This window comes from Mustela nivalis (assembly GCF_964662115.1).
Source record: "Mustela nivalis genome assembly, contig: HAP1_SCAFFOLD_112, whole genome shotgun sequence".
Taxonomy (NCBI): Eukaryota; Metazoa; Chordata; class Mammalia; order Carnivora; family Mustelidae; genus Mustela; species Mustela nivalis.
The window spans coordinates 144345-288523 of NW_028136504.1; positions in this window are offsets into that span (position 1 = coordinate 144345).

The window sequence follows — 144179 nt, forward strand, 5'->3', positions numbered from 1 at the left end:
TTTTCAAATTCTTGTCCCTCTTTTTATCTTTTTAAATTAAAATGTTTTATTTTTACTATTTTTTTATTTGAGTGTAGTTGATAGTCAGTGTTACATTGGTTTCAGGTTTTCAATATCTCCATACATTATTCTATGATCACTACAAATATAGCCGCCATCTGTTACCATATAACACTATTATAATATCATTGACTATATTCTCTACACTGTCCCATATCTCTTTTTAAAATCTCTGATTTTTATGTTTTCTGTTATTCCAGTTTTCGACCATCATTTTACTTGGTTACTTTAATAAAATATGCCTGATTACACACTCTATGCTGAAAACCATAGCATTTGATTTATAGTAGTCTTCTTCTTCTTCTTCTTCTTCTTCTTCTTCTTCTTCTTCTTCTTCTTCTTCTTCATTAACATATAATGTATTATTAGCCCCAGGGGTACAGGTCTGTGAATCACCAGGTTTACACACTTCACAGCACTCACCACAGCACATACCCTCCCCAATGTTCATAACCCCACCACCCTCTCCCTAACCTCCCCACCCCCCCCCGGCAACTCTCAGTTTGTTTTGTGAGATTAAGAGTCTCTTATGGTTTGTCTCCCTCCCGATCCCATCTTGTTTCATTTACTCTTTTCCTGTTCCCCAAACCCCCCACATTGCACCTCCATTTCCTCATATCAGGGAGATCATATGATAGTGACTTTCTCTGGTTGACTTATTTTGCTAAGCATAATACCCTCCAGTTCCATCCATGTCAACGCAAATGGCAAGATTTCATTTCTTTTGATGGCTGAGTAGTATTCCATTGTGTGTATATATATATATATATATATATATATATATATATATATATATAATTCATTTGTTGATGGACATCTATGTTCTTTCCATAGTTTGGCTATTGTGGATATTACTGCTATAAACATTTGGTGCACGTGCCCCTTTGGATCATATAGCAGTCTTCTTTACCTCTATCAGAACCCCAGGAAGCTTTATTTATTTATTTACTCACATAAACAGATGATCCAACACAACGTTTTTTGATGTTCAAATGTATTATAATGTCTTACCGCTTAACACTATGCTTACTGCTCTCTTTCACTGTCTGACTAAATCCTCATCATCACTATGCCATTTAATGAGAAAGAACATTTGAACTCAGAGTTCTCTCCATATCAGGGAATGAAGACTCCACCCTTCTGTTTGTGCAGGTAAAATAAATGTTGATGTCTGTCCTGCACATACCCCATCCTGTTCACCAGAATATTCACCATCAAAATATATACACAATGAAAACCATACCTCACCACTTCTATTACCACCCAGCATGCTAAAAACACCATCATATGTTCCTGAATTATTGACTTGATTGATAACCCCACTTCCACACAAACTGCACTCCTTTCTCCCTGCAAATTTATTTTGGTACAGCAATTTAACCTAAAAATCAAGTCAGATGATTTTATTCTGCTGTTGAGGGTCTTTTGGTATCTTCCCCTTTCATATTAAATAAAAACTGAAGGCGTTTTAATGTACTAGAAGGTCATACATCAATACGTTCTTCCTCTCTCCACCACTATGAACTCCTCATTGGCCTCCTTGCTTTTCCTCAAAAGTAACAGACAAGCTGTTCACACAAAGTCTATATACTTACTTGCTCTGCCTAGAGCAATCTTTTCCTTTAATATTTGTATAACACTCTCCTTCACTTCCTGGGTCTTTGTGCAAATAACATCTCATAAATGAGATATAACCACCCAACACAAAATAAAATTAACTTTCATCCCAGCATTCTCCAATGGCTTTTACCTTTCTTGTATTTCTTTGTATCACTTATCACCATCAACCATCAATCATTATTCTATTACTGGTTTATTTTCTTATTTGAGACAGAGAGAGAGAGAATTGGGAGGGTGCGCAGAGGAAGAAGAAAACACCCCACTGCCTAGAAAGCCTGCTGGGGAGTTACATCCCAGGACCCTGAGATCATGACCCAAGCCAAAGGCAGTCACTCAATGGACTGAGCCACCCAGGTGCCCCTCTATTATTGGTTTATTTCACTATTATATTTCAAAAGAATGTAAGCTCTTTGTGGTCAGGTATTTTATATGTTTTATTAATTGAAGTATTCTCAGAAAAGTAGCTGGCAGATTGTAAGGGCTCACTAAACTGTATTTTGTTGTTATTATTGGGCTCCTTTATGGGCTTTACCTCTTACGCTAGAAGTCTATCCTTCAGATGTAAGCGATAAGAATAGAGCCCTGCTGCCTGTTCAAATGTGTAAAAAGCCTGTATTAAGTGGATATTTTAAAAGCTAAATGAATGGCTTAATAGTTGTATATAGGGGGAAAGGGAACATATTTTCCACAGTTTAGAAGTGGAGTTCTTTTATAGAGTTCTTGTACAAGCCTACACTATGGAACGATAATGGGCAGTTGTACATTACAATTATACAAACACTTTGGTAATTTATATCCTTTTTTAGTTATTCTTGACTGGATCATTTAATTCCTTAGGAGCATTATAGCATTTCAACTTTTCATGTTCAATAAACTTATTGGGGTTGCTACCTTTTTTATTCAAATGGAGAAATAGTCATGATTTAATCTAAATAAAGTGTTATTGATTGTGTTGTTTTCTAGGAATGAGTCGCACATGCTAGTTTAAAAGTTTTGTTAAAGTCCCAAGTCTGTCACTGATAAAAGCCTTTTGTAGATTAGTAACTTGATCAAAACGGAAAAGTTATGTAACACCAATTGTTATACTATCTTTGTTTCCATCTTGCATTGTAATAACACCCATCTTAACTCTATTTAAGACAAATCATTGCCAGATGGATTTCTGGCATTGATTGCAGGATATGAAATCTAGTATAACTAAAAGTTTTTGGTTTTAGTAGCATATAAATCAATTTAGAAAAATATATGTATTTGAATATAAGATAAAGTTTTAAATTATTTGGCAATAGTAAACTAAACTTTTTTTTTGTAAATTTTTATTTTCTAAAATTTCATTGAGCTCTCTTGCAATAAGAAACAAGTTACAAAAAATTAAGGTTTATTTACCCCAATTCAAAATTATTAGGAATATAATCATAGAGGTTGAAGTATTTAAAATATTGAACCCAAAATGTTTTATTAGGTAAATTCATGAATGCTGAGCATTCACTGTTAAAATATACTAATAACATTGATAGACTTGTAGAAGCCTAAAATCAAATATTTATTAAATATTTATATCCATATCTTTTCATAGCTTGGTAATTCATTTCTCTAGCATTAAATAATATTCCATTGTTTGCATGTACTACACTTTCTTTGACCTTTCACTTATGGAAGGATATCTTGGTTGCTTCCAAGCTTTTGTCAGTTATGAATAAAACTACTATAGACATCTTTGTGGGTATAGATTTCATCTTCTTTGGATAAATACCAAGAGCTGCTACTGCTGAATCATCTGGCAAGAATATGTTTAGTTATGTAAGAAACTGCCAAGTTGTTTTCCATTCTTTATTCTCAATACACATGGAAGAACATTCCTGTTGCTCCACATCCTCACCAACATTTCATTGTCAGTGCTCTGGATTCTGGGTATGTACTGGTGTCTCTTTTTTGTTTTAATTTGCATTTTCCTGATGACCTTTGATGTGAAGCATCTTTTTATATGCTTATTTGCCATCTGTAATATTTTCTTTTGTGAGGTATCTGCTAAGGTCTTTGGCTCATTTTTAATCAGGTTTTTCCCCCATTGTTGAGTTTTAAGGGGTCTTTGTGTATTTTTGATTAACAGTCCTTTGCCAGATGTGTATTTTGCAAATTTTTTTTCATAGTCTGTGCTTTGCCTTTTCATTCTCTTGGCATTGTGTTTCACAGAGTAGACATTTTTAAATTCAGTGCTTGTGTTTTTTAGCTAAAGTTATTGCGAAAACCAAGGTCATTTAAATTTTCTTCTATATTACCTTCTACATGTTTCATGTTTAGGTTTATAATCCAATCTGAGTTCATTTTTGTGAAGAGTGTAGGATATCTGCCTGGATTTATTTTATTTTATATTTTTAGATTTAGCTTCACCATTGCTACAGAACCATTTGTTTAAAAGATTGTATTTTGCTCTCTTGTATTGCTTTTGCTTTTCTATTATATATAAAATATAATTGATAATATATATTCTGTTGCTTTAATCTAGTCTTTCTGTGGTATTACAATATCATGCTTACAATTATCGTTATGGTAAACTTTTTTTTAAGATTTTATTTATTTATTTGACAGAGAGAGAGATCACAAATGGGCAGAGAGACAGCCAGAGAGAGAGATGAGGAGAAGCAGGCTCCCTGCTGAGCAGAGAACCCAATGCGGGACTCGATCCCTGGCCCCTGGGATCATGACCTGAGCCGGAAGGCAGAGGCTTAACCCACTGAGCCACCCAGGTGCCCAATCGTTATGGTAAACTTTGAAGTCAGTCCTCAGTCTTTGTTCTCCTTCAACACTATGTTGACTATTGTGAGTCTTTGCCTCTCCATATAAACTTTAAAATAAGTTTGTTAATATTAAAAAAAAAGAACTTGCTGGTATGCATTAATTGTATAGATAAACTTGGAAACCAGTGACCTCTTGAGCTTAGCAGGAGATAGACCATGGACATCAGTTGTCACAGTGGTGCCTCTGGCAGAACCTATTGCAAATCCCTAGGCAAAATGACACCTCAAGGATCTGAGAGAATGTCTAAGAAGTACTTGATACATCCCTTGGGTATGGTTTATTGAAGTGTCCACCTGTCTGAAAGCTGGGGAATCTAGATAAGGGAGGGAAAATTAGTTATGATAAAACATATCAACAAACATCAATAAATTTTGTAAAACTAATTGTCATGGCTCATATACAATATGACCAACAGAGGGGCCATCAGAAGGAAAGCATCAGTTATGTTTATTGTGAAATTTTTTATTCAAAATAAAGCAATGTGAGGGGAAGACACAATGAGAAAATTACCAGCTTTTAAATGGTAAACATCTTACAAAATGGAATAGGTTTTATATTCTAAGTAGTATATTGAAAAGTAAAACATTGGGGCGCCTGGGTTGCGCAGTGGGTTGGGCTGCTGCCTTCAGCTCGGGTCATGATCTCAGGGTCCTTGGATTGAGCCCCGCATCTGGCTCTCTGCTCCGCAGGGAGCCTGCTTCCCCCCCCCCTCTCTCTCTGCCTGCCTCTCTGCCTACTTGTGATCTCTGTCTCTCAAATAAATATATAAAATCTTTAAAAAAAAAAAAAGAGAAGTAAAACATTAAAAAATAAAATTTCAATGAAAAATTTATTTAATTTTAAAAAAAGGTTAAAAATAGCAGAACCATTTTTCTTATAACTGGAAAATACACTGTATATACATCTATCAAAATAACTTGTCATGGGGGAGCCTGGGTGGCTCAGTAGGTAAAAGCATCTGCCTTCGGCTCAGGTCATGATCCTAGGATCCTTGGATCGAGGCCCACATCGGGCTCTCAGCTCAGCAGGGAGCCTGCTTCCTCCTCTCTCTCTCTGCCTGACTCTGCCTAATTGTGATCTCTGTCAAATAAATAAATAAAAACTTTTATAATAAATATTTGAAAAAATAACTTGTCATGTGTGAAATCAGGAGCATATGGAAAAAAATAATATCTGAGGACAATACTTCTGCCATGTTTTGTGCCTTGCTAATATTTTTAAACAGTCAGGCAACTTTTAGCCTTATTGAAATACCTGCTAAGATACCTGCAGTGCCTTTTGGAGCCCTATGACTATAAAAATTAATTGCAAATATTCAAAATGTTTACTATGGTGTCACTATTTAGGGCCACCACCAAGTATGTTTCAGAAGTAAGCATAACTGTTACTCTTCCATAAGGCAAAAGGGCATATTTTCAGGAGTTCCATCTGCTGTACCAGGAGGTGAATCAAGTAATGATTTTTGTCTATAAAATAATTCACTTTTCAATCTAACATTCCTCATTCCACATTATAATAATAAAAACTAGGAGGAGACTAAAACAAACAAACAACTACAACTACAACAACCAGCTTTTCCCACAGTGGAAAAGTAAATATAACCTTAGGAGTAGCCTGAAATTTATTTTTAAATATTTTTAAGATAAACGTTTTTGTTAGAAAACCATATATTTTATATTACTAAGAAATAACAGGCAACGTTTTATGAACTTCTAAAAAGTCTAGTTACTTGTATTTATCTATTAACTCATCTCTTTATGAAGTAGAACATGATCACACCTCTTGTATCTACCCAAGTTTGTATGCTTTGGTTGTTTTATGTTTGCTATTTCCTTGCTTAATTTTTACAATATTTGATACATAATAGTATCTTTAAGTCCATCTATGGTTTCACAGAATTTGTTTGAACTTCATAAAAATGTACCATACTTTTTGCACTGTCCTTGTTTTACTTCTCTATTAGCTTTCCAAGTTTTATTCACTTTAGAGTGTGTAGCTATCATTTATTTTTACTCCTCCATAATGCTATGTTTACAAATTTGTATTTATCTGTACTTTTAAAAATATCTTAATTATATACCATTTCTCATCTCACGTAACACTCATGTTACTTCTACACTTATCAGATATTATGTAACGGAAAACCACAACTCAGCAACAATAGAACACCATTTTTCAAAATTAAATGGCTTACCAGAATTCTTTAATTCTATCCTTTATTTGTATTAGATGACCCTTTATTCTGGTATTTGGCATTGTTCATATGGAGGAAAGCTTATAAGTTGATATTCCATAAATAGAAGGATTTATTATGATTGATTAATTATTTTCATTTAGAATGCATAGAATATGGTTGATTTAATATTTCTTTCTTACTCTCTGCCTGGAACATAGTGCTATCTATACAATAGCCACTAAAATATTAAGTTAATTACCTAGACTTTAAACTGCATATTAATAGGAATAGCATACAGAACTCTTCTCAGATTGGGACACCTGGGTGGCTCAGTCAGTTAAACGCCTGAGCCTTTAGCTCGGGTCATGATCTTAGGGTCCTGGGACTCAGTTCTGCAACAGATTTCCTGCTTAGCCGGGAGTTTGCTTCTCCCTCATCCTGCTGCTCCCCCTGCTTGTGCTCTCTCTCACTCTCTCTCTTACAAATAAATAAAATTAAAAAAATAAATTCTTCTCAGATAGCTAATATAGAATATCATCTTTGTATTCATCAAAGGGAAAGTGCCATATAATAATGAAATCCAGACTTCTTCAAATTCACTTTTTAACCAGTAAGAAAGTACTGGAAACAAGCCAAAAATGTCTTCAATGAATTAAAGAAATAGATTGATTTTCAATATCTTAATGTTTCTACTGTTAAATTGCAAGATTTTTATACTAGATATCAGTGTAAATATTCATTATACAAGGATATTCTAAAAATAAACCCGAGAAAACTACTTGATATATATGATGACAAAAACGAGTTTGACCAATGTCAGTTTGGGTAAAATTTACAACACCTACCACCTGAAACTCTTGTTCTATATGGTGCCATCTTGTGATGCTGGGCAGCGGCAGTGAGCCACAGCTCCCAGTCAGCTAGAAGATTACAGGGGTGAACACCTGATATTCTTACAAGCATTCTATATATAGAATATATATATAGAATATATATATTCTTCTTTTTTTAATGTAATATTTAATAAATTGCATGTGATATTTGATACTTTGTTATAAAATAGGCTTTGCTTAAGATGATTTTGCCCAAATGCAGGCAAATGTAAGTGTTCTGAGTATGTTTAAATAAGCTTAAGGTAAGCTATGATATTTGATTGTTTAGGGGTATTAAATGCATTTTCAATTTTTTATGTGTTTCTCTGTACATAGCCCCCTTGTAAGCTGAGGAACATCTCTATATGTATATGTAGCCTTGGTATGGCTTACATATTATTGGCATGAAACATCTAGAACAGTACGTGTGCCATAGAATTGTCTACAACATCAAACAAGTTTCTTGAAAACTTGTGCCAAAGGGGTTATGTCTTTAAGGATTCTTATTTCAGAAGGGTTCTCTCAAACGTAAGATTTTTCAGAAGTTAAGTGAAAATCTGACCAAACTAAACATTTTTCCATTTTCCCTAGTGAGCAAAGATAGCTAAAATCTATCTGCCATTTTCAACACTGTACTCAACGATTGTAATTCTAATTTAAGAACAGATTATTTATATCAAAACCACATGTTGGCCTAATCTTATACAATATTCATAAGTCACACTCAGACCCTTGGACACTTTTATTTGTTGAGTCTATATGGTACTACGGACATTCATCTTTTTTGACCTCATAGCTTCATGTATGTCTATACTTTTGAAAATACATGCATCATAGTTCCATTGTAAAATGTCTGGGTTATAAAATGTGCTATGCTATCAAAATGGTAATAAGAACATACAAATGACCTGATGTAATGAACTGGACCAGATTGCCAGATATCACATTGCATACCAGAAAGATTCAGTGGTAAGTTTTAAAATGGCCAGCTATACACTGACTGAATTATAACTCATTTAGCTTCTTTCTTTGTGTACAGTATTATACATTAGTCAGTATTATAGTAGATAAGTACTTTGGACAGATGTAAATATGCTGTAATAAAAAATGTTTTTCTTCTTTCTTTTAGTCCTTTTTACTTGTAAGACTAGCCACAAATACCACGCCTCCCCCAAAATAATTTGCAATCCAAATTTATCTCTAAATGAATTTATTGCACAGAAAAATATGTATATATATATATATATATATATATATATATATATATATATATACACTTACAGAAGACATGTTCAAAAATAGTTACACAACAGCAGGGCCCTAAATGTAAGCAGTATAGTTGTTTTGTTTTGTTTTGTTTTGTTTTGTTTCTTTTAAAAAAAGAGGTTATGTGAAATATTAGGATTTTATTTCCAGGCGTAGTATTTCAAGACAGTTAACTACACCTATGGTGTCAACAGCCTCTTGTTGGCAGTATGATTTTATTGGCTCCATGGAATAACAGCAAGAATTTACTATTGCTTCTTTCTTTTATGACACACACAGAATAAAAAAATTGACACATTTGCTCAAGACCAACCAGAATCCTTTTAACCTATCAAAATTGATGGGAGGCCTTCACTGCCAAAGTCACTGCTGGGTTTTCACAATTCATTGCAGACAATGTGCTACTCCCATTATGATAAAGGAGAGAAGAGTCATAATCAGGGAAGAAAGCTAGATTAATACTTGTAATTATCATTGAATTATTTAGCCTGCTATAGGATTATTATTATTAGTGCCATTTGATAATTTTCTCTCATTATATTAAACACAACTGTGAGTAATTACCCTACCTAATATTTCTCTGTATTGGCTGACTAGCTAGCAAACATTCATGAAAATATCCATTAGCCACACATATAAAATGCTGCATTATGATGCTGTTGAATCAGAACATACCACTACCTGATCCTGTAGCTCTTTGAGGATTTGCAAATCAATTAATTCTATCTTTGTTGGATTCTTCCCATACAATTAGAAAATTTATAATCGAGTCCATGAACATTATTAGTTTTACCATTTTAAACCAGCAATCACACTTTGATTTTTACAACAAAAGCAGAAATATAAACACACACATTTGGATCAGTTTTCTCTTAGTCTGTCTGGACTTCAAAATCCTATTCCTCAAGATGATGCACACCAAAGTTCTGGATTAAACAAGAAATTAGATGGCACCTGAACACTTGGTTTAATATTCTCAAAAGGACTATGCAACTTCTTTCTTACATTAAGACATTGTTTTACAAAGATCCACACTTTTATAATGTTAGTATTTTTAATAATCAATAAAGTCAATTAATCATGATTAAAAATCAAACATAAAAATTTCTACTTTTTGCTTTTGCCCCCTCCATTTAGAACTTATTTATAGCCTGATAATTCAAAGGTCCCTATGTTTATGAAAATCTGGACAGAAATAGCTCTAAGATCCCATTCAGAACTTGATATTAATCTAAGTCTTTTGGCTCCATTTATCCTGAGAGCAAAGAGTAGGACAAAGGATTTGAGTACTGTTAGTTTATCTGGGAGATTATCCAAGGTAGAAAAGAATGGGAAAGTGATACAGTGAAGAAGCAACTTTGTCAAAGAGGTACATTGTTGATATAATTGTTGTGGATAGAAAATGAAGGCTTGCTTTTACTGAAAGGTCCTGAGAAACTTCTTTAAGTTGTCCTCATGAAGACCTGAAAACTGACAATTTTACCTATGGTTCTTATTTCCACTTCACTGAGAGCTGTCCTCAGAGGACATTAACTCTCCTACACTTTTGGGTTGTGTTGGAGACATTCCAAAATGAGAGAGAGAACATGAGATCCTATCAGTGTTAAGTAACTGCAATTTCCCATGGAACTATCCACCACAGGTTTGGCTATGATCAGGAGTTGGGCCTTGATATCAGAGGGATTTGAGGCAGTATCATTTTAGGTTAATCATTATATCTGAAAATTCCAAAAACTTCAACTGATGAAACTTTGATTATAAACCTATAAATATAACAATAAATCTACAGTATTCAAATTATTTTCATAGAAATACACAAACAAAGCATCAATTGACTAATATTTAAATGTTACAAAATACTGAACTGAAAGAATTTGGTCATATAACAACGTGTAAGAAGTAGAACTTAGGTTTAGGTTAGAAGTCAGGATGCATTTGGGACTCAGTTAAGAAATTGAATGGAGGGACGCCTGGGTGGCTCAGTGGGTTAAGCCGCTGCCTTCGGCTCAGGTCATGATCCCAGGGTCCTGGGACCGAGCCCCAAATCAGGCTCTCTGCTCAGCAGGGAGCCTGCTTCCTCCTCTCTCTCTGCCTGCCTCTCTGCCTGCTTTTCATCCCTCTCTGTCAAATAAATAAATAAAATCTTAAAAAGAAATTGAATGGATGTCTGACTATCTTATAGGTTTGCTAAAAATCAGTGACTTTGTGTTCACGTGTGGCTATGCAGGAATTTTTAACTTTCTCTAAGAAGTTATTAGATTTGATTATATAATGGCAGTAAAGAATGGGGAAAAGCAAAGTACAAACCCCATAAAGACAAAGACACTGAGTATGAGAAAAGAGTAATAGATAAGAAGAATCAATGCATTTGAGGAAAATGGGAATTGAAATACACAATGATTGTTGATTTTTTTAGATGGAGAAAACAAAACTAGCTTGCAAGAAGGAAATAACAGAAGACATGCTGTGATGTGATACAGAATCCTGGAAAAGGCAGTAACGTGGAATAAAGGAGTAGGGAGAGCATATCAGGTAATTTGGATAGGAAGGAGTTAGGAGATAATTGCTTGATAAATTTTATATGGCCCACTTAAATGCACAGATTTCTCTTCTTTAATTTATATGGAGAACAGGGTGTCCTTTCTCTTCCCTTTCAGAGCACCCGAGGTGTACTCTTTCAGACTGAAAACCTAAAAAGCTCAGGACTCAGTTGCTTAAGCACAGCTGAGAGGACATATTTCAATTAAGATTTACAGTTTGCTGTAGGTAGTAGACTGTCAAAAGTGGTTTAACCATATTTTTCATTTAACAAGAAGACTACAGAGAGTGTTTTCTGGTGTTGGTTCAGAGTCTTAAGAAAGTCAAGTGAACTATCTTAGAGGTTTTCATGGCTTTTCATTCACAGTTGCAAAAATGTAATGTGTTGGTTCAGAGTCTTAAGAAAGTCAAGTGAACTATCTTAGAGGTTTTCATGGCTTTTTATTCACAGTTGCAAAAATTGCTGTTGGAGTTCTCACTATTAAGCCCACATTTCTGGCAGAAAGATAGAGGTAAAAGAGAATGATATCTTGTACGACTGATACTTTGTCATAAGGTTACAATGTAACTAGAAAAGAGACAATAAAATATTTGATGTTGTTTTAAGTTTCCTTGTTGTCAATCCCTCAGTGCTTTCTGATATTAAAGGAAAGAGTAGATGGATATTGACCTGGCAACTATCAACACCTGTCAGTCTCTCTTGGATAACCAATATCTCTATAATCTCTTCTTCCCAGTAAAAAAAATAAAATATATTCATAACCCACACTGTGCCATCTCAAGTTACTGCACCAAGATAAAATTACAATGATTTTCAGTTGTTCCAAATGGACAGAATAACCTTCCTTATGATATCATGTCTTATAAGATAGATAATTGGCTTGCTACCAATATACCCAGATGTGACTGTGGAAGAGACAGGAAAAAAAATAATAATATTTATTTATTCCTTGGGTTGACCCTGTTTACACAGATGCATTACTATTAGAAAAGGTTGGTTTGGGACATTGGAATGAATTTACTTAATGGGTCTGTATGTAATTGGGTTGGAGGAAATTTTTAATTTCTACAAAAATTATTAGAATTCGATCTTATTCTCTTTTGTTGATTTTCACATGTTAACAAAGCCAACGTTTTTGTCTAGCAGACAAGATCTTAAATCCTAACAAAACTCAATTTTTTCCTTTTTTTTTAAAGTTTGAGAGCCTCATGTTCTCTCATGCTGCTTTAAATACAACTCAAAAAAACAAAAGGAGCTAAATGGGGCAGTAAGACCAGACTTTTTATTTTATTTTATTTATCTTATTTTTAATTAAAAAATTAAAGATTGTATTTATTTATTTGAGAGAGAGAGAGAGCATGAGTGGGGCAGGGGGATGTAGCTGCAGAGAGAGACTGAGAAATATACTCCCTAATGAGCAGGAAGCCCGAAATGGGGCTCGATCCCAGGATCCTGACTGAGATCATGACCAGAGACAAAGGCAGATACATGTGCAAAATCCCTTTTTTTCTGGGAAACAATACTTTACAAGATATGTTTGAAAAAGTACTGGGGAATCAACTTTAATCGGAGATACAAAAATTTAATTGACTTTTGTAAAGCTACAGGGATCCAAATGATGGGAATCCCAGCCCGTTTAGGTTGTGGACCACAGAGTATTCTTCTCTGTAATATTTTATTTTCTTCCATGTCTACTAACTCCAGTCCAAGTTCACTGATCTCTTTTTAGATAGTGCAAAACATGGCAAAGAATACCAAACAAGTGCCCAATATTCTACATTTATTACATCATTTCTAACATATAGAAGTGTGTTATCAAGGCTGGTTCTGTGAACGAACCTAGTTATGCTAAAGTGTGTTTTGTTCTCCAAGAAATTAAATGCATGGTTATCACACAATTATAAAATACTTGTGTCAAGAATTTTTATTCAAAAATTAATAAGAGAAGCAGATATTAAAACTAGTTCACATGGTTATTTGGGATATAAGCAGAGTTGTGCAGCAGAAGTGCTCTGGGCCCATAATTTGGGTTATAGAATTTATGTTTTCTAATGAAAAATCACTAACTTGCATTATTGTTAACAAGAATCCTGTGCATTACCATCAGTTTTCTCCATTATAACCTCTTGCTCTACAGTTTGTAAATAACTTTGTCAATAGCAAGCTAATAAACGGGGTGACTCCAATGGATTGAGATAATCTCTAGAGTTTCTGCTACATAATGAACAGGACTCCATTGAAAGGACACCTAAGAATTTATTTTGCCCCAAAATTTGATCACTTTTTTCACTGTCCTTACCTATTTTCCAAACCTAGTCCTTTTGCTTCACCTTTCAGTCTACGGACAACCCTGTATCTGACTGACTTGTTAATTCTGGGAATGTCTTGCAGATTAATTTGCTTGCCCGAGGTGGTTCCTCTAATTGATGTCTAAGAACCCTAATTAGTTAAGAAAACTTTTTTTTAACATTTTCATTGCTATTTATTATTATTATTATTATTGCTAATATCTCTATTATAAATAATTCACAAGGGCATCTTTCTGACAAAAGACAAAGAGCTGGCGACTAGTAGAAAAAGTACATTTGACTCTGTCAGTGAAAGTGGTAAAGGGATTTGAGAAAATAAGGCAAAGCAGTGGAATTATGTGTTAAAACTTTAAATATTATAGACACATTTACTTAATTTCTAATACTGTTGTTGCTTATAATTAAATAAGATGTTTTCCATGAACCACGCATTACAGCAAATATATTGTTTATACAGATTAAATTTTCATCAAAAGGGACGCCTGGGTGGCTCAGTTGGTTAAGCAGCTGCCTTTGGCTCAGGTCATGATCCCAGCGTCCTGGGATCGAGTCCCGCATCGGGCTCCTTGCTCGGCCGGGAGCCTGCTTCTCCCTCTGCCTCTGCCTGCCATTCTGTCTGCCTGTGCTTGCTCTCTCGCCCACTCTCTCTGATAAAGAAATAAAATCTTAAAATAAATAAATAAATTTTCATCAAAAAATTGTAAGTGTATTTTATTGTAGGATATGATAAGCATTTTGCAGATGAGAAAAGTGAAATTTAGAAAAGTATGTCTTTTCAAATCCCTCATACAATATCTGGCCTAGATAGAAGGATATACTATCACAATTGAGGAAGATAATTGAGATTACTTAAAATGATAAACTTTACTGTATAGGGTTTTTTACAAGTTTGCCACAGATTCAGATTCTTTTAAAATATATATCTATTTTGTGTAAAGAGAATGCACTGAGAAGTAAAAAGAAAGTGATATATCAGTGCTACCAACTAATGGCTATAATATCATCACCTTATTTATGAACAATGAAACAGTGTGCAATATTTAAATAAATTTAAATAAATTCCTATTTATTTTATATATTTATAAATTTAAATAAATTTCTATTTATTTATTATTAAAGAAATTCCTCTAACAAACAGTATGTTTTGAAGGTTGCTAGCAGGAAAGTGTTGTACGACATGGAAGTAATCAGAAAATGTGATCTAAAATTCTGCTTTCAAGGGCGCCTGGGTGGCTCAGTGGGTTAAAATTCTGCTTTCAAGAAGCTATCACAGTAAGTACTGAGCATTAGCTATTATATGCTATGGATGAATAACTGAAATCTACATTTGAAACTAATGGTACACTATATGTTACCTAATTGAATTTTAAAAAGTTAATAAAAAAACCACTATTTTATAAAACAATATTCCCAACAGGCTCTTTTGCTTTAAAATACTCACTTTGTAATGAGAGTCATTACTTTTGTCTAGCCAATTCTTACAGCACTGTTTATCCCTTCCCTGCTTTATCCCTTCCCAGTATCAATAAAGGCTCACTTGGGTTACCTAGAAGCCATGAGAAAGCTTGTAATAGATCTGGCTGGTTTTCACCAGCAATTTGACCACCATGTGCACAGGGAAGTCTATTGATAAAGGCTTTATTGCAATAAGTTGCAAATACATGGATGATTTTGAATTCTCTTTCTTGAGGTCTTGTTTCATGATAATAAATTTAGGGTGGCTTATTGGAATGGATGTTATTAACATATCTTCATAGTTATAAGCACATGGAATTGTAAAATAGATGAACGAATGTGGCATTACTGACAACTGTCCTCATTTTGAAATCAAATTACAGTGTACTAAGATGAGGAAGCAAAGCAGATTTGGGATTATGAGTGAAATAATTTAAAAAAGTCTTGGGGTATGATCAGACTATTGGGTAATTCAGTAGAAAAATGTCAACTGATTGAGATTCTGTGTTCCCTGATTTCAGAGAGAAGTTAAGATAAATAAGTAACACGAGGAGACTAGGAAGCCAAACATAAGTGATAATTTTGTGCCAGGGTGTGTTTACATCTGTTTATCTTCTTGCTTTACCACTAAGGTTGCTCCTAGAGGAGAGTTTAAATATGTGTTGGAGCTAATCTCTGTGGATTACACAAGAAACCACATCCTACAGCTCTCCCTGAAACACCCCTTATGATTTCAATGTAATTTGGTTTTTGCATTTTTAGAAATAACAAAATACTTTGCAAACTCATCTACTTTATTACCATCACAAGTGAGTCAGCTGACTCCACATTTTAACACAGTGACAGTCACAGAGAATGGAGGAATGAGTAGAGTTATCAATATATGTGCTTTTAAGAAGTATGACAGGGTAGCAGCTATTTCCAGGAACCAAAACATGGGTCAGCAGCTGTGCAGGAAAAGTGATGGAATAAATGACTCATTTCAGAGGAGTTCTATAACATATTAGTTCTATAATGTATCTTCAGCCCCCAATTACCCGCTTTGATCTAAAGATAAGGATTTACAGTTAAGGTCCCATTTATGATTTGACTGGTGTGGTCTGAATCATTTTTACTATTGTTTTGACTATTACTTGAAACCTATAGTAGTACTTGGGATATGTGTTGTGTATTCTGTGAACATGTGCTATTTTTAGATTAGATAATTTCTGTCTCGAACCCCTGTTCATTTGTTTGTTTTTGTTTATTTGATAGTGGTTTCAGTAAATGGATATATCTGAAAAATTGCAAAGCCACTATTAAAACAAGTTATTATTATATATAGCATGGAATTGCACATTCCTCCTTTGAATCCGTCAGAGCTTCACCATATCCTTAACAATTTGGGAAAAACATGCTATTATTTTTCTTTATAAAATTTCTCCTGTTAGGCTGTGATGGTTGTCATCAGCAGTAACTCCTCTGAAGGCTTTGTCAAAAGAGTTGAAAAAATTGGAAAGGTGTGTGAATGAAGCTGTTTGCTGAATATAAAGAAAAGAGCATTGAAGTACAATTCACACTCTTACTTCTCCTTCTATGCTTTCAGATGTTTGACATTTGAAAATTTTGCTTCTAGAAGAGATGCCCTATATAATTCTTACTTTAAGGAGCAAGTTGCTTTTATAATTTTTTATTATTCTACCATTCAAGTATTTCCATTTAAATTAAATTCAATACCATTTAAAAAAAATCAAAAGTGCAGCCAGTATTCAATTCCTGGGCTAAATAATTTTAGAAAGCTTTGTGTTATTGAACCTACAGGGTTTTTCTGTAGTTTTAACTCTTTCTTTCTGTGATTTTTCCCATTAGTCACGTAAGTGACTGCAATATAACAGACATTGAGGATAAAGAAGGACTGAATAGAACAATCCTTGGCCTCATGAAGTTGAGAATCTAGCAAGGGAGTCAAACAATTCAATCATTCAGTGACAATTTATTGAGTGCCTGGCCTAAAATGAGCACAACAAAACCCCAGGCCAGAGGAATCATTTTAATGGGAGAGATAGATAATAGGTAAGCCAACTTTAAAAAAAAAAAATCGTACTGCTTTTTCTTTAATAGAGATGCATATTTGAACTAAATAAGCACATTTTTAAAAGAGCAGTGATTGAGAAGAGGTTTTTTAACTGAGTGGTCCGAAAGGGCCTCCCTGAAAAAGTCTGTTTTGAACAGATTTCTGAATAATATCAGCTAGGAAGCTGCGTAAAAATCTCAGGGATGGGTGATTTTTCCAGTCGAAAAACTGTAAAGGCTCCAAAGTCACAATAGAGCTATAAGTTTCTCTAATAAAGTAACTTCTGACAAAGAATGAGAAGAAATAACTAACCCAGGTTTGAAAGAAAAGGGACAGACTTTCTATGGAATTCATATTTAATTAAAGCTCTAAAGGACAAAAATACAATAGAGCAAAATTCTGGTCACGCTGATATACCTAACGAAAGTTCATAAACAAGGTGTGGGTAGCAAAGAGTGTGTGGGAATGTTGGTAAGAACAGTGGGGAAGAGTCATCCCTGAACATGTTCTTAAATGAAGCAATTCTTAGGTTGTATTAAAGGTTAAATTGGAGTTTGCCTAAGTGATTAGAGAAGGATGCCTCAGCTTATGGAAGTTCAAAGCCATAAAGATGTGATAAACTACTGCAGATATTTTCATGTATATTTGTTGTTGCTTCTAGTAATGGTGATCTAAAAACTCCTACTTAAGACAACTAAAAATCCAGACAAAATAGCTTTTAAAGTTAAAAATATCAGAATGATTATAAAAATAAGTGAGGGATTACTGGGCCAAAATACGAAATACAATGAGAGCCTAGAGATATATGCCCTGAAGCCATTTTAGCTATGAGAGCATTTGAAACTGCTAAAACACACTGAGCTGTGTTGTTCATAGACTCTTGATACTAGAGAAACAAATCCAGCAGCAATCAAATTTGAGGACTTTGGTACAACCCAAATTTAAGTTGAGATCCCCAAAGCACAAGGAGAAGCAGAAATAAGACTATAGCCTACCTTGCCTTCTGTGTAAACTGAGAAAGCCAATCACTGAATTTGGAGTATGATTGTCTTGTAGAGTCTCAGATATAAGAGAAAATCCTACCAAGGAGGACCATACCATTATTATAGCTCTTAATTATCCCTACTCAATAAGAGTTTCAAATATAATGTCTTGAACATAGCAAAATGTAACAAAGCACACAAAGAAAAACCATTAACAAGATTTGATAGACAAAATGGGATTAAGTATGATGTTAAAATGATCAATAAAGATTGTAAAATGGCTTGATTACTCTGCTCAAAGAAATGAGAGGGGAAGCAAATTGAACAAAAAGCTGACACTAAAAATGATATTGAGAAAGGTTTTATAAATGAACCAAATGGATACTCTAGAACTTTAAAGATATGACAGCTAATTTAAGATACCACAGGGGTGCCTGGGTGGCTCACTTAATTAAACCTCCAATTCTTTTTCCTTTTTTTTTAACACCTTAATTTTATTTTATCTCTTTCAATTTGGCTCAGGTCATGATGTCATGGTTGTGAAATAGAGCCCAGAGTTGGGCTCTGTGCTGAGCCTGGAGCCTGCTTAAGATTCTTTTCCCTTCTTTTTCTATCCCTCCCTGCACTCTCACTTGCTCACTCTCTCTTGCTTGCAAATAAATAGATAGATAGATAGATAATAGACAAAGCAAAATAAAAGCAGATTATGAAAATAAATATAAAGATTTTGAAATGAAAACAAGTTCAAAATAAAATAGAGAAGACCTACACAGCTAAAAGTTCATTCAGAAAATCTACTATTAAAGAAGTCAGAATGACACAGTGTTAAGATATCAAAAGATTTGAGCATGTACTTTACAGAAAGGGTAATCCAAATGGCCACTCATATATAAAAACTGTTTATCTTTATTATGAATCTGGAATTAAATTAAAATAAATTAAAAATAAATTAAAACCTAAAATGACATACTATTACACACTTACCATATTGGGCAACAGTAAAATTGCCTTGCAAGAATGTGAAAGAATGAAAGTGCCCATAATAAAAACATTTGAGGTAAGTTGGACAATATTTAGAAAACTTAAAAATAAAAATAAAAATTTGGTCCATTCCTAGAAATACAACATGGAACTAAATGAATATTTTCACCAGGATATGCAAACAGATGATTATAGCTATTTCTTTCATAACGGCAGATCAGTAGTGGTCTATTTGCACAATGTTACATTAAATAAGAGAGAATATTAACAAACTGGGAGGAGGGGCTAGGTTGTTATCAGAAACAGATCTTCTATGGTGCTGATTATGTTCTATTTCTCAAAATCTTTAAGTTAAAAAAGTTTTCAAATTTATATCTAGATAGATAGATGATAGATAGACAGATATCCCAGAAGCTGCAATGCTAGGCTAAGACCAGGCTTTAAAGGGCTTTTCTATACTCTACTAAATACTTGAAACCATTCATTATATCATAGCTCAGTGTTCAAATCTCCATTTGTTTCCTCAGGTTCCTAATATTTACCTTAAGGTGACCTGATTCAGACTTTTGATCACCTTTGTCTAAATATTTCTATTTTAACAAAGTGCTTTTTAACACTGAGAGACTAAAACTTAGAAAAATACTCTGATTGTTATCTCACTAGGGTGGAAAATATATAGTTACCCATTAACTAATGATATCCATGTCTACATTAGATCCGTGGCATTTTTAATTCTTGGGAGCTTTTGGTTAAATGAAATTTTTAAGCTTCCTTTAAAGGAAGCTTTAAGCCATCACCACATGAATAAAATTAAAGAACCAAATGAAAACAGGCCAAGTATTTACAGAGTAATAGAATGTGCAGTGGAAAGAGTACAATTCTGAAATCATAAAGCCTAAATTAGTGTGATGCATTTTTGCTACCCATGTAATCATAAACCAGTTATCTAAATGTGTTAGCCTCAGTTTTTTCACCCATGAAATGGTGATGATAATACTTATTATGCAGCGTTGTTGTGTGGATGTGATGAAGCATGGAGCATGAGAGTCTCATATTCCATGCTAAAATGATAGCTATTTTTATACTTATAATAATTCTAGTAATAGTAATTAAATTGTTCAAAATGGTAATATTCATTTATATTGAGGCATTGTATTGACTATTATTAGACACATTTACCAACATAAATTTCATTTTACTTTACCCCCTCTGAGGATATATATTCCCTAATTCAATATGAATCTCCTTATGAATAATAATTATCATAATAAATATGCTGATTTTTCTTCTATTTGTTTTTAAGGAGGTATCCTTTACTGTTGAACATAAAGAAACTTAAGCAAGTCTGTCTTATTCAAACTTTGCATGCTGCTTTCTTATGAAACTAGATTATAGAGTTGTATGAAATAAATTCATGCAGTTAAGACATTGATGTTTGGAACACTGGGTGGTCAGTTTAGTATTTCAAAAGAAGATTTTAAATTTAAACCTTAAAACTGAGCTCTTTCAGCCTTTTTTATAGACCATCCTTCATGCTTCATAAGTACTCCTCCATTGTAAACTAAGTAATAGTTTTTGTCACAGTGTATATAACAAAAATGGATTTTATATTCTATTATTTCAGAGTTAGTTGCAGTTTCTACTGCCTTACTTCCTTTTTTGAAAAATAGATTAATTCTACAAAAAGTTTTTTCCAGCTTTATTGAAAAAAATCGACATATTTGTAAATTTAAGAAATGATTTCTTATAACATTGCAAACTTTTAACATTGTGTAAATTTTGTACAATTTGATAAATTGGTATACATCTTTATTGCAATATAATCTACACAAAAATGTTAATACATCTACTATCTCGTATAGTTGCCACTGATTTTTATGCATGTATCGTAAGGAATTTTAAGATCTACTCTCTTAGCAACTTTTATGTATATAGTATAGTAGAGATAAACTTCAGAGGTCTTGTGGGTTTTGTTCCAGACTGCCTCAATAAAGTGATTATCTCAATAAACTAAGTCAAATTATTATATTTTTTGGTTTCCCAGTGCATATAAAAAATTATGTTTCCCAGTGCATATAAAAAATAAAAACTATACTGCACTGTTCAAAAGCATTAGGTTTTTAAAGAAAATCAATGTATATACCTTAAGTACACTAGTTCTGAGTTTTCAGTGGGTCATAATTACTGATCACAGATCACCATAACAAATACAATAATAATGAAAAAACTTGATATATTGCAAGAATTACCAACATGTGACAAAGAGACACAAAATGAACAAATGTTGTTAGAAAAATGGTGGCAGCAGACCTCTTTTATACAAGATTGCTATAAACTTTCAACTTGTAAGAATGTGATATATGCAAAGTTTAATAAAGGGAAGCACAATTAAAAAAAGTATGTATATCTTATTAACTATGATCATCATGCTGTACATTAGATCCCCAGAACTTTTTCATATTATAGTTGCAAGTTTGCACCCTTGGACCACCTTACTCCACCCCAGGTTCACCCCTTGTCAACTCAACTCTAAGTTTCCATTAGTTTTCCTTTTCCTCAGATTCTGTATGTAAGGGATATCATAATACATAAATTAAAAAAATATATAAAATCTTTGAAATATTTCACTTAGAATAATACCTTCAAGATCCATCCATGCTGTTGTAAATGGCAGTATTTCTTAATTTTTCATGGTTAAGTAGTATTCCGTAGTATATATTTACCATACTTATTTTACTCATTCATCCATTAATGGATACTGAAGTTATTTCCATCTCTTGCTTAGAGTTAATAATTTTATAATAAACATAAGAGTGCAGATATGTCTTTGAACAGTGAACTTCGTTTTCTTTAGATAGATACCTAGAAGTGGGATTACTGAATCATATGGTAATTTTACTTTTAATATGAATAATCTCCATACTGTTTTCCATACAAATTTATATCTCTATTACAGTGCATAAGTTCCCCGTTTTCTCCAATATTTACCAAAATTGGTTAGTTTCAATTTTTTGTTAGTATATATTCTAATATCTTAATGCGTTTTTCAGAGGTAAACAACAACAACAACAACATAAGGACTTTGCCCTGAGATTTTTACGTTGAGCACTTTTTAATGCTCCTGTTGGTCATTTATATAACTTTTTTGAAAAAAAAGTCTATTGAGATCCTTTTGCTATTTTTTTAATCATATATTTTTTTTCTATTTGTATCTGTTGGTTATTAACCTCTTTTCAGATATAAGATTCGTAAGTATTTTCTTACATTCTGTGGATTGTGTTTTCATTCTCTCTCCCTTTTTTTTGGCAATGCAGAAACGTTAGTTTGATGTAATACCATTTATTTATTTTTGCTTTTTTTGCTTGTGTTTTTGGTCTGGTATCCAAAAAACTATTGGCAAGACCAATGTCAAGGAGAATTTTTCCTATGTTTTCCTTTAGGAAATTTAGTTTCATGCATCACCTTTAAGTCTTTAATCTATTTCAAGTTCAGACTTATGAGTGATATAAGGTTCCCTTTTCATACTGTTTATGTGACTATTCAGTTTTAAATATCATTTATTGAACAGGCTATCTTTCCCCATTACATATGTTGGCCCCTGTCAAATATTAGGTGACTGTATGAAAGGATTTATTTCTGGACTCTCAATTCTGTTCTACTTGTTTATTGGTCTGTTTTTATGCCAGTATACTTTATTGTTTTGAGCATGAGGGCTTTGTAGTATAGTTTCAAATCAAGAAGTGTAATCTCCCTTCTTCATTCTTTCTCAGAACTGCTTTGATTATTTGTTGTCTTTCATGGTCTCATATAAACTTTAGGATTCTTTACTTACTTCTGTAAAACAATAATATTGGATTTTTTTTAAGATTTTTAATTTATTTATTTGACAGAGAGAGATGACAAGCAGGCAGAGAGGCAGGCAGAGAGAGAAGAGGAAGCAGGCTTCCTGCTGAGCAGAGAGCCTGATGCGGGGCTCGATCCCAGGACCCTGGGATCATGACCAGGTTCACCCCTTGTCAACTCAACTCTAAGTTTCCATTAGTTTTCCTTTTCCTCAGATTCTGTATGTAAGGGATATCATAATACATAAATTAAAAAAATATATAAAATCTTTGAAATATTTCTCCAAGCATAATACCCTCTAGTTCCATCCACGTCATCACAAATAGCAGGATTTCATTTCTTTTGATGGCTGCATAGTATTCCATTGAACATATATACCACATCTTATTTATTGATTCATCTGTTGAAGGACATTTAGTTTCTTTCCATAGTTTAACTATTGTGGACATTGCTGCTATAAACATTTGGGTGCATGTGCCCCTTCAGAATGCCACGTTTGTATCTGTAGGGTATATACCCAGTACTACAAGCACTGGGTCATAGGGTAGTTCTATTTTCAGCTTTTTGAGGCACGTCCACGCTGTTTTCCAGAGTGGTTGCACCAGCTTGCATTCCCACATACAGTGTAGGAGGGTTGCCCTTTCTCCACATCCTCGCCAGCATCTGTCATTGACGGACTTGTTCATTTTAGCCATTCTGAACGGTGTGAGGTGGTATCTCATTCTGGTTTTGATTTGTATTTCCCTGATGCCGAGTGATGTGGAGCATTTTTTCATGTGTCTGTTGGCCATTTGGATGTATTCTTTGCAGAAATGTCTGTTCATGTCCTCTGCCCATTTCTTCATTGGATTATTTGTTTTTAGGGTGTTGAGTTTGATAAGCTCTTTATAGATTTTGGATACTGGCCCTTTATCTGGTATGTCATTTGCAAATATCTTCTCCCAGATAACTTCTGACAGTGATCTTTTGGCTTTGTTAACTGTTTCCTTTGCAGTGCAAAAGCTTTTGGATCTGATGAAATCCCAATAGTTCATTCTTGCCCTTGCTTCCCTGGCCTTTCGCGATGTTCCTAGGAAGAAGTTGCTACTGCTGAGGTCAAAGAAGTTGCTACCTGTTCTCTCCTCAAGGACTATGATGGATTCCTTTCTCACATTATGCTTCTTCATCCATTTCCAGTCGATTATAATGTATGGTGTTAGGATGGTCCAATTTCATTTTCTGCATGTGGCTGTTCAATTTTCCAGACCCCAAGGCCAATGGCTCCTTCTCTTCCCCAGGGACAGTGTGCTGTGCCTTCCCCACACTTGCTCCTGGGGAGCGCAGTGACAGACGTGTGCAACCATGCATCTCTCCCATGCAGAGGGGATGCCCAGGCAAAGAGGATTTCGCTCCATGCGGGTTTATTACACCGTGCTGTGGAGACTAGCTCCGGCAAGCAGCAGGCAGCATCCCACAGACCCGACTCTGATTTCCCAAAGAATGCTGTGCTTTCCCAGAGGGGATGCCCGGGCAAAGAGGCTTTCGCTCTATGCGGGTTTCTCCAAAAGTGCTGTGAATACTAGGCTAAGGCAAGCAACAAAAGCAGCCCACAGAACCGACTCTGATTTCCCAGCGACGGCCATGCTTTGCAGAGGTTTTCAGCTTGGCGCGAACCGCACTTCGCTACTGCTTCCTCAGCAAGGCTGTGGTCGTTTGCTCTGTCGCGGCAGGAAAGAAGAGCCGCGGGAGAGCTGGTGCCTCTTGGTCCTTGCTTTCCCGGGCTCCAAGTTCGCGCCCGGGGTTCACCTTGCTAAGCCGAACTAAGCAGACACAGTCACAACCCTGCAGCAGCGTGCGTGGCCTAGCATGGCACTCTATGCCTATTACCATCTCCTGGCGTAGGTAAGGCTTTGCCTTTTGCTCCGGCGCTCGGGCAGACTCAGGGTCTAGGCCAGTGCCTTCACCATAGGAGAGAGGAGGCGACAGGATTCCTGCACCGGGCCCGAGCACTGGGATGGGGAACAGTGGGGACTGTCTCCACTCTTTCCCCGGCACACCCCCTGCCACCCACAATGCTGCCATATCTTGATGGAAGACGGCATCTGACTGCACGTTTCTCCATGGGGTTGTTTCTGCGAGTTCCGGGTATGGCAACTGGTGGCAAGCCCAAGTCTGCCCTTGGGACAGGTGGCCAAAAAAATGCTTTCCCCTTGGGACCAGAGGCACAGGACAGGCCTGCCTTCTGCCTAGACTCCTTCCTCAGAGTGGAGCACGCACCCATGCCCTTGTCGTCCCCTCATGTCTCCTTAGCAGCCAGGCTTCAATCTCTCCGCACAGGGAGCAGAGGACACTTGTCTTCTCATGGCCTGCTATTCGTGCCTCGGCAGGCTATTCTGACTCCCGAGCGTTTCCAGACCCCTCGGCCAAGAGATCCTTCTCTTCCCCGGGGGCGGCGTGCTGTGCCTTCCCCAAAATTGCTCCTGGGGAGCGCGGTGACAGACGTGTGCATCCATGCTTCTCTCTCAGGCAGAGGGGATGCTAGGGCAAAGAGGATTTCGCTCCATGCGGGTATCTTCCACCATGTTGCCGAGACTCGCTCAGGCAAGCAGCAGCAGCATCCCCAAACCCAACTCAGATTTCCCAATGAATGCTGTGCTTTCCTAAGGGAGAGGTCCAGGCAAAGAGGCTTTCGCTGTATGCGGGTTTCTCCCACCGCGAGACTGGGCTCAGGGAAGCAGCAGCAGGCCTGACAACATTTCTCAGCGAATGCTGTGCTTTCGCAGAGGCTTTGGTTGGAGCGAACCGCACTTCGCTGCTGCTTCCTAGCAAGGCTTTGGTCGTTCGCTCTTTCGCAGCAGGGACGAAGAGCCGCGGGAGAGCTGGTGCCTCTTGGGCCTTGCTTTCGCGGGCTCCAAGTTCGCGCCTGGGTTTCACTTTGCTAAGCCGAACTAGGCAGACACAGTCACAACCCTGCAGCAGCGTGCGTGGCCTAGCATGGCACTCTATGCCTAATTCCATCTCCTGGCCTAGGTAAGGCTTTGCCTTTTGCTCCGGCGCTCGGGCAGACTCGGGGTCTAGGCCAGTGACTTCACCACAGGAGAGAAGAGGCAACAGGATCCCTGCACACGGCCCGGGCACTGGGATGGGGAACTGTGGGGGACTGTCTCCACTCTTTCCCTGCCGCACCCCCTGTCTCCTACAATGCTGCCACATCTTGGTGGAAGATGGCATCTGACTGACCGTTTCTCCATGGGGTTGTTTCTGCAAGTTCCAGGTATGGCACCTGGTGGCAAGCCCAATTCTGCCCTTTGGACAGGTGGCTAAAGAGATGCTTCCCCTTGGGACAAGAGGCACACGACAGGCCTGCCTTCTGCCCAGACTCCTTCCTCAGAGTGGAGCACGCGACCCTGCCTAGTCATCCCCTCATGTCTCCTTAGCAGCCAGGCTCCCATCTCTCCGCACAGGGAGCGGGTGACACATGTCTGGCCACCGGCCTGCATTTCGTGCCGTGGAAGGCTATCCTGTCCCGAGCGTTTCCCGACCCCAAGGCCAAGGGATCCTTCTCTTCCCCGGGGGCGGCGTGCTGTGCCTTCCCCACACTTGCTCCTGGGGAGCGTGGTGACAGACGTGAGCAACCATGCTTCTCTCTCAGGCAGAAAGGATGCTAGGGCAAAGAGGATTTCGCTCCATGCGGGTATCTTCCAACATGCTGCGGAGACTCGCTTAGGCAAGCAGCAGCAGCATCCCCAAACCCAACTCTGATTTCCCAACGAATGCTGTGCTTTCCAAGGGGCGATGCCAAGGCAAAGGGGCTTTCGCTGTATGCGGGTTTCTCCCACCGCGAGACTGGGCTCAGGCACGCAGCAGCAGCCCCCAAAACATTTCTCGGGGAATGCTGTCCTTTCGCATAGGCTTTGGTTTGGAGCAAACAGCACTTCGCCACTGCTTCCTCAGCAAGGCTTCTGTCGCGTCAGGGAAGAAGAGCTGCGGGAGAGCTGGTGCCTCTTGGGCCTTGCTTTCCCTGGCTCCATGTTCGCGTCCTGGGTTCACCCTGCCAGACCGAACTAAGCAGACACAGTCACAACCGTGCAGTAGCGCGCTTAGCCTAGGATGGCACTCCATGCACACTACCATCTCCCGGTGTAGGCATCGCTTGGCCTTTCACTCTGGCGCTCAGGCCGACTCGCGGACTAGGCCTGTGCTTTCCCCACAGGAAAGGAGAGGTGACAGGATCCCTGCACACCGCCCGTGCACTGAATAGGGAGCTTTGGGGGACTGTCACCACTCCTTCCCCTTAAAACCCGGGCCTCCTCCAAGCTTCTACATCCCGGAGGAAGATGGCATCTGATGGCCAGGTCCTTCTGGGAGTTGTTTCTCGAGTTTAGGGTAGGCGCCTGGTGGCAAGCTCATGGCTCCACCACGGTCAGGTGGCCAAGGAGCTGCTGTCTCCTTGGGCCCAAAGTCTCAGGACAGGCATGCTTTCTGCCCAGACTCCTTCCTCAGAGTGGAGCCCTTTCCCCTGCCCTAATCTCCCCCTCGTGTCTCCTTAGCAGCCCGGCTTCCTTCGCTCTGCAGTGACAGATGTGTCCCTTTCCTTAAGGCTCTTTCCACAGGCACCACCGCGCTTCTCTCTCAGGCAGAGCGGATGCCCAGGCAAAGAGGATTTCGCCCCATGCGGGTTTATTCCACCGTGCAGTGGAGACTAGCTCCGGCAAGCAGCAGGCAGCATCCCAAGACCCGACTCTGATTTCCCAGAGAATGCTGTGCTTTCCCAGAGGGGATGCCCCGGCAAAGAAGCTTTCACTCTATGCGGGTTTCTCCCATCGTGCTGCGAATACTAGGCTAAGGCAAGCAACAAAACTAGCCCACAGAACCGACTCTGATTTCCCAGCGACTGCTATGCTTTCGCAGAGGTTTTCTGCTTGGCGCAAACTGCACTTCGCTGCTGCTTCCTCAGCAAGGCTTTGGTCTTTCGCTCTGTCGCGGCAGGAAAGAAGAGCCGCTGGAGAGCTGGTGCCTCTTGGGCCTTGTTTTCCCGGGGTCCAAGTTCGCGCCCGGGGTTCACCTTGCTAAGCCAAACTAAGCAGACACAGTCACAACCCTGCAGCAGAGTGCGTGGCCTAGCATGACACTCTATGCCTATTACCATCTCCTAGCGTATGTAAGGCTTTGCCTTTTGCTCCGGCGCTCGGGCAGACTCGGGGTCAAGGCCAGTGCCTTGACCACAGGAGAGAGGAGGCGACAGGATCCCTGCACAGGGCCCGAGCACTGGGATGGGGAACGGTGGGGACTGTCTCCACTCTTTCCCCGGCACACCCCCGGCCACCCACAATGCTGCCAAATCTTGGTGGAAGACGGCATCTGACTGCACGTTTCTCCATGGGGTTGTTTCTGCGAGTTCCGGGTATGGCACCTGGTGGCAAGCCCAAGTCTGCCCTTGGGACAGGTGGCTAAAGAGATGCTTTCCCCTTGGGACAAGAGGCACAGTCTGCCCAGACTCCTTCCTCAGAGTGGAGCACGCACCCATGCCCTTGTCTTCCCCTCATGTCTCCTTAGCAGCCAGGCTTCAATCTCTCCGCACAGGGAAGAGAGGACACTTGTCTTCTCATGGCCTGCTGTTCGTGCCTCGGCAGGCTATTCTGCTTCCCGAGCTTTTCCAGACCCCAAGGCCAAGGGATCCTTCTCTTCCCCGGGGGCGGCGTGCTTTGCCTTCCCCAAAATTGCTCCTGGGGAGCGCGGTGACAGACGTGAGCAACCATGCTTCTCTCTCAGGCAGAAAGGATGCTAGGGCAAAGAGGATTTCGCTCCATGCGGGTATCTTCCACCATGTTGCCGAGACTCGCTCAGGCAAGCAGCAGCAGCATCCCCAAACCCAACTCTGATTTCCCAACGAATGCTGTGCTTTCCTAAGGGAGAGGTCCAGGAAAAGAGGCTTTCGCTGTATGCGGGTTTCTCCCACCGCAAGACTGGGCTCAGGGAAACAGCAGCAGCCCGCACAACATTTCTCAGCGAATGCTGTGCTTTCGCAGAGGCTTTGGTTTGGAGCGAACAGCACTTCGCCGCTGCTTCTTCAGCAAAGCTTCAGTCGAGTCAGGGAAGAAGAGCTGCGGGAGAGCTGTTGCCTCTTGGGCCTTGCTTTCCCTGGCTCCATGTTCGCGCCCGGATTTCACTTTGCTAAGCCGAACTAGGCAGACACAGTCACAACCCTGCAGCAGCGTGCGTGGCCTAGCATGGCACTCTATTCCTAATTCCATCTCCTGCTCTGGTAAGGCTTTGCCTTTTGATCCGGTGCTCGGGCAGACTCGGGGTCAAGGCCAGTGCCTTCACCACAGGAGAGAGGAGGCAACAGGATCCCTGCACACGGCCCGGGCACTGGGATGGGGAACTGTGGGGCCTGTCTCCACTCCTTCCTCGCCGCACCCCCTGTCACCCACAATGCTGCCACATCTTGGTGGAAGATGGCATCTGACTGACCGTTTCTCCATGGGGTTGTTTCTGCAAGTTCCAGTTATGGCACCTGGTGGCAAGCCCAAGTCTGCCCTTGGGACAGGTGGCCAAGGAGATGCTGTCCCCTTGGTAACAGAGGCACAGGACAGGCCTGCCTTCTGCCCAGACTCCTTAGAGTGGAGCACGCGCCCCTGCCCTAGTCGTCCCCTCATGTCTCCTTAGCAGCCAGGCTTCCATCTCTCCGCACAGGGAGCGGGTGACACATGTCTGGCCACCGGCCTGCATTTCGTGCCGCGGCAGGCTATCCTGTTCCCGAGCGTTTCCCGACCCCAAGGCCAAGGGATCCTTCTCTTCCCCGGGGGCGGCGTGCTGTGCCTTCCCCACACTTGCTCCTGGGGAGCGTGGTTACAGACGTGAGCAACCATGCTTCCTCTCAAGCAGAAAGGATGCTAGGGTAAGAGGATTTCGCTCCATGCGGGTGTCTTCCAACATGCTGCGGAGACTCGCTTAGGCAAGCAGCAGCAGCATCCCCAAACCCAACTCTGATTTCCCAACGAATGCTGTGCTTTCCAAGGGGAGATGCCCAGGCAAAGGGCTTTCGCTGTATGCGGGTTTCTCCCACCGCGAGAATGGGCTCAGGCACGCAGCAGCAGCCCCCAAAACATTTCTCGGGGAATGCTGTCCTTTCGCAGAGGCTTTGGTTTGGAGCAAACAGCCCTTCGCCACTGCTTCCTCAGCAAGGCTTCTGTCGCGTCTGGGAAGAAGAGCTGCGGGAGAGCTGGTGCCTCTTGGGCCTTGCTTTCCCTGGCTCCATGTTAGCGTCCTGGGTTCACCCTGCCAGGCCGAACTACGCAGACACAGTCGCAACCGTGCAGTAGCGCGCTTAGCCTAGGATGGCACTCCATGCACACTACCATCTCCCGGTGTAGGCATCGCTTGGCCTTTCACTCTGGCGCTCAGGCCGACTCGCGGACTAGGCCTGTGCTTTCCCCACAGGAAAGGAGAGGTGACAGGATCCCTGCACACCGCCCGTGCACTGAATAGGGAGCTTTGGGGGACTGTCACCCCTCCTTCCCCTTAAAACCCGGGCCTCCTCCAAGCTTCTACATCCCGGAGGAAGACGGCATCTGATGGCCAGGTCTTTCTGGGAGTTGTTTCTCGAGTTTAGGGTAGGCGCCTGGTGGCAAGCCCATGGCTCCACCACGGTCAGGTGGCCAAGGAGCTGCTGTCTCCTTGGGCCCAAAGGCTCAGGACAGGCAAGCTTTCTGCCCAGACTCCTTCCTCAGAGTGGAGCCCTTTCCCCTGCCCTAATCTTCCCCTCGTGTCTCCTTAGCAGCCCGGCTTCCTTCGCTCTGCAGGGACAGATGTGTCCCTTTCCTTAAGGCTCTTTCCACAGGCACCACCGCGCTTCTCTCTCTGGCAGAGCGGAAGCCCAGGCATAGAGAATTTCGCCCCATGCGGGTTTATTCCACCGTGCAGGGGAGACTAGCTCCGGCAAGCAGCAGGCAGCATCCCACAGACCAGACACTGATTTCCCAGAGAATGCTGTGCTTTCCCAGAGGGGATGCCCCGGACAAGAAGCTTTCGCTCTATGCGGGTTTTTCCCATTGTGCTGCGAATACTAGGCTAAGGCAAGCAACAAAAGCAGCCCACAGAACCGACTCTGATTTCCCAGCGACTGCTATGCTTTCGCAGAGGTTTTCAGCTTGGCGCAAACCGCACTTCGCTGCTGCTTCCTCAGCAAGGCTTTGGTCGTTCGCTCTGTCGCGGCTGGAAAGAAGAGCCGCGGGAGAGCTGGTGCCTCTTGGGCCTTGTTTTCCCGGGCTCCAAGTTCGCGCCCGGGGTTCACCTTGCTAAGCCGATCTAAGCAGACACAGTCACAACCCTGCAGCAGCGTGCGTGGCCTAGCATGACACTCTATGGCTATTACCATCTCCTGGCGTAGGTAAGGCTTTGCCTTTTGCTCCGGCGCTCGGGCAGACTCGGGGTCAAGGCCAGTGCCTTCACCACAGGAGAGAGGAGGCAACAGGATCCCTGCACAAGGCCCGAGCACTGGGATGGGGAACAGTGGGGACTTTCTCCACTCTTTCCCCGGCACACCCCGGCCACCCACAATGCTGCCACATCTTGGTGGAAGACGGCATCTGACTGCACGTTTCTCCATGGGGTTGTTTCTGCGAGTTCCGGGTATGGCACCTGGTGGCAAGCCCAAGTCTGCCCTTGGGACAGGTGGCCAAGGAGATGCTGTCCCCTTGGTAACAGAGGCACAGGACAGGCCTGCCTTCTGCCCAGACTCCTTAGAGTGGAGCACGCGCCCCTGCCCTAGTCGTCCCCTCATGTCTCCTTAGCAGCCAGGCTTCCATCTCTCCGCACAGGGAGCGGGTGACACATGTCTGGCCACCGGCCTGCATTTCGTGCCGCGGCAGGCTATCCTGTTCCCGAGCGTTTCCCGACACCAAGGCCAAGGGATCCTTCTCTTCCCCGGGGGCGGCGTGCTGTGCCTTCCCCACACTTGCTCCTGGGGAGCGTGGTGACAGACGTGAGCAACCATGCTTCTCTCTCAGGCAGAAAGGATGCTAGGGCAAAGAGGATTTCACTCCATGCGGGTGTCTTCCAACATGCTGCGGAGACTCGCTTAGGCAAGCAGCAGCAGCATCCCCAAACCCAACTCTGATTTCCCAAAGAATGCTGTGCTTTCCAAGGGGAGATGCCAAGGCAAAGGGGCTTTCGCTGTATGCGGGTTTCTCCCACCGCGAGAATGGGCTCAGGCACGCAGCAGCAGCCCCCAAAACATTTCTCGGGGAATGCTGTCCTTTCGCAGAGGCTTTGGTTTGGAGCAAACAGCCCTTCGCCACTGCTTCCTCAGCAAGGCTTCTGTCGCGTCTGGGAAGAAGAGCTGCGGGAGAGCTGGTGCCTCTTGGGCCTTGCTTTCCCTGGCTCCATGTTCGCGTCCTGGTTTCACCCTGCCAGGCCGAACTACGCAGACACAGTCACAACCGTGCAGTAGCGCGCTTAGCCTAGGATGGCACTCCATGCACACTACCATCTCCCGGTGTAGGCATCGCTTGGCCTTTTACTCTGGCGCTCAGGCCGACTCGCGGACTAGGCCTGTGCTTTCCCCACAGGAAAGGAGAGGTGACAGGATCCCTGCACACCGCCCGTGCACTGAATAGGGAGCTTTGGGGGACTGTCACCACTCCTTCCCCTTAAAACCCGGGCCTCCTCCAAGCTTCTACATCCCGGAGGAAGACGGCATCTGATGGCCAGGTCTTTCTGGGAGTTGTTTCTCGAGTTTAGGGTAGGCGCCTGGTGGCAAGCCCATGGCTCCACCACGGTCAGGTGGCCAAGGAGCTGCTGTCTCCTTGGGCCCAAAGGCTCAGGACAGGCAAGCTTTCTGCCCAGACTCCTTCCTCAGAGTGGAGCCCTTTCCCCTGCCCTAATCTTCCCCTCGTGTCTCCTTAGCAGCCCGGCTTCCTTCGCTCTGCAGGGACAGATGAGTCCCTTTCCTTAAGGCTCTTTCCACAGGCACCACCGCGCTTCTCTCTCAGGCAGAGCGGAAGCCCAGGCAAAGAGAATTTCGCCCCATGCGGGTTTATTCCACCGTGCAGGGGAGACTAGCTCCGGCAAGCAGCAGGCAGCATCCCACAGACCCGACTCTGATTTCCCAGAGAATGCTGTGCTTTCTCAGAGGGGATGCCCCGGCCAAGAAGCTTTCGCTCTATGCGGGTTTTTCCCATTGTGCTGCGAATACTAGGCTAAGGCAAGCAACAAAAGCAGCCCACAGAACCGACTCTGATTTCCAAGCGACTGCTATGCTTTCGCAGAGGTTTTCAGCTTGGCGCAAACCGCACTTCGCTTCTGCTTCCTCAGCAAGGCTTTGGTCGTTCGCTCTGTCGCGGCTGGAAAGAAGAGCCGCGGGAGAGCTGGTGCCTCTTGGGCCTTGTTTTCCCGGGCTCCAAGTTCGCGCCCGGGGTTCACCTTGCTAAGCCGATCTAAGCAGACACAGTCACAACCCTGCAGCAGCGTGCGTGGCCTAGCATGACACTCTATGGCTATTACCATCTCCTGGCGTAGGTAAGGCTTTGCCTTTTGCTCCGGCGCTCGGGCAGACTCGGGGTCAAGGCCAGTGCCTTCACCACAGGAGAGAGGAGGCAACAGGATCCCTGCACAAGGCCCGAGCACTGGGATGGGGAACAGTGGGGACTTTCTCCACTCTTTCCCCGGCACACCCCGGCCACCCACAATGCTGCCACATCTTGGTGGAAGACGGCATCTGACTGCACGTTTCTCCATGGGGTTGTTTCTGCGAGTTCCGGGTATGGCACCTGGTGGCAAGCCCAAGTCTGCCCTTGGGACAGGTGGCCAAGGAGATGCTGTCCCCTTGGTAACAGAGGCACAGGACAGGCCTGCCTTCTGCCCAGACTCCTTAGAGTGGAGCACGCGCCCCTGCCCTAGTCGTCCCCTCATGTCTCCTTAGCAGCCAGGCTTCCATCTCTCCGCACAGGGAGCGGGTGACACATGTCTGGCCACCGGCCTGCATTTCGTGCCGCGGCAGGCTATCCTGTTCCCGAGCGTTTCCCGACCCCAAGGCCAAGGGATCCTTCTCTTCCCCGGGGGCGGCGTGCTGTGCCTTCCCCACACTTGCTCCTGGGGAGCGTGGTGACAGACGTGAGCAACCATGCTTCTCTCTCAGGCAGAAAGGATGCTAGGGCAAAGAGGATTTCGCTCCATGCGGGTGTCTTCCAACATGCTGCGGAGACTCGCTTAGGCAAGCAGCAGCAGCATCCCCAAACCCAACTCTGATTTCCCAAAGAATGCTGTGCTTTCCATGGGGAGATGCCAAGGCAAAGGGGCTTTCGCTGTATGCGGGTTTCTCCCACCGCGAGAATGGGCTCAGGCACGCAGCAGCAGCCCCCAAAACATTTCTCGGGGAATGCTGTCCTTTCGCAGAGGCTTTGGTTTGGAGCAAACAGCCCTTCGCCACTGCTTCCTCAGCAAGGCTTCTGTCGCGTCTGGGAAGAAGAGCTGCGGGAGAGCTGGTGCCTCTTGGGCCTTGCTTTCCCTGGCTCCATGTTCGCGTCCTGGGTTCACCCTGCCAGGCCGAACTACGCAGACACAGTCGCAACCGTGCAGTAGCGCGCTTAGCCTAGGATGGCACTCCGTGCACACTACCATCTCCCGGTGTAGGCATCGCTTGGCCTTTCACTCTGGCGCTCAGGCCGACTCGCGGACTAGGCCTGTGCTTTCCCCACAGGAAAGGAGAGGTGACAGGATCCCTGCACACCGCCCGTGCACTGAATAGGGAGCTTTGGGGGACTGTCAACACTCCTTCCCCTTAAAACCCGGGCCTCCTCCAAGCTTCTACATCCCGGAGGAAGACGGCATCTGATGGCCAGGTCTTTCTGGGAGTTGTTTCTCGAGTTTAGGGTAGGCGCCTGGTGGCAAGCCCATGGCTCCACCACGGTCAGGTGGCCAAGGAGCTGCTGTCTCCTTGGGCCCAAAGGCTCAGGACAGGCAAGCTTTCTGCCCAGACTCCTTCCTCAGAGTGGAGCCCTTTCCCCTGCCCTAATCTTCCCCTCGTGTCTCCTTAGCAGCCCGGCTTCCTTCGCTCTGCAGGGACAGATGAGTCCCTTTCCTTAAGGCTCTTTCCACAGGCACCACCGCGCTTCTCTCTCAGGCAGAGCGGAAGCCCAGGCAAAGAGAATTTCGCCCCATGCGGGTTTATTCCACCGTGCAGGGGAGACTAGCTCCGGCAAGCAGCAGGCAGCATCCCACAGACCCGACTCTGATTTCCCAGAGAATGCTGTGCTTTCTCAGAGGGGATGCCCCGGCCAAGAAGCTTTCGCTCTATGCGGGTTTTTCCCATTGTGCTGCGAATACTAGGCTAAGGCAAGCAACAAAAGCAGCCCACAGAACCGACTCTGATTTCCCAGCGACTGCTATGCTTTCGCAGAGGTTTTCAGCTTGGCGCAAACCGCACTTCGCTTCTGCTTCCTCAGCAAGGCTTTGGTCGTTCGCTCTGTCGCGGCTGGAAAGAAGAGCCGCGGGAGAGCTGGTGCCTCTTGGGCCTTGTTTTCCCGGGCTCCAAGTTCGCGCCCGGGGTTCACCTTGCTAAGCCGATCTAAGCAGACACAGTCACAACCCTGCAGCAGCGTGCGTGGCCTAGCATGACACTCTATGGCTATTACCATCTCCTGGCGTAGGTAAGGCTTTGCCTTTTGCTCCGGCGCTCGGGCAGACTCGGGGTCAAGGCCAGTGCCTTCACCACAGGAGAGAGGAGGCAACAGGATCCCTGCACAAGGCCCGAGCACTGGGATGGGGAACAGTGGGGACTTTCTCCACTCTTTCCCCGGCACACCCCGGCCACCCACAATGCTGCCACATCTTGGTGGAAGACGGCATCTGACTGCACGTTTCTCCATGGGGTTGTTTCTGCGAGTTCCGGGTATGGCACCTGGTGGCAAGCCCAAGTCTGCCCTTGGGACAGGTGGCCAAGGAGATGCTGTCCCCTTGGTAACAGAGGCACAGGACAAGCCTGCCTTCTGCCCAGACTCCTTAGAGTGGAGCACGCGCCCCTGCCCTAGTCGTCCCCTCATGTCTCCTTAGCAGCCAGGCTTCCATCTCTCCGCACAGGGAGCGGGTGACACATGTCTGGCCACCGGCCTGCATTTCGTGCCGCGGCAGGCTATCCTGTTCCCGAGCGTTTCCCGACCCCAAGGCCAAGGGATCCTTCTCTTCCCCGGGGGCGGCGTGCTGTGCCTTCCCCACACTTGCTCCTGGGGAGCGTGGTGACAGACGTGAGCAACCATGCTTCTCTCTCAGGCAGAAAGGATGCTAGGGCAAAGAGGATTTCACTCCATGCGGGTGTCTTCCAACATGCTGCGGAGACTCGCTTAGGCAAGCAGCAGCAGCATCCCCAAACCCAACTCTGATTTCCCAAAGAATGCTGTGCTTTCCAAGGGGAGATGCCAAGGCAAAGGGGCTTTCGCTGTATGCGGGTTTCTCCCACCGCGAGAATGGGCTCAGGCACGCAGCAGCAGCCCCCAAAACATTTCTCGGGGAATGCTGTCCTTTCGCAGAGGCTTTGGTTTGGAGCAAACAGCCCTTCGCCACTGCTTCCTCAGCAAGGCTTCTGTCGCGTCTGGGAAGAAGAGCTGCGGGAGAGCTGGTGCCTCTTGGGCCTTGCTTTCCCTGGCTCCATGTTCGCGTCCTGGGTTCACCCTGCCAGGCCGAACTACGCAGACACAGTCACAACCGTGCAGTAGCGCGCTTAGCCTAGGATGGCACTCCATGCACACTACCATCTCCCGGTGTAGGCATCGCTTGGCCTTTCACTCTGGCGCTCAGGCCGACTCGCGGACTAGGCCTGTGCTTTCCCCACAGGAAAGGAGAGGTGACAGGATCCCTGCACACCGCCCGTGCACTGAATAGGGAGCTTTGGGGGACTGTCACCACTCCTTCCCCTTAAAACCCGGGCCTCCTCCAAGCTTCTACATCCCGGAGGAAGACGGCATCTGATGGCCAGGTCTTTCTGGGAGTTGTTTCTCGAGTTTAGGGTAGGCGCCTGGTGGCAAGCCCATGGCTCCACCACGGTCAGGTGGCCAAGGAGCTGCTGTCTCCTTGGGCCCAAAGGCTCAGGACAGGCAAGCTTTCTGCCCAGACTCCTTCCTCAGAGTGGAGCCCTTTCCCCTGCCCTAATCTTCCCCTCGTGTCTCCTTAGCAGCCCGGCTTCCTTCGCTCTGCAGGGACAGATGAGTCCCTTTCCTTAAGGCTCTTTCCACAGGCACCACCGCGCTTCTCTCTCAGGCAGAGCGGAAGCCCAGGCAAAGAGAATTTCGCCCCATGCGGGTTTATTCCACCGTGCAGGGGAGACTAGCTCCGGCAAGCAGCAGGCAGCATCCCACAGACCCGACTCTGATTTCCCAGAGAATGCTGTGCTTTCTCAGAGGGGATGCCCCGGCCAAGAAGCTTTCGCTCTATGCGGGTTTTTCCCATTGTGCTGCGAATACTAGGCTAAGGCAAGCAACAAAAGCAGCCCACAGAACCGACTCTGATTTCCCAGCGACTGCTATGCTTTCGCAGAGGTTTTCAGCTTGGCGCAAACCGCACTTCGCTTCTGCTTCCTCAGCAAGGCTTTGGTCGTTCGCTCTGTCGCGGCTGGAAAGAAGAGCCGCGGGAGAGCTGGTGCCTCTTGGGCCTTGTTTTCCCGGGCTCCAAGTTCGCGCCCGGGGTTCACCTTGCTAAGCCGATCTAAGCAGACACAGTCACAACCCTGCAGCAGCGTGCGTGGCCTAGCATGACACTCTATGGCTATTACCATCTCCTGGCGTAGGTAAGGCTTTGCCTTTTGCTCCGGCGCTCGGGCAGACTCGGGGTCAAGGCCAGTGCCTTCACCACAGGAGAGAGGAGGCAACAGGATCCCTGCACAAGGCCCGAGCACTGGGATGGGGAACAGTGGGGACTTTCTCCACTCTTTCCCCGGCACACCCCGGCCACCCACAATGCTGCCACATCTTGGTGGAAGACGGCATCTGACTGCACGTTTCTCCATGGGGTTGTTTCTGCGAGTTCCGGGTATGGCACCTGGTGGCAAGCCCAAGTCTGCCCTTGGGACAGGTGGCCAAGGAGATGCTGTCCCCTTGGTAACAGAGGCACAGGACAGGCCTGCCTTCTGCCCAGACTCCTTAGAGTGGAGCACGCGCCCCTGCCCTAGTCGTCCCCTCATGTCTCCTTAGCAGCCAGGCTTCCATCTCTCCGCACAGGGAGCGGGTGACACATGTCTGGCCACCGGCCTGCATTTCGTGCCGCGGCAGGCTATCCTGTTCCCGAGCGTTTCCCGACCCCAAGGCCAAGGGATCCTTCTCTTCCCCGGGGGCGGCGTGCTGTGCCTTCCCCACACTTGCTCCTGGGGAGCGTGGTGACAGACGTGAGCAACCATGCTTCTCTCTCAGGCAGAAAGGATGCTAGGGCAAAGAGGATTTCGCTCCATGCGGGTGTCTTCCAACATGCTGCGGAGACTCGCTTAGGCAAGCAGCAGCAGCATCCCCAAACCCAACTCTGATTTCCCAAAGAATGCTGTGCTTTCCAAGGGGAGATGCCAAGGCAAAGGGGCTTTCGCTGTATGCGGGTTTCTCCCACCGCGAGAATGGGCTCAGGCACGCAGCAGCAGCCCCCAAAACATTTCTCGGGGAATGCTGTCCTTTCGCAGAGGCTTTGGTTTGGAGCAAACAGCCCTTCGCCACTGCTTCCTCAGCAAGGCTTCTGTCGCGTCTGGGAAGAAGAGCTGCGGGAGAGCTGGTGCCTCTTGGGCCTTGCTTTCCCTGGCTCCATGTTCGCGTCCTGGGTTCACCCTGCCAGGCCGAACTACGCAGACACAGTCGCAACCGTGCAGTAGCGCGCTTAGCCTAGGATGGCACTCCGTGCACACTACCATCTCCCGGTGTAGGCATCGCTTGGCCTTTCACTCTGGCGCTCAGGCCGACTCGCGGACTAGGCCTGTGCTTTCCCCACAGGAAAGGAGAGGTGACAGGATCCCTGCACACCGCCCGTGCACTGAATAGGGAGCTTTGGGGGACTGTCAACACTCCTTCCCCTTAAAACCCGGGCCTCCTCCAAGCTTCTACATCCCGGAGGAAGACGGCATCTGATGGCCAGGTCTTTCTGGGAGTTGTTTCTCGAGTTTAGGGTAGGCGCCTGGTGGCAAGCCCATGGCTCCACCACGGTCAGGTGGCCAAGGAGCTGCTGTCTCCTTGGGCCCAAAGGCTCAGGACAGGCAAGCTTTCTGCCCAGACTCCTTCCTCAGAGTGGAGCCCTTTCCCCTGCCCTAATCTTCCCCTCGTGTCTCCTTAGCAGCCCGGCTTCCTTCGCTCTGCAGGGACAGATGTGTCCCTTTCCTTAAGGCTCTTTCCACAGGCACCACCGCGCTTCTCTCTCAGGCAGAGCGGAAGCCCAGGCAAAGAGAATTTCGCCCCATGCGGGTTTATTCCACCGTGCAGGGGAGACTAGCTCCGGCAAGCAGCAGGCAGCATCCCACAGACCCGACTCTGATTTCCCAGAGAATGCTGTGCTTTCTCAGAGGGGATGCCCCGGCCAAGAAGCTTTCGCTCTATGCGGGTTTTTCCCATTGTGCTGCGAATACTAGGCTAAGGCAAGCAACAAAAGCAGCCCACAGAACCGACTCTGATTTCCCAGCGACTGCTATGCTTTCGCAGAGGTTTTCAGCTTGGCGCAAACCGCACTTCGCTTCTGCTTCCTCAGCAAGGCTTTGGTCGTTCGCTCTGTCGCGGCTGGAAAGAAGAGCCGCGGGAGAGCTGGTGCCTCTTGGGCCTTGTTTTCCCGGGCTCCAAGTTCGCGCCCGGGGTTCACCTTGCTAAGCCGATCTAAGCAGACACAGTCACAACCCTGCAGCAGCGTGCGTGGCCTAGCATGACACTCTATGGCTATTACCATCTCCTGGCGTAGGTAAGGCTTTGCCTTTTGCTCCGGCGCTCGGGCAGACTCGGGGTCAAGGCCAGTGCCTTCACCACAGGAGAGAGGAGGCAACAGGATCCCTGCACAAGGCCCGAGCACTGGGATGGGGAACAGTGGGGACTTTCTCCACTCTTTCCCCGGCACACCCCGGCCACCCACAATGCTGCCACATCTTGGTGGAAGACGGCATCTGACTGCACGTTTCTCCATGGGGTTGTTTCTGCGAGTTCCGGGTATGGCACCTGGTGGCAAGCCCAAGTCTGCCCTTGGGACAGGTGGCCAAGGAGATGCTGTCCCCTTGGTAACAGAGGCACAGGACAAGCCTGCCTTCTGCCCAGACTCCTTAGAGTGGAGCACGCGCCCCTGCCCTAGTCGTCCCCTCATGTCTCCTTAGCAGCCAGGCTTCCATCTCTCCGCACAGGGAGCGGGTGACACATGTCTGGCCACCGGCCTGCATTTCGTGCCGCGGCAGGCTATCCTGTTCCCGAGCGTTTCCCGACCCCAAGGCCAAGGGATCCTTCTCTTCCCCGGGGGCGGCGTGCTGTGCCTTCCCCACACTTGCTCCTGGGGAGCGTGGTGACAGACGTGAGCAACCATGCTTCTCTCTCAGGCAGAAAGGATGCTAGGGCAAAGAGGATTTCACTCCATGCGGGTGTCTTCCAACATGCTGCGGAGACTCGCTTAGGCAAGCAGCAGCAGCATCCCCAAACCCAACTCTGATTTCCCAAAGAATGCTGTGCTTTCCAAGGGGAGATGCCAAGGCAAAGGGGCTTTCGCTGTATGCGGGTTTCTCCCACCGCGAGAATGGGCTCAGGCACGCAGCAGCAGCCCCCAAAACATTTCTGGGGGAATGCTGTCCTTTCGCGGAGGCTTTGGTTTGGAGCAAACAGCCCTTCGCCACTGCTTCCTCAGCAAGGCTTCTGTCGCGTCTGGGAAGAAGAGCTGCGGGAGAGCTGGTGCCTCTTGGGCCTTGCTTTCCCTGGCTCCATGTTCGCGTCCTGGGTTCACCCTGCCAGGCCGAACTACGCAGACACAGTCGCAACCGTGCAGTAGCGCGCTTAGCCTAGGATGGCACTCCATGCACACTACCATCTCCCGGTGTAGGCATCGCTTGGCCTTTCACTCTGGCGCTCAGGCCGACTCGCGGACTAGGCCTGTGCTTTCCCCACAGGAAAGGAGAGGTGACAGGATCCCTGCACACCGCCCGTGCACTGAATAGGGAGCTTTGGGGGACTGTCACCACTCCTTCCCCTTAAAACCCGGGCCTCCTCCAAGCTTCTACATCCCGGAGGAAGACGGCATCTGATGGCCAGGTCTTTCTGGGAGTTGTTTCTCGAGTTTAGTGTAGGCGCCTGGTGGCAAGCCCATGGCTCCACCACGGTCAGGTGGCCAAGGAGCTGCTGTCTCCTTGGGCCCAAAGGCTCAGGACAGGCAAGCTTTCTGCCCAGACTCCTTCCTCAGAGTGGAGCCCTTTCCCCTGCTCTAATCTTCCCCTCGTGTCTCCTTAGCAGCCCGGCTTCCTTCGCTCTGCAGGGACAGATGTGTCCCTTTCCTTAAGGCTCTTTCCACAGGCACCACCGCGCTTCTCTCTCAGGCAGAGCGGAAGCCCAGGCAAAGAGAATTTCGCCCCATGCGGGTTTATTCCACCGTGCAGGGGAGACTAGCTCCGGCAAGCAGCAGGCAGCATCCCACAGACCCGACTCTGATTTCCCAGAGAATGCTGTGCTTTCTCAGAGGGGATGCCCCGGCCAAGAAGCTTTCGCTCTATGCGGGTTTTCCCATTGTGCTGCGAATACTAGGCTAAGGCAAGCAACAAAAGCAGCCCACAGAACCGACTCTGATTTCCCAGCGACTGCTATGCTTTCGCAGAGGTTTTCAGCTTGGCGCAAACCGCACTTCGCTTCTGCTTCCTCAGCAAGGCTTTGGTCGTTCGCTCTGTCGCGGCTGGAAAGAAGAGCCGCGGGAGAGCTGGTGCCTCTTGGGCCTTGTTTTCCCGGGCTCCAAGTTCGCGCCCGGGGTTCACCTTGCTAAGCCGATCTAAGCAGACACAGTCACAACCCTGCAGCAGCGTGCGTGGCCTAGCATGACACTCTATGGCTATTACCATCTCCTGGCGTAGGTAAGGCTTTGCCTTTTGCTCCGGCGCTCGGGCAGACTCGGGGTCAAGGCCAGTGCCTTCACCACAGGAGAGAGGAGGCAACAGGATCCCTGCACAAGGCCCGAGCACTGGGATGGGGAACAGTGGGGACTTTCTCCACTCTTTCCCCGGCACACCCCGGCCACCCACAATGCTGCCACATCTTGGTGGAAGACGGCATCTGACTGCACGTTTCTCCATGGGGTTGTTTCTGCGAGTTCCGGGTATGGCACCTGGTGGCAAGCCCAAGTCTGCCCTTGGGACAGGTGGCCAAGGAGATGCTGTCCCCTTGGTAACAGAGGCACAGGACAGGCCTGCCTTCTGCCCAGACTCCTTAGAGTGGAGCACGCGCCCCTGCCCTAGTCGTCCCCTCATGTCTCCTTAGCAGCCAGGCTTCCATCTCTCCGCACAGGGAGCGGGTGACACATGTCTGGCCACCGGCCTGCATTTCGTGCCGCGGCAGGCTATCCTGTTCCCGAGCGTTTCCCGACCCCAAGGCCAAGGGATCCTTCTCTTCCCCGGGGGCGGCGTGCTGTGCCTTCCCCACACTTGCTCCTGGGGAGCGTGGTGACAGACGTGAGCAACCATGCTTCTCTCTCAGGCAGAAAGGATGCTAGGGCAAAGAGGATTTCGCTCCATGCGGGTGTCTTCCAACATGCTGCGGAGACTCGCTTAGGCAAGCAGCAGCAGCATCCCCAAACCCAACTCTGATTTCCCAAAGAATGCTGTGCTTTCCATGGGGAGATGCCAAGGCAAAGGGGCTTTCGCTGTATGCGGGTTTCTCCCACCGCGAGAATGGGCTCAGGCACGCAGCAGCAGCCCCCAAAACATTTCTCGGGGAATGCTGTCCTTTCGCAGAGGCTTTGGTTTGGAGCAAACAGCCCTTCGCCACTGCTTCCTCAGCAAGGCTTCTGTCGCGTCTGGGAAGAAGAGCTGCGGGAGAGCTGGTGCCTCTTGGGCCTTGCTTTCCCTGGCTCCATGTTCGCGTCCTGGGTTCACCCTGCCAGGCCGAACTACGCAGACACAGTCGCAACCGTGCAGTAGCGCGCTTAGCCTAGGATGGCACTCCGTGCACACTACCATCTCCCGGTGTAGGCATCGCTTGGCCTTTCACTCTGGCGCTCAGGCCGACTCGCGGACTAGGCCTGTGCTTTCCCCACAGGAAAGGAGAGGTGACAGGATCCCTGCACACCGCCCGTGCACTGAATAGGGAGCTTTGGGGGACTGTCAACACTCCTTCCCCTTAAAACCCGGGCCTCCTCCAAGCTTCTACATCCCGGAGGAAGACGGCATCTGATGGCCAGGTCTTTCTGGGAGTTGTTTCTCGAGTTTAGGGTAGGCGCCTGGTGGCAAGCCCATGGCTCCACCACGGTCAGGTGGCCAAGGAGCTGCTGTCTCCTTGGGCCCAAAGGCTCAGGACAGGCAAGCTTTCTGCCCAGACTCCTTCCTCAGAGTGGAGCCCTTTCCCCTGCTCTAATCTTCCCCTCGTGTCTCCTTAGCAGCCCGGCTTCCTTCGCTCTGCAGGGACAGATGTGTCCCTTTCCTTAAGGCTCTTTCCACAGGCACCACCGCGCTTCTCTCTCAGGCAGAGCGGAAGCCCAGGCAAAGAGAATTTCGCCCCATGCGGGTTTATTCCACCGTGCAGGGGAGACTAGCTCCGGCAAGCAGCAGGCAGCATCCCACAGACCCGACTCTGATTTCCCAGAGAATGCTGTGCTTTCTCAGAGGGGATGCCCCGGCCAAGAAGCTTTCGCTCTATGCGGGTTTTTCCCATTGTGCTGCGAATACTAGGCTAAGGCAAGCAACAAAAGCAGCCCACAGAACCGACTCTGATTTCCCAGCGACTGCTATGCTTTCGCAGAGGTTTTCAGCTTGGCGCAAACCGCACTTCGCTTCTGCTTCCTCAGCAAGGCTTTGGTCGTTCGCTCTGTCGCGGCTGGAAAGAAGAGCCGCGGGAGAGCTGGTGCCTCTTGGGCCTTGTTTTCCCGGGCTCCAAGTTCGCGCCCGGGGTTCACCTTGCTAAGCCGATCTAAGCAGACACAGTCACAACCCTGCAGCAGCGTGCGTGGCCTAGCATGACACTCTATGGCTATTACCATCTCCTGGCGTAGGTAAGGCTTTGCCTTTTGCTCCGGCGCTCGGGCAGACTCGGGGTCAAGGCCAGTGCCTTCACCACAGGAGAGAGGAGGCAACAGGATCCCTGCACAAGGCCCGAGCACTGGGATGGGGAACAGTGGGGACTTTCTCCACTCTTTCCCCGGCACACCCCGGCCACCCACAATGCTGCCACATCTTGGTGGAAGACGGCATCTGACTGCACGTTTCTCCATGGGGTTGTTTCTGCGAGTTCCGGGTATGGCACCTGGTGGCAAGCCCAAGTCTGCCCTTGGGACAGGTGGCCAAGGAGATGCTGTCCCCTTGGTAACAGAGGCACAGGACAGGCCTGCCTTCTGCCCAGACTCCTTAGAGTGGAGCACGCGCCCCTGCCCTAGTCGTCCCCTCATGTCTCCTTAGCAGCCAGGCTTCCATCTCTCCGCACAGGGAGCGGGTGACACATGTCTGGCCACCGGCCTGCATTTCGTGCCGCGGCAGGCTATCCTGTTCCCGAGCGTTTCCCGACCCCAAGGCCAAGGGATCCTTCTCTTCCCCGGGGGCGGCGTGCTGTGCCTTCCCCACACTTGCTCCTGGGGAGCGTGGTGACAGACGTGAGCAACCATGCTTCTCTCTCAGGCAGAAAGGATGCTAGGGCAAAGAGGATTTCACTCCATGCGGGTGTCTTCCAACATGCTGCGGAGACTCGCTTAGGCAAGCAGCAGCAGCATCCCCAAACCCAACTCTGATTTCCCAAAGAATGCTGTGCTTTCCAAGGGGAGATGCCAAGGCAAAGGGGCTTTCGCTGTATGCGGGTTTCTCCCACCGCGAGAATGGGCTCAGGCACGCAGCAGCAGCCCCCAAAACATTTCTGGGGGAATGCTGTCCTTTCGCGGAGGCTTTGGTTTGGAGCAAACAGCCCTTCGCCACTGCTTCCTCAGCAAGGCTTCTGTCGCGTCTGGGAAGAAGAGCTGCGGGAGAGCTGGTGCCTCTTGGGCCTTGCTTTCCCTGGCTCCATGTTCGCGTCCTGGGTTCACCCTGCCAGGCCGAACTACGCAGACACAGTCGCAACCGTGCAGTAGCGCGCTTAGCCTAGGATGGCACTCCGTGCACACTACCATCTCCCGGTGTAGGCATCGCTTGGCCTTTCACTCTGGCGCTCAGGCCGACTCGCGGACTAGGCCTGTGCTTTCCCCACAGGAAAGGAGAGGTGACAGGATCCCTGCACACCGCCCGTGCACTGAATAGGGAGCTTTGGGGGACTGTCAACACTCCTTCCCCTTAAAACCCGGGCCTCCTCCAAGCTTCTACATCCCGGAGGAAGACGGCATCTGATGGCCAGGTCTTTCTGGGAGTTGTTTCTCGAGTTTAGGGTAGGCGCCTGGTGGCAAGCCCATGGCTCCACCACGGTCAGGTGGCCAAGGAGCTGCTGTCTCCTTGGGCCCAAAGGCTCAGGACAGGCAAGCTTTCTGCCCAGACTCCTTCCTCAGAGTGGAGCCCTTTCCCCTGCCCTAATCTTCCCCTCGTGTCTCCTTAGCAGCCCGGCTTCCTTCGCTCTGCAGGGACAGATGAGTCCCTTTCCTTAAGGCTCTTTCCACAGGCACCACCGCGCTTCTCTCTCAGGCAGAGCGGAAGCCCAGGCAAAGAGAATTTCGCCCCATGCGGGTTTATTCCACCGTGCAGGGGAGACTAGCTCCGGCAAGCAGCAGGCAGCATCCCACAGACCCGACTCTGATTTCCCAGAGAATGCTGTGCTTTCTCAGAGGGGATGCCCCGGCCAAGAAGCTTTCGCTCTATGCGGGTTTTTCCCATTGTGCTGCGAATACTAGGCTAAGGCAAGCAACAAAAGCAGCCCACAGAACCGACTCTGATTTCCCAGCGACTGCTATGCTTTCGCAGAGGTTTTCAGCTTGGCGCAAACCGCACTTCGCTTCTGCTTCCTCAGCAAGGCTTTGGTCGTTCGCTCTGTCGCGGCTGGAAAGAAGAGCCGCGGGAGAGCTGGTGCCTCTTGGGCCTTGTTTTCCCGGGCTCCAAGTTCGCGCCCGGGGTTCACCTTGCTAAGCCGATCTAAGCAGACACAGTCACAACCCTGCAGCAGCGTGCGTGGCCTAGCATGACACTCTATGGCTATTACCATCTCCTGGCGTAGGTAAGGCTTTGCCTTTTGCTCCGGCGCTCGGGCAGACTCGGGGTCAAGGCCAGTGCCTTCACCACAGGAGAGAGGAGGCAACAGGATCCCTGCACAAGGCCCGAGCACTGGGATGGGGAACAGTGGGGACTTTCTCCACTCTTTCCCCGGCACACCCCGGCCACCCACAATGCTGCCACATCTTGGTGGAAGACGGCATCTGACTGCACGTTTCTCCATGGGGTTGTTTCTGCGAGTTCCGGGTATGGCACCTGGTGGCAAGCCCAAGTCTGCCCTTGGGACAGGTGGCCAAGGAGATGCTGTCCCCTTGGTAACAGAGGCACAGGACAGGCCTGCCTTCTGCCCAGACTCCTTAGAGTGGAGCACGCGCCCCTGCCCTAGTCGTCCCCTCATGTCTCCTTAGCAGCCAGGCTTCCATCTCTCCGCACAGGGAGCGGGTGACACATGTCTGGCCACCGGCCTGCATTTCGTGCCGCGGCAGGCTATCCTGTTCCCGAGCGTTTCCCGACCCCAAGGCCAAGGGATCCTTCTCTTCCCCGGGGGCGGCGTGCTGTGCCTTCCCCACACTTGCTCCTGGGGAGCGTGGTGACAGACGTGAGCAACCATGCTTCTCTCTCAGGCAGAAAGGATGCTAGGGCAAAGAGGATTTCACTCCATGCGGGTGTCTTCCAACATGCTGCGGAGACTCGCTTAGGCAAGCAGCAGCAGCATCCCCAAACCCAACTCTGATTTCCCAAAGAATGCTGTGCTTTTCAAGGGGAGATGCCTAGGCAAAGGGGCTTTCGCTGTATGCGGGTTTCTCCCACCGCGAGAATGGGCTCAGGCACGCAGCAGCAGCCCCCAAAACATTTCTGGGGGAATGCTGTCCTTTCGCGGAGGCTTTGGTTTGGAGCAAACAGCCCTTCGCCACTGCTTCCTCAGCAAGGCTTCTGTCGCGTCTGGGAAGAAGAGCTGCGGGAGAGCTGGTGCCTCTTGGGCCTTGCTTTCCCTGGCTCCATGTTCGCGTCCTGGGTTCACCCTGCCAGGCCGAACTACGCAGACACAGTCGCAACCGTGCAGTAGCGCGCTTAGCCTAGGATGGCACTCCGTGCACACGACCATCTCCCGGTGTAGGCATCGCTTGGCCTTTCACTCTGGCGCTCAGGCCGACTCGCGGACTAGGCCTGTGCTTTCCCCACAGGAAAGGAGAGGTGACAGGATCCCTGCACACCGCCCGTGCACTGAATAGGGAGCTTTGGGGGACTGTCAACACTCCTTCCCCTTAAAACCCGGGCCTCCTCCAAGCTTCTACATCCCGGAGGAAGACGGCATCTGATGGCCAGGTCTTTCTGGGAGTTGTTTCTCGAGTTTAGGGTAGGCGCCTGGTGGCAAGCCCATGGCTCCACCACGGTCAGGTGGCCAAGGAGCTGCTGTCTCCTTGGGCCCAAAGGCTCAGGACAGGCAAGCTTTCTGCCCAGACTCCTTCCTCAGAGTGGAGCCCTTTCCCCTGCCCTAATCTTCCCCTCGTGTCTCCTTAGCAGCCCGGCTTCCTTCGCTCTGCAGGGACAGATGAGTCCCTTTCCTTAAGGCTCTTTCCACAGGCACCACCGCGCTTCTCTCTCAGGCAGAGCGGAAGCCCAGGCAAAGAGAATTTCGCCCCATGCGGGTTTATTCCACCGTGCAGGGGAGACTAGCTCCGGCAAGCAGCAGGCAGCATCCCACAGACCCGACTCTGATTTCCCAGAGAATGCTGTGCTTTCTCAGAGGGGATGCCCCGGCCAAGAAGCTTTCGCTCTATGCGGGTTTTTCCCATTGTGCTGCGAATACTAGGCTAAGGCAAGCAACAAAAGCAGCCCACAGAACCGACTCTGATTTCCCAGCGACTGCTATGCTTTCGCAGAGGTTTTCAGCTTGGCGCAAACCGCACTTCGCTTCTGCTTCCTCAGCAAGGCTTTGGTCGTTCGCTCTGTCGCGGCTGGAAAGAAGAGCCGCGGGAGAGCTGGTGCCTCTTGGGCCTTGTTTTCCCGGGCTCCAAGTTCGCGCCCGGGGTTCACCTTGCTAAGCCGATCTAAGCAGACACAGTCACAACCCTGCAGCAGCGTGCGTGGCCTAGCATGACACTCTATGGCTATTACCATCTCCTGGCGTAGGTAAGGCTTTGCCTTTTGCTCCGGCGCTCGGGCAGACTCGGGGTCAAGGCCAGTGCCTTCACCACAGGAGAGAGGAGGCAACAGGATCCCTGCACAAGGCCCGAGCACTGGGATGGGGAACAGTGGGGACTTTCTCCACTCTTTCCCCGGCACACCCCGGCCACCCACAATGCTGCCACATCTTGGTGGAAGACGGCATCTGACTGCACGTTTCTCCATGGGGTTGTTTCTGCGAGTTCCGGGTATGGCACCTGGTGGCAAGCCCAAGTCTGCCCTTGGGACAGGTGGCCAAGGAGATGCTGTCCCCTTGGTAACAGAGGCACAGGACAAGCCTGCCTTCTGCCCAGACTCCTTAGAGTGGAGCACGCGCCCCTGCCCTAGTCGTCCCCTCATGTCTCCTTAGCAGCCAGGCTTCCATCTCTCCGCACAGGGAGCGGGTGACACATGTCTGGCCACCGGCCTGCATTTCGTGCCGCGGCAGGCTATCCTGTTCCCGAGCGTTTCCCGACCCCAAGGCCAAGGGATCCTTCTCTTCCCCGGGGGCGGCGTGCTGTGCCTTCCCCACACTTGCTCCTGGGGAGCGTGGTGACAGACGTGAGCAACCATGCTTCTCTCTCAGGCAGAAAGGATGCTAGGGCAAAGAGGATTTCACTCCATGCGGGTGTCTTCCAACATGCTGCGGAGACTCGCTTAGGCAAGCAGCAGCAGCATCCCCAAACCCAACTCTGATTTCCCAAAGAATGCTGTGCTTTCCAAGGGGAGATGCCAAGGCAAAGGGGCTTTCGCTGTATGCGGGTTTCTCCCACCGCGAGAATGGGCTCAGGCACGCAGCAGCAGCCCCCAAAACATTTCTGGGGGAATGCTGTCCTTTCGCGGAGGCTTTGGTTTGGAGCAAACAGCCCTTCGCCACTGCTTCCTCAGCAAGGCTTCTGTCGCGTCTGGGAAGAAGAGCTGCGGGAGAGCTGGTGCCTCTTGGGCCTTGCTTTCCCTGGCTCCATGTTCGCGTCCTGGGTTCACCCTGCCAGGCCGAACTACGCAGACACAGTCGCAACCGTGCAGTAGCGCGCTTAGCCTAGGATGGCACTCCGTGCACACTACCATCTCCCGGTGTAGGCATCGCTTGGCCTTTCACTCTGGCGCTCAGGCCGACTCGCGGACTAGGCCTGTGCTTTCCCCACAGGAAAGGAGAGGTGACAGGATCCCTGCACACCGCCCGTGCACTGAATAGGGAGCTTTGGGGGACTGTCAACACTCCTTCCCCTTAAAACCCGGGCCTCCTCCAAGCTTCTACATCCCGGAGGAAGACGGCATCTGATGGCCAGGTCTTTCTGGGAGTTGTTTCTCGAGTTTAGGGTAGGCGCCTGGTGGCAAGCCCATGGCTCCACCACGGTCAGGTGGCCAAGGAGCTGCTGTCTCCTTGGGCCCAAAGGCTCAGGACAGGCAAGCTTTCTGCCCAGACTCCTTCCTCAGAGTGGAGCCCTTTCCCCTGCCCTAATCTTCCCCTCGTGTCTCCTTAGCAGCCCGGCTTCCTTCGCTCTGCAGGGACAGATGAGTCCCTTTCCTTAAGGCTCTTTCCACAGGCACCACCGCGCTTCTCTCTCAGGCAGAGCGGAAGCCCAGGCAAAGAGAATTTCGCCCCATGCGGGTTTATTCCACCGTGCAGGGGAGACTAGCTCCGGCAAGCAGCAGGCAGCATCCCACAGACCCGACTCTGATTTCCCAGAGAATGCTGTGCTTTCTCAGAGGGGATGCCCCGGCCAAGAAGCTTTCGCTCTATGCGGGTTTTTCCCATTGTGCTGCGAATACTAGGCTAAGGCAAGCAACAAAAGCAGCCCACAGAACCGACTCTGATTTCCCAGCGACTGCTATGCTTTCGCAGAGGTTTTCAGCTTGGCGCAAACCGCACTTCGCTTCTGCTTCCTCAGCAAGGCTTTGGTCGTTCGCTCTGTCGCGGCTGGAAAGAAGAGCCGCGGGAGAGCTGGTGCCTCTTGGGCCTTGTTTTCCCGGGCTCCAAGTTCGCGCCCGGGGTTCACCTTGCTAAGCCGATCTAAGCAGACACAGTCACAACCCTGCAGCAGCGTGCGTGGCCTAGCATGACACTCTATGGCTATTACCATCTCCTGGCGTAGGTAAGGCTTTGCCTTTTGCTCCGGCGCTCGGGCAGACTCGGGGTCAAGGCCAGTGCCTTCACCACAGGAGAGAGGAGGCAACAGGATCCCTGCACAAGGCCCGAGCACTGGGATGGGGAACAGTGGGGACTTTCTCCACTCTTTCCCCGGCACACCCCGGCCACCCACAATGCTGCCACATCTTGGTGGAAGACGGCATCTGACTGCACGTTTCTCCATGGGGTTGTTTCTGCGAGTTCCGGGTATGGCACCTGGTGGCAAGCCCAAGTCTGCCCTTGGGACAGGTGGCCAAGGAGATGCTGTCCCCTTGGTAACAGAGGCACAGGACAGGCCTGCCTTCTGCCCAGACTCCTTAGAGTGGAGCACGCGCCCCTGCCCTAGTCGTCCCCTCATGTCTCCTTAGCAGCCAGGCTTCCATCTCTCCGCACAGGGAGCGGGTGACACATGTCTGGCCACCGGCCTGCATTTCGTGCCGCGGCAGGCTATCCTGTTCCCGAGCGTTTCCCGACCCCAAGGCCAAGGGATCCTTCTCTTCCCCGGGGGCGGCGTGCTGTGCCTTCCCCACACTTGCTCCTGGGGAGCGTGGTGACAGACGTGAGCAACCATGCTTCTCTCTCAGGCAGAAAGGATGCTAGGGCAAAGAGGATTTCACTCCATGCGGGTGTCTTCCAACATGCTGCGGAGACTCGCTTAGGCAAGCAGCAGCAGCATCCCCAAACCCAACTCTGATTTCCCAAAGAATGCTGTGCTTTCCAAGGGGAGATGCCAAGGCAAAGGGGCTTTCGCTGTATGCGGGTTTCTCCCACCGCGAGAATGGGCTCAGGCACGCAGCAGCAGCCCCCAAAACATTTCTGGGGGAATGCTGTCCTTTCGCGGAGGCTTTGGTTTGGAGCAAACAGCCCTTCGCCACTGCTTCCTCAGCAAGGCTTCTGTCGCGTCTGGGAAGAAGAGCTGCGGGAGAGCTGGTGCCTCTTGGGCCTTGCTTTCCCTGGCTCCATGTTCGCGTCCTGGGTTCACCCTGCCAGGCCGAACTACGCAGACACAGTCGCAACCGTGCAGTAGCGCGCTTAGCCTAGGATGGCACTCCGTGCACACTACCATCTCCCGGTGTAGGCATCGCTTGGCCTTTCACTCTGGCGCTCAGGCCGACTCGCGGACTAGGCCTGTGCTTTCCCCACAGGAAAGGAGAGGTGACAGGATCCCTGCACACCGCCCGTGCACTGAATAGGGAGCTTTGGGGGACTGTCAACACTCCTTCCCCTTAAAACCCGGGCCTCCTCCAAGCTTCTACATCCCGGAGGAAGACGGCATCTGATGGCCAGGTCTTTCTGGGAGTTGTTTCTCGAGTTTAGGGTAGGCGCCTGGTGGCAAGCCCATGGCTCCACCACGGTCAGGTGGCCAAGGAGCTGCTGTCTCCTTGGGCCCAAAGGCTCAGGACAGGCAAGCTTTCTGCCCAGACTCCTTCCTCAGAGTGGAGCCCTTTCCCCTGCCCTAATCTTCCCCTCGTGTCTCCTTAGCAGCCCGGCTTCCTTCGCTCTGCAGGGACAGATGAGTCCCTTTCCTTAAGGCTCTTTCCACAGGCACCACCGCGCTTCTCTCTCAGGCAGAGCGGAAGCCCAGGCAAAGAGAATTTCGCCCCATGCGGGTTTATTCCACCGTGCAGGGGAGACTAGCTCCGGCAAGCAGCAGGCAGCATCCCACAGACCCGACTCTGATTTCCCAGAGAATGCTGTGCTTTCTCAGAGGGGATGCCCCGGCCAAGAAGCTTTCGCTCTATGCGGGTTTTTCCCATTGTGCTGCGAATACTAGGCTAAGGCAAGCAACAAAAGCAGCCCACAGAACCGACTCTGATTTCCCAGCGACTGCTATGCTTTCGCAGAGGTTTTCAGCTTGGCGCAAACCGCACTTCGCTTCTGCTTCCTCAGCAAGGCTTTGGTCGTTCGCTCTGTCGCGGCTGGAAAGAAGAGCCGCGGGAGAGCTGGTGCCTCTTGGGCCTTGTTTTCCCGGGCTCCAAGTTCGCGCCCGGGGTTCACCTTGCTAAGCCGATCTAAGCAGACACAGTCACAACCCTGCAGCAGCGTGCGTGGCCTAGCATGACACTCTATGGCTATTACCATCTCCTGGCGTAGGTAAGGCTTTGCCTTTTGCTCCGGCGCTCGGGCAGACTCGGGGTCAAGGCCAGTGCCTTCACCACAGGAGAGAGGAGGCAACAGGATCCCTGCACAAGGCCCGAGCACTGGGATGGGGAACAGTGGGGTCTGTCTCCACTCTTTCCCCGGCACACCCCGGCCACCCACAATGCTGCCACATCTTGGTGGAAGACGGCATCTGACTGCACGTTTCTCCATGGGGTTGTTTCTGCGAGTTCCGGGTATGGCACCTGGTGGCAAGCCCAAGTCTGCCCTTGGGACAGGTGGCCAAGGAGATGCTGTCCCCTTGGTAACAGAGGCACAGGACAAGCCTGCCTTCTGCCCAGACTCCTTAGAGTGGAGCACGCGCCCCTGCCCTAGTCGTCCCCTCATGTCTCCTTAGCAGCCAGGCTTCCATCTCTCCGCACAGGGAGCGGGTGACACATGTCTGGCCACCGGCCTGCATTTCGTGCCGCGGCAGGCTATCCTGTTCCCGAGCGTTTCCCGACCCCAAGGCCAAGGGATCCTTCTCTTCCCCGGGGGCGGCGTGCTGTGCCTTCCCCACACTTGCTCCTGGGGAGCGTGGTGACAGACGTGAGCAACCATGCTTCTCTCTCAGGCAGAAAGGATGCTAGGGCAAAGAGGATTTCACTCCATGCGGGTGTCTTCCAACATGCTGCGGAGACTCGCTTAGGCAAGCAGCAGCAGCATCCCCAAACCCAACTCTGATTTCCCAAAGAATGCTGTGCTTTCCAAGGGGAGATGCCAAGGCAAAGGGGCTTTCGCTGTATGCGGGTTTCTCCCACCGCGAGAATGGGCTCAGGCACGCAGCAGCAGCCCCCAAAACATTTCTGGGGGAATGCTGTCCTTTCGCGGAGGCTTTGGTTTGGAGCAAACAGCCCTTCGCCACTGCTTCCTCAGCAAGGCTTCTGTCGCGTCTGGGAAGAAGAGCTGCGGGAGAGCTGGTGCCTCTTGGGCCTTGCTTTCCCTGGCTCCATGTTCGCGTCCTGGGTTCACCCTGCCAGGCCGAACTACGCAGACACAGTCGCAACCGTGCAGTAGCGCGCTTAGCCTAGGATGGCACTCCGTGCACACTACCATCTCCCGGTGTAGGCATCGCTTGGCCTTTCACTCTGGCGCTCAGGCCGACTCGCGGACTAGGCCTGTGCTTTCCCCACAGGAAAGGAGAGGTGACAGGATCCCTGCACACCGCCCGTGCACTGAATAGGGAGCTTTGGGGGACTGTCAACACTCCTTCCCCTTAAAACCCGGGCCTCCTCCAAGCTTCTACATCCCGGAGGAAGACGGCATCTGATGGCCAGGTCTTTCTGGGAGTTGTTTCTCGAGTTTAGGGTAGGCGCCTGGTGGCAAGCCCATGGCTCCACCACGGTCAGGTGGCCAAGGAGCTGCTGTCTCCTTGGGCCCAAAGGCTCAGGACAGGCAAGCTTTCTGCCCAGACTCCTTCCTCAGAGTGGAGCCCTTTCCCCTGCCCTAATCTTCCCCTCGTGTCTCCTTAGCAGCCCGGCTTCCTTCGCTCTGCAGGGACAGATGAGTCCCTTTCCTTAAGGCTCTTTCCACAGGCACCACCGCGCTTCTCTCTCAGGCAGAGCGGAAGCCCAGGCAAAGAGAATTTCGCCCCATGCGGGTTTATTCCACCGTGCAGGGGAGACTAGCTCCGGCAAGCAGCAGGCAGCATCCCACAGACCCGACTCTGATTTCCCAGAGAATGCTGTGCTTTCTCAGAGGGGATGCCCCGGCCAAGAAGCTTTCGCTCTATGCGGGTTTTTCCCATTGTGCTGCGAATACTAGGCTAAGGCAAGCAACAAAAGCAGCCCACAGAACCGACTCTGATTTCCCAGCGACTGCTATGCTTTCGCAGAGGTTTTCAGCTTGGCGCAAACCGCACTTCGCTTCTGCTTCCTCAGCAAGGCTTTGGTCGTTCGCTCTGTCGCGGCTGGAAAGAAGAGCCGCGGGAGAGCTGGTGCCTCTTGGGCCTTGTTTTCCCGGGCTCCAAGTTCGCGCCCGGGGTTCACCTTGCTAAGCCGATCTAAGCAGACACAGTCACAACCCTGCAGCAGCGTGCGTGGCCTAGCATGACACTCTATGGCTATTACCATCTCCTGGCGTAGGTAAGGCTTTGCCTTTTGCTCCGGCGCTCGGGCAGACTCGGGGTCAAGGCCAGTGCCTTCACCACAGGAGAGAGGAGGCAACAGGATCCCTGCACAAGGCCCGAGCACTGGGATGGGGAACAGTGGGGACTTTCTCCACTCTTTCCCCGGCACACCCCGGCCACCCACAATGCTGCCACATCTTGGTGGAAGACGGCATCTGACTGCACGTTTCTCCATGGGGTTGTTTCTGCGAGTTCCGGGTATGGCACCTGGTGGCAAGCCCAAGTCTGCCCTTGGGACAGGTGGCCAAGGAGATGCTGTCCCCTTGGTAACAGAGGCACAGGACAGGCCTGCCTTCTGCCCAGACTCCTTAGAGTGGAGCACGCGCCCCTGCCCTAGTCGTCCCCTCATGTCTCCTTAGCAGCCAGGCTTCCATCTCTCCGCACAGGGAGCGGGTGACACATGTCTGGCCACCGGCCTGCATTTCGTGCCGCGGCAGGCTATCCTGTTCCCGAGCGTTTCCCGACCCCAAGGCCAAGGGATCCTTCTCTTCCCCGGGGGCGGCGTGCTGTGCCTTCCCCACACTTGCTCCTGGGGAGCGTGGTGACAGACGTGAGCAACCATGCTTCTCTCTCAGGCAGAAAGGATGCTAGGGCAAAGAGGATTTCACTCCATGCGGGTGTCTTCCAACATGCTGCGGAGACTCGCTTAGGCAAGCAGCAGCAGCATCCCCAAACCCAACTCTGATTTCCCAAAGAATGCTGTGCTTTCCAAGGGGAGATGCCAAGGCAAAGGGGCTTTCGCTGTATGCGGGTTTCTCCCACCGCGAGAATGGGCTCAGGCACGCAGCAGCAGCCCCCAAAACATTTCTGGGGGAATGCTGTCCTTTCGCGGAGGCTTTGGTTTGGAGCAAACAGCCCTTCGCCACTGCTTCCTCAGCAAGGCTTCTGTCGCGTCTGGGAAGAAGAGCTGCGGGAGAGCTGGTGCCTCTTGGGCCTTGCTTTCCCTGGCTCCATGTTCGCGTCCTGGGTTCACCCTGCCAGGCCGAACTACGCAGACACAGTCGCAACCGTGCAGTAGCGCGCTTAGCCTAGGATGGCACTCCGTGCACACTACCATCTCCCGGTGTAGGCATCGCTTGGCCTTTCACTCTGGCGCTCAGGCCGACTCGCGGACTAGGCCTGTGCTTTCCCCACAGGAAAGGAGAGGTGACAGGATCCCTGCACACCGCCCGTGCACTGAATAGGGAGCTTTGGGGGACTGTCAACACTCCTTCCCCTTAAAACCCGGGCCTCCTCCAAGCTTCTACATCCCGGAGGAAGACGGCATCTGATGGCCAGGTCTTTCTGGGAGTTGTTTCTCGAGTTTAGGGTAGGCGCCTGGTGGCAAGCCCATGGCTCCACCACGGTCAGGTGGCCAAGGAGCTGCTGTCTCCTTGGGCCCAAAGGCTCAGGACAGGCAAGCTTTCTGCCCAGACTCCTTCCTCAGAGTGGAGCCCTTTCCCCTGCCCTAATCTTCCCCTCGTGTCTCCTTAGCAGCCCGGCTTCCTTCGCTCTGCAGGGACAGATGAGTCCCTTTCCTTAAGGCTCTTTCCACAGGCACCACCGCGCTTCTCTCTCAGGCAGAGCGGAAGCCCAGGCAAAGAGAATTTCGCCCCATGCGGGTTTATTCCACCGTGCAGGGGAGACTAGCTCCGGCAAGCAGCAGGCAGCATCCCACAGACCCGACTCTGATTTCCCAGAGAATGCTGTGCTTTCTCAGAGGGGATGCCCCGGCCAAGAAGCTTTCGCTCTATGCGGGTTTTTCCCATTGTGCTGCGAATACTAGGCTAAGGCAAGCAACAAAAGCAGCCCACAGAACCGACTCTGATTTCCCAGCGACTGCTATGCTTTCGCAGAGGTTTTCAGCTTGGCGCAAACCGCACTTCGCTTCTGCTTCCTCAGCAAGGCTTTGGTCGTTCGCTCTGTCGCGGCTGGAAAGAAGAGCCGCGGGAGAGCTGGTGCCTCTTGGGCCTTGTTTTCCCGGGCTCCAAGTTCGCGCCCGGGGTTCACCTTGCTAAGCCGATCTAAGCAGACACAGTCACAACCCTGCAGCAGCGTGCGTGGCCTAGCATGACACTCTATGGCTATTACCATCTCCTGGCGTAGGTAAGGCTTTGCCTTTTGCTCCGGCGCTCGGGCAGACTCGGGGTCAAGGCCAGTGCCTTCACCACAGGAGAGAGGAGGCAACAGGATCCCTGCACAAGGCCCGAGCACTGGGATGGGGAACAGTGGGGACTTTCTCCACTCTTTCCCCGGCACACCCCGGCCACCCACAATGCTGCCACATCTTGGTGGAAGACGGCATCTGACTGCACGTTTCTCCATGGGGTTGTTTCTGCGAGTTCCGGGTATGGCACCTGGTGGCAAGCCCAAGTCTGCCCTTGGGACAGGTGGCCAAGGAGATGCTGTCCCCTTGGTAACAGAGGCACAGGACAAGCCTGCCTTCTGCCCAGACTCCTTAGAGTGGAGCACGCGCCCCTGCCCTAGTCGTCCCCTCATGTCTCCTTAGCAGCCAGGCTTCCATCTCTCCGCACAGGGAGCGGGTGACACATGTCTGGCCACCGGCCTGCATTTCGTGCCGCGGCAGGCTATCCTGTTCCCGAGCGTTTCCCGACCCCAAGGCCAAGGGATCCTTCTCTTCCCCGGGGGCGGCGTGCTGTGCCTTCCCCACACTTGCTCCTGGGGAGCGTGGTGACAGACGTGAGCAACCATGCTTCTCTCTCAGGCAGAAAGGATGCTAGGGCAAAGAGGATTTCACTCCATGCGGGTGTCTTCCAACATGCTGCGGAGACTCGCTTAGGCAAGCAGCAGCAGCATCCCCAAACCCAACTCTGATTTCCCAAAGAATGCTGTGCTTTCCAAGGGGAGATGCCAAGGCAAAGGGGCTTTCGCTGTATGCGGGTTTCTCCCACCGCGAGAATGGGCTCAGGCACGCAGCAGCAGCCCCCAAAACATTTCTGGGGGAATGCTGTCCTTTCGCGGAGGCTTTGGTTTGGAGCAAACAGCCCTTCGCCACTGCTTCCTCAGCAAGGCTTCTGTCGCGTCTGGGAAGAAGAGCTGCGGGAGAGCTGGTGCCTCTTGGGCCTTGCTTTCCCTGGCTCCATGTTCGCGTCCTGGGTTCACCCTGCCAGGCCGAACTACGCAGACACAGTCGCAACCGTGCAGTAGCGCGCTTAGCCTAGGATGGCACTCCGTGCACACTACCATCTCCCGGTGTAGGCATCGCTTGGCCTTTCACTCTGGCGCTCAGGCCGACTCGCGGACTAGGCCTGTGCTTTCCCCACAGGAAAGGAGAGGTGACAGGATCCCTGCACACCGCCCGTGCACTGAATAGGGAGCTTTGGGGGACTGTCAACACTCCTTCCCCTTAAAACCCGGGCCTCCTCCAAGCTTCTACATCCCGGAGGAAGACGGCATCTGATGGCCAGGTCTTTCTGGGAGTTGTTTCTCGAGTTTAGGGTAGGCGCCTGGTGGCAAGCCCATGGCTCCACCACGGTCAGGTGGCCAAGGAGCTGCTGTCTCCTTGGGCCCAAAGGCTCAGGACAGGCAAGCTTTCTGCCCAGACTCCTTCCTCAGAGTGGAGCCCTTTCCCCTGCTCTAATCTTCCCCTCGTGTCTCCTTAGCAGCCCGGCTTCCTTCGCTCTGCAGGGACAGATGTGTCCCTTTCCTTAAGGCTCTTTCCACAGGCACCACCGGCGCTTCTCTCTCAGGCAGAGCGGAAGCCCATGCAAAGAGAATTTCGCCCCATGCGGGTTTATTCCACCGTGCAGGGGAGACTAGCTCCGGCAAGGCAGCAGGCAGCATCCCACAGACCCGACTCTGATTTCCAGAGAATGCTGTGCTTTCTCAGAGGGGATGCCCCGGCCAAGAAGCTTTCGCTCTATGCGGGTTTTTCCCATTGTGCTGCGAATACTAGGCTAAAGGAAGCAACAAAAGCAGCCACAGAACCGACTCTGATTTCCCAGCGACTGCTATGCTTTCGCAGAGGTTTTCAGCTTGGCGCAAACCGCACTTCGCTTCTGCTTCCTCAGCAAGGCTTTGGTCGTTCGCTCTGTCGCGGCTGAAAGGAAGAGCCGCGGGAGAGCTGGTGCCTCTTGGGCCTTGTTTTCCCGGGCTCCAAGTTCGCGCCCGGGGTTCACCTTGCTAAGCCGATCTAAGCAGACACAGTCACAACCCTGCAGCAGCGTGCGTGGCCTAGCATGACACTCTATGGCTATTACCATCTCCTGGCGTAGGTAAGGCTTTGCCTTTTGCTCCGGCGCTCGGGCAGACTCGGGGTCAAGGCCAGTGCCTTCACCACAGGAGAGAGGAGGCAACAGGATCCCTGCACAAGGCCCGAGCACTGGGATGGGGAACAGTGGGGACTTTCTCCACTCTTTCCCCGGCACACCCCGGCCACCCACAATGCTGCCACATCTTGGTGGAAGACGGCATCTGACTGCACGTTTCTCCATGGGGTTGTTTCTGCGAGTTCCGGGTATGGCACCTGGTGGCAAGCCCAAGTCTGCCCTTGGGACAGGTGGCCAAGGAGATGCTGTCCCCTTGGTAACAGAGGCACAGGACAAGCCTGCCTTCTGCCCAGACTCCTTAGAGTGGAGCACGCGCCCCTGCCCTAGTCGTCCCCTCATGTCTCCTTAGCAGCCAGGCTTCCATCTCTCCGCACAGGGAGCGGGTGACACATGTCTGGCCACCGGCCTGCATTTCGTGCCGCGGCAGGCTATCCTGTTCCCGAGCGTTTCCCGACCCCAAGGCCAAGGGATCCTTCTCTTCCCCGGGGGCGGCGTGCTGTGCCTTCCCCACACTTGCTCCTGGGGAGCGTGGTGACAGACGTGAGCAACCATGCTTCTCTCTCAGGCAGAAAGGATGCTAGGGCAAAGAGGATTTCACTCCATGCGGGTGTCTTCCAACATGCTGCGGAGACTCGCTTAGGCAAGCAGCAGCAGCATCCCCAAACCCAACTCTGATTTCCCAAAGAATGCTGTGCTTTCCAAGGGGAGATGCCAAGGCAAAGGGGCTTTCGCTGTATGCGGGTTTCTCCCACCGCGAGAATGGGCTCAGGCACGCAGCAGCAGCCCCCAAAACATTTCTGGGGGAATGCTGTCCTTTCGCGGAGGCTTTGGTTTGGAGCAAACAGCCCTTCGCCACTGCTTCCTCAGCAAGGCTTCTGTCGCGTCTGGGAAGAAGAGCTGCGGGAGAGCTGGTGCCTCTTGGGCCTTGCTTTCCCTGGCTCCATGTTCGCGTCCTGGGTTCACCCTGCCAGGCCGAACTACGCAGACACAGTCGCAACCGTGCAGTAGCGCGCTTAGCCTAGGATGGCACTCCATGCACACTACCATCTCCCGGTGTAGGCATCGCTTGGCCTTTCACTCTGGCGCTCAGGCCGACTCGCGGACTAGGCCTGTGCTTTCCCCACAGGAAAGGAGAGGTGACAGGATCCCTGCACACCGCCCGTGCACTGAATAGGGAGCTTTGGGGGACTGTCACCACTCCTTCCCCTTAAAACCCGGGCCTCCTCCAAGCTTCTACATCCCGGAGGAAGACGGCATCTGATGGCCAGGTCTTTCTGGGAGTTGTTTCTCGAGTTTAGTGTAGGCGCCTGGTGGCAAGCCCATGGCTCCACCACGGTCAGGTGGCCAAGGAGCTGCTGTCTCCTTGGGCCCAAAGGCTCAGGACAGGCAAGCTTTCTGCCCAGACTCCTTCCTCAGAGTGGAGCCCTTTCCCCTGCTCTAATCTTCCCCTCGTGTCTCCTTAGCAGCCCGGCTTCCTTCGCTCTGCAGGGACAGATGTGTCCCTTTCCTTAAGGCTCTTTCCACAGGCACCACCGCGCTTCTCTCTCAGGCAGAGCGGAAGCCCAGGCAAAGAGAATTTCGCCCCATGCGGGTTTATTCCACCGTGCAGGGGAGACTAGCTCCGGCAAGCAGCAGGCAGCATCCCACAGACCCGACTCTGATTTCCCAGAGAATGCTGTGCTTTCTCAGAGGGGATGCCCCGGCCAAGAAGCTTTCGCTCTATGCGGGTTTTCCCATTGTGCTGCGAATACTAGGCTAAGGCAAGCAACAAAAGCAGCCCACAGAACCGACTCTGATTTCCCAGCGACTGCTATGCTTTCGCAGAGGTTTTCAGCTTGGCGCAAACCGCACTTCGCTTCTGCTTCCTCAGCAAGGCTTTGGTCGTTCGCTCTGTCGCGGCTGGAAAGAAGAGCCGCGGGAGAGCTGGTGCCTCTTGGGCCTTGTTTTCCCGGGCTCCAAGTTCGCGCCCGGGGTTCACCTTGCTAAGCCGATCTAAGCAGACACAGTCACAACCCTGCAGCAGCGTGCGTGGCCTAGCATGACACTCTATGGCTATTACCATCTCCTGGCGTAGGTAAGGCTTTGCCTTTTGCTCCGGCGCTCGGGCAGACTCGGGGTCAAGGCCAGTGCCTTCACCACAGGAGAGAGGAGGCAACAGGATCCCTGCACAAGGCCCGAGCACTGGGATGGGGAACAGTGGGGACTTTCTCCACTCTTTCCCCGGCACACCCCGGCCACCCACAATGCTGCCACATCTTGGTGGAAGACGGCATCTGACTGCACGTTTCTCCATGGGGTTGTTTCTGCGAGTTCCGGGTATGGCACCTGGTGGCAAGCCCAAGTCTGCCCTTGGGACAGGTGGCCAAGGAGATGCTGTCCCCTTGGTAACAGAGGCACAGGACAAGCCTGCCTTCTGCCCAGACTCCTTAGAGTGGAGCACGCGCCCCTGCCCTAGTCGTCCCCTCATGTCTCCTTAGCAGCCAGGCTTCCATCTCTCCGCACAGGGAGCGGGTGACACATGTCTGGCCACCGGCCTGCATTTCGTGCCGCGGCAGGCTATCCTGTTCCCGAGCGTTTCCCGACCCCAAGGCCAAGGGATCCTTCTCTTCCCCGGGGGCGGCGTGCTGTGCCTTCCCCACACTTGCTCCTGGGGAGCGTGGTGACAGACGTGAGCAACCATGCTTCTCTCTCAGGCAGAAAGGATGCTAGGGCAAAGAGGATTTCACTCCATGCGGGTGTCTTCCAACATGCTGCGGAGACTCGCTTAGGCAAGCAGCAGCAGCATCCCCAAACCCAACTCTGATTTCCCAAAGAATGCTGTGCTTTCCAAGGGGAGATGCCAAGGCAAAGGGGCTTTCGCTGTATGCGGGTTTCTCCCACCGCGAGAATGGGCTCAGGCACGCAGCAGCAGCCCCCAAAACATTTCTGGGGGAATGCTGTCCTTTCGCGGAGGCTTTGGTTTGGAGCAAACAGCCCTTCGCCACTGCTTCCTCAGCAAGGCTTCTGTCGCGTCTGGGAAGAAGAGCTGCGGGAGAGCTGGTGCCTCTTGGGCCTTGCTTTCCCTGGCTCCATGTTCGCGTCCTGGGTTCACCCTGCCAGGCCGAACTACGCAGACACAGTCGCAACCGTGCAGTAGCGCGCTTAGCCTAGGATGGCACTCCGTGCACACTACCATCTCCCGGTGTAGGCATCGCTTGGCCTTTCACTCTGGCGCTCAGGCCGACTCGCGGACTAGGCCTGTGCTTTCCCCACAGGAAAGGAGAGGTGACAGGATCCCTGCACACCGCCCGTGCACTGAATAGGGAGCTTTGGGGGACTGTCAACACTCCTTCCCCTTAAAACCCGGGCCTCCTCCAAGCTTCTACATCCCGGAGGAAGACGGCATCTGATGGCCAGGTCTTTCTGGGAGTTGTTTCTCGAGTTTAGGGTAGGCGCCTGGTGGCAAGCCCATGGCTCCACCACGGTCAGGTGGCCAAGGAGCTGCTGTCTCCTTGGGCCCAAAGGCTCAGGACAGGCAAGCTTTCTGCCCAGACTCCTTCCTCAGAGTGGAGCCCTTTCCCCTGCTCTAATCTTCCCCTCGTGTCTCCTTAGCAGCCCGGCTTCCTTCGCTCTGCAGGGACAGATGTGTCCCTTTCCTTAAGGCTCTTTCCACAGGCACCACCGCGCTTCTCTCTCAGGCAGAGCGGAAGCCCAGGCAAAGAGAATTTCGCCCCATGCGGGTTTATTCCACCGTGCAGGGGAGACTAGCTCCGGCAAGCAGCAGGCAGCATCCCACAGACCCGACTCTGATTTCCCAGAGAATGCTGTGCTTTCTCAGAGGGGATGCCCCGGCCAAGAAGCTTTCGCTCTATGCGGGTTTTTCCCATTGTGCTGCGAATACTAGGCTAAGGCAAGCAACAAAAGCAGCCCACAGAACCGACTCTGATTTCCCAGCGACTGCTATGCTTTCGCAGAGGTTTTCAGCTTGGCGCAAACCGCACTTCGCTTCTGCTTCCTCAGCAAGGCTTTGGTCGTTCGCTCTGTCGCGGCTGGAAAGAAGAGCCGCGGGAGAGCTGGTGCCTCTTGGGCCTTGTTTTCCCGGGCTCCAAGTTCGCGCCCGGGGTTCACCTTGCTAAGCCGATCTAAGCAGACACAGTCACAACCCTGCAGCAGCGTGCGTGGCCTAGCATGACACTCTATGGCTATTACCATCTCCTGGCGTAGGTAAGGCTTTGCCTTTTGCTCCGGCGCTCGGGCAGACTCGGGGTCAAGGCCAGTGCCTTCACCACAGGAGAGAGGAGGCAACAGGATCCCTGCACAAGGCCCGAGCACTGGGATGGGGAACAGTGGGGACTTTCTCCACTCTTTCCCCGGCACACCCCGGCCACCCACAATGCTGCCACATCTTGGTGGAAGACGGCATCTGACTGCACGTTTCTCCATGGGGTTGTTTCTGCGAGTTCCGGGTATGGCACCTGGTGGCAAGCCCAAGTCTGCCCTTGGGACAGGTGGCCAAGGAGATGCTGTCCCCTTGGTAACAGAGGCACAGGACAAGCCTGCCTTCTGCCCAGACTCCTTAGAGTGGAGCACGCGCCCCTGCCCTAGTCGTCCCCTCATGTCTCCTTAGCAGCCAGGCTTCCATCTCTCCGCACAGGGAGCGGGTGACACATGTCTGGCCACCGGCCTGCATTTCGTGCCGCGGCAGGCTATCCTGTTCCCGAGCGTTTCCCGACCCCAAGGCCAAGGGATCCTTCTCTTCCCCGGGGGCGGCGTGCTGTGCCTTCCCCACACTTGCTCCTGGGGAGCGTGGTGACAGACGTGAGCAACCATGCTTCTCTCTCAGGCAGAAAGGATGCTAGGGCAAAGAGGATTTCACTCCATGCGGGTGTCTTCCAACATGCTGCGGAGACTCGCTTAGGCAAGCAGCAGCAGCATCCCCAAACCCAACTCTGATTTCCCAAAGAATGCTGTGCTTTCCAAGGGGAGATGCCAAGGCAAAGGGGCTTTCGCTGTATGCGGGTTTCTCCCACCGCGAGAATGGGCTCAGGCACGCAGCAGCAGCCCCCAAAACATTTCTGGGGGAATGCTGTCCTTTCGCGGAGGCTTTGGTTTGGAGCAAACAGCCCTTCGCCACTGCTTCCTCAGCAAGGCTTCTGTCGCGTCTGGGAAGAAGAGCTGCGGGAGAGCTGGTGCCTCTTGGGCCTTGCTTTCCCTGGCTCCATGTTCGCGTCCTGGGTTCACCCTGCCAGGCCGAACTACGCAGACACAGTCGCAACCGTGCAGTAGCGCGCTTAGCCTAGGATGGCACTCCATGCACACTACCATCTCCCGGTGTAGGCATCGCTTGGCCTTTCACTCTGGCGCTCAGGCCGACTCGCGGACTAGGCCTGTGCTTTCCCCACAGGAAAGGAGAGGTGACAGGATCCCTGCACACCGCCCGTGCACTGAATAGGGAGCTTTGGGGGACTGTCACCACTCCTTCCCCTTAAAACCCGGGCCTCCTCCAAGCTTCTACATCCCGGAGGAAGACGGCATCTGATGGCCAGGTCTTTCTGGGAGTTGTTTCTCGAGTTTAGTGTAGGCGCCTGGTGGCAAGCCCATGGCTCCACCACGGTCAGGTGGCCAAGGAGCTGCTGTCTCCTTGGGCCCAAAGGCTCAGGACAGGCAAGCTTTCTGCCCAGACTCCTTCCTCAGAGTGGAGCCCTTTCCCCTGCTCTAATCTTCCCCTCGTGTCTCCTTAGCAGCCCGGCTTCCTTCGCTCTGCAGGGACAGATGTGTCCCTTTCCTTAAGGCTCTTTCCACAGGCACCACCGCGCTTCTCTCTCAGGCAGAGCGGAAGCCCAGGCAAAGAGAATTTCGCCCCATGCGGGTTTATTCCACCGTGCAGGGGAGACTAGCTCCGGCAAGCAGCAGGCAGCATCCCACAGACCCGACTCTGATTTCCCAGAGAATGCTGTGCTTTCTCAGAGGGGATGCCCCGGCCAAGAAGCTTTCGCTCTATGCGGGTTTTCCCATTGTGCTGCGAATACTAGGCTAAGGCAAGCAACAAAAGCAGCCCACAGAACCGACTCTGATTTCCCAGCGACTGCTATGCTTTCGCAGAGGTTTTCAGCTTGGCGCAAACCGCACTTCGCTTCTGCTTCCTCAGCAAGGCTTTGGTCGTTCGCTCTGTCGCGGCTGGAAAGAAGAGCCGCGGGAGAGCTGGTGCCTCTTGGGCCTTGTTTTCCCGGGGTCCAAGTTCGCGCCCGGGGTTCACCTTGCTAAGCCGATCTAAGCAGACACAGTCACAACCCTGCAGCAGCGTGCGTGGCCTAGCATGACACTCTATGGCTATTACCATCTCCTGGCGTAGGTAAGGCTTTGCCTTTTGCTCCGGCGCTCGGGCAGACTCGGGGTCAAGGCCAGTGCCTTCACCACAGGAGAGAGGAGGCAACAGGATCCCTGCACAAGGCCCGAGCACTGGGATGGGGAACAGTGGGGACTTTCTCCACTCTTTCCCCGGCACACCCCGGCCACCCACAATGCTGCCACATCTTGGTGGAAGACGGCATCTGACTGCACGTTTCTCCATGGGGTTGTTTCTGCGAGTTCCGGGTATGGCACCTGGTGGCAAGCCCAAGTCTGCCCTTGGGACAGGTGGCCAAGGAGATGCTGTCCCCTTGGTAACAGAGGCACAGGACAGGCCTGCCTTCTGCCCAGACTCCTTAGAGTGGAGCACGCGCCCCTGCCCTAGTCGTCCCCTCATGTCTCCTTAGCAGCCAGGCTTCCATCTCTCCGCACAGGGAGCGGGTGACACATGTCTGGCCACCGGCCTGCATTTCGTGCCGCGGCAGGCTATCCTGTTCCCGAGCGTTTCCCGACCCCAAGGCCAAGGGATCCTTCTCTTCCCCGGGGGCGGCGTGCTGTGCCTTCCCCACACTTGCTCCTGGGGAGCGTGGTGACAGACGTGAGCAACCATGCTTCTCTCTCAGGCAGAAAGGATGCTAGGGCAAAGAGGATTTCACTCCATGCGGGTGTCTTCCAACATGCTGCGGAGACTCGCTTAGGCAAGCAGCAGCAGCATCCCCAAACCCAACTCTGATTTCCCAAAGAATGCTGTGCTTTCCAAGGGGAGATGCCAAGGCAAAGGGGCTTTCGCTGTATGCGGGTTTCTCCCACCGCGAGAATGGGCTCAGGCACGCAGCAGCAGCCCCCAAAACATTTCTGGGGGAATGCTGTCCTTTCGCGGAGGCTTTGGTTTGGAGCAAACAGCCCTTCGCCACTGCTTCCTCAGCAAGGCTTCTGTCGCGTCTGGGAAGAAGAGCTGCGGGAGAGCTGGTGCCTCTTGGGCCTTGCTTTCCCTGGCTCCATGTTCGCGTCCTGGGTTCACCCTGCCAGGCCGAACTACGCAGACACAGTCGCAACCGTGCAGTAGCGCGCTTAGCCTAGGATGGCACTCCATGCACACTACCATCTCCCGGTGTAGGCATCGCTTGGCCTTTCACTCTGGCGCTCAGGCCGACTCGCGGACTAGGCCTGTGCTTTCCCCACAGGAAAGGAGAGGTGACAGGATCCCTGCACACCGCCCGTGCACTGAATAGGGAGCTTTGGGGGACTGTCACCACTCCTTCCCCTTAAAACCCGGGCCTCCTCCAAGCTTCTACATCCCGGAGGAAGACGGCATCTGATGGCCAGGTCTTTCTGGGAGTTGTTTCTCGAGTTTAGTGTAGGCGCCTGGTGGCAAGCCCATGGCTCCACCACGGTCAGGTGGCCAAGGAGCTGCTGTCTCCTTGGGCCCAAAGGCTCAGGACAGGCAAGCTTTCTGCCCAGACTCCTTCCTCAGAGTGGAGCCCTTTCCCCTGCTCTAATCTTCCCCTCGTGTCTCCTTAGCAGCCCGGCTTCCTTCGCTCTGCAGGGACAGATGTGTCCCTTTCCTTAAGGCTCTTTCCACAGGCACCACCGCGCTTCTCTCTCAGGCAGAGCGGAAGCCCAGGCAAAGAGAATTTCGCCCCATGCGGGTTTATTCCACCGTGCAGGGGAGACTAGCTCCGGCAAGCAGCAGGCAGCATCCCACAGACCCGACTCTGATTTCCCAGAGAATGCTGTGCTTTCTCAGAGGGGATGCCCCGGCCAAGAAGCTTTCGCTCTATGCGGGTTTTCCCATTGTGCTGCGAATACTAGGCTAAGGCAAGCAACAAAAGCAGCCCACAGAACCGACTCTGATTTCCCAGCGACTGCTATGCTTTCGCAGAGGTTTTCAGCTTGGCGCAAACCGCACTTCGCTTCTGCTTCCTCAGCAAGGCTTTGGTCGTTCGCTCTGTCGCGGCTGGAAAGAAGAGCCGCGGGAGAGCTGGTGCCTCTTGGGCCTTGTTTTCCCGGGCTCCAAGTTCGCGCCCGGGGTTCACCTTGCTAAGCCGATCTAAGCAGACACAGTCACAACCCTGCAGCAGCGTGCGTGGCCTAGCATGACACTCTATGGCTATTACCATCTCCTGGCGTAGGTAAGGCTTTGCCTTTTGCTCCGGCGCTCGGGCAGACTCGGGGTCAAGGCCAGTGCCTTCACCACAGGAGAGAGGAGGCAACAGGATCCCTGCACAAGGCCCGAGCACTGGGATGGGGAACAGTGGGGACTTTCTCCACTCTTTCCCCGGCACACCCCGGCCACCCACAATGCTGCCACATCTTGGTGGAAGACGGCATCTGACTGCACGTTTCTCCATGGGGTTGTTTCTGCGAGTTCCGGGTATGGCACCTGGTGGCAAGCCCAAGTCTGCCCTTGGGACAGGTGGCCAAGGAGATGCTGTCCCCTTGGTAACAGAGGCACAGGACAGGCCTGCCTTCTGCCCAGACTCCTTAGAGTGGAGCACGCGCCCCTGCCCTAGTCGTCCCCTCATGTCTCCTTAGCAGCCAGGCTTCCATCTCTCCGCACAGGGAGCGGGTGACACATGTCTGGCCACCGGCCTGCATTTCGTGCCGCGGCAGGCTATCCTGTTCCCGAGCGTTTCCCGACCCCAAGGCCAAGGGATCCTTCTCTTCCCCGGGGGCGGCGTGCTGTGCCTTCCCCACACTTGCTCCTGGGGAGCGTGGTGACAGACGTGAGCAACCATGCTTCTCTCTCAGGCAGAAAGGATGCTAGGGCAAAGAGGATTTCGCTCCATGCGGGTGTCTTCTTACATGCTGCGGAGACTCGCTTAGGCAAGCAGCAGCAGCATCCCCAAACCCAACTCTGATTTCCCAAAGAATGCTGTGCTTTCCAAGGGGAGATGCCAAGGCAAAGGGGCTTTCGCTGTATGCGGGTTTCTCCCACCGCGAGAATGGGCTCAGGCACGCAGCAGCAGCCCCCAAAACATTTCTCGGGGAATGCTGTCCTTTCGCAGAGGCTTTGGTTTGGAGCAAACAGCCCTTCGCCACTGCTTCCTCAGCAAGGCTTCTGTCGCGTCTGGGAAGAAGAGCTGCGGGAGAGCTGGTGCCTCTTGGGCCTTGCTTTCCCTGGCTCCATGTTCGCGTCCTGGGTTCACCCTGCCAGGCCGAACTACGCAGACACAGTCGCAACCGTGCAGTAGCGCGCTTAGCCTAGGATGGCACTCCATGCACACTACCATCTCCCGGTGTAGGCATCGCTTGGCCTTTCACTCTGGCGCTCAGGCCGACTCGCGGACTAGGCCTGTGCTTTCCCCACAGGAAAGGAGAGGTGACAGGATCCCTGCACACCGCCCGTGCACTGAATAGGGAGCTTTGGGGGACTGTCACCACTCCTTCCCCTTAAAACCCGGGCCTCCTCCAAGCTTCTACATCCCGGAGGAAGACGGCATCTGATGGCCAGGTCTTTCTGGGAGTTGTTTCTCGAGTTTAGGGTAGGCGCCTGGTGGCAAGCCCATGGCTCCACCACGGTCAGGTGGCCAAGGAGCTGCTGTCTCCTTGGGCCCAAAGGCTCAGGACAGGCAAGCTTTCTGCCCAGACTCCTTCCTCAGAGTGGAGCCCTTTCCCCTGCTCTAATCTTCCCCTCGTGTCTCCTTAGCAGCCCGGCTTCCTTCGCTCTGCAGGGACAGATGTGTCCCTTTCCTTAAGGCTCTTTCCACAGGCACCACCGCGCTTCTCTCTCAGGCAGAGCGGAAGCCCAGGCAAAGAGAATTTCGCCCCATGCGGGTTTATTCCACCGTGCAGGGGAGACTAGCTCCGGCAAGCAGCAGGCAGCATCCCACAGACCCGACTCTGATTTCCCAGAGAATGCTGTGCTTTCTCAGAGGGGATGCCCCGGCCAAGAAGCTTTCGCTCTATGCGGGTTTTCCCATTGTGCTGCGAATACTAGGCTAAGGCAAGCAACAAAAGCAGCCCACAGAACCGACTCTGATTTCCCAGCGACTGCTATGCTTTCGCAGAGGTTTTCAGCTTGGCGCAAACCGCACTTCGCTTCTGCTTCCTCAGCAAGGCTTTGGTCGTTCGCTCTGTCGCGGCTGGAAAGAAGAGCCGCGGGAGAGCTGGTGCCTCTTGGGCCTTGTTTTCCCGGGCTCCAAGTTCGCGCCCGGGGTTCACCTTGCTAAGCCGATCTAAGCAGACACAGTCACAACCCTGCAGCAGCGTGCGTGGCCTAGCATGACACTCTATGGCTATTACCATCTCCTGGCGTAGGTAAGGCTTTGCCTTTTGCTCCGGCGCTCGGGCAGACTCGGGGTCAAGGCCAGTGCCTTCACCACAGGAGAGAGGAGGCAACAGGATCCCTGCACAAGGCCCGAGCACTGGGATGGGGAACAGTGGGGACTTTCTCCACTCTTTCCCCGGCACACCCCGGCCACCCACAATGCTGCCACATCTTGGTGGAAGACGGCATCTGACTGCACGTTTCTCCATGGGGTTGTTTCTGCGAGTTCCGGGTATGGCACCTGGTGGCAAGCCCAAGTCTGCCCTTGGGACAGGTGGCCAAGGAGATGCTGTCCCCTTGGTAACAGAGGCACAGGACAGGCCTGCCTTCTGCCCAGACTCCTTAGAGTGGAGCACGCGCCCCTGCCCTAGTCGTCCCCTCATGTCTCCTTAGCAGCCAGGCTTCCATCTCTCCGCACAGGGAGCGGGTGACACATGTCTGGCCACCGGCCTGCATTTCGTGCCGCGGCAGGCTATCCTGTTCCCGAGCGTTTCCCGACCCCAAGGCCAAGGGATCCTTCTCTTCCCCGGGGGCGGCGTGCTGTGCCTTCCCCACACTTGCTCCTGGGGAGCGTGGTGACAGACGTGAGCAACCATGCTTCTCTCTCAGGCAGAAAGGATGCTAGGGCAAAGAGGATTTCACTCCATGCGGGTGTCTTCCAACATGCTGCGGAGACTCGCTTAGGCAAGCAGCAGCAGCATCCCCAAACCCAACTCTGATTTCCCAAAGAATGCTGTGCTTTCCAAGGGGAGATGCCAAGGCAAAGGGGCTTTCGCTGTATGCGGGTTTCTCCCACCGCGAGAATGGGCTCAGGCACGCAGCAGCAGCCCCCAAAACATTTCTCGGGGAATGCTGTCCTTTCGCAGAGGCTTTGGTTTGGAGCAAACAGCCCTTCGCCACTGCTTCCTCAGCAAGGCTTCTGTCGCGTCAGGGAAGAAGAGCTGCGGGAGAGCTGGTGCCTCTTGGGCCTTGCTTTCCCTGGCTCCATGTTCGCGTCCTGGGTTCACCCTGCCAGGCCGAACTACGCAGACACAGTCGCAACCGTGCAGTAGCGCGCTTAGCCTAGGATGGCACTCCATGCACACTACCATCTCCCGGTGTAGGCATCGCTTGGCCTTTCACTCTGGCGCTCAGGCCGACTCGCGGACTAGGCCTGTGCTTTCCCCACAGGAAAGGAGAGGTGACAGGATCCCTGCACACCGCCCGTGCACTGAATAGGGAGCTTTGGGGGACTGTCACCACTCCTTCCCCTTAAAACCCGGGCCTCCTCCAAGCTTCTACATCCCGGAGGAAGACGGCATCTGATGGCCAGGTCTTTCTGGGAGTTGTTTCTCGAGTTTAGGGTAGGCGCCTGGTGGCAAGCCCATGGCTCCACCACGGTCAGGTGGCCAAGGAGCTGCTGTCTCCTTGGGCCCAAAGGCTCAGGACAGGCAAGCTTTCTGCCCAGACTCCTTCCTCAGAGTGGAGCCCTTTCCCCTGCTCTAATCTTCCCCTCGTGTCTCCTTAGCAGCCCGGCTTCCTTCGCTCTGCAGGGACAGATGTGTCCCTTTCCTTAAGGCTCTTTCCACAGGCACCACCGCGCTTCTCTCTCAGGCAGAGCGGAAGCCCAGGCAAAGAGAATTTCGCCCCATGCGGGTTTATTCCACCGTGCAGGGGAGACTAGCTCCGGCAAGCAGCAGGCAGCATCCCACAGACCCGACTCTGATTTCCCAGAGAATGCTGTGCTTTCCCAGAGGGGATGCCCCGGCCAAGAAGCTTTCGCTCTATGCGGGTTTTTCCCATTGTGCTGCGAATACTAGGCTAAGGCAGCAACAAAAGCAGCCCACAGAACCGACTCTGATTTCCCAGCGACTGCTATGCTTTCGCAGAGGTTTTCAGCTTGGCGCAAACCGCACTTCGCTTCTGCTTCCTCAGCAAGGCTTTGGTCGTTCGCTCTGTCGCGGCTGGAAAGAAGAGCCGCGGGAGAGCTGGTGCCTCTTGGGCCTTGTTTTCCCGGGCTCCAAGTTCGCGCCCGGGGTTCACCTTGCTAAGCCGATCTAAGCAGACACAGTCACAACCCTGCAGCAGCGTGCGTGGCCTAGCATGACACTCTATGGCTATTACCATCTCCTGGCGTAGGTAAGGCTTTGCCTTTTGCTCCTAGGCCAGGAGATCGAATTAGGCATAGAGTGCCATGCTAGGCCACGCACGCTGCTGCAGGGTTGTGACTGTGTCTGCCTAGTTCGGCTTAGCAAAGTAAAACCCCGGGCGCGAACATGGAGCCCTGGAAAGCAAGGACCAAGAGGCACCAGCTCTCCCGCGGCTCTTCTTTCCTGCCGGGACAGAGCAAACGACCACAGCCTTGCTGAGGAAGCAGCAGCGAAGTGCGTTTCGCGCCAAGCTGAAAACCTCTGCGAAAGCATGGCCGTCGCTGGGAAATCAGAGTCGGTTCTGTGGGCTGCTTTTGTTGCTTGCCTTAGCCTAGTATTCGCAGCACTTTTGGAGAAACCCGCATAGAGCGAAAGCCTCTTTGCCCGGGCATCCCCTCTGGGAAAGCACAGCATTCTTTGGGAAATCAGAGTCGGGTCTGTGGGATGCTGCCTGCTGCTTGCCGGAGCTAGTCTCCACAGCACGGTGTAATAAACCCGCATGGAGCGAAATCCTCTTTGCCTGGGCATCCCCTCTGCATGGGAGTGATGCATGGTTGCACACGTCTGTCACTGCGCTCCCCAGGAGCAAGTGTGGGGAAGGCACAGCACACTGTCCCTGGGGAAGAGAAGGAGCCATTGGCCTTGGGGTCTGGAAAATTGAACAGCCACATGCAGAAAATGAAATTGGACCATCCTAACACCATACATTATAATCGACTGGAAATGGATGAAGAAGCATAATGTGAGAAAGGAATCCATCATAGTCCTTGAGGAGAGAACAGGTAGCAACTTCTTTGACCTCAGCAGCAGCAACTTCTTCCTAGGAACATCGCGAAAGGCCAGGGAAGCAAGGGCAAGAATGAACTATTGGGATTTCATCAGATCCAAAAGCTTTTGCACTGCAAAGGAAACAGTTAACAAAGCCAAAAGATCACTGTCAGAAGTTATCTGGGAGAAGATATTTGCAAATGACATACCAGATAAAGGGCCAGTATCCAAAATCTATAAAGAGCTTATCAAACTCAACACCCTAAAAACAAATAATCCAATGAAGAAATGGGCAGAGGACATGAACAGACATTTCTGCAAAGAATACATCCAAATGGCCAACAGACACATGAAAAAATGCTCCACATCACTCGGCATCAGGGAAATACAAATCAAAACCAGAATGAGATACCACCTCACACCGTTCAGAATGGCTAAAATGAACAAGTCCGTCAATGACAGATGCTGGCGAGGATGTGGAGAAAGGGCAACCCTCCTACACTGTATGTGGGAATGCAAGCTGGTGCAACCACTCTGGAAAACAGCGTGGACGTGCCTCAAAAAGCTGAAAATAGAACTACCCTATGACCCAGTGCTTGTAGTACTGGGTATATACCCTACAGATACAAACGTGGCATTCTGAAGGGGCACATGCACCCAAATGTTTATAGCAGCAATGTCCACAATAGTTAAACTATGGAAAGAAACTAAATGTCCTTCAACAGATGAATCAATAAATAAGATGTGGTATATATGTTCAATGGAATACTATGCAGCCATCAAAAGAAATGAAATCCTGCTATTTGTGATGACGTGGATGGAACTAGAGGGTATTATGCTTGGAGAAATAAATCAATCTGAGAAAGACAACTATCATATGATCTCCCTGATATGATGAAGTGGAGATGCAACATAGGCAGTTTCGGGCGTACGAAAAGAAAAATAAAAAAAAGATGGTATTAGGAGGGAGACAAACCATAAAAGACTGAATCTCACAAAACAGACTGAGGGTTGCTGGGGGGAGGTGTGTTGGGAGAGGATGGTGGGGGTATGGACATTGGAGAGGGCAGGTGCTATGGTGAGTGATGGTGAGTGCTGTGAAATGTGTAAACCTGGTGATTCACAGACCTGTACCCCTAGGGATTAAAACACATTATATAAAAAATTTTAAAAAATAATTTAAAAAACCCATTAAAGAAAAAACACAGATTGCAAGCCCAGAGCTAATCTCATATTCAATCAAAACTTTTGAAAGTTTTCCCCTTAACGATCAGAAGAAAGACAAGTGTGTCCATTTTCACTACTCTCATTTGACACAGTAGTGGATGTCCTAGCCAGAGAAACAAGGAACACAAAGAAACAAGAGTCTCCAAAAAAAAAAAAAAAAGGAAGAAGTAAAATTTTCTTTTTTTGGATAACATGAACTTACATGTTAAAAAATCCTAAAAAATTCACAAAAAATTTGAATAAACAAATTTAGTAAAATTACCAAATACAAGATCAATATATAAAAGAAAAGAATTTTGTTTTGTTTCTTTTTTTTATGGACTGCTTCCCAGTTTGTCATGTCATCCTTGTTCAGTGATCACGCTAATCTTCTCTGCATCATTCCAATTTTAGTATATGTGCTGCCAAAGTAAGCACAAGACAGGAGCATTTTAACATTCTAATGATGAACTATCTGAAAAAATAAAGAAAACAATCTAATTCACAATAGCATCAAAAATAATAAAATACTTAGGAATAGATTTAACTAAGAAGATGAAACATCTGTACTCCATAAACTATGACATTGATAAAGAAATTGAAGGTGACAGAAATGGAAAGATAGCTCATATTTATGAATGGTAAGAATTAACAATGTTAAAATGTCCATACTACCGTAAACCATCTGTAAATCCAATTCCTATCAAAAATCCAATGTTAGGGGCGCCTGGGTGGCTCAGTGGGTTAAGCCGCTGCCTTCGGCTCTGGTCATGATCCCAGGGACCTGGGATCGAGCCCCGCATCAGGCTCTCTGCTCAGCAGGAAGCCTGCTTCCTCTTCTCTCTCTGCCTGCCTCTCTGCCTGCTTGTCATCTCTCTCTGTCAAATAAATAAATTAAAAATCTTTTAAAAAATCCAATATTATTGTTTTACAGAAGTAAGTAAAGAATCCTAAAGTTTATATGAGACCATGAAAGACAACAAATAATCAAAGCAGTTCTGAGAAAGAATGAAGAAGGGAGATTACACTTCTTGATTTGAAACTATACTACAAAGCCCTCATGCTCAAAACAATAAAGTATACTGGCATAAAAACAGACCAATAAACAAGTAGACAGAATTGAGAGTCCAGAAATAAATCCTTTCATACAGTCACCTAATATTTGACAGGGGCCAACATATGTAATGGGGAAAGATAGCCTGTTCAATAAATGATATTTAAAACTGAATAGTCACATAAACAGTATGAAAAGGGAACCTTATATCACTCATAAGTCTGAACTTGAAATAGATTAAAGACTTAAAGGTGATGCATGAAACTAAATTTCCTAAAGGAAAACATAGGAAAAATTCTCCTTGACATTGGTCTTGCCAATAGTTTTTTGGATACCAGACTAAAAACACAAGCAAAAAAAGCAAAAATAAATAAATGGTATTACATCAAACTAACGTTTCTGCATTGCCAAAAAAAGGGAGAGAGAATGAAAACACAATCCACAGAATGTAAGAAAATACTTACGAATCTTATATCTGAAAAGAGGTTAATAACCAACAGATACAAATAGAAAAAAATATATGATTAAAAAAATAGCAAAAGGATCTCAATAGACTTTTTTTTTCAAAAAAGTTATATAAATGACCAACAGGAGCATTAAAAAGTGCTCAACGTAAAAATCTCAGGGCAAAGTCCTTATGTTGTTGTTGTTGTTGTTTACCTCTGAAAAACACAGCAAGATATTAGAATATATACTACCAAAAAATTGAAACTAACCAATTTTGGTAAATATTGGGGAAAACGGGGAACTTATGCACTGTAATAGGGATATAAATTTGTATGGAAAACAGTATGGAGATTATTCATATTATTAAAAGTAAAATTACCATATGATTCAGTAATCCCACTTCTAGGTATCTATCTAAAGGAAACGAAGTCACTGTTCAAAGACATATCTGCACGCTTATGTTTATTATAAAATTATTAACACTAAGCAAGAGATGGAAATAACTTCAGTATCCATTAATGGATGAAAGAATAAAATAAGTATGGTAAATATATACTACGGAATACTACTTAACCATGAAAAATTAAGAAATACTGCCATTTACAACAGCATGGATGGATCTTGAAGGTATTATACTAAGTGAAGTATTTCAAAGATTTTATATATTTTTTAATTTTATGTATTATGATATCCCTTACATACAGAATCTGAGGAAAAGGAAAACTAATGGAAACTTAGAGTTGAGTTGACAAGGGGTGAACCTGGGGTGGAGTAAGGTGGTCCAAGGGTGCAAACTTGCAACTATAATATGAAAAATTTCTGGGGATCTAATGTACAGCATGATGATCATAGTTAATAAAATATACATACTTTTTTTATTGTGCTTCCCTTTATTAAACTTTGCATATATCACATTCTTACAAGTTGAAAGTTTATAGCAATCTTGTATAAAAAAAGTCTGCTGCCACCATTTCTCTAACAACATTTGTTCATTTTGTGTCTCTCTGTCACATGTTGGTAATTCTTGCAATATTTCAAGTTTTTTACATTATTATTGTATTTGTTATGGTGAACTGTGATCAGTAATTATGACCCACTGAAAACTCAGAACTAGTTTACTTAAGGTATATACATTGTTTTTCTTTAAAAACATAATTCTTTTGAACAGTACAGTATAGTGTCTATTTTTTATATGCACTGGGAAACCATAAAAAATAATAATTTGACTTAGTTTATTGAGATAATCACTTTATTGAGGCAGTCTGGAACAAAACCCACAAGACCTCTGAAGTTTATCTCTACTATACTATATACATAAAAGTTGCTAAGAGAGTAGATCTTAAAATTCCTTACGATACATGCATAAAAATCAGTGGCAACTATACGAGATAGTAGATGTATTAACATTTTTGTGTAGATTATATTGCAATAAAGATGTATACCAATTTATCAAATTGTACAAAATTTACACAATGTTAAAAGTTTGCAATGTTATAAGAAATCATTTCTTAAATTTACAAATATGTCGATTTTTTTCAATAAAGCTGGAAAAAACTTTTTGTAGAATTAATCTATTTTTCAAAAAAGGAAGTAAGGCAGTAGAAACTGCAACTAACTCTGAAATAATAGAATATAAAATCCATTTTTGTTATATACACTGTGACAAAAACTATTACTTAGTTTACAATGGAGGAGTACTTATGAAGCATGAAGGATGGTCTATAAAAAAGGCTGAAAGAGCTCAGTTTTAAGGTTTAAATTTAAAATCTTCTTTTGAAATACTAAACTGACCACCCAGTGTTCCAAACATCAATGTCTTAACTGCATGAATTTATTTCATACAACTCTATAATCTAGTTTCATAAGAAAGCAGCATGCAAAGTTTGAATAAGACAGACTTGCTTAAGTTTCTTTATGTTCAACAGTAAAGGATACCTCCTTAAAAACAAATAGAAGAAAAATCAGCATATTTATTATGATAATTATTATTCATAAGGAGATTCATATTGAATTAGGGAATATATATCCTCAGAGGGGGTAAAGTAAAATGAAATTTATGTTGGTAAATGTGTCTAATAATAGTCAATACAATGCCTCAATATAAATGAATATTACCATTTTGAACAATTTAATTACTATTACTAGAATTATTATAAGTATAAAAATAGCTATCATTTTAGCATGGAATATGAGACTCTCATGCTCCATGCTTCATCACATCCACACAACAACGCTGCATAATAAGTATTATCATCACCATTTCATGGGTGAAAAAACTGAGGCTAACACATTTAGATAACTGGTTTATGATTACATGGGTAGCAAAAATGCATCACACTAATTTAGGCTTTATGATTTCAGAATTGTACTCTTTCCACTGCACATTCTATTACTCTGTAAATACTTGGCCTGTTTTCATTTGGTTCTTTAATTTTATTCATGTGGTGATGGCTTAAAGCTTCCTTTAAAGGAAGCTTAAAAATTTCATTTAACCAAAAGCTCCCAAGAATTAAAAATGCCACGGATCTAATGTAGACATGGATATCATTAGTTAATGGGTAACTATATATTTTCCACCCTAGTGAGATAACAATCAGAGTATTTTTCTAAGTTTTAGTCTCTCAGTGTTAAAAAGGACTTTGTTAAAATAGAAATATTTAGACAAAGGTGATCAAAAGTCTGAATCAGGTCACCTTAAGGTAAATATTAGGAACCTGAGGAAACAAATGGAGATTTGAACACTGAGCTATGATATAATGAATGGTTTCAAGTATTTAGTAGAGTATAGAAAAGCCCTTTAAAGCCTGGTCTTAGCCTAGCATTGCAGCTTCTGGGATATCTGTCTATCTATCATCTATCTATCTAGATATAAATTTGAAAACTTTTTTAACTTAAAGATTTTGAGAAATAGAACATAATCAGCACCATAGAAGATCTGTTTCTGATAACAACCTAGCCCCTCCTCCCAGTTTGTTAATATTCTCTCTTATTTAATGTAACATTGTGCAAATAGACCACTACTGATCTGCCGTTATGAATGAAATAGCTATAATCATCTGTTTGCATATCCTGGTGAAAATATTCATTTAGTTCCATGTTGTATTTCTAGGAATGGACCAAATTTTTATTTTTATTTTTAAGTTTTCTAAATATTGTCCAACTTACCTCAAATGTTTTTATTATGGGCACTTTCATTCTTTCACATTCTTGCAAGGCAATTTTACTGTTGCCCAATATGGTAAGTGTGTAATAGTATGTCATTTTAGGTTTTAATTTATTTTTAATTTAATTTAATTTAATTCCAGATTCATAATAAAGATAAACAGTTTTTATATATGAGTGGCCATTTGGATTACCCTTTCTGTAAAGTACATGCTCAAATCTTTTGATATCTTAACACTGTGTCATACTGACTTCTTTAATAGTAGATTTTCTGAATGAACTTTTAGCTGTGTAGGTCTTCTCTATTTTATTTTGAACTTGTTTTCATTTCAAAATCTTTATATTTATTTTCATAATCTGCTTTTATTTTGCTTTGTCTATTATCTATCTATCTATCTATTTATTTGCAAGCAAGAGAGAGTGAGCAAGTGAGAGTGCAGGGAGGGATAGAAAAAGAAGGGAAAAGAATCTTAAGCAGGCTCCAGGCTCAGCACAGAGCCCAACTCTGGGCTCTATTTCACAACCATGACATCATGACCTGAGCCAAATTGAAAGAGATAAAATAAAATTAAGGTGTTAAAAAAAAAGGAAAAAGAATTGGAGGTTTAATTAAGTGAGCCACCCAGGCACCCCTGTGGTATCTTAAATTAGCTGTCATATCTTTAAAGTTCTAGAGTATCCATTTGGTTCATTTATAAAACCTTTCTCAATATCATTTTTAGTGTCAGCTTTTTGTTCAATTTGCTTCCCCTCTCATTTCTTTGAGCAGAGTAATCAAGCCATTTTACAATCTTTATTGATCATTTTAACATCATACTTAATCCCATTTTGTCTATCCAATCTTGTTAATGGTTTTTCTTTGTGTGCTTTGTTACATTTTGCTATGTTCAAGACATTATATTTGAAACTCTTATTGAGTAGGGATAATTAAGAGCTATAATAACGGTATGGTCCTCCTTGGTAGGATTTTCTCTTATATCTGAGACTCTACAAGACAATCATACTCCAAATTCAGTGATTGGCTTTCTCAGTTTACACAGAAGGCAAGGTAGGCTATAGTCTTATTTCTGCTTCTCCTTGTGCTTTGGGGATCTCAACTTAAATTTGGGTTGTACCAAAGTCCTCAAATTTGATTGCTGCTGGATTTGTTTCTCTAGTATCAAGAGTCTATGAACAACACAGCTCAGTGTGTTTTAGCAGTTTCAAATGCTCTCATAGCTAAAATGGCTTCAGGGCATATATCTCTAGGCTCTCATTGTATTTCGTATTTTGGCCCAGTAATCCCTCACTTATTTTTATAATCATTCTGATATTTTTAACTTTAAAAGCTATTTTGTCTGGATTTTTAGTTGTCTTAAGTAGGAGTTTTTAGATCACCATTACTAGAAGCAACAACAAATATACATGAAAATATCTGCAGTAGTTTATCACATCTTTATGGCTTTGAACTTCCATAAGCTGAGGCATCCTTCTCTAATCACTTAGGCAAACTCCAATTTAACCTTTAATACAACCCAAGAATTGCTTCATTTAAGAACATGTTCAGGGATGACTCTTCCCCACTGTTCTTACCAACATTCCCACACACTCTTTGCTACCCACACCTTGTTTATGAACTTTCGTTAGGTATATCAGCGTGACCAGAATTTTGCTCTATTGTATTTTTGTCCTTTAGAGCTTTAATTAAATATGAATTCCATAGAAAGTCTGTCCCTTTTCTTTCAAACCTGGGTTAGTTATTTCTTCTCATTCTTTGTCAGAAGTTACTTTATTAGAGAAACTTATAGCTCTATTGTGACTTTGGAGCCTTTACAGTTTTTCGACTGGAAAAATCACCCATCCCTGAGATTTTTACGCAGCTTCCTAGCTGATATTATTCAGAAATCTGTTCAAAACAGACTTTTTCAGGGAGGCCCTTTCGGACCACTCAGTTAAAAAACCTCTTCTCAATCACTGCTCTTTTAAAAATGTGCTTATTTAGTTCAAATATGCATCTCTATTAAAGGAAAAGCAGTATGATTTTTTTTTTAAAGTTGGCTTACCTATTATCTATCTCTCCCATTAAAATGATTCCTCTGGCCTGGGGTTTTGTTGTGCTCATTTTAGGCCAGGCACTCAATAAATTGTCACTGAATGATTGAATTGTTTGACTCCCTTGCTAGATTCTCAACTTCATGAGGCCAAGGATTGTTCTATTCAGTCCTTCTTTATCCTCAATGTCTGTTATATTGCAGTCACTTACGTGACTAATGGGAAAAATCACAGAAAGAAAGAGTTAAAACTACAGAAAAACCCTGTAGGTTCAATAACACAAAGCTTTCTAAAATTATTTAGCCCAGGAATTGAATACTGGCTGCACTTTTGATTTTTTTTAAATGGTATTGAATTTAATTTAAATGGAAATACTGGAATGGTAGAATAATAAAAAAATTATAAAAGCAACTTGCTCCTTAAAGTAAGAATTATATAGGGCATCTCTTCTAGAAGCAAAATTTTCAAATGTCAAACATCTGAAAGCATAGAAGGAGAAGTAAGAGTGTGAATTGTACTTCAATGCTCTTTTCTTTATATTCAGCAAACAGCTTCATTCACACACCTTTCCAATTTTTTCAACTCTTTTGACAAAGCCTTCAGAGGAGTTACTGCTGATGACAACCATCACAGCCTAACAGGAGAAATTTTATAAAGAAAAATAATAGCATGTTTTTCCCAAATTGTTAAGGATATGGTGAAGCTCTGTCGGATTCAAAGGAGGAATGTGCAATTCCATGCTATATATAATAATAACTTGTTTTAATAGTGGCTTTGCAATTTTTCAGATATATCCATTTTCTGAAACCACTATCAAATAAACAAAAACAAAGAAATGAACAGGGGTTCGAGACAGAAATTATCTAATCTAAAAATAGCACATGTTCACAGAATACACAACACATATCCCAAGTACTACTATAGGTTTCAAGTAATAGTCAAAACAATAGTAAAAATGATTCAGACCACACCAGTCAAATCATAAATGGGACCTTAACTGTAAATCCTTATCTTTAGATCAAAGCGGGTAATTGGGGGCTGAAGATACATTATAGAACTAATATGTTATAGAACTCCTCTGAAATGAGTCATTTATTCCATCACTTTTCCTGCACAGCTGCTGACCCATGTTTTGGTTCCTGGAAATAGCTGCTACCCTGTCATACTTCTTAAAAGCACATATATTGATAACTCTACTCATTCCTCCATTCTCTGTGACTGTCACTGTGTTAAAATGTGGAGTCAGCTGACTCACTTGTGATGGTAATAAAGTAGATGAGTTTGCAAAGTATTTTGTTATTTCTAAAAATGCAAAAACCAAATTACATTGAAATCATAAGGGGTGTTTCAGGGAGAGCTGTAGGATGTGGTTTCTTGTGTAATCCACAGAGATTAGCTCCAACACATATTTAAACTCTCCTCTAGGAGCAACCTTAGTGGTAAAGCAAGAAGATAAACAGATGTAAACACACCCTGGCACAAAATTATCACTTATGTTTGGCTTCCTAGTCTCCTCGTGTTACTTATTTATCTTAACTTCTCTCTGAAATCAGGGAACACAGAATCTCAATCAGTTGACATTTTTCTACTGAATTACCCAATAGTCTGATCATACCCCAAGACTTCTTTAAATTATTTCACTCATAATCCCAAATATGCTTTGCTTCCTCATCTTAGTACACTGTAATTTGATTTCAAAATGAGGACAGTTGTCAGTAATGCCACATTCGTTCATCTATTTTACAATTCCATGTGCTTATAACTATGAAGATATGTTAATAACATCCATTCCAATAAGCCACCCTAAATTTATTATCATGAAACAAGACCTCAAGAAAGAGAATTCAAAATCATCCATGTATTTGCAACTTATTGCAATAAAGCCTTTATCAATAGACTTCCCTGTGCACATGGTGGTCAAATTGCTGGTGAAAACCAGCCAGATCTATTACAAGCTTTCTCATGGCTTCTAGGTAACCCAAGTGAGCCTTTATTGATACTGGGAAGGGATAAAGCAGGGAAGGGATAAACAGTGCTGTAAGAATTGGCTAGACAAAAGTAATGACTCTCATTACAAAGTGAGTATTTTAAAGCAAAAGAGCCTGTTGGGAATATTGTTTTATAAAATAGTGGTTTTTTTATTAACTTTTTAAAATTCAATTAGGTAACATATAGTGTACCATTAGTTTCAAATGTAGATTTCAGTTATTCATCCATAGCATATAATAGCTAATGCTCAGTACTTACTGTGATAGCTTCTTGAAAGCAGAATTTTAACCCACTGAGCCACCCAGGCGCCCTTGAAAGCAGAATTTTAGATCACATTTTCTGATTACTTCCATGTCGTACAACACTTTCCTGCTAGCAACCTTCAAAACATACTGTTTGTTAGAGGAATTTCTTTAATAATAAATAAATAGAAATTTATTTAAATTTATAAATATATAAAATAAATAGGAATTTATTTAAATTTATTTAAATATTGCACACTGTTTCATTGTTCATAAATAAGGTGATGATATTATAGCCATTAGTTGGTAGCACTGATATATCACTTTCTTTTTACTTCTCAGTGCATTCTCTTTACACAAAATAGATATATATTTTAAAAGAATCTGAATCTGTGGCAAACTTGTAAAAAACCCTATACAGTAAAGTTTATCACTTTAAGTAATCTCAATTATCTTCCTCAATTGTGATAGTATATCCTTCTATCTAGGCCAGATATTGTATGAGGGATTTGAAAAGACATACTTTTCTAAATTTCACTTTTCTCATCTGCAAAATGCTTATCATATCCTACAATAAAATACACTTACAATTTTTTGATGAAAATTTATTTATTTATTTTAAGATTTTATTTCTTTATCAGAGAGAGTGGGTGAGAGAGCAAGCACAGGCAGACAGAATGGCAGGCAGAGGCAGAGGGAGAAGCAGGCTCCCGGCCGAGCAAGGAGCCCGATGCGGGACTCGATCCCAGGACGCTGGGATCATGACCTGAGCCAAAGGCAGCTGCTTAACCAACTGAGCCACCCAGGCGTCCCTTTTGATGAAAATTTAATCTGTATAAACAATATATTTGCTGTAATGCGTGGTTCATGGAAAACATCTTATTTAATTATAAGCAACAACAGTATTAGAAATTAAGTAAATGTGTCTATAATATTTAAAGTTTTAACACATAATTCCACTGCTTTGCCTTATTTTCTCAAATCCCTTTACCACTTTCACTGACAGAGTTAAATGTACTTTTTCTACTAGTAGCCAGCTCTTTGTCTTTTGTCAGAAAGATGCCCTTGTGAATTATTTATAATAGAGATATTAGCAATAATAATAATAATAATAAATAGCAATGAAAATGTTAAAAAAAAAGTTTTCTTAACTAATTAGGGTTCTTAGACATCAATTAGAGGAACCACCTCGGGCAAGCAAATTAATCTGCAAGACATTCCCAGAATTAACAAGTCAGTCAGATACAGGGTTGTCCGTAGACTGAAAGGTGAAGCAAAAGGACTAGGTTTGGAAAATAGGTAAGGACAGTGAAAAAAGTGATCAAATTTTGGGGCAAAATAAATTCTTAGGTGTCCTTTCAATGGAGTCCTGTTCATTATGTAGCAGAAACTCTAGAGATTATCTCAATCCATTGGAGTCACCCCGTTTATTAGCTTGCTATTGACAAAGTTATTTACAAACTGTAGAGCAAGAGGTTATAATGGAGAAAACTGATGGTAATGCACAGGATTCTTGTTAACAATAATGCAAGTTAGTGATTTTTCATTAGAAAACATAAATTCTATAACCCAAATTATGGGCCCAGAGCACTTCTGCTGCACAACTCTGCTTATATCCCAAATAACCATGTGAACTAGTTTTAATATCTGCTTCTCTTATTAATTTTTGAATAAAAATTCTTGACACAAGTATTTTATAATTGTGTGATAACCATGCATTTAATTTCTTGGAGAACAAAACACACTTTAGCATAACTAGGTTTGTTCACAGAACCAGCCTTGATAACACACTTCTATATGTTAGAAATGATGTAATAAATGTAGAATATTGGGCACTTGTTTGGTATTCTTTGCCATGTTTTGCACTATCTAAAAAGAGATCAGTGAACTTGGACTGGAGTTAGTAGACATGGAAGAAAATAAAATATTACAGAGAAGAATACTCTGTGGTCCACAACCTAAACGGGCTGGGATTCCCATCATTTGGATCCCTGTAGCTTTACAAAAGTCAATTAAATTTTTGTATCTCCGATTAAAGTTGATTCCCCAGTACTTTTTCAAACATATCTTGTAAAGTATTGTTTCCCAGAAAAAAAGGGATTTTGCACATGTATCTGCCTTTGTCTCTGGTCATGATCTCAGTCAGGATCCTGGGATCGAGCCCCATTTCGGGCTTCCTGCTCATTAGGGAGTATATTTCTCAGTCTCTCTCTGCAGCTACATCCCCCTGCCCCACTCATGCTCTCTCTCTCTCTCAAATAAATAAATACAATCTTTAATTTTTTAATTAAAAATAAGATAAATAAAATAAAATAAAAAGTCTGGTCTTACTGCCCCATTTAGCTCCTTTTGTTTTTTTGAGTTTTATTTAAAGCAGCATGAGAGAACATGAGGCTCTCAAACTTTAAAAAAAAAAAGGAAAAAATTGAGTTTTGTTAGGATTTAAGATCTTGTCTGCTAGACAAAAACGTTGGCTTTGTTAACATGTGAAAATCAACAAAAGAGAATAAGATCGAATTCTAATAATTTTTGTAGAAATTAAAAATTTCCTCCAACCCAATTACATACAGACCCATTAAGTAAATTCATTCCAATGTCCCAAACCAACCTTTTCTAATAGTAATGCATCTGTGTAAACAGGGTCAACCCAAGGAATAAATAAATATTATTATTTTTTTTCCTGTCTCTTCCACAGTCACATCTGGGTATATTGGTAGCAAGCCAATTATCTATCTTATAAGACATGATATCATAAGGAAGGTTATTCTGTCCATTTGGAACAACTGAAAATCATTGTAATTTTATCTTGGTGCAGTAACTTGAGATGGCACAGTGTGGGTTATGAATATATTTTATTTTTTTTACTGGGAAGAAGAGATTATAGAGATATTGGTTATCCAAGAGAGACTGACAGGTGTTGATAGTTGCCAGGTCAATATCCATCTACTCTTTCCTTTAATGTGGCCCGCCAACGCTCGCCCGCGAGGGAGGAAGACCACCGACACAGGATTCTTCTCTATCACGCTTTATTGAAGTGCACTTGGTTGAGGTTTGTAGGGTGATGGAAGCAGGAAGCGCCTGGGTAGAGCCAGGGCTGCGCATATATACAGGCTAGCTGGGGCGTGTCTCATTCTGGGGTACGTGGCTCACTATGGTAGGTCAGCCTTGTTGCTGGGCAGAATAAGCTTAAGGCCACGCGTCCAACCACTTGTTTACGAGGCTCTCCGGCGCCATCTTGTAATGGCGGCAACGGGTTGCCACATCTCCCCCTTTTTCTTTTATTTTGCAGTCATGGCTAAAATCAGAGGAGTGTCCCCTAGTAAACATGTCCTCCTTTGCCTAGGGACGGGAGAGAAACGGAGGTACCCGTATGCAGACACTCATGACTTTCAGGGTGGCTCACCCTGTGCACTCCTAGGTGCAAACCACCCGCGGAAAATGCAAGGTTGTCTCTATTCGGGTGCAATGGGCTACTCAAAGCCCTCCGAGTGCAAGAGCACAACCTATGTTTCATTTAACATGCTGAGCCAAGCTTGGGGAGATGTTCCAGCCTCTATAGCGGCAAAGGCACGCGCTATGGCCACCTTCTCTCTTCTGCGAGCCCTCATTACCCTCAGAATTAAGAACAAAGCCACCAGTAGTCCTGCAAACATTAGCATGCCCATGACTCCTACTCCGAGAGTGGTAAAGCACAAGGTGCCTTGAAGGTTGAAATTTGTAGCGTTATAACGCTGTACCTTATTATTGATTTGTTTACAGGGTAAATCAAAAACACATTCTGGAACATACAGATGGGGTAATATTTTTGTCGCGTTTGTGACTGGCATGGGGATGGGCCATGTTCTTGAAACGGCCCAAAAGGTAGCTCCCTCAACTCTGGTCAGGCAGATCATCAGCACTATCAGCGTCTCCAGGGTTGGAGTCCATGTCTGCTTCTTTGGTGTTGTCATCGGTTCTTTCATCCAACTTTCGCGTCAGTCGTGATGGCACCCACACCGGATCCGAGCGGTCCTGTGGAAAAACACAAACAGCTCCCCTGGATCTCCTAATCACGGGATCCGGTCCATACCATTTGTTATCCAGGATATCTTTCCACATTACACGTTCCTTTATGGCCTCAGCCTCTTCTGCGTGTCTATCTGCCGCACTTTTGCCATTGGCATCCAGAATTAAAAAATTGATAGTAAAGATTGCTAGGGATAGGCGATCTCAAGGGGTCATAACCGCCTCTATTCCCCCTTTTTGTTTTTGTATTAGTTCTTTAAGCGTGCGGTTAGCGCGCTCAAACCCAATCCCTTTCTATCATTTTTCAAGCTAGGACTGACTAGCTCTGATTCTCCCTGCAAGTATTTACCTAGGCCTTTGCCTGGCATATAGCCTTGTTTCATCATCAAATCTTTGCTCTGTTTGGAATACGTTCCCTCATTAGTCAGAATTAGATTTAATTGACTCTGGACATCTCTTCCCCAGAGATTGATGGGAAGGTCCAGTACGAACGGCTGAAAAGTCCCTTTGTTCCCTTCCATCCTCCAATGTAGAGTTTTTGCACTAATCTCAGGTGTGTTTTGATAGCCTAGCCCCTGTAATGTTTGAGAGGCCTTTTGCAGCGGCCAATTCCTTGGCCAGAATCGTTGGCTCATGACGCTTCGGTCGGCCCCCGTATCTATTAGACCGGTGAAGGCCTTTCCTTCTATCTCCAAACTACACATGGGGCGACCTGTTAGCTCCAAAGATAAGTAGGCCATATCGACTCCAGAGGATCCAAAGCCCTTATCTCCTCTGACCTTATTTTGGGCGGGGAAACGGTCATGCAAGGATGAGAGAACTACCAGCTGGGCTATTCTGTCCCCAGGGGCAATGGAAACAATGCCAAAAGGTGAGTGACACATAACCCTAATTGTACCCTGATAGTCTGGGTCAATGATCCCGGGGAGGACCAATAAGCCCCTCATGGTGCTGGATGATCGGCCTAAAACCAGCCCAGCCGAGCCTACAGGAAGAGGTCCTGACATGTCAGTAGGAACCGCTTGTATACCCATACGAGGGGTTAAAACCAGTCCGGCGGTGGCGCAGAGGTCCAGCCCCGCGGAGCCTGTCGTGGCTCGTCGGGTGCTCTCGGCGGCTGAAGGATCCCCTCCTGAAACGCCCCATATATTTTCGGGCCCTGAGGGCGTGGGCCCCTCTGCATGTTTTTTGACTCCGGGACATATGGGTTATTTATAGGTTGTCCATTAATGTCTTTTGTGGATCTACACTCATTGGCCCAATGTTTCCCCTTCTTGCATCTTGGGCATGTCCCTGGCTGCTTGGTATTTGGTCCCTTTGCCCTAAAGCCTTCCTTGTTAGGACAGTTTCTCTTTACGTGTCCCGGCTGTCCGCAAATGAAGCAGCCATCACGTCTCCCGTGCTTAGTAGCCGCTATCATAGCTCTGGCCAGTCCTTCATTGGTGAGTGGTCCTCCTATCTCTCTGCAGGCCTTTAGCCACGCATCTAAACCTTTTCCTTTCCATGGTGTGATCGCTCGCTGGCAATCCTTAGTGCATTGCTCATAAACAAGCTGTTGCACTAGAGGCATGGCCTCCTGAGCGTCTCCAAAAATTTTTCCAGCTGCCTCTATCATTCTAGCCACAAAATCTGAAAAAGGCTCATTCGGTCCTTGGATTATCTTAGTCAGGTTTCCTGATACCTCTCCCCGTTTAGGTATCATCCTCCATGCTCTTTTAAATATTTCTACGATCTGCTGATAAACAGGCACCGGGAAGGCCGTCTGGTTATCAGCCCACTGTCCCTGCCCCAGTAGCATATCAGCAGTCCAGGGTGCTGTGTTTGGTGTACGAGCATTCACTCGCGCCTGATTATGCGTGGCTTCTGTAACCACTGCTCTATAGTCTAGATACTGTCCTGTGTTTAGGCACGCTCGAGCTATCTCCCACCAATCATTTGGTGTCAGGGCTGCGGTGGTGATCCTATCCAGTAAAATTAACGTATACTGTGCATTGGGCCCCCAAGTACGGGCGGCCTCTACTAAGTCCTTCAACTGTTTGTAGGGTATGGGCTCATGATATCTTTGCTGGTTTTGGTTTTCAAAGACAGGGAACGCAACAGCGTCCAGCGGGGTGAACTCGGCAAGGCATCTGAGCGTTTTTCGAGAGAGCCTATGGGCCCCTCCGTTCTGCTTGCCTGGATAAGGCGGAGGCGGAGCTCTTGCCGGAGGCGGCAGTCCGTATCGCTCCTCCTCATATCTAGCCGCCTCTTCCTCTAACTCCTCCTCCTCGTCCTCCGTTAGTGAGTCATCTCCCGAGTCCCTCTCTTGCTTTACACTGAGAGCGGCGAATTCCTCATAGAACTCATCTAAACTCGGGTAGATGGGTGCACTGGGAGCGGTTGCCTTATGTCCTTTGTGCTTACTTTTATCATCTGTTTCCTTTTGTTTTTCACTTCCTCTTTTATATCCCTTTTCTGACTTCTTCATTTGTTTTTTGTTTCCCCCTTCCTTTATACTACTTGATTCCGAAAGGCTGTCCTGATGTTCCGCTAAAGCACGCCTGCCCTTTTTCAGATGCTCTACGTGTTTTCCGTCCCGTAAGCACGCATGTGCCTGTATGGGGCTCACGAAGTCTGGATATTTGCACTCACGTATCCAAAAGCAAAAAAGCAAGGCTACAACTGCAAGGACAATTATAGCTATAGCAGCTACCCAAGGCTCAAGTGTCCAAAATAACATACCGGGGAATACTTACCGGCGCCGACCACTTCGCATGTAGAGTTCTGAATCCTTTCTAGGCTCCCCGCGGTGTCCGCCGAACTATCCCGGGTTTCGGCTCCAGCTGTGGCCCGCCAACGCTCGCCCGCGAGGGAGGAAGACCACCGACACAGGATTCTTCTCTATCATGCTTTATTGAAGTGCACTTGGTTGAGGTTTGTAGGGTGATGGAAGCAGGAAGCGCCTGGGTAGAGCCAGGGCTGCGCATATATACAGGCTAGCTGGGGCGTGTCTCATTCTGGGGTACGTGGCTCACTATGGTAGGTCAGCCTTGTTGCTGGGCAGAATAAGCTTAAGGCCACGCGTCCAACCACTTGTTTACGAGGCTCTCCGGCGCCATCTTGTAATGGCGGCAACGGGTTGCCACACTTTAATATCAGAAAGCACTGAGGGATTGACAACAAGGAAACTTAAAACAACATCAAATATTTTATTGTCTCTTTTCTAGTTACATTGTAACCTTATGACAAAGTATCAGTCGTACAAGATATCATTCTCTTTTACCTCTATCTTTCTGCCAGAAATGTGGGCTTAATAGTGAGAACTCCAACAGCAATTTTTGCAACTGTGAATAAAAAGCCATGAAAACCTCTAAGATAGTTCACTTGACTTTCTTAAGACTCTGAACCAACACATTACATTTTTGCAACTGTGAATGAAAAGCCATGAAAACCTCTAAGATAGTTCACTTGACTTTCTTAAGACTCTGAACCAACACCAGAAAACACTCTCTGTAGTCTTCTTGTTAAATGAAAAATATGGTTAAACCACTTTTGACAGTCTACTACCTACAGCAAACTGTAAATCTTAATTGAAATATGTCCTCTCAGCTGTGCTTAAGCAACTGAGTCCTGAGCTTTTTAGGTTTTCAGTCTGAAAGAGTACACCTCGGGTGCTCTGAAAGGGAAGAGAAAGGACACCCTGTTCTCCATATAAATTAAAGAAGAGAAATCTGTGCATTTAAGTGGGCCATATAAAATTTATCAAGCAATTATCTCCTAACTCCTTCCTATCCAAATTACCTGATATGCTCTCCCTACTCCTTTATTCCACGTTACTGCCTTTTCCAGGATTCTGTATCACATCACAGCATGTCTTCTGTTATTTCCTTCTTGCAAGCTAGTTTTGTTTTCTCCATCTAAAAAAATCAACAATCATTGTGTATTTCAATTCCCATTTTCCTCAAATGCATTGATTCTTCTTATCTATTACTCTTTTCTCATACTCAGTGTCTTTGTCTTTATGGGGTTTGTACTTTGCTTTTCCCCATTCTTTACTGCCATTATATAATCAAATCTAATAACTTCTTAGAGAAAGTTAAAAATTCCTGCATAGCCACACGTGAACACAAAGTCACTGATTTTTAGCAAACCTATAAGATAGTCAGACATCCATTCAATTTCTTTTTAAGATTTTATTTATTTATTTGACAGAGAGGGATGAAAAGCAGGCAGAGAGGCAGGCAGAGAGAGAGGAGGAAGCAGGCTCCCTGCTGAGCAGAGAGCCTGATTTGGGGCTCGGTCCCAGGACCCTGGGATCATGACCTGAGCCGAAGGCAGCGGCTTAACCCACTGAGCCACCCAGGCGTCCCTCCATTCAATTTCTTAACTGAGTCCCAAATGCATCCTGACTTCTAACCTAAACCTAAGTTCTACTTCTTACACGTTGTTATATGACCAAATTCTTTCAGTTCAGTATTTTGTAACATTTAAATATTAGTCAATTGATGCTTTGTTTGTGTATTTCTATGAAAATAATTTGAATACTGTAGATTTATTGTTATATTTATAGGTTTATAATCAAAGTTTCATCAGTTGAAGTTTTTGGAATTTTCAGATATAATGATTAACCTAAAATGATACTGCCTCAAATCCCTCTGATATCAAGGCCCAACTCCTGATCATAGCCAAACCTGTGGTGGATAGTTCCATGGGAAATTGCAGTTACTTAACACTGATAGGATCTCATGTTCTCTCTCTCATTTTGGAATGTCTCCAACACAACCCAAAAGTGTAGGAGAGTTAATGTCCTCTGAGGACAGCTCTCAGTGAAGTGGAAATAAGAACCATAGGTAAAATTGTCAGTTTTCAGGTCTTCATGAGGACAACTTAAAGAAGTTTCTCAGGACCTTTCAGTAAAAGCAAGCCTTCATTTTCTATCCACAACAATTATATCAACAATGTACCTCTTTGACAAAGTTGCTTCTTCACTGTATCACTTTCCCATTCTTTTCTACCTTGGATAATCTCCCAGATAAACTAACAGTACTCAAATCCTTTGTCCTACTCTTTGCTCTCAGGATAAATGGAGCCAAAAGACTTAGATTAATATCAAGTTCTGAATGGGATCTTAGAGCTATTTCTGTCCAGATTTTCATAAACATAGGGACCTTTGAATTATCAGGCTATAAATAAGTTCTAAATGGAGGGGGCAAAAGCAAAAAGTAGAAATTTTTATGTTTGATTTTTAATCATGATTAATTGACTTTATTGATTATTAAAAATACTAACATTATAAAAGTGTGGATCTTTGTAAAACAATGTCTTAATGTAAGAAAGAAGTTGCATAGTCCTTTTGAGAATATTAAACCAAGTGTTCAGGTGCCATCTAATTTCTTGTTTAATCCAGAACTTTGGTGTGCATCATCTTGAGGAATAGGATTTTGAAGTCCAGACAGACTAAGAGAAAACTGATCCAAATGTGTGTGTTTATATTTCTGCTTTTGTTGTAAAAATCAAAGTGTGATTGCTGGTTTAAAATGGTAAAACTAATAATGTTCATGGACTCGATTATAAATTTTCTAATTGTATGGGAAGAATCCAACAAAGATAGAATTAATTGATTTGCAAATCCTCAAAGAGCTACAGGATCAGGTAGTGGTATGTTCTGATTCAACAGCATCATAATGCAGCATTTTATATGTGTGGCTAATGGATATTTTCATGAATGTTTGCTAGCTAGTCAGCCAATACAGAGAAATATTAGGTAGGGTAATTACTCACAGTTGTGTTTAATATAATGAGAGAAAATTATCAAATGGCACTAATAATAATAATCCTATAGCAGGCTAAATAATTCAATGATAATTACAAGTATTAATCTAGCTTTCTTCCCTGATTATGACTCTTCTCTCCTTTATCATAATGGGAGTAGCACATTGTCTGCAATGAATTGTGAAAACCCAGCAGTGACTTTGGCAGTGAAGGCCTCCCATCAATTTTGATAGGTTAAAAGGATTCTGGTTGGTCTTGAGCAAATGTGTCAATTTTTTTATTCTGTGTGTGTCATAAAAGAAAGAAGCAATAGTAAATTCTTGCTGTTATTCCATGGAGCCAATAAAATCATACTGCCAACAAGAGGCTGTTGACACCATAGGTGTAGTTAACTGTCTTGAAATACTACGCCTGGAAATAAAATCCTAATATTTCACATAACCTCTTTTTTTAAAAGAAACAAAACAAAACAAAACAAAACAAAACAACTATACTGCTTACATTTAGGGCCCTGCTGTTGTGTAACTATTTTTGAACATGTCTTCTGTAAGTGTATATATATATATATATATATATATATATACATATTTTTCTGTGCAATAAATTCATTTAGAGATAAATTTGGATTGCAAATTATTTTGGGGGAGGCGTGGTATTTGTGGCTAGTCTTACAAGTAAAAAGGACTAAAAGAAAGAAGAAAAACATTTTTTATTACAGCATATTTACATCTGTCCAAAGTACTTATCTACTATAATACTGACTAATGTATAATACTGTACACAAAGAAAGAAGCTAAATGAGTTATAATTCAGTCAGTGTATAGCTGGCCATTTTAAAACTTACCACTGAATCTTTCTGGTATGCAATGTGATATCTGGCAATCTGGTCCAGTTCATTACATCAGGTCATTTGTATGTTCTTATTACCATTTTGATAGCATAGCACATTTTATAACCCAGACATTTTACAATGGAACTATGATGCATGTATTTTCAAAAGTATAGACATACATGAAGCTATGAGGTCAAAAAAGATGAATGTCCGTAGTACCATATAGACTCAACAAATAAAAGTGTCCAAGGGTCTGAGTGTGACTTATGAATATTGTATAAGATTAGGCCAACATGTGGTTTTGATATAAATAATCTGTTCTTAAATTAGAATTACAATCGTTGAGTACAGTGTTGAAAATGGCAGATAGATTTTAGCTATCTTTGCTCACTAGGGAAAATGGAAAAATGTTTAGTTTGGTCAGATTTTCACTTAACTTCTGAAAAATCTTACGTTTGAGAGAACCCTTCTGAAATAAGAATCCTTAAAGACATAACCCCTTTGGCACAAGTTTTCAAGAAACTTGTTTGATGTTGTAGACAATTCTATGGCACACGTACTGTTCTAGATGTTTCATGCCAATAATATGTAAGCCATACCAAGGCTACATATACATATAGAGATGTTCCTCAGCTTACAAGGGGGCTATGTACAGAGAAACACATAAAAAATTGAAAATGCATTTAATACCCCTAAACAATCAAATATCATAGCTTACCTTAAGCTTATTTAAACATACTCAGAACACTTACATTTGCCTGCATTTGGGCAAAATCATCTTAAGCAAAGCCTATTTTATAACAAAGTATCAAATATCACATGCAATTTATTAAATATTACATTAAAAAAAGAAGAATATATATATTCTATATATATATTCTATATATAGAATGCTTGTAAGAATATCAGGTGTTCACCCCTGTAATCTTCTAGCTGACTGGGAGCTGTGGCTCACTGCCGCTGCCCAGCATCACAAGATGGCACCATATAGAACAAGAGTTTCAGGTGGTAGGTGTTGTAAATTTTACCCAAACTGACATTGGTCAAACTCGTTTTTGTCATCATATATATCAAGTAGTTTTCTCGGGTTTATTTTTAGAATATCCTTGTATAATGAATATTTACACTGATATCTAGTATAAAAATCTTGCAATTTAACATTAGAAACATTAAGATATTGAAAATCAATCTATTTCTTTAATTCATTGAAGACATTTTTGGCTTGTTTCCAGTACTTTCTTACTGGTTAAAAAGTGAATTTGAAGTAGTCTGGATTTCATTATTATATGGCACTTTCCCTTTGATGAATACAAAGACGATATTCTATATTAGCTATCTGAGAAGAATTTATTTTTTTAATTTTATTTATTTGTAAGAGAGAGAGTGAGAGAGAGCACAAGCAGGGGGAGCAGCAGGATGAGGGAGAAGCAAACTCCCGGCTAAGCAGGAAATCTGTTGCAGAACTGAGTCCCAGGACCCTAAGATCATGACCCGAGCTAAAGGCTCAGGCGTTTAACTGACTGAGCCACCCAGGTGTCCCAATCTGAGAAGAGTTCTGTATGCTATTCCTATTAATATGCAGTTTAAAGTCTAGGTAATTAACTTAATATTTTAGTGGCTATTGTATAGATAGCACTATGTTCCAGGCAGAGAGTAAGAAAGAAATATTAAATCAACCATATTCTATGCATTCTAAATGAAAATAATTAATCAATCATAATAAATCCTTCTATTTATGGAATATCAACTTATAAGCTTTCCTCCATATGAACAATGCCAAATACCAGAATAAAGGGTCATCTAATACAAATAAAGGATAGAATTAAAGAATTCTGGTAAGCCATTTAATTTTGAAAAATGGTGTTCTATTGTTGCTGAGTTGTGGTTTTCCGTTACATAATATCTGATAAGTGTAGAAGTAACATGAGTGTTACGTGAGATGAGAAATGGTATATAATTAAGATATTTTTAAAAGTACAGATAAATACAAATTTGTAAACATAGCATTATGGAGGAGTAAAAATAAATGATAGCTACACACTCTAAAGTGAATAAAACTTGGAAAGCTAATAGAGAAGTAAAACAAGGACAGTGCAAAAAGTATGGTACATTTTTATGAAGTTCAAACAAATTCTGTGAAACCATAGATGGACTTAAAGATACTATTATGTATCAAATATTGTAAAAATTAAGCAAGGAAATAGCAAACATAAAACAACCAAAGCATACAAACTTGGGTAGATACAAGAGGTGTGATCATGTTCTACTTCATAAAGAGATGAGTTAATAGATAAATACAAGTAACTAGACTTTTTAGAAGTTCATAAAACGTTGCCTGTTATTTCTTAGTAATATAAAATATATGGTTTTCTAACAAAAACGTTTATCTTAAAAATATTTAAAAATAAATTTCAGGCTACTCCTAAGGTTATATTTACTTTTCCACTGTGGGAAAAGCTGGTTGTTGTAGTTGTAGTTGTTTGTTTGTTTTAGTCTCCTCCTAGTTTTTATTATTATAATGTGGAATGAGGAATGTTAGATTGAAAAGTGAATTATTTTATAGACAAAAATCATTACTTGATTCACCTCCTGGTACAGCAGATGGAACTCCTGAAAATATGCCCTTTTGCCTTATGGAAGAGTAACAGTTATGCTTACTTCTGAAACATACTTGGTGGTGGCCCTAAATAGTGACACCATAGTAAACATTTTGAATATTTGCAATTAATTTTTATAGTCATAGGGCTCCAAAAGGCACTGCAGGTATCTTAGCAGGTATTTCAATAAGGCTAAAAGTTGCCTGACTGTTTAAAAATATTAGCAAGGCACAAAACATGGCAGAAGTATTGTCCTCAGATATTATTTTTTTCCATATGCTCCTGATTTCACACATGACAAGTTATTTTTTCAAATATTTATTATAAAAGTTTTTATTTATTTATTTGACAGAGATCACAATTAGGCAGAGTCAGGCAGAGAGAGAGAGGAGGAAGCAGGCTCCCTGCTGAGCTGAGAGCCCGATGTGGGCCTCGATCCAAGGATCCTAGGATCATGACCTGAGCCGAAGGCAGATGCTTTTACCTACTGAGCCACCCAGGCTCCCCCATGACAAGTTATTTTGATAGATGTATATACAGTGTATTTTCCAGTTATAAGAAAAATGGTTCTGCTATTTTTAACCTTTTTTTAAAATTAAATAAATTTTTCATTGAAATTTTATTTTTTAATGTTTTACTTCTCTTTATTTTTTTTTTAAAGATTTTATATATTTATTTGAGAGACAGAGATCACAAGTAGGCAGAGAGGCAGGCAGAGAGAGAGGGGGGGGGAAGCAGGCTCCCTGCGGAGCAGAGAGCCAGATGCGGGGCTCAATCCAAGGACCCTGAGATCATGACCCGAGCTGAAGGCAGCAGCCCAACCCACTGCGCAACCCAGGTGCCCCAATGTTTTACTTTTCAATATACTACTTAGAATATAAAACCTATTCCATTTTGTAAGATGTTTACCATTTAAAAAATGGTAATTTTCTCATTGTGTCTTCCCCTCACATTGCTTTATTTTGAATAAAAAATTTCACAATAAACATAACTGATGCTTTCCTTCTGATGGTCCCTCTGTTGGTCATATTGTATATGAGCCATGACAATTAGTTTTACAAAATTTATTGATGTTTGTTGATATGTTTTATCATAACTAATTTTCCCTCCCTTATCTAGATTCCCCAGCTTTCAGACAGGTGGACACTTCAATAAACCATACCCAAGGGATGTATCAAGTACTTCTTAGACATTCTCTCAGATCCTTGAGGTCTCATTTTGCCTAGGGATTTGCAATAGGTTCTGCCAGAGGCACCACTGTGACAACTGATGTCCATGGTCTATCTCCTGCTAAGCTCAAGAGGTCACTGGTTTCCAAGTTTATCTATACAATTAATGCATACCAGCAAGTTCTTTTTTTTTAATATTAACAAACTTATTTTAAAGTTTATATGGAGAGGCAAAGACTCACAATAGTCAACATAGTGTTGAAGGAGAACAAAGACTGAGGACTGACTTCAAAGTTTACCATAACGATTGGGCACCTGGGTGGCTCAGTGGGTTAAGCCTCTGCCTTCCGGCTCAGGTCATGATCCCAGGGGCCAGGGATCGAGTCCCGCATTGGGTTCTCTGCTCAGCAGGGAGCCTGCTTCTCCTCATCTCTCTCTCTGGCTGTCTCTCTGCCCATTTGTGATCTCTCTCTCTGTCAAATAAATAAATAAAATCTTAAAAAAAAGTTTACCATAACGATAATTGTAAGCATGATATTGTAATACCACAGAGAGACTAGATTAAAGCAACAGAATATATATTATCAATTATATTTTATATTTAATAGAAAAGCAAAAGCAATACAAGAAAGCAAAATACAATCTTTTAAACAAATGGTTCTGTAGCAATGGTGAAGCTAAATCTAAAAATATAAAATAAAATAAATCCAGGCAGATATCCTACACTCTTCACAAAAATTAACTCAGATTGGATTATAAACCTAAACATGAAACATGTAGAAGGTAATATAGAAGAAAATTTAAATGACCTTGGTTTTCGCAATAACTTTAGCTACAAAAGCACAAGCACTGAATTTAAAAATGTCTACTCTGTGAAACACAATGCCAAGAGAATGAAAAGGCAAAGCACAGACTATGAGAAAAAATTTGCAAAATACACATCTGGCAAAGGACTGTTAATCAAAAATACACAAAGACCCCTAAAAACTCAACAATGGGGGAAAAACCGGATTAAAAATGAGCCAAAGGCCTTAGCAGATACCTCACCAAAGAAAATATTACAGATGGCAAATAAGCATATAAAAAGATGCTTCACATCATATGTCATCAGGAAAATGCAAATTAAAACAAAAAAGAGACACCAGTACATACCCAGAATCCAGAGCACTGACAACAGAACAGGAAATGTTGGTGAGGATGTGGAGCAACAGGAATGTTCTTCCATGTGTATTGAGAATAAAGAATGGAAAACAACTTGGCAGTTTCTTACAAAACTAAACATATTCTTGCCAGATGATTCAGCAGTAGCAGCTCTTGGTATTTATCCAAAGAAGATGAAATCTATACCCACAAAGATGTCTATAGTAGTTTTATTCATAACTGACAAAAGCTTGGAAGCAACCAAGATATCCTTCCATAAGTGAAAGGTCAAAGAAAGTGTAGTACATGCAAACAATGGAATATTATTTAATGCTAGAGAAATGAATTACCAAGCTATGAAAAGATATGGATATAAATATTTAATAAATATTTGATTTTAGGCTTCTACAAGTCTATCAATGTTATTAGTATATTTTAACAGTGAATGCTCAGCATTCATGAATTTACCTAATAAAACATTTTGGGTTCAATATTTTAAATACTTCAACCTCTATGATTATATTCCTAATAATTTTGAATTGGGGTAAATAAACCTTAATTTTTTGTAACTTGTTTCTTATTGCAAGAGAGCTCAATGAAATTTTAGAAAATAAAAATTTACAAAAAAAAAGTTTAGTTTATTATTGCCAAATAATTTAAAACTTTATCTTATATTCAAATACATATATTTTTCTAAATTGATTATATGCTACTAAAACCAAAAACTTTTAGTTATACTAGATTTCATATCCTGCAATCAATGCCAGAAATCCATCTGGCAATGATTTGTCTTAAATAGAGTTAAGATGGGTGTTATTACAATGCAAGATGGAAACAAAGATAGTATAACAATAGGTGATACATAACTTTTCCGTTTTGATCAAGTTACTAATCTACAAAAGGCTTTTATCAGTGACAGACTTGGGAATTTAACAAAACTTTTAAACTAGCATGTGCGACTCATTCCTAGAAAACAACACAATCAATAACACTTTATTTAGATTAAATCATGACTATTTCTCCATTTGAATAAAAAAGGTAGCAACCCCAATAAGTTTATTGAACATGAAAAGTTGAAATGCTATAATGCTCCTAAGGAATTAAATGATCCAGTCAAGAATTACAAAAAAAGGATATAAATTACCAAAGTGTTTGTATAATTGTAATGTACAACTGCCCATTATCGTTCCATAGTGTAGGCTTGTACAAGAACTCTATAAAAGAACTCCACTTCTAAACTGTGGAAAATATGTTCCCTTTTCCCCTATATACAACTATTAAGCCATTCATTTAGCTTTTAAAATATCCACTTAATACAGGCTTTTTACACATTTGAACAGGCAGCAGGGCTCTATTCTTATCGCTTACATCTGAAGGATAGACTTCTAGCGTAAGAGGTAAAGCCCATAAAGGAGCCCAATAATAACAACAAAATACAGTTTAGTGAGCCCTTATAATCTGCCAGCTACCTTTCTGAGAATACTTCAATTAATAAAACATATAAAATACCTGACCACAAAGAGCTTACATTCTTTTGAAATATAATAGTGAAATAAACCAATAATAGAGGGGCACCTTGGTGGCTCAGTCCATTGAGTGACTGCCTTTGGCTTGGGTCATGATCTCAGGGTCCTGGGATGTAACTCCCCAGCAGGCTTTCTAGGCAGTGGGGTGTTTTCTTCTTCCTCTGCGCACCCTCCCAATTCTCTCTCTCTCTGTCTCAAATAAGAAAATAAACCAGTAATAGAATAATGATTGATGGTTGATGGTGATAAGTGATACAAAGAAATACAAGAAAGGTAAAAGCCATTGGAGAATGCTGGGATGAAAGTTAATTTTATTTTGTGTTGGGTGGTTATATCTCATTTATGAGATGTTATTTGCACAAAGACCCAGGAAGTGAAGAAGAGTGTTATACAAATATTAAAGGAAAAGATTGCTCTAGGCAGAGCAAGTAAGTATATAGACTTTGTGTGAACAGCTTGTCTGTTACTTTTGAGGAAAAGCAAGGAGGCCAATGAGGAGTTCATAGTGGTGGAGAGAGGAAGAACGTATTGATGTATGACCTTCTAGTACATTGAAACGCCTTCAGTTTTTATTTAATATGAAAGGGGAAGATACCAAAAGTCTTTCAACAGCAGAATAAAATCATATGACTTGATTTTTAGGTTAAATTGCTGTACCAAAATAAATTTGCATGGAGAAAGGAGTGCAGTATGTGTGGAAGTGGGGTTATCAATCAAGTCAATAATTCAGGAACATATGATGGTGTTTTTAGCATGCTGGGTGGTAATAGAAGTGGTGAGGTATGGTTTTCATTGTGTATATATTTTGATGGTGAATATTCTGGTGAACAGGATGGGGTATGTGCAGGACAGACATCAACATTTATTTTACCTGCACAAACAGAAGGGTGGAGTCTTCATTCCCTGATATGGAGAGAACTCTGAGTTCAAATGTTCTTTCTCATTAAATGGCATAGTGATGATGAGGATTTAGTCAGACAGTGAAAGAGAGCAGTAAGCATAGTGTTAAGCGGTAAGACATTATAATACATTGGAACATCAAAAAACGTTGTGTTGGATCATCTGTTTATGTGAGTAAATAAATAAATAAAGCTTCCTGGGGTTCTGATAGAGGTAAAGAAGACTGTATATGATCCAAAGGGGCACGTGCACCAAATGTTTATAGCATTAATATCCACAATAGCCAAACTATGGAAAGAACCTAGATGTCCATCAACAAATGAAATATATATATATATATGTATATATATATATATATATATATATATATACACACACACACAATGGAATACTATTCAGCCATCAAAAGAAATGAAATCTTGCCATTTGCGTTGACATGGATGGAACTGGAGGGTATTATGCTTAGCAAAATAAGTCAACCAGAGAAAGTCACTATCATATGATCTCCCTGATATGAGGAAATGGAGGTGCAATGTGGGGGGTTTGGGGAACAGGAAAAGAGTAAATGAAACAAGATGGGATCGGGAGGGAGACAAACCATAAGAGACTCTTAATCTCACAAAACAAACTGAGAGTTGCCGGGGGGGGGGGTGGGGAGGTTAGGGAGAGGGTGGTGGGGTTATGAACATTGGGGAGGGTATGTGCTGTGGTGAGTGCTGTGAAGTGTGTAAACCTGGCGATTCACAGACCTGTACCCCTGGGGCTAATAATACATTATATGTTAATTAAGAAGAAGAAAGAAGAAGAAGAAGAAGAAGAAGAAGAAGAAGAAGAAGAAGAAGAAGAAGAAGAAGAAGAAGAAGGCTACTATAAATCAAATGCTATGGTTTTCAGCATAGAGTGTGTAATCAGGCATATTTTATTAAAGTAACCAAGTAAAATGAGGTCGAAAATTGGAATAACAGAAAACATAAAAATCAGAGATTTTAAAAAGAGATATGGGACAGTGTAGAGAATATAGTCAATGATATTATAATAGTGTTATATGGTGACAGATGGTGGCTATATTTGTAGTGATCATAGAATAATGTATGGAGATCTTGAAAACCTGAAACCAATGTAACACTGACTATCAACTACACTCAAATAAAAAAATAGTAAAAGGAAACATTTTAATTTAAAAAGATAAAAAGAGGGACAAGAATTTGAAAAGTGAATTTCAAAAAGAGTAAAGATGAGGCTAAGACATACTCTGAACCTTGAGGAAAACACCATTTTGAAAATTCTTCCCATTTTGAGAAAACTCAAATGAATCAATACCATAAAAGAACCCATTTTAACCGAGAGATGTAATGAATGCTCAAGAAATAATTTTATGACAGGATAATTCTTCCCTATGAAACAGCATACAGAAACCCGGGGAAACACCTGGAAGCCAAATAAACTATACTGAAAATAAGAATTAGGAAAAAGATAAATGATGAAAGATAAGAAAATTAGACCTGCGACAGAGACCTAGTGAAGAGAATTTTTAGCTTGTGGTTTAATGTTTTTGAGGATAATCTAGAGTTCATAACTGCCTTGAGGCAGGCTGGTTGTAGGCAGTTTAGGCAGACCCCTAAGAGAGGCCTACTTTGGGCAGGTGGTGTTGGAGGAGGCCATTGGGCTGGACAAAGACAAATCCAACCATTTGACTAAAGTGTCTGTGAAGATGTTGAAGTCAGATGCAGCAGAGAAAGACCTGTCAAACCTAATCTCAGAAATGGAGATGATGAAGATGATTGGACAGCACAAGGACACCATCAACCTGCTGGGTCCTGCACACAGGATGGTCCTTCGTACACTATCATGGAATATGCCTCCAAAGACAACATACAGGAGTACCTGCAGGCCCAGAGGCCTCCTGACCTGGAGTACTGTTACAATATCAGCCACAATGCAGCAGAGCAACTCTCCTCCAAGCACCCGGTATACTTTGCCTACCAGGTAGCCTGAGGCATGGAGTACCTTGCCTCCAAGAAGTGCATACACCAAGACCTGGCCACCAGGGAAGTGCTGGTGACAAAGGACAACATGATGAAGATCTCAGACTTCAGCCTTGCCAGAGATATCACCACATCAGTTACTATAAAATGAGAACCAACAGTGGACTGCCTGTGAAGTGGATGGTCCCTAAGGCCATGTTTGACCAGATCTACATCCACCAGAGTGACTTCTGGTCTTTTGGGGGTGATCCTGTGCAAAATTTTCACTCTGGAAGCCTCCCATATCCTGGAGTGCCTGTGGAGGTGGTTTTCAAGCTGCTGAAGGAGTCATTTGATGGATAAGCCAATAAGTGCACCAGAGAGTTATACACAATAATGAGGGGTGGCTGGCATGTGGTACCTTCAAGCTGCTGGTAGAAGACCTGGATCATACTGTGGCCTTGACCTCCAACCAGGAGTACCCGGACCTGTCCTTGGCCCTGGAACAATACTGTCTATGCTTTCCCAACACCCAAAGCTTCACCTGCTCCTCAGAGAAGAATTCCACCTTCTCTCATGTGCCGTTGCCCAGGGAGGCCTATCTGCCCTGACACCCAGCCCAGCTTGCCAATGGTGGACTCAAATGACTAGTATCCCTATTACTCCTGTCCAGATTCCGTCATAAGCTGTAACCCTTACCCCCCACCCTCCCTGCAAGACTCACTGCCTTCTCCTTTGTCCCTTTCCTACTGGCAGGAGCCAGCTGCCTACCTGAGGCCTTCACCCCTTGAAGTTCACCTCTCTTCCCCTTCCTCTTCCTCCTCCTTACAACCTGCTCATGAAAGAAAGGAACAGAGAGGCAGGTACTTGCTCGTGGCTACTTCCTTCCCTCCCATATGTTGGACCAAGACCCCTCCCTGTCATCTGGTACTGCCTAGACGTCGAGAGAGTTGGAGATGAGGCATGCCAGTGAAAGCTGTCGGAGCTTTCCTGGTTTGGTTTTGTCTGCTTAGCATAACATGTAAGACTGAGTTCTGGTGGCAGGGACCTAGTCCTTGGGGCTATAGCACTAGTGAGGGGAGGTCAACTGCTCTGGGCCTTGGCTAAGAGCAAGCCCTGCTCCAGAGATATGGTGCCAAGGGCTTATCAATTTTGATACTAATTTGCTTTGCTGACCAAATACCTGGTATCAAAAGATGGGAAGGCAAAGACTGGAAGCAGTGTTGTGACCATGGGGTCCAGCCCCAAACTATGAAGAAAACACAAAGTGTATAAATCTGAGTAAGTATATATTTACACACCTTTTTAAATAGGTTGTTATCAAAGATTTAATCAATGGGTAATATGCTCCTCGTGGCTGGGAAGCATCAGTTGCCATATATTAAAAACAAAGAAAAGAGGTGTCTGGGTGGCTTCCTCCAAGAAGTGTCCCTTCTTTTCAGGTCATGATCCCAGGGTCCTGGGATGAAGCCCCACATCAGGCTCTCTGCACAGTGGGAAACCTGCTTCTCCTTTTCCCTCTGCCCTGCTTATAGTTCCTCTTCCTGTCTCTCTGTCTGTCAAATAAATAAAATATTTAAAAAAAAAAACAAGAAAGAAACAAAATGTTTTAAAAGGCCTTTTTTTTTTTAATTTTCTAGGGGTGCCTGGATGACTTAGTTGTTTAAGCAGATGTTTGCCTTTGGCTGAGGTCATGATTCCAGTGTACAGGGATCCAGCCCTGCATGGGACTACTTGCACCCCAAGGAGCTTGCTTCTTCCTCTCCCTTTGCACATGATTCCCCCTGTTTGTGTGCTTCTTCTCTCTCTCTCTCTCTCTCTTGCTGTCAATAAATAAAATAAAATCTTTTACTAAATAAATAAAAAAATAAATAAATTTCTAAACCTACTTTCAGTTTAGGTCCCTTAACAAAAATTGCTACTGCTTCATTAAAAAAAAAAAAAAAGGATAATTTAGAAAGATGCTTCCAGAGTTAAAAAGCTGTTTTGTTTCTTTGTCAGGATTCAATATAGAAGTGCTTTAAAAAGTAAAAGAAAAAATATGCTATATTAACTCTAATCACACTATAACTTTGGTGGTTATATCAAGATAATGAAAAGTGATTTTAAAGCAAATTTCATTATCAGACATAAAGATCAAGTCAAAATTACAGAAGAGTAAAAGGATGAATTCATCAGGGAGTATAATAATTCTTTTTTTTTTTAAAGATTTTATTTATTTATTTGACAGAGAGAGATCACAAGTAGGCAGAGAGGCAGGCAGAGACAGAGAGAGGAGGAAGCAGGCTCCCTGCTGAGCAGAGAGCCCGATGCGGGACTCGATCCCAGGACCCTGAGATCATGACCTGAGCCTAAGGCAGCGGCCTAACCCACTGAGCCACCCAGGCGCCCCGGGAGTATAATAATTCTTGAATTTTAATACGTAACAACAGATTTGGGGATATATAGGGAAAAACTAAGAACAAAAATCATAACTTCTACCTTGGACGACAAATGGAAAATAATTTCAACACCCTTATTTTAAGATTACATAGACAAATGGTCATCATATTGGTAAGATATGTAAGACTTGAACAAAATGATCAACTAACTAGATATGCTTGATATTACATTACAGTAACTGAACTAACTGAGGTCAGTCTTTGGTGAATCACAGAAACAGGTGGAGTTGTCAAACAAAGGAATCTTTGTTTACAACATACAAGGAGTTCACAGGGAATAAGTTCCAAAGCCTTGACTGTTTGAACAGGAGAGAGATTTTTATTTAGTATTTAAGATGAATACTCAGAAGGGAGAGTTTTATTATCCCGTGTATGGTTGGTCATAAGGTTGTGGATGCATGCACATCCACATATGTATTTGTGCAATATGTATTGCATGTTCACCTGAATGAAGCTTGTATTCCACCGAGGGCAGAAACTTCAACGTTAGAATAAAGCAGAGGTAACTGTTGGACAAGGGAAAGGAACTCTGCAGGCTTCAAGAGCAGATAGAAACTAGATGGGGTCTTGGGCTCATTTTCTGGGACAAGGAATGAAAGGCCTTGATTGCTTTTGAAATAGCACTAGGAGTTTTACCACTGATTTATTGTCTCAATAGCTTAGGCTATTTCCTGGTCTGGTGGTGACTGTTAGTTTTCCCATTGCCTTGTTCCCTCAAAATCCTTAGGAGTGAGGTTTTTGCATTTCTTTGTAAGAACCTCCCAGGAATTTTTGGAAGAAGTGTGCTGGGGCAAGTACACAGGTGGGGTATAGATCATTGAAAATAGCTGGGGACAAAAAAATGACTTTTCTTATGTCAGGAAAACTATATCTCTTCTTTAATTTTCTAGGAACCTCTAACTCTTTCTGCTGATGTTACCAGCAGGCATCTGAGATATTACTGATTGTTCTCTTGAACCTAAGGAAAAGGAAATGTAGAAAGCAAAAGAAAAAACTTTAAAATCTATCCTGCAACTCATCAATTCACTGCAGCCACCTCTCTGTCTTTCCCTTTCTCTTTTTCTCTCTTTCTCTTTCTCTCTCACTTTCTCTCTCACATACGCACAACACACGCAAATCGACTTAAAGCAATTTTTAATTTTCCCTATTCCATTTTAATATACTTGAGGCATGATCATTTTCTTAGTAAATACAAGGAAAAAAAATCTAGGATTCCATCATTCTGTGTGATTAAAGTATTGAGGAATTTACTTCCAATAGCACTTATAAAAACATATTTTATTTAAGGAATATTATATAATCAGGTGCCTGCATTTTTCTTATTCTCTAACTAGTGTTATTTGGCAATTAATATTTTGTCAATCAATATTCCCCTATACCTGAATGTGTGGGCAGTGAGAGATGAGTTAGAGGCAAGGATGGTGAACACTCCCAACAACTGCAGACTACATATATCTTAAGCCATGATTTTCTTTGCAAAGGTCAACATTGATAATGTTCTAGTCATACCTCCGTGTACCAGGAAAGAAGTAGCATATTTCTTGAAAGACACAGCTATCAAAGCTCCATTTTGAAACCATAAAGATGGAGAAGGGATTTGCAAATTAAATATCTGATAATGGACATCTACTCTGATTATTTAAAAATGAATAAAAATAAAAAACCTTACTAATAACCAAACAGAGTATCCAATTTTACATGTGAAGGAAATAATGGAAGAGACATGTCACCAAAAGTATATGGATGGCTTATAAGCACATGGCCAATTTCTCAACATTTAAACATTAAAGAAATACAAATTAAAATCATAATGAGACATGCTTAAATATCTATTAGAATGGCTAAAATTATAAAGGCTAATTGTACTTGGTCTGAGCTAGATTGAGAAGCAACAAAAAATCTAAACTGTTGTTGGCATATATCATGATACAACCACTTTGGAAAATAGTTTCAAAAATTTTTAAATGAAAAATATGTTGCAGTTACACAAATAGCCATTTTATTCTAGGCATTTAACCAAGAAAAACAAACCCTATGTTCATACAAGGACTTGTATGTGAATTTCATATCAGCTTTATTTTTAAGAATTGAAAACAGTGGAAATGTTCATCAATGTCCATCAATAGAGCAAAGACAATTGGAGATTCTCAAAGTAATGATGCTGAGAAAAGAAAAGCCAGGCAATGAATAGTATATACTGTGTGATTCCATGACTACAAAAAATCTAGAAAATACAAATTTATATATAGTCACAGTCATCAAATATATGGTGTGATTTTAGTGCCTTCTTCTGTGCTCCCATAGCTTCCTACACTTGTATCTCCGAGCATTTGTTACACCATGTGAAAATATGAACTCTTTCTCTTTATTCTGTCTTACTAGAATAAGAATCCTTGAAAGTTTATGGACAATTGAACTCTCAGTTATTAGCAGAAATTCTATCACACAGTAAGTTTCCAAATATAAAAGCCAGAGTTTTACAATGACTTCGAAGCTTTTACATGATCTAGCCACTCATTTAACCTCTGTGACCTCTTTCCCTGCTACTCTTCAGTCACTCACAGTGGCCTCCTTGCTATTCCTCAGATATGCCAGGCATGATCCAACCTTATGGCCTTCAAGATAGCCAATTCCTTTGTCTGGAGTGACCTTATTGCTGATAGTTCTGCGCAAATTCATCACCTTTCCATACATTTGTTCAATTGTCAGCTTCATTGTAAGTACCCTGATCTTTCTATTAAAAGATTTAACTCCCCATCCCCTGCCTAGCAACCTTGATTTTTCTCACCCTGATCGAATTTTTCTTTTTCCCCATTGTACTCTTCCTTTTTGAATGCACTATGCCATTTTTATTAAGGTTTATAGCTTTGAATTGTCTCACCCATTAAAATAAAAGTTCTACAAAGCCAAGTATTTCATTTACCAGTGTAGTCTGAAGTAATATCTGCCATATAATAGTTCAGTAGACAACTGGTAAATTTCAAAATAAATTAATGTTGAGAGTATACTGAATTTCATAAGTCATTTCAATATTTTTTTCCAAAAAATAAACTACATAAAACATACTTTAAATTTACTTTCAAAATATTTTATAGCATATAATGGACAATATACATAAGCCTAAAGAAACAATCCTATAATTAACCATTTCATACCTACTTAAAAACTGCATAATACCACACTCTTAGATCCTCTTTGAATGCTCTAAAATAACCCTTCAAATGAAATACATTTTAAAAACTCACAGATTTTTTGGCAAATAATTTAATAAAATAAAAGTTTTATTCATCTATGTAGATCAAAATAAATGTTTTTAATAAGCATGAAATTATAACTCTGAAGTGTGCTAAAATGAAACCACCTGCTAAGGGTGAGAGAACAAAAATAAACATCCTTTTTCCAAATAAGAGGAATTTATTACCTTTGAATCAAAGCATGTGGATTTGTTTTAACTGGCAATAAAGCAATATGGAGACACAAACCATAGAAAGTCATATTTTAGATTTCTAAAAGACTTCTAAGTGAAGAGTATACATTTTTTAATTGCTACATAATGCTACATAATGACAAGATGACAGGTTGTGACAAATAGCATTTTAAAAGCTCTACTCATAATGGAACGAAAGATGTCATTTCCCTATAATTTTATATATGTCTTTAATTTACTATATCTGGATACAACATATTACCAAACAGATGTTCATCAAAGACTAAATCATTTTTAATGGAACATAATAATTTGAACCTACATCTATTAATCATTTTTTTCGATCTAACATTTATAGTCTCGCTAAACATTTTATCAGTTGTTGACAAAATTCAAAATAAATAGGATAAAAAGTCGTGTTTGGAAAAGTAGATTTCTTTTCAAATTGGCATTTAAATGAAAATATTTGCTGATATTTTTTAAACTTTAAATGTAATTTTATATATATATCTGACCTATCAGATGATATAAAATTTTTGGAGAAAATATGACATATTTTTTGATCTTGGTTGAAGGTATTAATAAAGAGCAACTGTTTGCATTATTTGTATTGTGATATCTTAGTTAATAAACATGAATAACTGGTATAAAATATGTTTTTTTTTAAATTTTATTTATTTACTTGACAGAGATCATAGGAAGGCAGAGAGGCAGCCAGAGAGAGAGGAATGGAAGCATGCTCCCAGCTGAGAAGAGAGCCCACTGTGGGACTCAATCCCAGGAACCTGGAATCATGACCTGAGCCGAAGGCAGAGATTTTAACCCACTGAGCCACCCAGGCGCCCTAAAATATGTTTTTTTTTTTAATATAGAAGTATAGTTCTTGCCAAAATATGGAACTAGCTGGAACTGAATGCCTCCTTCAAAGTCAGCTCTGGAGAAATTATGCAAGTGTAATATGGAACTATTTCAGATATTAACCAAAAACAAAGAAATGATGATAAACGCCTTAAAATACTCAAAGTTGCCCTTGACTGGTATGTTTCAAGCTCTATTCCTGGTTTGAAGACAGGTTTTAACAGGCCTGTCACTGTAGAAATCCGCTGGATGTTTAGAGGCTATCAGAACTGTACAAAACCTTCAAGGGGTAAAGACTTGAAAATTCTTTAGAGAGATTAGCTCCCTAAGGCATTATTCCTCCACACATTTTCCTCCAATCAATTAAGACTGATGGATGAGGGGCACCTGAGTGGCTCTCTCATCACGTGGGTGGTGGGTTAAGCCTCTGCCTTCATCTCAAGTCATGGTCTCTGGGTCCTGGGATCCAGCCCCACATCGGGCACTGCTCAAAAGGAAGCCTGCTTCCCTCCCTGCTTGCCTGCCTCTCTGCTTACTTGTGATCTCTCTCTCTCGCTCGCTTTCTCTCTCTCTGTGTCCAATAAATAAATAAAATCTTTTAAAAAAGGCTGATGGATGATAAATTATGAAAACTGCTCCCTCCAAATGATGCTTCTTCATAAGGATTTAAGAATTTAAAATTGAAACTTGACCGTAGGATTTATCTTATAGAATAACATCAAGTGAAGGCAGTTATTATTAGTTCTGAAGTATTTGTGAATCTGAATTCTTGGCCTCATTAGTAAATTTATTTTTAAATTCTCCCATGGAGTGGTGATTGGCCTTCAGTCTTTCATTGATATACATCATTGGGTCAAATGAGATGTGTGTGCCCAGAACTATATATAATCTTTTTTGTATTTCACTGGAGATGGCATTTCTGAGTTTTGTTCAATTGAATTTGGACAGATGTTTTAATAGTCACTTCTAGAGTTGGCCCTGGAGAATATCTTCCTTTTTTTCTCTTCCCGATTCTCTGAAAAACCCTGACTAATTCACATTATCACAGTAATATCATAATTCAAGTTTTTCCAAACACTATAGCTGCAAAATAGAAGGAAGCTACTCAGAATGGAATACTATTGTGAATGATTGAGAAAGAAAACATTATTATAATTAAGCTACCAGGTTTCAATGTATTTTATTGTTGCTTAGAAAATCCTAGCATACCCAGACTTTACAGAGATTTGATGATCCTAAGAAGAGCTGAACTCATGGACCAAAATAACTATGCACATAAAAAGTACAATTACTTACCTAAAAAATATGATGTGGTTAACTTTATATGCCAATCCAAGTGTTATGGGAACAGGAATTAAAAAAATAGCTTAGGGGCGCCTAGGTGGCACAGTGGATTAAGCCACTGCCTTCAGCTCAGGTCATAATCTCAGGGTCCTGGGATCAAGTCCTGCATCAGGCTCTCTGCTCAGCAGGGAGTCTGCTTCCCTCTCTTTCTCTCTGCCTGCCCTCTGTCTACTTGTGATCTCTCTCTGTCAAATAAATAAAATCTTAAAAAAAAAAAAGAATGACTGTACTTTTAAAAAATAGCTTAAAAGGAGCGCCTGGGTGGCTCAGTGGGTTAAGCCGCTGCCTTCCGTTCAGGTCATGATCTCAGGGTCCTGGGATCAAGCCCCACATCAGGCTTTCTGCTCAGCAGGTAGCCTGCTTCTCTTCCTCTCTCTCTGCCCACCTCTCTGCCTACTTGTGATCTCTCACTGTCAAATAAATAAATAAAATATTTTTAAAAATAGCTTAAAAGTATATGATAAAATAATGATATACATATACAAGGAAAAGAAAGATACTATACTGTGAATATAAATTAAGTGAAAATTGTTGAAATAAAGAATACAATAAATGGAGACTAAGATGAATATAGCTGTAAAATGAATAAATGAGTTGGGAAAAACAAACAAACAAATTAATGACTTCTGCCCAAATACAGCAGAAGAGAAAAAAAAATAAAGAAAATATTTAAATAAGTACTGAGATAAATTTTGGAGAATTAAAGAAAGATAAAAGATACCAGACTTAAAATGATGCCAAACACGAGATATCAGAAACAAAACAAAACAAAACAAAAACTACACACACTAAAAACCACTCGTATACATTATGGTGAGTTTTAAGAATATCAAAAACAGAGAAGAGCATAAATGATGCCCAAGAGAAGAACAGATCACCTAAAATGTACAAGAATAATACTGACAGCACAATTCTCAATAGTAATAGCATATAAAGAGACAGCTGGGAGTTTTTATAGATGGAAAAGATATTTGAAACTAGGTATTATACATCAATCCAAATTATTGATTAAATTTGAGAGCACAGTAAAAATACAATGAAGCATGTTAGGTCTTAGAACATTTATCACACAGAGACACACATTTTGGAAAACTTCCTTGGAAGACAGCTCAATTTAGATCGAGAAAACAGAATTATGTACTCAAAGGCACATTTTGAAGGAAGGATTGAATATAGTCTGCACTGCAAATATTCTTTAATCGTATGTTCTGAATTTCCTAAATTTAAGAAGTATTTGTTCAAATATTTACCTTTAAATAAATCCTAGGAGACTTTTTCTTGGATTCTGGAAAATCAGTCCATTTGGATACAAATCTTTTTGTCACTGATGGAAATTTTGATAGCCCTTAACTGTGGAATGCCTAATGTATTGTTACAGCAATTGTGATTTGCCAATACATGGGTGATGTGTGTGTGTTGTGTGTGTTTATTTTTATTTTTGATGGTTTAACTCTTCTATGAGATTTTTAAGTAGACATGATTTTAATAAATTATGATTTGTTGAAATTTATCTGAGGTCATATATAATAAAATGAAATTTGTGTGAACTAAAGAAGTGCATCTCCATTTTTTTTGTTTTAAGAGTAGACTGGTCTTTAAAAATTGTCCAAAGAAGTACATTATATTCATTATTAAATTTGATAATATACTATAAAGTATTTATGGTCATATTGGACCATATCAAATTCTACTATTAATTCATATTAATAATTACCATAAGAGGAAAAAGGGATATTTTTCAAAATAAAAATTAGCGTATTTTTCAGAATATGATATAGTGTTATTCACTGAACTGAGGGAACAAATGTCAAAGTCTAACACAGTTTACAGAATGTTTTAACATAAATTGAAATTTAAATCTGACCAAATTTCACAGTTTTAAGTAAAATGATAGCACTTTATATCCTTGAAAAGTGGTAAGTGACCCAAAACATGGCTTAGAAAAACAAATTTAACACTACACTAGTCTGAGATGGTTAAGTTATGGTACAACTTGCCATTGTGTATCATCAAATGGTATATTTTTTTCTTTTGGGCTTGTCATTATATTTTATTTTAGCCATTCTGGTAAGTGTGTAGTGATATCTCAGTGTCATTTTTTTTTTAAAGATTTTATTTGTTTATTTGACAGAGAGAAATCACAAGTAGATGGAGAGGCAGGCAGAGAGAGAGAGGGGGAAGCAGGCTCCCTGCTGAGCAGAGAGCCCGATGCGGGACTCGATCCCAGGACCCTGAGATCATGACCTGAGCCGAAGGCAGCGGCTTAACCCACTGAGCCACCCAGGCGCCCTCTCAGTGTCATTTTAATTGCATTTCCTTGATGTCTAATTGTGTCAAAATATATTACTTTGATGTTTAATGCTCTGAGCTTTCTCAGTTCAGGACCATGAAGCCACTTAGGAAAAATACAGTTGCAGAGGCACTCATAGACCAACTCTTATTTCGAAATAAGAAGAAACATTACTACCCATTCCAACAAAAAATAGATTTGTTATGCAGCAGGGATTTTATAAATTACCTGACACAACTTATATAGTAAGATGAAATGGGACAGGCGGCTTCTTGCAGCTATATACAACATCATTTTAATTTCAATTTTCAGTATAATTTTTCCAAGGTATACACAGAATATATATTTAATGTAAATTGTGAACATTTTAAACTCTGTATATGGAAATTAGTCAATTTTAAGTTTATAACAATCAAAATTAACGGAAGTTTATTTTAAATTAGTTAGCTTTCTCTGCATTGCAAGACAGAATAATCAAGAATTGGTAAGAAAAAAGTAATCTCTGTAAAATTACCGGGGGTGCATTATAAAGTGTTCGGTAACTGATCAAACTCACAATTTGGATTGAATGGCAAGTGATTTTTAAAATCTGGAACTCATTGTCAATTTTTTTTTCTTCATTGTGTCTTAATAATTTACTGTGTTCATTTGCATGGAAGTGAAGAAAAATGCATGAAATTTCATCTCAACACTAACACCTTTAACTGGCAACTCTAAATGTACTTTACAGCAGTGTAACAAAGTAAAGATCAATGATGTTTCATGAAATATCTGTTATAATTCTCAAGGAGATAGGGAGTTTGTGCAAAAATGCAAATCACTTTGCGACTAAACACATTGTTTATTTCAGCTAATTTTAAGAAAATATGCTGAGAATCTCTCAAAAAAGGAAGCAATGATTTAGGTTTGCCTTCAAAATCCTTATCTAATCCTGAACCAACAGCACATAGTTCAAAGAGCAACTAATTTGAGTAGCTCCAATTTACACATTTCCTAACAATGCTTAATTTAGTGGAATTTCTGTACAATTATGTTAATTTGATGTAATGAAAGACAAAAGTTCAAAAAGATCATCCTTAATTTATATAGATGCCAAACTCTGCATTTTCTGAATGACGCCCAGGAACGTATTTTCAAAAACAAACAAACAATGCCAGAACCACTATTAGGTCATCTCTAGGCAGAAAGTGACTCAGAGCTTACATTACTCTCTCCCTGAAAGTATACTGTAGGCACTGAAACTACTACCCTGAGTCTGTGCTATCAAATTCCTTAAGTTAGAAAGTTTTAAAACCCGTCTGTGTGGGAGTATTTCATTTACAGATAGAGATTTGGTTGTTTATACATTTTCATACTTGATTTTTAGGGTGTAATAACTATGTTTTAAAATTCATGGTGGTTTTGAATACTGTTGGATAATTGAGCTAAAATGGTATATCCATTCCTCCTAAGAAACAGAAATTATAGAAATGTAGTGCTTTTCAAATCTGACATCTTTGAGTCATTGCAGTTTCATATAAATGCAATAGGAAAAGTGTCATTAATGTTTATGATATTTTCTATAAATAAATTAGAATGTACTGGAGGCCTGATATAAAGTGGGATGCCTAAACTTCAGTAAGATCTTGTTTTCAATTCAAAATAAATTTTATTTTTTATTTTTTTATAATGTCCCTCAATTTCAGATAAGCACCCCCATAATGTCCACTCCGGTTTTTTTAAGATTTTATTTATTTTATTTGACAGATAGAGATCACAAGTAGGCAGAGAGGCAGGCAGAGAGAGAGGGAAGAGGAAGCAGGCTCCCTGCTAGGCAGAGAGCCCGATGCGGGGCTCGATCCCAGGACCCTGGGATCATGACCTGAGCCAAAGGCAGAGGCTTTAACCCACTGAGCCACCCAGGCGCCCCCAAAATAAATTTTAAATTGAATTATGCACTTCTAAGTTCAGAGACAATAAACATCAACCAACACAATTAATAAGTTCTATTTCTTGAAATTTCGGGAACATTGATAGTCTCATCTCCTGGAAGAACAACAGCTAAAATTTTAGGTCATGGATTCCTGCTAAAATATCACTTTCCCAAAGAAAATTAATGTTAGGAATTTTCATTGATTGTTATTGATCATGAAGAATATAACAACCACGATAAAAAGAGTAGGAAAAACATGATATCTCATCTGTAAGGGCATGTGGAAAGTAGGAAATGCTAATAAAAATAACTACCATTATTTCCTAAGTTAACATAATACAACAGAACAAAAATATTTCAAAACAATGTTTTCTTTTTTTTTTTAATTTTATTTATTTATTTGACAGAGAGAGATCACAAGTAGGCAGAGAGGCAGGCAGAGAGAGAGGAAGAAGCAGGCACCCTGCTGAGCAGAGAGCCCAATGTGGGACTCAATCCCAGGACTCTGAGATTATGACCTGAGCCGAAGGCAGCGGCTTAACCCACTGAGCCACCCAGGCGCCCCCATAACAATATTTTCTAGGCTCATTCTGATAACTCTTTTCTACATTCAAATTTAAAGGTTGAGGCATGTGATATATATTACACAAAAAACATCCCAAGGCATTCGTTAAAAAAAAAAAACTCTTAATAAAGAACAAATCCAAAGGAATTTCTTTTCTAATTTAATTAACAAATTATGAATTGACTTACCTATTTTATCACAGTGTATCAGGCACCAATAATATTTTTTAATCGTCACACCTGATGCAATAGTTACCATCTTTCAAACATACTGATCACGAACAAGCAAATAAACAAGAGCACCGTAGCTTAAGATCTACCTGCATAAATATAGGCTACTTCAGACAATCTCTTCACCACAACATAGCAATGAATAGAAATCATACATGCTCTGTATGGACATACAGATGAGATAGAATGGGATGATGTTAATATATGCAGAATCTTTATTAATTACATTGTAAACCATAATATGGAAAAACAGAATACAATTTTAGAAATACCCAGGTCACCATCATTGTTTTATTTTTATATGTGTAGATAAGGAGTTTAATAAACAATCCATGACTATTCAACTCCTTATATTTTGAAAATTTTAGCAAAAGTAACAAACCTAGCACCTAGAAAATTGTACCTATCTACAACATACAGCTTTGCCAGCATGGTAGAGGAAAAGCAAAACAAAATAAGTAAGAAAAGTTTAACATTTCACAAGAGTTTTACTTTTATTTTTTTATTTTTTAATTTTTATTTTTCATTTATTATTTACTTCTATTTTCTACTTTATTTTAATGAAAATGTCATGACCATAACATAAGAGCAGAATTAAACCAACATGAGAAATTATTTTTTCATAAGTTAAAATAAACTAGCTTGGTGATTAATTCAAAATTATATTACAAACTTCAGTGTTCTTGCAGTAAGTATCACTGCATAAACAAATCAGTCAGGAGTCATAAACTAATGATGATTCTAAATGTTATTTAGAGAGACATTCTGTTCTTAATATATTTCAAATATTCTACACAAGACAAAGTGGATCCAAGTAATCTGTAGGCAAAATAAGATTTTAGAGAAGTATATATTTCCAACAGTATTTATAAAATATTACCTTTATGTAAGGCATCATCCTGGACTTTGTGGAAAACACACAAAGGAGTAAGAAGTGGCCCTTCAAGAAACATATACAATATCAAGGTTTAACATGAAGCAGCATGTCTTCTGTAATTAAAAAAAAAAAAACATTGTACCAACTGACTTTACTGAAACTTTATATTTATTGCTCTCAATTTAGGTCATAGTGTCCTTCTGCATGCAGGCTGCTATAACGGACATGATATAGACTTAATAGCTTATAAAGAACAGGAATTTATTTCTCACAGTTCTAGAACGGAGAAGTTCAAGATTAAGGAATGGGCAGATCCAGGGAGAGCCCACTTCCTCATAGATGGCTATCTTCTCACTGTAAACGTACATGATGAATGAATCAAGAGAACTCTCTGGGGTCTCCTTTAAAAGGACTGTAATCCCACTTATGACCTAATCACCTCCCAAAGGCCCCTATGTTTTAATACTAGCACTTACAGAGTTAGATTTCATAATATGATTTTGGGAGACATAAACATTCACACCATAGTATATATAAACAAAAAAAGACACAAAAACAACAAACAAAAAAATTATTTTAACTACCTATTATTTTCAACTACATAAACTTTTAATTTGTTTCTATATAATATTAAATAACTCATTTGAGTGATTCACTTATATCCAATGCATCTGAGTGCAATTAAATTTGCTTACCCAGCATATCCAGAAGCATATTTCTTCAGACTATCCCATTCCCCACCTTACAGGATTTACCACAATTAGAAGACATGGGATAGAGGATAGATAGATAGATGTATACATAAACACACTTGTACATACCCATATGCATATTTTTTCCTGTTAATGATACTCATGCAAATAAAATTTAAGCTCAAGGAAACCTGTCTTGTGTGTTACTTAATATCCAGTTTTTAGTCAACATCCAAAAACAAATAATCCAATAAAAACATGGATAGAAGACATGAACAAGTGTTTCCCCAAAGAACACATTCAAATGTTCAGTAGATACATGAAAAGATGTCCATCATCATGTATCATCAGGAAATTGCAAAGCAAAACTAGAAAGAGATACCACCTCACACCTGTCAGAATGGCTAAAATTAACACTACAAGAAACAAAAGGTGTTGGAGAGGATGTGAAAAAGTAACACTTGTGGGGGCTGCCTGGGTGGCTCAGTGGGTTAAGCCTCTGCCTTCAGCTCAGGCCATGATCTCAGGGTCCTGGGATCAAGTCCCACATCGGGCTCTCTGCCAGGCATGGAGCCTGCTCCCTCCTCTCTCTCTCTCTACTTGTGATCTCTCTCTGTCAAATGAATAAAATCTTAAAAAAAAAAAGAAAAAGTAACAATTGTGAACTGTTGGTGGTGATGCAAACTGATACAGCCATATTTGAAAACAGTATGGAATTTCCATAAAATTTAAAAATAGAAGTCCTTTTTGATCCAACAAACCTGTTGGTGTGTATTTACCCAATGAATATAAGAAAACTTATTCAAAGGGATGCTAGCACCCCTATATTTATAGCAGCATTATTTATAAAGCTAAGATATGGAAAGCGCCCAAGTATCCATCAATTGATGAATAAATAAAGAATAAGTGGTATGTATATACAATGGAATATTATTCTGCCATAAAAAAGACTGAAATCTTGCCATTTGCAATAACATGGTTGGAACTAGACAGTATAATGCTAAAAGTGAAATAAGTCAGTCAGAGAAAGACAAATACCTTTACTCATATATGGAATAAAAGAAACAAAACAAACAAGCAAAGGGGCAATAATAAGACATAGAAAGAGAAACAAAGCAAAAAACAGACATTTCATTACGGAGAACAAACTGATGGTTACTTGACGGGATCTGAAAGGAGTGATGGATTAAATAAGTGATGGGGGTTAATTAGAGCACTTGTCATGATGAGCACTGAGTGCTATATGTTATATTGTACACATGAATCTAATACAACCATATATGTTAACTAACTGGATTTCAAATGAACATTTTTTAAAATCCCAGTTTTTAGCTCACATTCTGGCTTACAAAAGGGATTTAGTCAGGAATTTGGAGATTAGTTAATGAACAAAAAAGGGGTGAACAGGCAGTTGTTAGATAAAATTACTATCCTTTCTGGCATGATCTTATACCTTTTATCTAGAAGTATTTTTAGCACTTTAGACTCTTCCTATTTTATTTTGAATCATTAAACAAAAATTTCCTCAAAGGACCTTAGACTCCATCCAATTTGAGCAACAGTTTGAGAGAGGAAATGGTGTCCAGGAGGAAAAAAAAAAAAAGATGAAACTACTATTGTTTACTAGTGAATGCATAGTTCTTCCACAGAAGAAGCTCTAAATGGTCATGGCTCCAGCTTTATATGTGCTCAGTCATATGTTCAGAAGTAGGTAACACTATCAAAAAATATAAAGCATCTGAGATTATTTTCCCTTATTTGAAAGCTGGTGTATGAGTCTGCCGTAGTTTCTTGGGTGTTGATAGAAGACGCAGACTCATGTTTCAGAAATAATATAGTTTATTATTCACAGCAATAGAGGTAGCCAGAATATTAACATTATTTGTGTGTGTGTGTGTGTGTGTGTGTGTGTGTGTGTTTGTGTGTGTGTGTGTGTGTGTGTAGGGATGGGAGTTATATATCAGTACTGAGCCTCAGTTCCCACAAGAAGAATCAAAACAGAGGCAGATAATATTTGCAAACACAACAGGTTAAGTTAAAAAAAAAGATACTATTTCTGTCTTCCAAGTCTATTCAATACAACCATCTTCAAAGGATGGCCTAGAACAAATAATAAATGCAGAAATGTAAGCAACCAATTGAAAAGTGTCTCCCAAGAAACACACTTTGAGAGTCTTCATTTGACAAAAATACTATAGGATATTACATGGATCAGGTGCATTGAATACTGGAAGGTTAAAATTACAAGGGACCAAATATTTTTAAGCAGTTCTGGCATCCAGTAGAGTTCAAATAGGTTTTATAAGATTGAGGAAAGAAGCCATCAAAACCTGGGCCCAGGGGCACCTGTGTAGCTCAGTGGGTTAAGCCTCTGCCTTCGGCTCAGGCCATGATCTCAGAGCCCTGGGATCGAGCTCTGCATCAGGCTCTCAGGCTCTCTGTTCAGCAGGGAGCCTGCTTCCCCCCCCCCCCGCTATTTGCTTACTTGTGGTCTCTGTCTGTCAAATAAATAAATAAAATCTTAAAACAAAACAAAACAAAAATCCTGGGCCCAATTTTCCCAAAAGTATGATTCTGATTCTAGTCTCTATGATGTTATCCCTTGAAGACAATGTCTCTAATTGAGTTGAATTAGTTTACTAAAGAGCATACCCCCATTTGTTGTAGGAGATGAACAATATGCAAGAGGCAAAATGCCACATGGAAGCCACCTTGTCTTCAGTGGAACATAGAATCAGTTCCTTTGGGATGAATTTGTTCCACATTTGACTTCCCACTTAAGGGAAAATAAGAGTGCCTTCTAATAGATTTTAAATAGGAAATGACAACGGAAGCTTATACAAGATTATAAAATGGGAAATTTCATTTAGATAAGCAATCATTTCAAAGTCATCTTCTTAATATTACAGACTCTTCACATAATCATAATTTTATTTTGGTATTATATGGTAATTTCAAATATAGTAAATATAAAGAATTTACCTCTGTAATTATAGCGAGTCTGGTCGTAGTTTAATGGCAACAAATCTTCAATTTAGAAGTATGGTCTACCAATTATTAATACATTTGGAAATGGTGTGTCATCTTCACTCCACTTGTCTCACTAAAACAGTGAGCCAAAAAAAGTAGGTCCAAGCTGTTTACTATGGTCAAAATGGGTTGCTTTTGCACTTGGTAAAGAAGCAGTCATATTTTGGAAGAAAAACTGAGGCTATTAATATTTTCAACTTATTTTCAGAAAAGGAAAGAAAGGATAATCTAACCTAAAGCCAAAATCTTACACAAGGTGGCTGGACAATGATCTTTTCCCAGATAAAGGGTTTTTCAACTTAGCCATGTTAGGAGGAAGAAGAGATGAGACATTGTGGACTTGACTAACGTTTGTACACTGTTCAAAAAGTTTTCAAAATAATGTGTATTATTTTTCTTCTTTTAGTTGAGACAAAAAAAAAAAAACCCCCCAAAAAAAAAAACACTAATGAGCTTACTCTTAAAAGGAGGTAAACAAGAAACTAGCAAAGATTGAGTGTTAGGTATTGTCCCCCTCCTTTTTTTTTTTAAATTATGTTATGTTAGTTACCATACAATACATCATTAGTTTTTGAAGTAGTGTTCCATGATTCATTGTTTGTGTAAAACACCCAGTGCCCCATGCAATATGTGCCCTCCTTAATACCCATCACCAGGCTCACCCATCCCCACATCCTTCTCATCTTTAAAAACCTCAGTTTGTTTCTTGGAGTCCATAGTTTTTCATGTTTCATTTCCCCCTCCAATACCCCCACTTCATTTTTCCTTTCCTTCTCCTAATGTCCTCCATGCTATTCCTTAGGTTCCACAAATAAGTGAAACCATATGATGATTGACTTTCACTGCTTGACTTATTTCACTTAACATAATCTCCTACAGTCCCATCCATGTTGATGCAAAAGTTGGGTATTCATCCTTTCTGATGGCTGAGTGATATTCCATTGTATCCTTGGATCACATCTTCTTTATCCGTTTGTCTGTTGTAGGGGATCTTGACTCTTTCAACAGAATGGCTATAGTGGACATTGCTGCTATGAACACTGGGGTGCATATGGCCCTTCTTTCCAGTAAAATAGAGCTAGCCTATGACCCAGCGATTGCACTACTGAGTATTGACCTCAAAGATACAGATGCAGTGAAAAGAATTAGGTATTGTTAAAGCACAAATGCAGGGGATAGAAGTTATGGTACAGAAGAGGGAAGGGCAACCATATGGCAGAGTAGAATAAAGTAGCTCAGGAAGAAATTAGTCATATCCAGATATTGTAAGGCATGTGGGGTTGGCAGGGAGAGCATGAGAAATCATAAGAGAATAGAGAGAAAATGGACCAGGCAGGAGAGGTTTATAACATTTTAACATCTAAGGTAAGCATATGCAAAGCAGAATAGGGAAAGAAATAAAAGTTTTTATAAGACTCAATACATAAGGAATAACGTGGAGGACACTGGGAGATGGAGAGAAGTGTGCTGGGGGAAATCGGAGGGAGAGACAAACCATGAGAGACTGTGGACTCTGAGAAACAAACTGAGGGTCTTGAAGAGGAGGGTGGCAGGTGGTTGGGTGAGCCCAGTGGTGGGTATTAAGGAGGGAATTTATTACATGAAGCACTGGGTGTGGTGCATAAACAATGAATTTTGGATCCCTGAAAATAAACTAAAAGAAAAAAAAGACTGACTACAGACATGGACCTCAGTGTAACACAGATATGGAACTCACTGTAATACCAGCCACTTCCCACCGACACACACAGACTATGATAATAATAAATAATAATGCAATTAAGAAAATTGCCTGCCAAATAATTTTTCCTCTTTTTTATTTTTATGATTATTATTTTTATTTTATTTTTAAAGTTTTTATTTAAATTGTAGTTAGTTAAAATAAGGTTAATATTACTTTCAGGTGTACAATATAGTGATCAACACTGCCATACAATGGCTTAAATAAAAAAATGAAAAAAAAATTTTTAAAGATTTTATTTTTAAATAAAACCTCTACACCCAAGGTGGATTTCAAACGTACAACCCCACGATCAAGATTTACATATTTTACTGACTGTTCCAGCCAGGCACCCCAACAAATAAAAATTTTATAAAATTGTTGAGTTTGTGGGAGTCTCATTTGCTTAGTCAGTTAAGTGTCTGCCTTTGGCTCAGATCAGGATCTCAAGAGTCCTGGCATCGAGCCCCATATTGCTCATGCTCTCTCTCTCTCTCTCTGGCTTTTGCTCTTAAATAAATAAATAAAATATTTTTTAAAAAATTGTTGAGTTTGTTTAACTAGTTTTAAACTAGTAGACAGAGATGAAGATAAAGTATGATGTAATGGCACGGAAAAATACAACTTACACGTTTTAAAAAAAAATGTGCAATGCAAGTTACCTCACTTCTTTTATCACCACACTGGGACTTTCCCTACTGAGTTGTTGTAATGTAAGGACCTATTTTATATTTTTATATTTTAGCAAGAGGCTTTCATTGAGGTTAACCCTTAAACTGTCCTTGCTCCCCTTCCCCCAGGGGATTCACTTAAAAACAAGTCCTGGAAATCAGCTCCAGGTAACAAAGCCCATATACAAGGGTGGGTCAGGCCAGGTGGAGACATCAATCAGCGGGAGGGGGGCGGTGTTTGCATATTGTCTCCCTAGATACTAAGGAGTATGCCCCACTCCTCCGCCCTTTGGGAACCTTTTTTGCACCAATCCTAATCAAGGTGTAATAGGCTGTGTCAAATGTGTATACTAGGGTAAATTGAACCTCAATTGGTCACCTAGCCTCACTGTGGAGTTTCCTGTGTGTGTTAAAATCTCATTGGTCACCTGTGCGTGGCCAGGCCTGACTGCATGGCCTTTGCCCTTAAAAGCTAGACTGTGAAACAGCAAAGGGTTGCCTTCTCTCATAAGAGGTGTGGCCCCGAACGTTTGGTTAGATTCTTGATGCTTGGCATGAAATAAAGCTTTGCTTGACCTTTGCTTTACATCAGTCTCGCTCCTTTAATCATAGACCCATTATTGGGGCATAACAGTATTAATCTTAAAGTTATAAGTCCACAATGCATCCATCATCCATTCTACCCCTTAACATTCCCCTTTGGACAGACCCATGATCTAGAACAAGCCTTATTTTATAGTGCCTTGTAGGAGATTTTTGCTGCTGCCTAAATTGCCTACTTTCCTCTCACCATTACCACGGAAATTGGGTCCATTGAAACAAAGGGGTAGTGTAAGAAATTAAGACTTCCATAAATCTCTTTAAATAATAAAGTATAAGATAGTGATACCTTTTTTTCTGCCACATAACCAATTCTTGCAAGAATAAGGTCATATAAAAGAATTTACAACACATGCTAGCATTATCCTACTGGACCCAGACCATTTGTATGTTTCTCTGTCTCTGAGAAATGTAGTTATTTACATGACTGAAACCTAAAAATTGTTTGATATGACCACTAATATCACCTACATTATTTTAAAGCCTGTTTAAAGCTTCTGTAATACATAGGCTTTGTAAACACTTATTAAGCATCTTGTATATATCAAACACTTTAAAAATCTCTGCTTAAAAAAAAAAAAACTCTACCTCAATGGAACTTTGAGTCTGAAAAAGATACAGGCAATATACAAGGCAACAGATAGAATAATTACATATTTGATTATATACTCTGAGGATGTCACCTTAAATTGATATGAAAATGATCAGAAGGATCTGGATTTCTTGTCAAAATTTTTTGCCTTACAAAGAAATTGATATTTAGGGAAAGTTGTTACTGAAAGAGGTCCTGTGTCAACCAAAAATGTTAAACCATGATCTCGCTAAATTTTCCAGTTGTGATCATTGCTTTGTTTAGCTGTCTTCTATTAAGACTGAATTTAGTAATTCAGTCTCAGATTTCAGTAAGTCTTTTTTTTAAAGATTTTATTTATTTATTTATTAGAGAGAGAGAGGGAGGGGCAGAGGGAGAGGAAGAACCAGACTCCTTGCTGAGCAGGCAGCTGATGCAGGACTGGATCCTAGTACCCTGGCATCATGACCTAAGCTGAAGGAAGACACTTAACCAACTGAGCCACCCAGGCACTCTAGACTGTAAACTTCTTAAAGGTAAAAAAGTTTATTCTTCTAGTAGTTCCACAGACATTTCTAACATCCATAAGAAAGCATGTACTGATGTAAAATGCCAGCAAATCAAATTATTTAAAAAAGAAAAAAAGAAAGAAAAGATATATCTGGATAAAGAGAAAAACAGAAAATCTAATAATACATTGAATTATTAGAGCAAAGAGTGGAGGAAGAGAAAATAAATATGAAATAGAGATTTCCACTAAAAGAAAAAAATTGAATAAGGCAGGAGATTTAGAAAATTATTATGACAGACTTGAGAAAAAAATAAAATAGGAATTTTTAGAAAATAGCAATGAATGAAAAGGTAAATTGTTCCTACCTCTATAATATTAGCTGTTTGTTGTTGTTGTTGTTGCTAATTTACCTATTTAATCTAATAAACAAAGAAAGGTTTCATTTAGGGATAAGGTTTCTCTCTCTATATATATATTTTTTCCATTTAGGGATAAGGTATATATATATATATACATAGATATATATGTATATATATATTTTTTAATTTTAATTGTTGGAAAATGTGTCACAGAATGTGTTTAAACTTTAAGATACAGATGCAACATGTAATGAACTGCATTGTTTGAACGTCTAATTTGTAAATGCTGTTAGAGGAAACTTGGTGGAAATGTTCTTATGTGCTTGTGTTTCTGGAACTAAGTATATTTATTAATAAGGAATAGTTTAAAATTATGAAATGACCAGGAGCGGACAATTTTCCTAATCCTATCAGCTCGTTGCAGCTCTTTTATTAGCCCCCTTCAGGAATATCAGCTTTTTTATCTAATTAAATTTTATATTAATGTGCTTTTGACTTTTGGCCTTTCTCTTCCTTCTGTTCTTTTTTTTCCCCTAAATTACATGTTTCTGTTTAACAGCTACTATCAATTCTTTGATATGAATTCTCAACATCAATTTACTAACTCCAGAGATGAAGGAGCATCAATATTTAGAAGCGAAGAATACAAAGCCTTGGGCATCTGGATGGCTCAGTCACTTAAGCATCTGCCTTCGACTCAGGTGGTGATCCCAGGGTTGTGGGATGGAACCCCAGGTTGAACTTTCTACTCAGCTGGGAGCCTACTTCTCCCTCTCCTTCTGCCTGCAGCTCCCTTTGCTTGCATTCTCCCTCTCTTTGTCAAGTAAATAAAATAAAATAAAATAAAATAATGTAAATAATACATTTATTTATTTATTAAAATGCAATTATTACACAATACATAATGTATTGCATAATTATAATAATGATTAAATAATTTATTAAATATTTATATTAAATATATCAATTTAATTAAATAAATATTTTTAGAATTTAAAATATTTCAAATTTAGATTATTAAATATTAAATCATTAATTTAATAAATAAATATCTAAACATAATTAAATAAAATAATTTATTTATTAAAATGAATAAAATAATGTTGTCATTATCTCAGCATGTATTTTTAAATAGTCTAAAAAAAATCTAATAAAGTCTAAATACATTGAGTTCAGATATTTATACAAGTTAACCCAGACACTGAACCCACAGTTTCAAAACTTTTGTTTTTATCTACTACTCAAAATACGATTTTAATGTATTTATTTGTAACTTTGACATAGCAAGGAAACTTGGAGGAAAAGGAGACATTTGCTTTTAATATTTGAAAATTATTTTGTTGATTTAAAAAAATAAAAACCTTAACACGTGAGCATTTCTTCTTAAATAACACTGTGAAGTTTCTGAGTCGCATTCTATTAAAAGTGCTGATAAAATGGCCTCAGTTACTCATTTAAATTATCAGCTGAATGGGTAACAAATGAAGTAGAGAGCTTTTTAATTATTTATGAATGTATTGCTTGTGGATGGAGTGCCACATAGAGTTACCTCTCTTTTTGGCTTTGTTTTGTGAGCAGCAGTGGAATCTATGAATGAGATTAAACATAAGGACATTCACAGAAATTCTTAATGAACTTCTGGGGAAGGGCAATAAGTGCAAGGAAAAACTGCAGCAAGACTAATTACAAATTTCAAGTGGTCATCGCTTAATTATAGAAGCTTTTAAGTTCAAGTAATATATCTTTTTCATGAGCCTATCATATTGTATTAATTACCACAAACTGCACTCTTGAACACTTATCTTTTCACATATTTCTTATTCTTAGTACTTAAAATTACCCTTATGATTGATAAGTAAATGGATTTTACAGACAATGCATTTATTTACATAAATAAATAATGCTGTTTATATATATAAAAACAATTGAATATGTGTATGTGTTCAATGAATTTTTTTTCAAATTAACATCTTAATTCTACCACATTAGTTACAAATAGATATAGACTTTATAGATTCATCAAATATTTTATTCTCAAATTTATATGTCCTTTGTGAAGTAAATGAAACTGTATATATTAAATATAATCCTATCACATGTAACAGTTACTAGTGCATCCCAGGACATACATAGGTCAGGTCCTACTCAAGGCATCACGGATAACTGGATTTCACTTTCTATCCTAGGAGTCTTCTGTATATTTCTGTGGCTTTTATACTACAATCAGGAGGAAGAATTCTTTTGCTAAAAGCTTCCAAATGACTATGCGAGTAGATTATTTGTAGACTAGTGATATAATATTATAGTTTAATATGTGAAGCATGATAAAATAAAATGCCATTGCCATATTTAATTTGTTCAGTAAAGCATTCATTTAGTTATCAAGCATTCATTTTCTTTTTTTAAAGATTTTATTTATTTATTTGACAGACAGAGATCACAAGTAGACAGAGAGGCAGGCAGAGAGAAAGGAAGGGAAGCAGGGTCCCTGCTGAGCAGAGAGCCTGATGTGGGGCTCTATCCCAGGACTCTGGGATCATGACCTGAGCAGAAGGCAGAGGCTTTAACACACTGAGCCACCCAAGAGCCCCAAGCATTCATTTTCTTTATACAGAAGAGATAGAACAATATTATATAGTAGAAAATACAGTAAATAATCTAGAAACCTTGATCATTTTGTTTTGGCAATTTTAGAACATAAAATTAGCTAAAGCTCAAGTGCAAGTTATATTTGTATCATAGGAGGAAAAGTTAATTAAAAGTTTGTTTATTACCATAGTTTAACACTTCAACGAAATGATAACGAGTCCAAAATCAATGAATATATGAAGTATACAATAAAAACAATAATCTTGAGTGTATGTGACTCACTGTAGGTATTGATAGGCTAGAAATCAAAGGGAAAGTATCTATAGGGTTTGTTCAGTTCCATGCTCATCAGATTAATAGGCTTTCTCATATTGCTTCCTTCACCACATTAATTTGTCTAATGAAGTTTTCAAGAGTTAAAGACAGTGATAGGTTCATGGCTGGAGAGAAGGTACAGAATCTAAGATAGTTCAGCAGTGCTTATTATTTAAGAGAAAGACAGCATGGGAGGTGAGGGGTATATCATGCATCCTGTTTTCACTCCCTTTGTGGAGCACCTACCCTGGAGGTCATGTAATAATAACCAATGACCATAAAACAATAAAAAAACCCAAACATCCATGTGGAAGTGCCATCCCTGCCTGGAGATGAGTAGACTGCTCAAACAGATCCTGTGCAGGCATCTCAGCCCAGGCCTGTGTTGGGGAAGCTGGTTCCTGGCTTTGGGCGCAATCTGGAAGCCAGCAAACTGACGGGAGAGTGCAGCCAGGGTTAACAGGACTGATGATCTTTTTGCAGCCAGGCCGCGGGTGGACACCCGCTCAAGGAGCCAGGCTAGGAGGCTGCCCAGCGCCAGCGCTGGTCAAGCTTGCAGCCCCCGGGGCTTCCCCCGCGCCCCAGCCAGGGCGGGGCCTCAGGAGGGAGGGGGCAGGGGCGGGGCAGAGAAGGGGCTTTGCTAATTGCCAAAGCGAAAAGGGAGCTCGCGGAGGACTCAGGAGGGAGGGGGGCAGGGGCGGGTGGAGGGCGGCGGGGAGAAGGCGCTTTGCTAATTGCCTAAGCTGGAAGTGAGCTCACAGAGGATGTGGCTGAGAGTCTGGGAGGAGGTGGAGGGGCTGGCGGAGGAGGGGCGGGCAGCACCGCGGTGCTGTGCTGCGGCTCAGTCGGGACTGCAGGACCCACCGGACTCGCCGCCCGTACGCTCCCATGTGAGGCTCCGCTGTCCCGCTCCTGCTGCCTGCTGCCCCTCCCTGCCCCAAGGCTTCTCCGGACCACCCTCTGCACAGGGGTAAAGTGACACCGCGGCCGCGCCCTCACCTGGAGCAGAAAGCGCGGACCCGACCTGGGGGCGAAGAGGGGGGTTGTGGAGGCCCAGCCTCCCGCGAACCCCAGGGCACCGGGACCACCCCGGACGCTGCGCCAAACCCGGGTCCTCATGGGGTCGGGCTGGGGACAGCGCCTTGCGAGGTGCCCCCCGCCAGCAGGCACGCTAGCCCCCATCTTTCCGCAGCCCCATGCGCCCGTGCTGAGGACCCCCTTCCCTCCCCCGCCGTGGCCCCGCTGCTTTTGTTCTGGACTTGGGATCCCAGGTGGAAACTAGTCCCTCAGACCTCCCTGGCAGCAAGGAGGGCAGGGAGGGATTCTTGGTTTTCTGCCCTGGCTCCTCCTCTCTCCCCATTCACAAGCCTTCTGGCTTCCCTTTCCTCTCCTCATTGTCAGTTTTCTCAAATGGTTTTCTTCTGCATGTTGACCCAAAGAGCTATTTCATGAATGAATATACACGAAACTGAGTTGGAGCCCACCTGTAGAGGCCTTTCATTAGAATGGTCTCTGGTTCTAGCCTCAGTTCAGAATACTGCATGTACCTGAGGACCAAGTCCAGATGTTTCTTTCATCTCTGACTTGAATTTGAAATCCTCCTCAGACTTCAGCTTCCAGGATTTCTCCAGTCCTTGCTCTCCCACTGTCTTGCTGGGGATCCGCCATGAGTGTTGAACACAGGAATGAATGAATGATATATACCCCAGACTGCTGGGGCTTTGTCTTCTTTTGCTGAGGTTGGAAAGGCTTGGGAGAGACCCCCTGTATGCAGATAGAGAGCTGCATGCAATTGCTTAGATAAACGTGTTCCCCACTTAATTGCTTGGGCATTGAACATTTCGCCCTTAACCAGTGGCTTGAGCAGTTAGGAGGAGACAATCTGGAGGTGAATCAAAAGATGGCTGAATCCACATGGTGGTGGTCTGGGTTTGGGAGATTTTCCTGGAGATTCAAAGGAAAGATATAAATTCTTCCAGTGTGGAGTGGTAAACATTTTATCGATGGGAGATGGAAAATAAATGGTCTGGTTAAACTTTCCCGCCCCCTCAAAACCCATTATTTGAAAACACAAAAAGGGAAGTGAAGGGAGAAATCCTCCCACTCCCATTCCCACTCACCTCCATAGCCATCTCCTCTTCCAAGAACCTAACAGACAAGGTGCCAAGAAGTGTTAGGTACCAGCAGTGGTCTCAGATCTCATTCAAGAATCATGGTGAAAGGCTTTCAAATAGATTGTGGGGGAACAGGGATCCAATTAGGGGGGGACAAGTTTAAGGTTTGCCTGGTCCCCTAAAAATTAATGGCACTAGAGAAGATGAGCTTTGGGAACTATAGCTTAATGGATACAATGTGTAAAAAGCTTCAGTGAGTCATGGTGGGAAGAGGCCAAGAGGGCAGCAAACACAGTCTTAGATGATGTTATTAATAGCACTACAGGCTCTAGATTTCCTGTGGTGGTGTTCTTGGCAAGACCAGCCCGGCCAAAGTGGATACTCTCAACCTGGAACAGAGGGTCTTGGAGATGCCAGCACGTGAGGTATGATGAGAGGGTAAAATGATAGGAGGTGTCCTTTGGAAGGACTGACTCCTTGACTTTAAAAGGGAGAACCCAAATCTGTAGGTGAAATCTTTCTGGCTACAAAGAGGGCCAAGGCCTCCTAAGGTCAAGGTCTCCTCGTCACTTGCAAAGATGTCGAAGAACATATTCAGACATTTCAAAGATGTCCTCATATCATTGGTTCCCACTCTGGAATTCTATCAATAAGGTGAGAGTTCCTCTAGTTGAAAAAGAGATCTAAAAAGACTTCCCTTTCTCATGTAATTTCTGTAACCTCCAGGACACACCCACCTCCCCCTTCCAGCTCTGTAATGAAGCCACAGCTGGTGCCAATTTGTGGAACTCCTTGAAGGCTATTCTCCCTTATATACCCCGGGACCAAGTTCCCATGCTCCCTCACCTGATTTCCTGCACTCACCTCCCACATGGTGTGTTCACACCTGCAAGTGCCTTTTACCAACCCCTTTGCCAAAAGGCAGCCAGAGTGACCTTTCAAAGACCTATCAGTTCCTGGCATTTGTCTCCATAGAAATCTGCACTGATCTTCTAACAAATTCTCAGTCCTCCAAAGGCACCCATAATCCTCCCATCAGTCTATTCATACCCGTCCAACTGACTGATGCCTGTTCTGCCCCATCTCTCTGCCCTTCAACCACACTGCCTCCTTCTTCCTGTGGAGACCTCTCATGGCACCTGCCTCCAAGCACAGGTGATTCCCATTGATGGGAAGACCCTCTTCTCTCCCCCATCTCCCCACTCCAGTTACTCCCACTTATTCGTGAGCTCACAAGCCCCATGGTACACACTCTCCATGCAGCCTGCTCTCTCTTTTCTAGCACTGGCCTCCGTTTCTAGCTGTGCTTGTGTCATGGATGTCCCTCCCCAGCCAGCCTCCCAGCTCTCCTTCCCTTTAGCTCCAACACCTGACACAGTGCCTGGCACGTAGTAAGCCCTGGCTAGCTTCTAAGAGCCTCACTGAGGGACTGAAAGCATTTTAAAAATGTCACCACGTAGGCTCCAAACTGTAGGCAGAAAAAGCTTTGCCTGGATTGACATTTTAGAGACGTATTCGTCAAGTTGGATGTGTTCACTGACTTTACCTTGTAAAATTTAAAAAAAAAAAAAGGACCTCTGTATCGCTTCGCATCTAAGGAAGGCGCATGTATACTATTAGACCACGTTATGAGCTTAATGGAAGGAGACAAGATGTTTTCGCTAAGAAAATGTATAAGACTGTTGAGGTCAAGTGGGAGGAAACAGTCCGTTTGTTGGAGCATTGCTATCTTACTCTATCACAGCCACTCATAAAAATGTGACACGGGGTGAGTCAGAATTGTCTGTCGGAGAGGAGTTAGATCTGGCTCATGTTCCTACAGACATGAAAGCCAGAAACGAAAAAGGAGGCTTTAAAAGCGTGGGTTGAGGAGGCGGTGTGGTTCACTGCGATGAGCTAAGTGCCCAGGGCCACCAGCAGACATGCTGGCCTGTGTCCGTCCTTTGTTCTGGGGTCCCTCTTGCACCATGTGGTGAGGCTGGTGGCTGGGAGAAGCTCAGGACAGGACCTGGTGGCATCTTATTTCTCCCACCCTCCTGTGGGCTCCAGTGGGCTCCAGTAGGTCCCAAGGGACAGCCTGCCTTCCTTGCAAAGCCCAGTAGCACTGGGAGCAGAAACTGGGGCCAAAGAGTGAGCACCCTGTTTGACAAGCTGGACCAGCCACCTCTTCTTCAGATGCAGGGGGAGCCCTGGCATGCTGACTCCTCCCTTCTCCCTTTCCCCTTTCCTCCCTCTTTCCTTCCCCTCTCTCCTTCCCTGGTGGTGCCCTTTCCCAATGCCCACTTCATCCCTTTTCCTTTCTACATACCTGTCTTCTAGAGTTTCTTCTCTTTCCTCCCCATTACTTCCCTTCATCTGAATCTCCTCTTTGGTCCCTTTGTCCCTGCTCTCTGCTCCTCCTCCCCTTCCCTGGCCCCTGTTCAGCTCCATACTGAATGCAGGCAGAGCTGGACTAACATGCTCACTTGCTAGCTCAGCCACCCTCCAGAGAAGTCACTCTTCGGTGGCCACCTTCCTGACCCCCTGGTCGCTTCTCCACTTGTTCAGATATTGCTCTGAAGTCTGAGGAGGACAGAGTGGGGCTGCCACAGAAGCAGGCCAGAGGAGAAACCAAACCATGTGTCCACACTGTCCCCCAGCACTGCTGCTCTGAGAGCTTTCTGAGTCCTCAACAGGGTTAGGATTTAGGGGCTTCTTCAGAACCGGGAGTGAAAACAAGCATAGGTCAAAAGAAAAGCGACGGCCCCCACACAAAAATAATAATCACAAATGAAAACTATGTTAACTCTGAAGTCCCAAAGTCGAAGAATTGCCTTGAATCTGTCACTAGAAAGCACCCAAGGCCTCACTCTCTGGGTTCTGGGTGCCCTGGGAATGGCAGGAGGCTCTGACATGCACGTGGGGGTGCCGAAATATGAGGGCTAGCCTGCCCGCTGGCAGGGGGGGGGTACCTCCTGTGGCGCTGTCCTGGCACAACCCCCTGCGTAGGGGGTGTGGCGCGGCGTCCTGGGTGGTCCTGGTGCCCTGGGGTTGCTGGAAGCCTGGGCCCCGACCACTCCCCCCCCCCCCCCCCCCGCTCCTGTCCTGCGTTTTCTGCTTCAGGTGAGGGCGCGTCGAGGTGTCACTTTACCTGTGAGCAGAGGGTCCTCCAGAGAAGCCATGGGGCAGGGAGGGGCAGCAGGCAGCAGGAATGAGAACGGGACACCGTGGCCTCTGGGGCTAAGCTGGAGCGTGGGAGCGCAGGGGCAGCGAGTATGGTGGGTCCTGCAGTCCCGAATGGGCTGCAGCACAGCACCCTGGAGCTGTGTGCCCCTCCTTCCCGCCTGGGCAATTAGCAAAGCCCCTTCTCCTGCCCCCCCCCCCCGCCCCGCCCCCGCCCCCCTCCCTCCTGAGTCCTCTGAGAGCTCACTTCCAGCTTTGGAAATTAGCAAAGACCCTTCTCTGCGCCGGCCCTGCCCCCTCACTCCAGGGGCCTGAACCCTGGCTGGGGTGCAGGGCTATGCCCTAGCATGCTGCCCCATTGCCAGCGCCTGCGCTGGGCAGACTCATAGCCTGGCTTTCTGAGCGGGTGTCCACGGGCAGCCTGGCTGCGAAAAGATCATCAGTCCTAAAGGCCAGCTGCACTCTTGCGTCAGTTTGCTGGCTTCCAGATTGCGCCCAAAGCCAGGAACCAGCTTCCCCAGCACAGGCCTGGGCTGAGATGCCTGCCTGGGATCTGTCTGAGCAGTCTCCTCCACTCCAGGCAGGGATGGCACTTCAACCTGGATGTTTGGGTTTTTGGTTTGTTTTTTTGGTCATTGGTTATTACATGACCTCCAGGGTAGGTGCTCCACAAAGGGAGTGAAAACAGGACGCCTGATATATATGCATATGGCCATTCTAGAAAAATAGCTTGGGGTTTTCTCGGAAACGCGGCATTGGTCCTTGCACTATGGTTTAATAGAAAAGGGATTATGCACCAAGTTACTTAAATGAGCATAGGTTGAAATCGTTTACTGAGAGTAAATATTTTAAATAGTTATATTTTAACTAAATCTATCATCAATCATAAATCTATTACACGAAGGTTACAGGCAATTTAAAAGCAAGAGCACTCTCTTCAGGGTTTTAAATAATCCCTGTCTGTCTTGGCACATGAGAATGCAAAGATTCGAAATGGTTTGTAAAAGATCATATAATAGCTTTTACTAATTCTATTTATTTGACAGACAGAGATCACAAGTAGGCAGAGAGGCAGGCAGAGAGAAAGATGGGGAAGCAGGCTCCCCGCCAAGCAGAGAGCCTGATGAAGGGCTCGATCCCAGGACCCTGAGATCATGACCTGAGCCCAAGGCAGAGGCTTAACACACGGAGCCACCCAGGCGCCCCCAGATGAAATACATTTCTGACTTAGAAACTTCAGATAGAATTATTTTGTCCATGATGACAACTGAAGAAAATGTGTCATCCCTAAACCTAACCTTAAACCCTACCAACACTGAAACCTAAGCTGACCTTAAAGCCCAAACTAGAACCCTGAATCCCAAACCTGGAATGGAACCCAAAGCCTGTACCTGAGCCCTGGATCCAAGCCCTGAACCACGAACCCAAACCCTAAACCAGACCTCCAAGTCATGAAACCTGAACCCAAATCTCAGCATGAAGTAAAACCCCAAATTTGACCTTGAACTTTATCCCATAAGTCCTGAGTTTTAAAGCCTAAATCATAAACTTAAAGCCCTAAACTATAACTCTGTTCCCTTGTCCTTCACTCTAAACCCTCACCCTAACACTAAACCCAAAGCCTGATTAGAACTCTGACTAAAACCTGAACCTGAACCCAAATTCAAACCCTTCACCACACTTTGCTTATGCACTTGCCATTGATGGATATTTGCAGTTTGTACCTCTTGATTCTTGTGAACATTGTTTGGGTTGGGGGCTAGGGTTAGGGTCTTGGATTAGGGTAGGGTCCAGGCTTGAGACCAAGTTGAGGTCAGAGTGTGGGTCTGCATCAGGGCCATGTTCAGTGACACTGTTTGGGTCAAGGACTGTTGTAATTCCACATTGTTTCCAATTCATTGTTCCTTAGCTATTTGGGGGAAGTTGGGGGGTATTGGGCTCCATGCAGCTTGAATTTCCGGAATGAAATGGCATCAGCTGGACCCCAGGAGGGAGCAGGACCTTCCATTGAAGGGTGAGCTCCCACAGTCCTGCACAGCCTTCCACCGCCTGCAGAGGGCGCCAGACCCCAGCACCCGCCCTGAGCCCAGGCTGCACAGCCACAGCTGTGACCTGAGCCCTGCCTTTTCAGGACCCACTGTGGAGACTTCTGGAGAATGTGGGGCGCCTCCCACCCTGACAGGACAAGCTGAGGAGGGTGTGGCTCTGCATCCACACTGACCAGACCCGTTGTGGAGAACGCACCCACACTGGCAGCAGTCCAACCTCCTAAGGACCAGACGCTGGAGGAGGTGAGGAGAAGTCCCTTAGTGGACTGTCAAGGGGTTCGTGGTCTCAGGACCCCACAGAGAAAGGGCGCCCTGTGTAGACACTGGGGCTTCCGTCGTTTTGTGTGAGGAGACGTGGCCTCCTGCTGTGCTGTGCGCGGGGCTGTGGGGTCCCCCCTTTCTGGGCTCGGGTGATCCTTGGTCCTTGTCTGTGTTTGTGTGCTCGCGGATTCGGTTCCTTGGGCTCCTCAGATGGTCTGCAGTCAGGGAGCGTCCCCCTGCTTTGGTGCTCGTGCTCTCCCCACCTCAGCCCTGCGGGGTCCTTCCCGTGTCCACACCCACTCCAGGCTTGCGCCTAGTCCGGAAATTCGGGAGCCAAAGTGAGGACTCTGTAGCCGGTTTTGGGGAGAGTAGGTATTTTCCCAGTGTGGGTTCTTCCCTGAGCACAGTGCCTCCCCATCTCCGTGTGTACCCCTCCCTGTCTGTCGTCATTGTTGCAGGGCTGTCACTTTCTTGGTTCAGGGGCCTCCTGGGTATCTTGCTATCTTGGATGCAGGTGTAAATGAGATCGTTCTCAGCAGTCTCTTTCTGATGGGTCCTTCCGAGCACCTAGGAGTGCCACTAATTTGTGCATATTGATTTTGTTCCTTGCAAGTTCTTGAATTTATTAGTTCGATTGGCCTTAAACTTAATCTGCCAGTTATTTGACCAGCAGCATGGGTTTAATTGGGAAGAGCAGAGAATGGCAGTCTGGGCTGAGCAAGCTAAGGTCCCATCACAGGCAAGTGCGAGAAACAAAGGAGAGGAACATTATTTCATGGAGGAGGAAGAAGTTGGGAAGGGTGCTTGAAGGAAAGTCCCTTGGAGAAAGGCAGGGTGATGGAGAATTCTCACCAGCTGAGCTGCAAAGCTCCTACAAAAAGTCAGGAGATGAACCTCCAGCTTCCCCTGTGGGGCCTAAAATTGGTGAGTCTCTCCTGTGGGGGATTGCAATGTGGGGTCTGTAATGGGCACTGAGCACCAGGCGCCCCCTTCCAGCCTCCCCTTCTGGCATCCCGAGTTCACTTTACTGGGGCTTCCCTTCCTGCTTTTGCACAGTTCTAACCAGCTTGTGGTGGAACGTTGTGGAAAAACTGAAATTCCAAATCCACTGCTTCTACTGCACCTGAGATACAGGGGCCCATGATTTAATCCTCCCACGAGTCTCTTGCTAGCCCCACCTGTCCGTTACTCATTTTGAGAGTTGATATTACCAAAGTACTGTAATTCTAAAAATTTCTGAATTAGCTGTATTATTTCTTTTTAGGTATGAAGTTAACTTCCAATTATATGAATTTAATATTTTGGTCATTGTTTTCTAATTTTATTGCCTTATTCTTGGAAAATATAGCCTGATATTTAACTCTAGGAATTTATTGGCATATACTTCTGGCCTAAATAATGGCCTGTTTGTGTAAATGTTCAACTTATGCTTATATACTTACTGAAGACTCTTGTTTTGGGGTCAGGATGGCTACATTTATTAATAGATCAGGACTATTAGATTCTCTAAATTTTGATGTCTCTTAATTTAATCTAATTAAATTATCAGTTAATGAAAGAAGTTAAATTTTTTATGTACTACTGCATCTAAACTTATCAAAGTCTTTGCTATAATTAGACAAGTATGTCATCCTGTTTTTATACCAAGTCTCACATTAAAAAAATCATACTATCTGAAATATTATTTATTTTTATTATTATTTATTTTTTTTTAAAGATTGTATTTATTGGGGTACCTGAGTTAAGTGTCTACCTATAGCTCAGGTCATAATACCCGGGTCCTGGGATAGAGCCCCGCAGGGGGTTCCCTGCTCAGTGGCGTGCTTCTCCCTCTCCCTCTGTTATTCCCTCTGCTGTGTGCATGTTTTTCTTTTCTCACTCTCTCTCAAATAAATAAGTAAAATTAAAAGATTATCTCTCTCAAATAAATAAGTCAAATTTTTTTTTTCTCAATGGGAGGGAGAAGCAGACTCTCCACTGAGCAGGGAGCCTGATGCAGGGCTCAATACCAGGACCCTGGGATCATCACCTGAGCTGAAGGCAGACACTTGAACCGACTAAGTCACCCAGGCACTCCAGCTGTTTATTTATTTATTTATTTTTATTATGCATATGTTTTATCTCTCTTTTCTACAAGTCTTTTTTTTGATCTTTTTACTTTTTTCATAAAACTGAATTATTTCAAGATGACTTGGTCATCCTCTTTTCCCCAACCTCAAAGATCATAGAGTATATTTTAACTGTTAAAATAATATTAGTATTTAAGTGCTGCCTACACAAATTAAGGCAAATTATCTGTGGTCTGTATTCCTGAAAATATTTTTTTTATTATGCCTTCCTATGCCAATGACATTTTATAAGGATCTAAATGTTTCCATTTGTGATTTTTTTTCAAGATAATAAAGCTATTACTTCATTCTTTTTTATATCTGATGTTATTTAAAAAATTTCTGTCAGTCTGATTCTTGTTTCTTTATTAATGAATTATTTTTTTTCTCTCTAACACTTGTGATTTTTTTTGTGTGTCTTTGGTATGTATGCCCTAGTTTGGGATTCATAGAGTCAACTCTAGTTATGAATATTTTCTTTCTTTTCTTGTATGTAAGTTTTAATCCAGTGTCTTGACTATTTTATGCTTGAGAAATAGATGTACATTAATATTCAAATATTTCTTTCCTTTTTCTTCTTTCATTTAAAAAAAGTCATTTATTTTATTTTATTTAAAAATATTTATTTATTTATTTGGAGTAGAGAGAGAGGGTCATGAAGAGTGGCTGATTATATACTTTCAATTTGGGAGGAGGTTAGGGATAGCACAAGCCTCCAAGGTATTTTATAAACAAGGTTTCCAGGACCTTGAGGGGGCTAGCTATTGTTAGGGAAAGGTCATTTATTACTATTTAGTAAAAACTCAGGGAAGAGACTCTTCTGATGTGTATCAGTGGGTATATGCTTGGGAGATGATTGCCAATGTATATCTTGAGGGCAGGGGTGGGGAGTAGAGATAAAGAAGTTTCCAAAGTAATTTTTACATGTGAAAGTAGATTTTCAGTATCCTGGGGGGTGGACTAAGAATGCTTTTTGCCCTGAGTGGATGTGTCCACATGGAAGCAGCTGAGTCCCCAGAGGAGCTTCAAGGACTTGTCAACAGGCTATGAGTAGTAAGGAAATCTAATTTCTTCTCTAGCTTTTGTTCCACACACATCACCTACATCTTACACCTCTTTTATATTGATAATTTTAATGCTTTGCTGGTATCCAGATGACTATATCCTTAAGTGACTTCTTATCTCTATTGAATCCATTATGTATTCTATCCATTGTATTCTTAATTCAACTAGATTACATATATTTAATCTATTAGTACCACTAGGTTCTTATTCTTGTTTTTATTTCAAAATCTTTCCTTATTTCCTTACATTATTTATTGGGTATATTTTAAATCCCTGAAATACTCACTTATTATATATAAGCTGTCAACCGTATTCTTATTTTGAGGTAGCTATATCTTTTTGGGTTTTAGGACATCATACCAACAATGCCAAATAATTTTCAGACAACAGCAGGATCTCCAAGAATTCAACTAAATTCTGACACTATCTACCTGAACATAGTGTAAGATTTCATCAGTTAATGGATCAGTCCTCCAAGACTATCTCCAACCCCACCTCAGATGCCAGTCTCACTGTAGGCCCCAGGTTATTACCTGTGCTTGTGACTGAGCAACTACAGGTTGGAGGTCCCAGTGGCCTACTTCTTACGTTCTTTTAATTTGCTACAGGGACTCACAAAACTCAGAAAAATACTTACTTTATGTTTGCCAGCTTATTAAAAGATATAATAGAAGATTTAAATCAATAGATAGATAAAGAAGTGCACAGGGCAAGGTATGGAGAATGGGCACAGAGCTTCTATTACCTTCTGTAAGACTGCCACTCTTCCTGCCTTTTCATACATTTCACAAACTAAAAGCTTTCTGAACCCAGTCCTTTCAGCTTTTCTGTGGAGGCTTCATGACATAGTCATGACTGACTAAATCATTGTCATTTGCTGATCTAATCTCCAGATCCTCTTCCCTCCCCAGATAATCCTGTATTGGGAGGAAGGGGAGGCAGGTTGGGCAAAAAGTTGTGAAGGCTTTCACCAAGTGGTTGGTCCTTCAGGCAAACAGCCCTTGCCTTGAGTGAGGTCTGAAGGTCACTTCATTAACAGAACAAAACACACCTCTCTCACCCTTATCACAGGAAATCCCAAGAGTTTTAGGAGCTGTGAGTCAGTAGCCATGGTTGAAAACCAAATATTCAGATGACCAAAATATATTTCTTGTAAACCACTATATTACACTACATGCTTAAGTATTTAATTATGTGATCTTTTAAACTAATATTTTTCTAAGAGTATAAACTGTTCTGGCAGTAATCTGGATTGGGGAGTGATGTATTGCCAAATTTCTGTCGTTTTAGTCCAGGAAGTCAAAGAGAAAGAACAGGAGAGCCCCTTAGGGCAGGAAGTTCAAAGTAACAATGTTAACTACTACTACCTTTTCTTGATTTTTTTTTTTTTAAACAAGCAAATCTTCTCTTCAGAGTTGCAGTTTAAAGCCAAGAACATGCAGAATTGGGAGAAAAAATAGTTAAATTTGGAGACTTGCAGAGGTAGAATCAGAGTAGTGAAAGCCATTACAGCAACTGAACTAACTGAGGTCAGTCTTTGGTGAATCACAGAAACAGGTGGAGTTGTCAAACAAAGGAATCTTTGTTTACAACACAAAAGGAGATCACAGGGAATAAGTTCCAAAGCCTTGACTGTTTGAACAGGAGAGAGATTTTTATTTAGTATTTAAGATGAATACTCAGAAGGGAGAGTTTTATTATTCCGTGTATGGTTGGTCATAAGGTTGTGGCTGCATGCACATCCACATATGTATTTGTGCAATATGTATTGCATGTTCACCTGAATGAAGCTTGTATTCCACCGAGGGCAGAAACTTCAACGTTAGAATAAAGCAGAGGTAACTGTTGGACAAGGGAAAGGGACTCTGCAGGCTTCAAGAGCAGATAGAAACTAGATGGGGTCTTGGGCTCATTTTCTGGGACAAGGAATGCAAGGCCTTGATTGCTTTTGAAATAGCACTAGGAGTTTTGCCACTGATTTATTGTCTCAATAGCTTAGGCTATTTCCTGGTCTGGTGGTGACTGTTAGTTTTCCCATTGCCTTGTTCCCTCAAAATCCTTAAGGAGTGAGGTTTTTGCATTTCTTTGTAAGAACCTCCCAGGAAGTTTTGGAAGAAGTGTGCTTGGGCAAGTACACAGGTGGGGTATAGATCATTGAAAATAGCTGGGGACAAAAAATGATTTTCTTATGTCAGGAAAACTATATGTCATCTTAATTTTCTGGGAACCTCTAATTCTTTCTGCTGATGTTACCAGCAGGCTTCTGAGATATTACTGATTGTTCTCTTGTACCTAAGGAAAAAGAACTGTAGAAAGCAAAAGACAAAACTTTAAAATCTATCCTCCAACTCATCAATTCACTGCAGCCACCTCTCTGTCTTTCCCTTTCTCTTTTTCTTTCTCTTTCTCTCTCACTTTCTCTCTCACATACGCACAACACACGCAAATCATCTTAAAACAATTTTTAATTTTCCCTATTCCATTTTAATATACTTGAGGCATGATCATTTTCTTAGTAAATACAAGAAAAAAAAATCTAGGATTCCATCATTCTGTGTGATTAAAGTATTGAGGAATTTACTTCCAATAGCACTTATAAAAACACATTTTATTTATGTAATATTATATAATCAGGTGCCTGCATTTTTCTTATTCTCTAACTAGTGTTATTTGGCAATTAATATTTTGTCAATCAATATTCCCCTATACCTGAATGTGTGGGCAGTGAGAGATGAGTTAGAGGCAAGGATGGTGAACACTCCCAACAACTGCAGACTACATATATCTTAAGCCATGATTTTCTTTGCAAAGATCAACATTGATAATGTTCTAGTCATACCTCCGTGTACCAGGAAAGAAGTAGCATATTTCTTGAAAGACACAGCTATCAAAGCTCCATTGAGAAACTGTAAAGATGGACAAGCGATTTCCAAATTACATATCTGATAATGGACATCTACTCTGATTATTTAAATATGAATAAAAATAAAAAACCTTACTAATAACCAAACAGAGTATCCAATTTTACATGTGAAGGAAATAATGGAAGAGACATGTCACCAAAAGTATATGGATGGCTTATAGGCACATGACAAATTTCTCAACATTTAGACATTAAAGAAATACAAATTAAAATCATAATGAGACATGCTTACATATCTATTAGAATGGCTAAAATTATAAAGGCTAATTGTACTTGGTCTGAGCTAGATTGAGAAGCAACAAAAAATCTAAACTGTTGTTGGCATATATCATGATACAACCACTTTGGAAAATAGTTTGAAAATTTTTTTAAATGCAAAATATGTTGCAGTTACAAAAATAGCCATTTTACTTCTAGGCATTTAACCAAGAGAAACAAGCCCTATGTTCATACAGGGACTTGTATATGAATTTCATAGCAGCTTTATTTTTAAGAATTGAAAACAGTGGAAATGTTCATCAATGTCCATCCATAGAGCAAAGAAAAATTATGATCTATTCATTAAAGAGATTACTATTCAACATCAAAATGAACTATTTACAATTGGAGATTCTCAAAGTAATGATGCTGAGAAAAGAAAAGCCAGGCAATGAATAGTATATACAGTGTGATTCCATGACTATAAAAAATCTAGAAAATACAAATTTATATATAGTCACAGTCATCAAATATATTGGTGTGATTTTAGTGCCTTCTTCTGTGATCCTATAGCTTCCTACACTTGCATCTCTGAGCATTTGTTACACCATGTGAAAATATGAACTCTTTCTCTTCATTCTGTCTTACTAGAATAAGAGTCCTTGAAATTTTATGGACAATTGAACTCTCAGTTATTAGCAGAAATTCTATCACACAGTAAGTTTCCAAATATAAAAGCCAGAGTTTTACAATGACTTCTAAGCTTTTACATGATCTAGCCACTCATTTAACCTCTGTGACCTCTTTCCCTGCTACTCTTCAGTCACTCACAGTGGCCTCCTTGCTATTCCTCAGATATGCCAGGCATGATCCAACCTTATGGCCTTCAAGATAGCCAATTCCTTTGTCTGGAGTGACCTTATTGCTGATAGTTCTGCGCAAATTCATCACCTTTCCATACCTTTGTTCAATTGTCAGCTTCATTGTAACTACCCTGATCTTCCTATTAAAAATTTTAACTCCCCATCCCCTGCCTAGCAACCTTGATTTTTCTCACCCTGATCGAGTTTTTCTTTTTCCCCATTGTACTCATCCTTTTTGAATGCACTATGCAATTTTTATTAAGGTTTATAGCTTTGAATTGTCTCACCCATTAAAATAAAAGTTCTACAAAGCCAAGTATTTCATTTACCAGTGTAGTCTGAAGTAATATCTGCCATATAATAGTTCAGTAGACAACTGGTAAATTTCAAAATAAATTAATGTTGAGAATATACTGAATTTCACAAGTCATTTCAATATTTATTTCCAAAAAATAAACTATGTAAAACATACCTTAAATTTACTTTCAAAATATTTTATAGCATATAATGGACAATATACATAAGCCTTAAAGAAACAATCCTATAAATAACCATTTCATACCTACTTAAAAACTACATAATACCACACTCCTAGATCCTCTCTGAACGCTCTAAAATAACCCTAAAGGAAATACATTTTTAAAAATAACAGATTTTTTGTCAAATAATTTAATAAAATAAAAGTTTCATTCATCTATGTAGATCATAATAAATGTTTTTAATAAGCATGAAATTATAACTCTGAAGTGTGCTAAAATGAAACCACCTGCTAAGGGTGAGAGAATAAAAATAAACATCATGTTTCCAAATAAGAGGAATTTATTACCTTTGAATCAAAGCATGTGGATTTGTTCAAACTGGCAATAAAGGAATATGGAGACACAAACCATAGAAAGTCATATTTTAGATTTCTAAAAGACTTCGAAGTGAAGAGTATACATTCACTTCTCACTTATTGCTCCTACATATTCATGAATTTGAGAGAAAATATAGGCCCTGTGTGTCTTAGCAACTAATGGGATATTTTTTGATATTTACATGCTTACACATAGTATGTGTTATAGTCTTCTCTTTTACATGCTGTAAAAAGGTTAACCCCTTTTCTGCAGAGATCTGAAAATGTGAAACAGTGCCTGAGTAGCTGAATTCATCTAATTCAAATTTCTTGCAGGTCTAAGACCTATTGATTTTCACTTGACTGCCTCCTTTTTCATCTGTCAATTGGTTACAAATTCTGGTACTGAAGAGAATACATTGGGGCTGGTGGCTCAGTGTGTTAAAGCCTCTGCCTTCAGTTCAGGTCATGATCTCAGGATCCTGGGATCGAGCTCCACATCGGGACATAATGTAACGACAGATAGTTTATATGGGAGCCCTTTGGGTACTCTGGTGGATGAATGTTTTTAAATTAGTTTTTCATGGACATGGGGAGTTAGAGACGAGAAGGGAGGTGGGGGAAATTGGAAGGGGAGCTGAATCATGAGAGACTATGGACTCTGAAAAACAATCTGAGGGTTTTGAAGGGGCGGGGGATTTGGAGGTTGGGGTACCAGGTGTTGGGTATCATAGAGGGCACTGCTTGCATGGAGCACTGGGTGTGGTGCAAAAAGAATGAATACTGTTATGCTGAAAATAAATAAAAAATTAATTTAAAAAATATTAGTTTTTCGTAAACTACAAAAAAAAAAAAAAAAAAGAAAAGCGCTCCCATTTATAGCGTACACTTTATGGTTCACAAGGCACGTGCCAACAATAAAAATAATAATGGGTTACCGTTACACTTCATAGAAAAGGAGGTACAGGGAAATTGAATGAAAGGGAATAACAAAGTAGGTTCATAAGTCAATCTTCCTTGTAAAAAAATTAACC